Below are 114710 nucleotides of genomic sequence, written 5' to 3'. Positions count from 1 at the left end.
TTATTTACACTTTACCAAGGAATATGCTGCTTTTTTATGGACAAGCTGGAGCATACGAAAGGTATTGTAGGCAAGGCATCGAAAACCACAGCATACTCTTTTGGTATTTCCGTCAATCAGCATTAAGAAGTTATTCAACCAATAGGCCTATAATACAATTTACGACCCATTACATCTTATTTTATATTGAATATTTTATATATATTTAAACTTGTGTTTACTATTGTTTGTGCTTTGGGCATATTGAGATGTGTATTCTGGTACAGTGTTTATGTTATGATCTATTTGTGTTCCATTTTTAACCATCTCTTCCTCTGGAGCGGGTCTCAGGAACCTCTGTACGTTGCTTCCGGTTTGGCATGTGGCTATTTAGAACAAATACATTTATGAACACGCAACATTTACGCATTAATTGTAAATCAATAATAGATACCAAAGCAGGACGCTACCTTAATTTCAGGTGATATTGTGCTTAAATGCTACATTTTCAAACACATGTTCTTTCAATTAGTACAAACCCATTGTCACATAGTTATCCGGGGGATTTTGGGGCCCTCGGATCTAGGGCCATGGTCAGTTGGTCACTTTGGCCGGTAGGTAGCCCAGCCTAGTCAAAGAGGACATGACAAAAAAAACGTTTCAAATTGTGCAATAAGTGGACAGAATGGCAGATACAGAAATATCAGCTTGTTAGTATAGATAACATGTTATCAAATAACTGTTGACTCAGATATCCAGAAGACATGAAGGATAAAAGCAAGGCCAATATCTTTTTTTATCTATGTTTTGGGCCACACAACATTTTTCTGTATATCGTTTTACCTTCACAAGGTGTAATAAAAGAGATGCACCAACAACCTGTTTATTTGACTCTCAATACAATCAGCCTTTCATAGTCTATCTGTAGCTATCGGATCCAAGTCCAAATGGCCACCTAGTGGAAGGTGTTGAACAAATATTGTGCACAAAAAACGATCCATTGGATTCCTTTGTTTACTTTCACAACATAATGACATCGTTACACCCATGCCTCTATTGACTAGCAATCCAACACATACAGTATGTGGTATGCTAAGGGGCAGGAGATTTACGACACATCTCTAAGTGGTTGACCAATCAGACCAGCTAGCCAGTCAGAGCAGACTGGGCTCTGGTTTCAGACAGAGGGTGAAAAGAGGTGCTGCAGCACAGGCAGTATGAGAAAAACAAAAAGCTTTTTGAATATAAAAGCATGGAGACATGTCACAGTAGAGGTACACAAAACTAATATAACATTTTAAATGAGCATGATATGTCCTCTTTAATAGTGATAATTTAATAATTGAACAACAATGAAACTCTATGGCACAGAGGAAAACTCTGGATATGCAAAACATAGTTTGGGTCCTTTTTTGAGATTTCAAATGGTAAAAGGAATGCTTTAACATAGCACTTTTCTGCTCTTTGTCAACACTCAAAGCATATTTACAGCAGTCAGTATTGACCCATTCACACATATTAATATACTGCTCATCACATTATCTCCGCTTGAGCTACACCGTCAGGAGCTATTTGGAGTTTGGTATCTTGCACTAATATAGAATATTGTTAGACTTATCTGGTATAACCTTACCCCTAAATGCATTATCTTTTTGATTTTTGTCCTAAACAGAAAAAGTATTTACAAATTGTTTCTTTGTCGACAGAACTGGGCTAAGTTTACAAATGTATAAAAAGTAAAACTCACACATGTGTTTCACTGAGGGGTTTCAGCCCCAGTTAAGCAGATATGATGCCATGTACAGTTGCAGCATCTTTCTTACAAACATACACACACACACACACACACACACACACACACACACACACACACACACACACACACACACACACACACACACACACACACACACACACACACACACACACACACACACACACACACACAGTGGCAAACGCAGGGAGAGTGTAGCAGAGAAGTGTGCAGCACTCTGCTCTGCTTTTCCTTTTGGGCTCAGTATGCAGAGAAGAGATGCAGCTTTACTTGCCATCCTCCCTTAACGTCTCACCTGCCTCACTATCTCCCTCTCTTCGGTCTTTTTCTGACGGATCCTCGGTGCAGACTGTGTGCCGTCCTGCCTTCAGCAGACCTGCAGGATGTGAGGCAAACAGGTAAGAACCCCCCAGACTCCCCGGCTGGCTGCCTCTCTGCACTGCACTGGCAACAGTTTTTTATTTGTTTGTGCATGCTATGACAAATGCTGTGCCGGAGGATACAGTCATTGATGTTCTGAAGTAATACATTCTCTGTATGAAATCCAAGAGGCTAAAATGAAATCTGAGAGGCTTTGAGAAGTGTGCATGATGTGTTCTGTGGTTATAAATGGTACAGTTGGAGCCTGAATACTTTTAAAACATTTCATTAGAGTTCATAGTAGACTGGCTCTATCCAAATGAATGAGAACAAGTGCATTTGTAATAATGATATGTTGGCGAACCATTATGTATGATTGTTGTTGGACGGGCTCGGCCTGCATGATATTCTCTGAGCCCACACACACACTGTGATTCCTGCCTACAGTAGCTACAGTAGTGTTAACGGCCTCTCTTTGAGACTTCCTAACTTAACTGTACAACAGGGATACCGTTATTTTCAGTGTACCTGTCATGGTGGATCAGCCGTAATACAGCCAAAAAATAACCTTTCCCGTTGACTTGACTGTGAGGCCTTTAGCCCAGGTGACTGGGGCTCATGGGAAGTCTATACTGTATATTGAGTGGTGCATGGACCTAAAACCCAAAAATGACGGGAAGTCAATGTTTTTGTTGAACTTGTTTGTGGTTGGAAGCCTGAAATAAGGTCTGTTGTTAACACAAGCCTAAGAGATTTGTTATGACATTTTGTTCTAAATACCAGTAAACACACCTCTGGTAAATGCTTCTATGTGTCATAAAAATGGGAGTTCCTAACAAGTTGATAAATAAGACTACTAGACGTCCTCACACCGCCACAAGTCTGGCTTTAGCTTAGCGGTGGTGATGCGCAGTCAGGCGACCGTGATGTAGTTCATTTATAGCCTCACGTTAGCGTTTTACTTCTGGTGATTGAATTTATGCTAGGAAAATCACAAGTACCGTTTATATGTGAAAATTATCCTGCTGAGCAAAACCTATATCATACTGTGGGTTGGTCACAAAGCTTATTTCTGCAATATACTGAAATGCAATGGAAAATCCATTGCATTTAGTTGGGGGAGCCCTGAGAAGCTAACTTCAGAATCAGCCTACAAAAATACGTAATCGCTGCACCACTCTATTGTGACACCTAATAATGAAAATAAGGTCTAAATTCAGCAGGCAAAATATATTATTTATTTAAAAACACCCTAAGAGTAAACTGATGGCAAATAGCCTGTCATTTGGATTTCCCTATACCTGAGCCATTGTGTTTGGTTTTATTATACTCCATCAATTCTGAGTTGAAATAGTTTTCATGCAAAGATGAACTCAGTCAAAAGTTCATTTCATTAGCATTAGTGTGCCCTCTGAAACGAGTGCTATAATGTTTAAAGTGACTGCAATGGTAAATGCACACAACACTATTCTGATTGCATACGGAAATAACTCTTTAATGAGATGTTATGCATATTGAGGTATTCTTAATACTATGACAGTTTTGCTAATGTAAGATAAAACAATGGCAATGTGTCATTTTGTTTGAATAATGAATTTTAACCCCTGTGAATATCATATTACCATGATCTTTCAATACACAGCCCTAATGTTTGTAGATATTTATAGTGTATTGCAATACTTTGCTATTTCAATAATCATATGTAGCCATCCCCTACTGGATCTCCAATATGGGTGAGGCTACATAGTGATTTATCCCAGGTTAGCTAGATCCCGTGCTTGAGGAAGGGTTCATTTGTATAATAAATAATAACAGTCTAACATTGGCAGGTGTATCTTTTCTTTCAACGTGCTGGATTCATGATACTGTTATTTATATGTCCATACATTTTATATTTTATATGTTTACTTGGAGAAAGCAATTTCCCTGTAAGGGATTAATAAAAGTATGTCTTCTTCTTCTTCTTCTTTATTTCGTGGATATTCTGAGAAAAACCTAGGGATCATGGAATGGTTGAAGACCCACACCCCATAAGTAACTTTAAGCCATGATAAACGAAAGTTTATTTTCAGTTAAAATTGCACCCCGGTACAGGAAAATAGAACAATTATCTATTGAAACCAAAATCAGTTTTTGGATCATTGTACAAAAGCCCATCTGTTTCATGCTTTAACATGTTTGTCCTGCTGTCTGAAGGTTGGGGGTTGATCCCAAGCCCCTGCACTCAACACGTCGATGTTTCCGATCAAAACAATTAACCAAAAATTGCAATTGCCAATAGTGTTAGTCTCCCTTGTATGGCCTCTGTATGAATGTGTGTGCATGGGTGAATGCTGACTTGTGTATGGAAAGGGCTTTGAGGGGTTTTAAAGAGCTCTATATAAGTGCAGTTTATTGACTTTATTTTGAAGCCACTTGATGAACCGCAGATTGTGAACATTTTCCACAGGCTACACTACTCTAAACATGTTCACAGAATGAAGGTCCCAACGATACATCCACACTGAAATTATGTCTCTGCTGTAAAAAAAGAAGACGGGAGAAAAAGAGATTAGGTTAAGCATGTCACCTTATCAAGCAACAGGGGAATTATGGGTAATAATGTTAATTGTATCTCTAATTAGTCAAGTAGTGGGACTTGAAGTATAGAGGTGTTGAATCTCAATAACACACAATAATTCACTTAAAAGGGCACGATTATAGTTTGTTTATATTCAGGTCCGTATCAATACATGTCTCCATGCTTTAATGTTCAAAAAGCTCTTTATTTTTCTCATTCTGTCTGTGCTGCAGCACCTCTTCTCACCCTCTGACTGAAACCAGAGCCCAGTCTGCTCTGATTGATTCCTAGCCGGCTCTGTTGTGATTGGTGAACCGCTTAAAGATGTGTCAGAGATGTCCTGTTCTTTAGCCTATCACATGCAATGTGTTGGAATGAAAGCCAATAGAAGCCTGAGTGTTACATAGTGATGTCACTAGTCCATTGGAGGCATTTCAGGCTGAGGGGGTTTCACAGTCTGAAAATGTAAAATAAGACACGTCTACTTTTGTTCAGCTGGTGGTGTTCAAAGTTTTAAATAAACTGCAATATTTGTTTTCAGAAATCGTGTGCCGGGTCCTCAGGATGGTAGCTGGTAGTGTATGCGTGTGTGAGGACAGCAGCAGCACACACTCATGGAGTTGGAGGGCTCTGCACAGCCAGCCTTTGTGGACGTGGACCAGGGCCTGACTCTAGCCTGTGTCGCCTTCCTCTGCCTGCTACTGGTGGCTATGATCATCCGCTGTGCCAAGGTCATCATGGACCCCTACAGCGCCATCCCCACTTCCACATGGGTGGAGCAGCACCTGGAGGACTGACACATACAAACATATGTATTCACACGTATGATCCTCCAGAAAAGGAACGCTCATCAAGAGTTCTGTTATGACGCAGTGCTTGTTTAAGAAACCCGATAACTTCACAAAAAATTTGATTCAAGAAACCCAAAAACGAACAGGCAACAGGGGAAATAAGAAAATATTAAGGAAGCCAATAAGAACATATTTTTCCTGGTACAGAACTTATTTTATACAAATGCACATTCAAAAATGGTTCTTCTAAACAAACCAAAAAGAGACATTTTCTGACACATTTTTAAGTCTACATACTTAATGCGGTTATTCATAGCACCACAGAGAATTCTGCTTCAGTAATGGCATAAAATACCCTCTTTGGTACCCTACATATTTTGACTCAAGTACAGAAATAGCTAGAATCCAGGCATGAACATTAAAACTTTCACTTAATTTTGGAGGGCATGATATACGGATTGCTTTATCCACACCTGTAGCACCTAGAAGAAGATAGAGAGTGGGAAGCTGTCACTGATGCAGTAACATTACTATAACTACAGAGTAAAGCACATACACTTTTTGTATCTACCTAGAGATACTCAGGTGGCCCAGAGCCTGACTAACATTCCTGATGACTAACAAACGCAATCATTACTGGCAAGCTTAATCATCACACATAATTTGGCCTAACTAAAACCTGACTAATAGAACCATTTGTTAGAAAACACATTCAAAATTTTGGGTAAACCAAAATCATGCTATAGAGGAAAACACAAAAATCTTCCGGTTCCCTTTTTTTGTTTTTTTGTACGTGTTTGTGGTTAGAAGCTTGAAATAAGGTTTGTGGCTTTAGAGATTTTCAAGTTTTGTTACAGCACATGAGATAGTCAGTAAATACTCCACTCTTTATTTGGCGGTTGCTAACAAGTGACTTAATGAAATGTCATCACGCTGACATTAGCCGCCTTTAGCAGCCTTTAGCTTAGTGGTGGTGATGCCCAGCCATGTGACCTTGATGTAGTTTGTTTATAGATTAGCATTAGCTATGTACTTCTGCTGATTGTATTTCCTCTCATATAATGACAAAGGGGTGTTAATATGTGGAGATTATCCTGATGATGTGTAATTATCATAAATGTGTGTTGGCCACAGAGCTTATTATCTATAATATACTGAAATCCAATGGTAATATCCGATAGCTTTTTGTTGAGAGAGCATTTGTGATGCTAACTTCCTGGTTGTGGTTCTGGTGGTACAAAAAAACATCATGACTGCACCACTCTCTTAAAATTATTTTCTATGTTATATATTGGAGACGTTAGCCGACCGTTAGCATGGAGCCTTCAGTGTATTCTACAATTTACAACAAACAGATGGAAGAACATTTCACTCAAGCCTTCAATTCCAGGTCTTGATGATTCCCATTAGACATGACACCTTTAAAGCAGTACTTCATTGACTTTATATGTCAAAATGAATTTGCTAGTCATAGGGATTAGTCAGCCTTACTCAAAGTCCGATGTTACATCTGAGATAGCCACTGTTCCACTAGCCTGTTTAACCCCATACCATCTCTGAATGCTTATCAGTTAGATTTTTTGGGTTCTGAAAAAGGGAAATCTTCCTGTGGTTTACAATCTATATTCTGTAATCTTTGCTCATCTGCTGGTAATATTGAATCAATGTTCTACGGCTAATTGGAAATTGTATTTGTACGCCTCTGTAACAGCGCCTTAAAGTTCTGTTCTCTATTAGCTCTACAATGTTTACTGTGGCTCTGAAACAGTGTTGGCGAGTCAGGAGTAAGCCTCTATCTCTGGCGATGTCATCAGTGTAATGTTGGTCCTGGAGAAACTTGGGGCTTGTGCTTGTTTAACAGTGTTTACCAAGGAGGATGTTTTTTCAGAATCCTGTTCTAGTGTTTTAAAGTCATTGAGCCACTGCTGCTGTTTAAGTGTTATACCAAATCACTGCAGCGTCCCTTTAAATCATATAAACTATAAATATTTGTATGTTTTATAAAACAATATGTTTATGTTAGATTAAATACAATTGAATTAGATTAGATTAGATTAGACTTTACTGGCACATAGTACAGTGAAAGGCAGTTGGATGTTATGATGCTTAGGATGCATAGTCTGAGTATACTTGAGTGTTGACTCTCAATGTACTGCCATTCAGCCATTTACAACAAGTTTTTATTCATGTTAAGATAGAATTTAACACAAATAAGGCTCTGTAGCTGCCGGCCAGAAGGAGAGAGACGTCAAACTGATGTCAGAAGCAGCACAATTATTCTGTTACACATCCTGAGACCAGACCCTTTTACAATGTGTGTCATGATGTGTCCTTTAGTGTTGTTTTTGTGTGGTTACACGTGAAACACAAAGACTCACCACAAAGCCTGCGGGTCCTGTCTTCCTAAACTGTGGCATTTTGCTGCCGAAGTCTACGGCATCCACGTACAGGATCTTGCCCCCGGAAGAATTTGCTGATTTGTTTTCGAATGGACTTGTTGATCAGACAGAGGTTTGGGAGAAGGCGGAGGCAGAATGTCAAATGGACAAGGACTAATGGATTGCTTCTCCAATTTGTCTAACCCGCCATGTAAATAGTAATCTGCCAGGAGAATCACCTGGATTTCACCAGGAGTGGGAGATGGCACACTGATTGGCCAATTCATGTTATGCCAAAAACATGTCTTGATTGATTAGGGGAGGAAATACAACCCCTTTGCCCCCTGCTCCTTATTTTGCACGCAATTTATGCACCGCTCTGAATGCACTTGCTACATGCACTTTAGCACGTTTGAATACAGCCCTCTGTTCAGAGTTTTATCTGCTTCGGGTAGTCAAGGTATAGAAGAACCTATGTACAGTGTAGCATCTGCAGACGCTGCTAGGCCTGCAAGCAGCTACCAAAAGAGTGGTGCAGGAATGTGACCTAAAATGAAAGTCTAAGCATTCTACCACTTCCTGTTCCCTTGTCTCAAAATCAACCGTTTTATTTTTTGTTTGTGTTTAGAAGTCTGTAATAAGATGTGTGGTTAGCACGAGCTGAAGAGTTTTGTACGTTTTGTTCTACAACATAAACTACGTCAGTATTGTAAATGTCCGAAACCTTTATGTGTCATACAAACAGAGGTTGGGAATAAATAAAACTAGTGAACGTCATCATGCCAAATGTCAGCCACCTCCAGCTTAGCGGTGGCAGCCATGCAAACGACATGTAGTTTGTTTAAGCTTTTTTCTTCTGCCGATTGCTTTCACAAATCACAAAGTGTTGTTGATATGTGGAGATTATCCTGCTGAACAAAACCTGTTAAGTTTTAGTACAGAGCCTTTTTTAATGCAATATATCGAAATCCAATAGAAAAAAAACCCATTTATTTTTGTCGATGGAGCCCTTGGGATGATAACTTCCGGGTTGGCCTAGAAAGATATGTCACTCCTGCACCACTCTATAGGAAACTAGCTAGCACATGAATGATGAATGTGAATTTGCTGTTTGGATCCTCGAGGTACTTCACATTGAAAAAGACTGGACTGCAGTACAGTGAAGAGGATTGTGAAAACTAAAAGTGCCTGTCTTTTGTGTGCTTTATAATTAAAGATGAATGAAACTGAAAGCCAATCTTATGTTATTTTTGACAAGTAATTGGGTCACACCAAAAGCCTGCTGAACTTTTATCAAGTACTCTCCCCTGGGGAACTTTCTGCCAACTCTCATCAACTCCTGTCTCACTTAATAGGCTAAATGGCACGGAGATGAAATATCTAATCTTGCTGAGAGTCAAGGGCATATTCTGCACATTCACCCATCCGCAGGGCTTTGAAGTTCAAGGTACATGCAGTATATTATGATAATGAGGTTGGCTCTACATTGTGAGAATGTAAAACGGTGATTTAATTTGCCCTGGCTGTTAAATTGTGTCCTGTTTCTCTCTTGCCTTTAACCTTGGCTGTATGCTGGCAGCCTCCTGTCTGCTGCAGCTCTGTTTCCATGAAAAGGTCAGCCTGCCTCTCATGTAGAGCATGTTTGTGGGGGCACAGGGCACGCTTTAAAGCATTCAGTATGCATCTGGGTGTGTGAGGGCCTCATGCTAACATCCGTGGCATTTACATCAACATTCTGCATGAGTGAATATTTCACATCAAGTCCTGATCCTGATTTATATACAGTATATACACGGTCTATGGTCCTCATAACCTGTGTGTGTGTGTGTGTGTGTGTGTGTGTGTGTGTGTGTGTGTGTGTGTGTGTGTGTGTGTGTGTGTGTGTGTGTGTGTGTGTGTGTGTGTGTGTGTGTGTCAGAACAAACAAGCACCCTTTAATACCTGTTATAGGAATACAAGATGAATTATTCACATCTATGAAACAAAGCCAGGGTGAGGGAGAGTTTAACTACACCCTGAGCTCCCTGCTCAGCAATCAGCAGGAGTCTTGCCAGATCATTTTGGGGAAAAAAATTGTTTTGAATGCCCCAAATTTGTTCATGCACTACTTCATTTGGGGGATCTTTCCAGTAAAGCGATTCACTTCAATAATAACTCACCATTCTGTAAATCATTTGATTGTTTTTATCCCTTTACAGCCCTGGTGAATATTCTATAAAAATATGGTAAATAGATAACTGTTCCATTTTAAGTAATTAAATAAAACATTTTAAATTATAATTAAATGAAATGCAAGAAAATATGTCAAACCACCAGAACAACTAATCTTAATGACAAGGGTTATTTTAACCTACCTCTGATCATATTTCAGTCATTTTCCTTAATCGCAACCATTTTGATGTCACAATGGTACCATCCCATCACGATATCAACATGTCCCTTAGAACCCTGAAAGCGCACTTGAAAGAGTTCGGTAATTTGTGCACAGGAAAGATATAGCGCTGTCAAACAACCAATCACAGCAGTGTTTCTCTGGCTAGCTCTGTCCAACCACAAATAAGGAGTGTTCTCCCTAAAGGAATACCCTTTCCTTAATCTTTGAAATGTTGTTGTGTTTTAACTTTTTGGAAATGTCATTTTGACTTGAACTTCAGGGCCAGCGTAAAAAAGAGCCTTGCATAGCATCCACACTCATTGAAAAAACTCACAACATGAGTTTCAGTGAATGAAGTTAAAGTAGCTGCTGGATTACAGGACACACCGCAGTGTAGAAGCAGCCTGCTCTGTGCCTCATGTTGATATGAACACTCTGAAGAGCCTGAGCTCGCAGTGCAGCACAGGACAGAGTTCACAGAGTGCATCGGCCTTGGCAGCGAGTCTTTGTTTTCACCCACACAGTCACCCAAAGAAATAATCAGCACTTGTGACACACTCACAAATTGTCTACAGCAGCTTTTTTCAACCTCTTCCCTTCAGGCAGGGCTTACCAATCTATGGGTCACGACCCTTGTGGGGGGTGCCAACGCTTTAGGGTTGCAAGCCCTTATAGATTTTAATTTTCATAAGATTTGGCAGGAAACAATTTGCATATACCGAAGGATCAGGATTTCATTAAAGTCTGTTAAGAAAGCTAAATGAAATAAGCATGATTTCTTTCTATCGACCCCTTTTTCTCTGTTAGAGATCATAAATACAGTTGTCTGGGACTATTTTGTGCAAGCTCATATCAGTATGTAGTGTCTCTACTGGGACATGTCTCCATGCTTTAATGTTCAAAAAGCTCTTCATGTTTCTCATGCTGCTTGTGCTGCAGCACCTCTTTTCACCCTCTGTCAGAAACCAGAGCCCAGTCTGCTCTGATTGGTTAGCTGGTCGGCTCTGTTGTGATTGACCAACGGCTTAGAGATGTCCCGCCCCTTAACCTATCACATACAATGTGTTAGAGGGCTATCCAATAGAAGCGCAAATGTTACTGAAGTAAACAAAGGAGGTCAATGCAGTCGTTTTAGGTGGGGGAGGGGGGAGGGTTGTGAGTGAAAATCACACAGGAACACAGGGATTTTAGCCTTTGCAGATCATTGACATGCACAAAAACCTTTGCAACACAGTACAGGAGAGGGAAACCCCTAAAACGGGCCCCTTTAAACTAGGAATAATCTGGTACCCTATTGACTATTTACTAATGGAGTCATTTAAAAAAAAAAAAGCATTCTGAAAAGAGTTGTAATCAGACCACAGGCCTCCTATATGTAAACAAATGATAAAGACAAAGTCATACATTTAAAAATGAATTACTTTACTATAAATCACATATTAAACATCAATAACACTGATCCTGGTATATCAGTAACACTCTGGCGGGGGGGGCATCGCTCTGATGAGGCACTGCAGAGGAATCCATAAGAAGACACAACTGTACACAACACTGAGACTATCGACCAATCAGAGAGAAGTTTTTCTAATATTTACTGAAGCTGGAAACACATCATCTGATAGGTGTGTGTGTGTGTGTGTGTGTGTGTGTGTGTGTGTGTGTGTGTGTGTGTGTGTGTGTGTGTGTGTGTGTGTGTGTGTGTGTGTGTGTGTGTGTGTTTTTGGTCAGAGTCATCTTTGGCGACAGTGGGGGATACTGCAGGTGTGTGTGTAAGTGTGTGTCTTCCATTAGGAGCTCTGCTAAAGGACCCCCCCCCTACAGTAACAGTCAGTGTGTTTCAGTGCTGGAGGGCGGGGAGGATGGTTCCTGCACAGGGTCCGAATCCCACCCTGTATCCGTCTCCCTGACAGTATCCTAGACAGAGGAAGATATGGGACATTAGTATAATTATAAACATATGATTATGGACATGAGACAGTTTAATCATATCCTGTATGGCTGGTCTGAGACCTGTTTACTGGGTCTTTTTTACAGTCAAACTTTACATCTAATTAATTTTTAATATTTTAAGAAAACAGGCCCTTCAGCAGTTTTACATCACTTTGCAAGCATCTTAGAAGGGGGCGTTGTTTGATTGATGACTGGAGCATGGAGATGGAATACCCAAACAGGAAGTGTGGTTTACATAAAAAGGACAGAACAGGTTTAGTATGAGCTGTAGAAAAAAACTACATTTTGGGAATGAAATATCTTATTTGAAGATTAGAGAGGTAACAAGAAAAGAGAGGACATGGATGGTAAATGACATGCTCAACTAAAAAATGCCCGTCTTGCAGAATGCTCATGTAAATGCTGACTTGTAAAAAATATAATTGCAGAGGACTGCTGTTAATGCAGAAACCCTGAGGGCCAGGCACTGAGGTGGAGGCTGGACATTATCAGCTGAGAGCTGAATATATTTTTAACAGCTGGAGGGGAGATGCCTAATGAAATGACTTATGATGACCTGCATTACTAAAAAGAAAATGGAGAAAAAACAGAACATTTGATCTGTGATGATGTCATAGACTTGGAATTTGAAAAATGATGACATTTATAAGTCAGAGATGATGAATTATGAATTTAATATAGCATTAAGCTAGGGACCAAAAGTCTGGCTAACTCTTCCAACTAATGGAGATACGTAGATGAAAAGCATTCAATGGGCTAGACAGGTTTTACTATTCCTACAATTGATTTATTTTTTACTACAAAATGTTATCCATTAATAGTGTATTTAACTCCAAAACTACCAATGTTTTGTCAATAATGAAATAAAATACGGTATTTGTGTTGTGCTCCTTATGATTATAACGTTTTTAAAATGACACCACTCTGTTAGCTGTGCCGAGGGTTGAGTCTCACCTGTGATGGTGACTTCATCTCCATCCTTCAGGAACGTTCTGGTCTCTTCTCCACCCAGATCTATGTTCTTAGTCCCCCTCCAGGACAGCTCCAGCATGGAGCCAAAGCTCTCTGGATCCTGATGAACACAGGACACACAGTGTGAGCTTTGCATGCTAACTGCACAGGTACAGCACAGGGCTGAGAGGCATCTGTTAGTAATAATGCATCCTCCAACACAAGTCAGGTTAGAACAAACAGCTGGTTTATTCTTTGTGCCACCTGGTCAGAACTATAGGTTGATATATTGTATACGGTAAGTTGTGCCTCCATAACCCAACACATTTATCTGATTGCATCTCACACATCTATTTAAGTAATTATCTTAATAGTTATCAATAGATCAAACAGTATATAATTGGATTTCACAGTACAATATTACATCTTTAACATTACCATCTGCACTACTTTTAAACTGGTCTAGCAACATAACCTGCACTATTTTATTGTAATTCATCCTACTCTGTTTCATTTTGCATAATTTTTTCATTTTATTTTTATTTTTTGTCTTACGTCCTATACTGTATATAATATGTTGCATTGTTGGAGGAGCTCGGGAACTAAGATTTTCATTGCCATAACTACACTGTAGATGCTGTGCACATGACAATAAAAACCCTTGAACCTTGGGGTAAGAGAGGTTCAAACAGACAGAAACGACAATAAATAAAATCAATTAGGTAAACCTCAGAACAGAGGTGGGACCAAGTCACTGTTTGGCAAGTCCCAAGTAAGTCCCAAGTCTCAGCAGTCAAGTCCAAGTCAAGTCCCAAGTAAAGACAGAGAAGGGCAAGTCGAGTCCAAGTCCAAGTAACACCAAAGCCAAGTCGAGTCCAAGTCCAAGTCCCAAGCTTCTTCGAGTCCTGAACAAGTCATCATGTACTCTTCACTTAATAATGCCATTATCAGACTAACGATCACACAATTTCAACATATCAACCTAATCTTCAGTATTTTTTTATACATACAGATTAAACTATGCATATATTTTATATATCTGTATATACGCATGTGCCCAAAGACCTTCAAAGTATTGTGTGTGAATGGTGGGTTAGAAATGTATGAGCACGGAAGGCACCACTGTCATCCTAAAGTTGGTAAAGCGCCTTGACTAGTGAGGCATGGACTGTGTGGATGCATGTAACTGGCATTGATGCTTCAGTGGATGCCAGTTACAGTAGGTCAACATTTTGCTTAAATCACAAAGAAACCTAATATTTCAATAAAACAATGTTTAATCTGCATAACAATTAAGCAGCATGACTACACACAATGAAAGGTGCTGGGGGTAGGCGCTTGAGAGACAGACAGACAGAGAGAGAGACAGAGTACACCTCCCTAATCTTAGTTATTTGTGTACATACCTGCAAACTCAGAAGGGCTGAAAAAGGTGACAAACTAAACCGTTGTAGGGGGGTCTGGGGGGTCTGGGGGTCTGGGGGCATCCCCCCCCACCCCCCCAGCCTTTGTACACGTTGCCTAGCAACGTCGCACATGCGCATTATATCCTGCTCCGCTCCGAGTTATAGTAGTAGGCTATTCATGGGAAACGCATGAACAGCACGTTAAGATCTCGGCCAAGTCGTAATTAAAAGCAGTTCTTCATTATTTAAGTTAAGCGGCGGTAACGCCAGTGTTAAACAAGGTGTTAAACACGCAAATGCCGGTTGGTGTGCGTACGGTACTGAGTGTTTATCGGTCCACAGCCGTAATGAACGTGTCGCATTGGTCCATATGTAATGCGCACGTTCTGTTGTTCCCATTGGCATAGAGCTATTGAACATTAATTTTAACAAAGGATACGGATAACATATCGCCCACGGCAGTTTTGTCATTGTATGTATAGCCTATATTTGTATTACGCTATCATCATTCAACATGTAGAATGAACGTGTTATCTATAGAGTCGATTTACATAGATAATTCACAACCATGAACCTAATCTGGATCTTAAACCTGCCAATTGCAACTGAGAGAGACGCAGACCAGACGGACAGCTCTCGACTAGGCTTCCCTTCCGTGGCACAATTGCATCTTTTCCGTAGATGAAATCCGGGGAAATCGTGAATATTAATGAGGGGAAACCCGGGGATTATCCAATCACGCTGGTTAGGTCCCTGATCCAATCCAAAAAGGCCAAAATCCACCACATGATTGCATTGCTCGCACTTGCCTGCCGGCTCTCTCACTTTGCGGTCTTTGGGGCTTCGCAGGTTCGCATTGCAGGGAAGGATGTCCATGATCAGGAAATTTAGCTTTTGACTCGAGGCATGTCAAGTCATTACAAGTAAAAGAGGCAAAGTCCGAGTCAAGTCTCGAGTTAATAGTATTCAATTCCAAGTCGAGTCGCAAGTCATGCCGAATTTGATCAAGTCAAGTCTGAAGTCATTAAAATCATGACTCGAGTCTGACTCGAGTCCAAGTCATGTGACTCGAGTCCACATGTCTGCCTCAGAATATACATTTAAGGGTAAACTACAGATCCCTAAAATCCACAGTTTTTAAATTGAACAGGTCGGAGCTTGAATCGACTTTTTAAAATCAGTCTTAATCAGTATTCAATTCAACATTATACCCGTGTAATTTAAATCCTGCCTAGACCACAAGGCCTCAGTATGTTCAATAGATTATGTTTTCACAAACACAGGTACACAACTAAAAGATAATCCATCCAAACATAGTGTTTATAAAGTGCACTCACAGGTCCACTGATGGTCCCCGAGGCCAGCAGGTCCCCTGGTCTCACGTTGCAACCGTTCACTGTGTGATGGGTGAGCTGCTGCTTCATGGTCCAGTACATGTACTAGAGAAGAGAGAAAATATGAGCACTGAGGCAGAGCGTGAGACGGGACTATTTTGCTGAAACTGCAAAAGGTATTTGAATGCTGTTGGTTGCGTAGAGGTGTTGTAAGTCATGAACCAGGACTTTTTGCAGTGAAAATTTGACAAAGTCCTGACAATATTTGTGTGGGACAGATTGTTGTAATGGATCATCTTACCTTGAAGTTTGTCTTGCAGATGGTTGCTGCGTCTGCCATGTCCTGTCCTAAGAGAGCAAACAGCAACAAGTTACGTATTATAGAAGGAGACATCCACTTCATAACATATAACAGAAGTCTTGACACCCCATTCTGGGTTATGTTTTCACCTCTCCATTAATGCGTGTTTGTGCATTTCCAGCCTAACAAGTACAAGTCCTTTGCATGTGTGTGTTTCAGGTGTTCTGTATATACTGTAGCAATGGAGGGAAAACGTAATGTCCCCTTGTGGGATAAATAAAGTATGTCTTAGACTTAGAGCAAAAGTGAAATTACGACTTTAAACACCATGACCATGGTATAGTTTTGTTTAGCCATGGTACCTTGGGAGATTTACATCTTGAGGTACTTTTCTGCTCCCTCTTATATATTGTCCTTTTTCTCCAGCTAAAAAATGTCATTTCCTTACAATGAAACAACATGCCTACCTGCCAGTGACAGGTCGCTCCGAGGGTGTTTTTGTCTTTGAACTTGAACCATTTCAGAGGGTTTTTATTTACAGTAATTGATTGTAACATCACGGTTGCCTAAAAAGCTGTTGTTTAGTGTCGGGCTGTTCTTTGCTCCAGCCTCTCCTGTCACTTCTGGTCCAAAGAAACTAGTCGAGACGACCAAAAGGCAAAGCTCCAGACATAAGAGGAATGAAAGGCCCCCCTGGTGGCCGCTCTGTGTACTGTACCTTTAAGTGACACAGACAGGTTGATGTTGAAGGTGAAGGGGTCCCGGTGCTGCAGGTAGGGGAGGGGCTCTGGGTCCTGCAGAGAGAGGAGCAACAGAGAGAAAATGACCCAAACAATTAGGGGAGGCATCGTTATGGGATGATCAGGTTTTTATGGCATGACTGTCTGTGAAGATGCCTGAGGATGACTGAGGAAACACACATAGTCCCTTGATGCCATGTCACCTTTCTACACCCAAGGTTTGGCTGAAACAAGGCCCCAGCTTTAATAAAAGAAAGCCACAATATCTGACGTTGGTCCAGAGAAAGGGGCATGCAACGAGCAATCCAAAGGTCTCTAATGTGGAGGACTATGGAGGACACGGTTACTACGTCCATAAGAGTTGTAGGACCGTGGGGCTGACCTGGACCGCGTTGGGCTCTGCAAAGGGTAACAGCGCCTCCATGGGGATGACCCAGGGGGAAATGGTTGTTCCGAAGTTCTTCCCCAGGAAAGGACCAAGAGGAACATACTCCCACGCCTGGATGTCCCTGGCTGAGAAAAAACACGAATATAAATCCAGGATAGAACACAGATTTTCAGCTCAGATTTTATTTCTGTTTTTTAAACTGTAGTATGTGCTCCTGTGTTTCAGTGTTGGTGTATAGGCTGCTGCTGAATATACTTCATGAAAGGCAGCTTTTACTATCAATATGTTCATTTTTGATCCTAAATATCTTGGTTTCTTTCATAATAAAACACATCTTATTGTTATTTATTTTCTGTTGTATTTTTTATACATTGTATTAGATACTGAGGTTATCCAAAAGTAACAAAAAATAATCAGGTTACATTACTTTAATATCATTTTTTATATATGTAACTAGTAATTGTAACCCTGCTAACTATGCATATTGGATACAAAATAAGTAAGGATTTCTTTGATTTATTATTATTTTGTTGCAATGCCAGATTCAATTTAGAACTGATGGCTACAGTATGCAGAGAGTGAAGGGGGGGGGGGATATTTGAGTCAGAGAGCACCAGCCCCCTGCATGTCTCTCCAGAGCTGAATCAATAATACATACCCCCACTAATATTTTGATGAGGACTGTCATCATATCTGGAATCATTTCCATCAGTCTAAACCTGCAGTGGCTTCCACATGTATAATGAAGATGTACATTAAGGAACAAGTGTGTGTCTAAGTGAAACGTTACTGCTGATTAGAGGGTCGGTTTGGATGCGTACCGGCAGCTTTATCACTGAGGTAGAACAATCTTACACACATGCTCACAAATATCAGCTTTGCAGGACAATATTATATGTTCTAGGTATGTTCAAGGACTGTAAAGCATACAATGGGGCAAAAAAGTATTTAGTCAGCCACCAATTGTGCAAGTTCTCCCATTTAAAAAGATGACAGAGGCCTGTAATTTTTATCATAGGTATACCTCAACTATGAGAGACAGAATGAGAAAAAAAATCCAGAAAATCACATTGTAGGATTTTTAATGAATTTATTTTCTAATGATTGTGGAAAATAAGTATTTGGTCAATAACAAAAGTTCATCTCAATACTTTGTTATATACCCTTTGTTGGCAATGACAGAGGTCAAACGTTTTCTGTAAGTCTTCACAAGGTTTCCACACACTGTTGCTGGTATTTTGGCCCATTCCTCCATGCAGATCTCCTCTAAAGCAGTGATGTTTTGGGGCTGTTGCTGGGCAACACGGACTTTCAACTCCCTCCAAAGATTTTCTATGGGGTTGAGATCTGGAGACTTGCTAGGCCACTCCAGGACCTTGAAATGCTTCTTACGGAGCCACTCCTTCGTTGCCCTGGCGGTGTGTTTGGGATCATTGTCATGCTGAAAGACCCAGCCACGCTTCATCTTCAGTGCCCTTGCTGATGGAAGGAGGTTTTCACTCAAAATCTCACGATACATGGCCCCATTCATTCTTTCCTTTACACGGATCAGTCGTCCTGGTCCCTTTGCAGAAAAACAGCCCCAAAGCATGATGTTTCCACCCCCATGCTTCACAGTAGGTATGGTGTTCTTTGGATGCAACTCTGCATTCTTTCTCCTCCAAACACGACGAGTTGAGTTTTTATCAAAAAGTTCTATTTTGGTTTCATCTGACCATATGACATTCTCCCAATCCTCTTCTGGATCATCCAAATGCCCTCTAGCAAACTTCAGACGGGCCTGGACATGTACTGGCTTAAGCAGGGGGACATGTCTGGAACTGCAGGATTTAAGTCCCTGGCGGCATAGTGTGTTACTGATGGTAGACTCTGTTACTTTGGTCCCAGCTCTCTGCAGGTCATTCACTAGGTCCCCCCGTGTGGTTCTGGGATTTCTGCTCACCGTTCTTGTGATCATTTTGACCCCACGGGGTGAGATCTTGCGTGGAGCCCCAGATCGAGGGAGATTAGCAGTGGTCTTGTATGTCTTCCATTTTCTAATAATTGCTCCCACAGTTGATTTCTTCACACCAAGCTGCTTACCTATTGCAGATTCAGTTTTCCCAGCCTGGTGCAGGTCTACAATTTTGTCTCTGGTCTCCTTTGACAGCTCTTTGGTCTTGGCCATAGTGGAGTTTGGAGTATGACTGTTTGAGGTTGTGGACAGGTGTCTTTTATACTGATAACGAGTTCAAAAAGGTGCCATTAATACAGGTAACGAGTGGAGGACAGAGGAGCCTCTTAAAGAAGAAGTTACAGGTCTGTGAGAGCCAGAAATCTTGCTTGTTTGTAGGTGACCAAATACTTATTTTACCGAGGAATTTACCAATTAATTCATTAAAAATCCTACAATGTGATTTTCTGGATTTTTTCCCCCATTCTGTCTCTCATAGTTGAAGTATACCTATGATAAAAATTACAGGCATCTCTCATCTTTTTAAATGGGAGAACTTGCACAATTGGTGGCTGACTAAATACTTTTTTGCCCCACTGTATATTGCCTTGATGTGAGAGGGAACCATATCTACAATACACACGGATGATGTTTGATCAGAGGCTCTCACCGCTCCAGTCGTTCATGAGCACCATGCCGAAGATGTGTTCATGGGCTTTCTCGATGGGGATTGGCTCCCCCAGCTGATTCCCTCCTCCAACAAAGAAGGCCTATCAGAGTCAAGAAGAAAAATAAAATCACAAAAGCCTACAGAGAAGGGAAATCTTGGCTTTTCCCCGGAGATTCAGATGTTGAAGTGATACCATTTAAACACACAGTTGATTTTGAAAGAATAAAGGATGTACTCACCATCTCCAGCTCAATGTCCAGCTGCTTGGACGGGCCGAACACTGGAGGCTTTGCTGAAAGGAAAAGGAAACATGCTGTGAGGTGTGCAGCTCTGTTTATATGCTGTTCAAAGCAAACCATTCCATCTATGGGCTGAGGCTGCATTCAGTGAAAAAGCAATAAAAAGTATGTTCTGTTTGAGACACATTTCTATAGTTTAAATCCAAAATAATGCAATCACAAGGTTTCATGAAGAAGGTGTCTAATAATGGAATTACTAAATGTTTTTTGTAAGATAAGATAAGAATTACTTTATTAATCCCAAACTGGGTAATGTTTGTGTTACAGCAGCATAATACAACACACGGCATACAAAGATAATTAGAGTTAAACAATGCTAAAGTATAGACATCTCAGAGAAGAAATAGAAATAAAAACAAACTGGAATTAGGGAAAATAAATATTTACAGTTGACTGTGAAGATAAATAATCTATAAATTGTCAGACAAGTAAACACCATTGAAATTAATATATATATATACATATATATTAATATATATACATATATATTAATATATATGTATATATATATTAATATATATGTATATATATATTAATATATATAATTAATATATAACACTGGCAGGAGCGACAAGTGGAGTCACAGGCAGCGAATACACTGGGAAAGGATGAAGAGTAGAGGACAGAGAGAATAATGAAGAGAAAGATGGTGTCTGAAGTGTGAATTTTTACATTTACTATTTAATTACTATTATATTTAAATAAGGACTCATTTTCAGACATTTCAGGATCATTTTAGCCTCTTCTGCATGTCCAGGTTATCAGGTGGATCATTGCTGCAAGCTGCCCACTGAAAAAATGCATTTTATCCAACTACTGCCCCACCAAATGTCTTCATAAGCAAATCTCTTTTTTCTTCACAAATAAAATGTATTATTATTAGAAGAGGTATATCAAAAAAATTAGCTGGCTGATCTAACACCTCTGTATTTATAAAACCCTGCGTTTGAACATGGTTGGTAGTTGAATTGCATTGTTGATATATGCACCAGCTTTTAAAGGATAAAAAAAGTGTGAAAAAATAAGCACCACCCTTCGAGGGTTTGAAAAGATGTAATAACCAGTGTTAATGTTATATTTGTAACGTCTCCATCTCTGGTTGTGTTGATTTGTTCTGTGGAGTCTGTGCTTGTGTGGATCTTACTCTGGTCAGGCCTCATCTGGCCTGAGGGCCGGCGGATGGGGGTCCTGGAAACAACCACTGATGAGGCCCTGCCGTGGTATCCCACCGGGAGCCTCAACCTGCAGACACAGGGGTCAATGTTAGCATGACGGTGAGTCGGGGACAAAGCACAGATAGAGCAGTGAATGGGCCGCTGTGCATAGATCAGATTACATGTTTTTATTATTTTTGAATAATAATGTCTGAATTTCTTTATTAGTATTTCTTGAATTTTTTTACATGCTGTGCCACTTTTGCTGTAACACTGTACATGTCCCCACTGTGGGACGTATAAAGGAAAGCCGACCCTGATAAGATATACTTTTATTGATCCTAGTTTGGAGAATTATTGTCACAGCAGCATGTAGTCAACACATGAATGAAACATTTAATGAAATGGAAATAATATAAACAGTAAATATCTAAAATGTATACTTAATATATACTTAGACAATATTAATATATAGATTGAAGTCAGTGTAACTTTTGATAGGCCAGCCTATAACTAACTACATTTATACAGTGTATACCATTTACATTATAAGTTAGAAAAGTCAGTACAGTTTTAATATTACATTTGAATGTACACGGTACAGCGTGAGAACAATAAATACATATGAGTGAATTAGGGTTTTTGAAAGGGGAAAATAAATATTGAACATGAATGTGATTTCACTGAGCAGCCATGTGTTTATGATAGAACTATTCATGTTACAATGAGAGCATGTATGAGGATCAGTTCTCTTAAACTATGTTTAAAACCAGCATGTTCAGATGTTCCATGTTATCCCTGGGAAGTGCAGAAGTGCTGAATGGTTTAAACTGATGTTCTGGGGGGCTTTTTAATTAAAGGAACCTTGAATCGTCCCTCCACATCAAACCATCTGCAGAGACTGATGAACAGATTGCTGCAAACTGTCACTGTCTGCCCCTAGCGGAACGTATCAGGCCCTTTTGTTTATTCCACCCTCAGCTGATAGCATCTCCTGCTGGTTTGATGGAGTGTGTACCAGTTTGGCATCAGAGCATTCTCCTTCCCCCGGAACATGATGCCCACGTTGGTGGCGTGATCTTTGGAGGAGTAGAAGTCGGTGTAATCGCCTGTAAGAACAGAGGGGACAGTTCATTAGAGGAACAGCCTGGAAGAGTCACATGTGCTGGATGTTCTTCAGCACCAACCCGGCTGAATGAACCAGGCCAGCAGTAGAGATGTAATAGGTTGTTCAACAGCACCCTCTAGTGGCGACGGCCCCTAAATACATCAAACTATGGGAATGCTATTGCCAGTATTTATTTCTACTTAGCAGCAAAGCAAATGACCTTTATTGTGCCTTTCTATATGACCCAAATAATCACAAATATTGACGTTAGTTATCAAATATACATTTACAGTTGGTTAAAAACAAAGACAGGGCAGTAATTACTTACACAATTAGTGTACATTTTTCCTCTGGGACTATTTTTGCACATTTTAAGCACATGAGAACAAATAAGGCTGTTTTTGAGTACATATAAATTTGGATATTCTCTCTGTTGTCATTTTTCTAAGCAAAATTGAACAAACTGGTGAAATCTTAAACACTAGGTGCCATACACAGCAGCATTCAGCTAGACACAGCTCACGTTTTTGTAAAGCACAGTTCATCAGACAGGTCCGATTTGTATATAGGATACATAATCAGGGTCGACTGCCATGGCTAACACAGTCACACAGTCACAAACCCACTTTTCTGAGTGGATGCCCTCTGTGGTCTGGTGAAGGAGTGGATAGCAGGCGTTCTAGCCTCAGGAGAGACTCACCTATGTCTGCAGGAAGGTGCATGGTCGCTGCAGTCTGATGGACGAATGCTCTGCAGAGACAAAGGCAGAATCGTATTTGTATATATAAATACATGATGGCATAAACTGTCTCAAAAAAGTCCAAATAACCAGCCAGCACACAAAAGACTAGAAGCTTTTTGGAGTTTTTTTTTAATAAGATTAGGGTTCAATGATTTTCCAGAATATATTTGGAAGGACATTTCCTTAGATGTTATATATCTCTCTTCTAATGGTTTGTTTAACATGTATGGAAGAAGATTAGGTCGAAAAGGGAAATCTGGTTTTGACTTCTGAGATGAAAGATCCAGAGTTGTGTCATTTTTAGAAAAAAACTTTTCAGAATTTCGATGTTACATTTTGAAGGTTTGAGACCCCTGTGACAGGTAAAAGAAGAACAAAAATGTAGGGATGTTCAACTAACAATTACATTAGTCACTTAGCTGAGGCTTTTATCCAAAGCAACTTACAAACGTTTGAATACCAGACAGGGTAAATCTATAACATCTAACAGGATTACATAATCAGGATATAAAAAAGGTAACAGTATTCCTTTACAGTTACATACACAGAAAGACGTGATCAGATTAACTGTTACATTTCTAAAATACATTTTGATAATCAGGTAAGGTTAATGTTTAAATTTTTTTCTATTAACTAGCATTTGTAACATATACATTTTTAAAGTAACCCCCCAAGCAGTGTGAAAAGTAACTAAGTACATTTACTCAAGTAAAGTACAATTTTGAGATAATTGTACTTTACTTGAGTATTTCCATTTGATGCTACTTTGTACTTTTACTCCACTACATGTATTTAATCCCTTTAGTTACTTTACAGATCTGGATTAATGATGGTAAATATGATCAGCCCTTAAATCAGACTTTAGTTCACCTGCAGTAAATCCAGCAGCTACCCTGCAGTATACAAAGCCATTCAAACTAGCTGCACCTTTACCAGCTCTGAGAACACTTTAATGATCAATAATTATAAAACATATCAGAGATATTATTCTGAAATGGACCAATCAAACAATGACTACTTTTACTGTCGCTACTTTAAGTACATTTAGATGAGAGTACTTTCTACTTTCACTGGAGGAACATTTAGAATACTTTTACTGTGACAGAGTATTCCTACACTCTGGTACTTCTACTTTACTCAAGTACAAGATCTGAGTACTTCTTCCACCTCACTACCCTGACCGCAGCTTGCTGCACAGACTGACCTGCTGCGGAGGCTGATATCATCTCTCAGAGCGCTCTCATTGGCTGACAGCATTCCCTGCACCGTCCTCCTGGCCTCCCTCCAGTACTCATAGCCAAGAGCCATGAAGGCATTCAGGGTGGGCTGCCGGCAGACACAGAAAACTCTTTAAATATCAAATATTAATGATTGAATAGATTCAGAGCCTGCTTATAAATGTTCATATAAGCAGGTCACATTGGACCTCTTTCTAAATGAGAAACTGTTGGACTAAAGGTTTATTGCCACACAAATAGAATAGATAATTTGTTACTACATTATTTGCAAGAAAAAATGAATGATTTCTACTGTCAATGAATTATGTGTTTAATTTAAGTGTATAGAATCTGGTGTCCGTGTGTGCTGCCATTACAAATGTGAAATGGTTCCAAACACCATCCTGAAAAAAAGGTGTTTAATAATACATCAAATTCCCCTGATCTCAACTATCAGCAAAATAATTCAATTATTCTACTTAATTAACCCAAAAATAATGAGATGCATTGACCACAGTTGCCAAAATAATAAAGTAAAATAGCAGGATGAAGTTGATTGAAAAGGTGAAACATAGATTTTGTTGATGCATTAAAAACTGTCAAATCAGGACAAAGTTGCACAGCTGATGGGAAGACATCACAAAGATTATACAGCAGTGATAATAGCATATAAGAAATAAATAATGATCATTAAATATTATTAATACTTGTATTTTCTGAGACTTTTAGTGACAGTATATCAGGATGTCACACACTAACTCCTTTACTCAACTCAAACACTTTCTGTGAGTGGCAGGAACATTATGATGCTCATACAACCTCAGAAACAGGACTGAGCGGACCTGCAATTTAAATGCACTTTTTGTGTACATTTTTAGTACGACATGTATATATATATACAGTATATATATTTTTAGCTATTTTATTTCTATTGTAATGTAATGCCTTGTCTTTATGCTGCTGTAACGCAAACAATTCCCAAATTGGGATCAATAAAGTAATTCTATCTATAGTATTTTACTGCATTTACAGAAAATCTGCTCAAAGGGTTTTGTTTTTCTCTGATAGATTCTCTTAGAGGTCAAACGTACCTGGTCAAAGACGTCCTGATGTTTGGACAGCAGTGGCCCTCGGAACAGAGACATGATCACACTGAGGTCCAGTATCTGGTCTCCAATGGCAACACCGACACGGCGTTTGGGCTGGGGAAATAAAAAAACAACTCGACATCAGGTAAAGTTTTTCTAACGAAACTCATTTATGTCGTAAGTGTCATTTTTGCATGAACAATGGAACACAGATTCGAGTTAATGCACACTAACTAGACAATACATGGAATCAGTGTTCAACTGAAAACTTTGTATCTGACTTCAATTCATCAAGCAAGAAGAGAGGATACTCAGTGCCTTAATTGTGGCTCTACACTTCCAGTAGTCAAAATGTTTTATGCTTTTATACGTTTCATATATTTTCATCTTTTAAATTGATCACTTTTCCTGAGCTTTTAGCTAATACTCTACTTTTGAAAGAGTTTTTCTTTTGCATTTCAAGTTTAAATTCTCCATTGAATCATTTTCATTTTGTGGCACTCCGTTAATAATGTTTGATTGGTTGTTGAGTTTGTACTGGGTTTGGTATTTGAGGATTTCTTGATGCAAGAAGCAGAGGTGCCTCAACCCCCTCACAGATAGCCGTTTTGTCATTAGATGGCATGCTTTTTCTCTTAGACCCACATGTATGAAATGCTTTTGTTTTGAAAAACCATGACCAGAAGTACTTGTTTCTGACATGACAGGAATCTGTGTAAAGAAGTATAAAGTGCACTTACGTTGTTAGCCGTGGAGAACACTCCATAGGGCAGGTTGTGGAAGGAGAAGTCGGACGATGGATCAACTTTAATGAAAGACATGTTCTCTGTGCTCTGTTCCACTCACTGTTCCTGAGTTTCTGAGAGAGCTGCAGCAGTAAGAGCTGCCAGATGTGGGACTTTGTACAGTCCCGCCTCTCTCTGCACCGACCAATCACACGCTGCCTATAGCATCCACCCCAACCCAGACCCCTGCTAGTTAATGCAAACCAGCCTGTGGAATGACTCAGCGAAATGTAGACAATACAGATCAGCCTCCTCTGTTTTTAGGGAAAGTGCAGGTTCTTAATGTCCTAGCAGTTGTTCATAAAATGTTTTTAAAAAACATTGCAACTCAAATGGAGGATTGAACTGAGCAGAAGTTAAAGATAAAATCTAATTGTAAAAACAGAAGGTTTGGGTATTATATGATAGGTATAAAATGAAAGAAACATAAGGATTAAGGTTCATTTTTAAATGAAAACAGGAAAGAGGTTAAGTTTGAGTTGTATTGAACTAATTCCAAACAACATGTAGTTAAATCAAGGGTATAAACTGACTGGTGTAAAGGAGAAACAAAGCTTTTTCTTTGGGGTAAAATTTTACCGTGACAACTTTGATTGAAATTTTAAACAATTCTTTTGTTTACATATAGTTTTTGTTGATGTTACTGCAGGACAGGTACCATGATGGTGGTTAGAAGTTGCTCTGTTCACATGGGCTTTTTACTTCAGGATTAGCCGTTACAACGGCACAAACGGTAGAGCACATGACGCTTACTGAATAATAATTTGTATTCTGACTGAAGATAGTGGTTTGGTTTCTGACATGGGCCCTACAAAACTGCTACAGGTTATCACAATGTCAATCATTCGGTTTTAGTGTGCAATTATTTACTTTTCTGCATCCAGATATTTCAAAAGAGAACGGCAAAACATCTAAGAATGGATTCCCCCCAGTCACTAGTGTATTGACACAGAAATATTATTAATGTCCTATAAGTTGTTCAATACTTTTTTGGAGGCAGCCCTTGCTATGCTAACTTCCTGGTCGGTCTACAAAAATACGTTATCACTGAACCACACCACTATAGCATGCTAATTTGTTCAACAGGTGAAACGGACGGTCAGCATTCGGTCACAACGGTGTAACATTAGTCCTATTTGATTAATTTACACCAATAATTGAATATTTTGCCAATACTAGCAAATATGTGTGATGATTTAGGAGGTTTTGGAAAGCGTCAATGGGAAAATAGATAGAAAAAGTACAAGTATGGGTCATCTGCCACAAAAACTGTCCTGTAGTCAATGGCAGGCGGATGGTTTCTGTTCATCGAGTGAAAGTAGCAATTTTCAGAAAGTGCACCTGGAGACCAATCATAGCAACCATGGAAACCTCAGAATCACCCTGGGCTTTCACATTTCATTAAACTATATGACATACAACTATTATTATTGTTGTTCCCAGCACAACATAAAAAAATAAAGCCCCTAAAACTCGACTTTGACAAAAGGTGTTGTGTTTAAAAAAATCATATTTCTATTGAGTGCAAAATAGAGTCTTAAATCATTTTCAATAATATATCGAAATGCGTGAATGGCACGTACACTGACTTTAGTCCTCCAGTGTCCATATGGACAGCATCTGGCTCTGCAGTTTACGAAGACAAAGATTGATTTTTTTAATAGTAAAAAGACACAACATAAATGTTTTCTGCCGTATGTTTACTGGTCCTCATCCTGTACTGTCAAATGTTCCATGTTACATCTTTTTTCCTAAAGAAGGCACATTACACTTCACTGCAGTCCATGTTAGAAACGCTTCAAAATGTGATTTCAGGTATTTTTCCTACAAAGAACAAGAAGTCTTGATTTTAGGATGTTGTAAGAGGGACACAGGTCACTTATTACTTCACTATAAAAAGTAATATTGCATAAAAGAAATACTCTGTTATCTGTAAAGTCCTGCAAAGTGTTGTAAAAGTACAAATGGCATGAAAATATACCTGATGCACCAAATGTAAAAGTACTCATTATGCAGAATTTTTATTTCAGAATAATGAAATGTTAGTGTTTTATGAGATGATGCTGTAGCTCGAAAAGGTGGAGCTCATTTTAAATGGTTATATGGTTAAGCTTCTAAAATGTTACTGTTGGGAAACTTAATCCATAATAATGTTTAATAATATAATTCTATCTAATTTTGTAAAATCATCGAATAAATGGGCAATATTTGTCTCCAATTGTAGTGGAGTAGAAATATAAAGTAGAATAACATTTAAATACTCAAGTAAAGTACCTTAGAATTGTACTCAGGTAGAGTACATGAGTTACACAGATTATATATTATATATTATTCTGAACATTTTACATGTTGATTACTTAGAATTGTAATACGGGATATGTAACAGAGTTTTTCTACAATGTGGTATTACTACTTTGACTAGTAGATCTGCATACTTTTTCCACCACTGCTCAAATCAAATACTTTTCCATACTGTGTAGGAAGCCTAAGCTACTGTCTGTAAAGTAGGAGTAACATTTCCACCATGAAAATATATTCTGAAGTGTGTCTTACAAAGACAACTCTAGCTACTGTGCAGAGTGTGAGGTGTTTTCTTTAGGGGAAAGAAGATGTTATGAAACCATGTCGGTTATCGGGGGGGGGGGGGGGGGGATTTATATTTCTTAAACATTCTGTCCAGTCAGCTCTTCCTGTGCTTCCTGTTGCTACAGTTGGGCTGCTGCTGATGCTTTTCTCAGTCTGAATCTTGTCAAAGATCTTTTTTCCAGTTTAGGTCCAGTCACCGTGGTAACCTGTGTGCCGTCAGTCCGGTAATGACGGCAGTATCTGCTGGTATATCTCCGTCATGTTGAGTTCCTGGAAGGTCACGCTCAGCTCCGGTATTGACTCGTAGTTCTTCACCACAAAACCCTGGAGCCTGACGGAGACGTGGAGAGGAACACAGTGTTAGCATGTGAGGAAAACTCTAATCAGGCTTGGGGAGTACCGGAGTACATGCACCAGGAACACTTCATTAGATTAAATATTTAGATTTGTTTAAAGGGAATTACTAGCAGGGTTACAATATCTGTTACATTTCCTTTGAAGTAAAGAATCATGTATATTACAGAGCAGGCTTACACATTACAAGTCTCAAAGCCAAGAGTGAAACCAGTTTTGAATGCTTCTTTATTCTCTTAACAGTAAATGGAAACATTTTTGTTAAACATTATAAAATAAAATAGCATGGCCTAGGCTATAATTTGATCTGGAATCCTTTTAATTCTACTTTGTGAGATATATTGTTCTGTAGGCCCTTACTTTTTTTATGTAATTAAATCCATACAGCTACTAAATGAATTAGCTTTAAGGTTTTTCACTTTCTGGTGGATATTTATTCTAGTAGAGGAATACATTTTTAAAGTAACCCTCCCAACCCTGTGAATAATCAAACTCTGAAGCTTTGCAGTGATTTGTCTGTAATCCATACCCGTGTCCACTAGGGGAGACAAAGGGCTTTCGATGAGGACCTTCATCATCCTCTCTTTGCACTTCCTGCCTGAGGAATCCACGTCCACCTTCACCGTCTTCAGGAGGCGACAAAACTCCTAAAGAGACATCATCACAGTCACAATCCAAAAAAAAACAAAAACCCTACAACATTAATTCACCGCAAGTAACTGTAGCAGAAGAAACCAAAAATACCAGTTATTTAAATATGGGTTATAGCCTTTATGAAAGGACTCCCTGTGACACTCTGTTATTATAATGTGAGACATTACTGACAGTTTGGGCTGCTCTCACTAATGCTGGACAGACAATGTAAACAACAGCTTGATTTAAACCCAAACAGTGTTGGTGTTATAAGGACTACACATTTTTTTATTATTATCTGTTTATTGCTTCTTGCCCATAGACTGAAGTTGGAATAGACATAAATCATGTTTTCTCTTTTGGACACAACATTATTTTTAGATTCATACATCTTTTATCTTTTTTAAGAAGTTATCTGACTATTTCTGTATTGGTATATATTTGCATTTCTTCAGATATAAAATACAGAGCAGACGCTGAAAGATATAGTATTCTACAAACTAAGTTTACCTGCACTGCCTTGTTTTTAATCCATTTACATTTAGCAGCATTCTAGATGCCAAATTATTATTATTCTCGTGTCTAGAGCGAAAGAGGAAGTCATGTGACGGTATTATGGAGTGACAGGGAGGAGGCTGGGAGGATGGGAGGATCAACAGAGCCTCTGACTGACACCAGAGAGGCTGCTTATATCAGATTGGCTTTCTATAGGGGGAGACGCTACAGGGGTATAGGGTCAATATTTAAAATAATAAATATCACCATGACACTTCTCCAGCTGATTCCTTACATTAAGGAAATTATATTCATATATCCAGTTTTCAGAAATTGTACGTTTAAATTTGCTTGATCTTTTTCAGAGCAGAAATCCAAACTTTGGATGAAGCCCAGTTCAAGATTCAGGTAATATTTTGTTGACATATTAAGAGTCAACGTTTTTTACTTGATTTTATATATTTCTATCACTCTTTGAATCATAACATTTCTGTTGAAAACAAATTATTGGCATTTTACCTTCAGAATACAGATAGGAATGAACCTGGAAAGTTTGGTGTTTATACTAAAGAGTTAAAAGATAGTTTCATAAAGTTTGCAAGACAAGAAACACTATGGGTGAAAAAAACTTTAGCAGATATAACCATGGAATCCCCCCCTTTGATGGAGTACTTTACGTCAGGACATGTTTTTAAATTAAAAGTTTATCTAAAATAGTACATTTAATTTCATTGAGGAGTTTCTGTTCAACCTGAGCCTGAAGCAAGGGAAGGTACCACTACTGTGGAAGATGTCCTGTGTGGTACCCGTGCCAAAGAACCCCCACCCCAAGGACTTCAACAGCTATTGTAGCTGTTGTGGGACGAATAAAGGTATTCTGATTCTGATTAATATGCAGATGAGGCATTAGCTAATGCTTATTTATTACGAATTCTGGAGAAATGTATAGAGTAAAATAGACAAAGTACTTTCTTTCACTACTCAAAACAACACAAAACAGCCTAAAGTTGGCCAGAATATGAAAAAAACATGGTTATTTCTGTAAGCAGATTTAATACATTTTCAATCCATAAGACAGGGCCTTACAGTTTGTCCAGTATACAGGAAATACAGTATACTGTCTGTAAGCCTTTGTGTAATGCCATGTGAGTTGTACCTTGATGCTGGGCCTGGCTCCCTGCAGGATAACCAGTATGCTGCGTCCCAGTAAGACCCTCCCAGTGAGCTGCAGCTGCAGGCTCCAGCGCTGCAGTAGACCGATGTACCGGCTCTGAGAGCGGATGTGATCCAAAGACAGCACCGCCGTCCACTCCTCCTCTTTTTCTACCTCTTTCTTCTCCTCCTTACACTTCTCTGGCACCTCCCAGCACAACTGTTGTTAACACAGATCAAATGCTGATAAGAAGAGCATTATTTTAATGTAAACATGTTGCTAATTTGTTTATTTACCTGCAGCCACTCCACAAGCTGGTGCACCATCGGCTCTGGAGGTAAATCCGCAGCCTGATCCAGCAGCTTCTGTCTGATGTCCTGACACTGAGTCCTGGAGAGACTGGTGGAGCAGACGGAGATGGCGGGGGGACAGGAAGGGTAAGAGGGGTGCAGGTGGAACAACAGACTCACGTCCAGCCTTCTTTCTGCTCCCACCGTACTGTTGATCTGCACCATGAGTCCATCCTGAGCTGGGAGGCACACAGAGACATATTCAAGCACTGCCACAGCCTAACAGATGCTATATATTGGTTTTAGTTCACGGACCCTGAGGCTACAGTATCATATAGCTTTGAATTGTATCATTGAAGTTTCCAACCCCATGTCTCAGGGGGACCAATGATGTATGATTAGCATAAGGGAGAAAACAATAAACGTTTAAAAGTAACATAACAAATCTTATACTTGAGGTTGGCAGATTTCACACACATATTTGAGAGGTTCTAAGTCCTTCCAAAACAAATGAATACAGAGCTAAATCCCAGATCTAATGCACGTTAGAGGGTCTTGAGCATGTTTCTCTTCAGTGATCGTGATGTTATAGTAAATGTTTCCTTCTTTCTTGTCTTGAATATTTGCTCTTGTAGATATTACAAATGGAGCTGCTGTGATGAGAGAAACATGTCAGACTCAATCTGGCAATAAAGTTTTATCATATGGTAAAATGTCTGTACTTTATTTTGTTAAATATTGGTTTTTACATATAAGATACATTAACTCTAATAACAAACACAAAAGTGAGTGTAAAATATTATATTTGGAGTAAATCCAGCAGCTACCCTGCAGTATACAAAGCCATTCAAACTAGCTGCACCTTTACCAGCTCTGAGAACACTTCAATGATCAATAATTATAAAACATATCAGAGATATTATTCTGAAATGGACCAATCAAACAATCACTACTTTTACTGTCGCTACTTTAAGTACATTTAGATGAGAATACTTTCTACTTTCACTGGAGGAACATTTTGAATGCAGGACTTTTACTGTGACAGAGTATTCCTACACTCTGGTACTTCTACTTTACTCAAGTACAAGATCTGAGTACTTCTACTGTTACTCAAGTACAAGACCTGAGTACTTCTACTTTTACTCAAGTACAAGATCTGAGTACTTCTACTTTTACTCAAGTACAAGATCTGAGTACTTCTACTTTACTCAAGTACAAGATCTGAGTACTTCTACTATTACTGAAGTACAAGATCTGAGTACTTCTACTGTTACTCAAGAACAAGATCTGAGTACTTCTACTTTTACTCAAGAACAATATCTAAGTACTTGTCCCACCTCTGCTTGATGCTGAAGGCTTCAGGTTCATATGTAGATAATATCCACTTATATATTATGTTAGCTGTAACTTAGCCCTTCAATAGTGTTTTATTTGTCAGATAGTTTACATATTCCTTGTTCACGGCCGGCTTTTATTTTTACAATCTTTTTGTTCAGTTACCTGCTATTTTGAGAAGTTTATATTATGTAATTGTTTCTTTTCTACTCTATATCTAATAACGTGCGTTACCTGTTTTACATATTGCTTAAACGAAAACTTTTGCCAATTTGGGATCAATAAAGTATATCTTATGTTGTGTGTTGACAGGGTCAGTGTTATTAGATGAGATATGAAGGCGTTTCAGTGAGAGCTGCTCGCTCACCAGCCCGCGGTGTGAGTATGAACTCTCCCTCCCTGCAGTAGATGGAGGACAGCACCGACACCTCCTCTAACGCAGTTTCAGACATGACCTACATATACACACCATGCTGCTGGCGTCTACACTTCAGAGACACGTTAATACAACACGGTATTTACTGACACACTTCACAAGCTTCATATGTTGACAAGCGTGTCCGCTTCTCTTTACCGTCCGGGTAGCTCCGCCTAACCATGTTCTTTAGTTCCGCTTCCTATTCACTTTAGCCAGAGGTGGGAGAAGTACTCAGATCTTGTACTTGAGTAAAAGTAGAAGTACTCAGATCTTGTACTTGAGTAAAAGTATAAGTACTCAGATCGTGTACTTGAGTAAATGTAGAAGTACCAGAATGTAGGAATACTCTGTTACAGTAAAAGTCCTGCACTCAAAATGTTTCTCAAGTAGAAGAACACAGGACCATAAAATATAAATACTCAAGTAAAGTATGAGTATCTCAAAATTGTACTTAAGTACAGTACTTGAGTAAAATTACTTAGTTACTTTACACCACTGACTCTAACCTGCTCTCACTCTCAACTACATGTATACCTAAAAAAAATGACCTTTTTGCAAGCAAACATTAATTTGGGAGGGGACAACACATATTGCTGTTACAGAGGGACATATTCATTTTTTCCCCTTGCTTTCAATTGTTTTCGGCAGCCAGAAAATGTAGGCTACTGAAGACAATGACAAATACTAGACTCAACGCTGTTTTCACTATTATACATCACAACAATACTACATGTAAGTACTTTGGGTAGAAATACAAAAAACAAGCAACCATATCAAGGTAAAAAAAAAAAAAATGTCTATTGGATTTTTCAGCAAAAAAAAGAATTTTTAATATTTATAAATTGAATCCCAAATACATAAATATAAAATGTATTAAAATGAAATAATATAAAATGGGTTAAGATGTTACAAATGTGCATTACTTAGTTTGCCAATGACATTTGTGTTCCACTAGCCCTGTTTGCAATGATATTATAATGGCAATATTACATTGCATTTGGCTGACGCTTTTATCCAATTTACGATTTGCGATTTACAATAAGTGCAAAAATCATAGACAATCAAACTCAGAACAACAAGGAAAGTGCAGATATATTCACTTCAAGCAAGTCCTACCATAGTAAGGGCTTGTATATTTGTTACAAGGCCTATGCTAACTCTATAAATTGCTTATTTAAAAAAATCTAAATACCTCTTTATTGTCCCTGTTTCTGAAGTGAACATGTGTAATTATCTCCATATTATGTCTCTCAGTCCAGAGGGGCAGCAGTGACCTCCAACATTGATACCATGCCAGGCCACAGGTGATAAGTTAGGAAGTCTATTTTACAACTTCTTTATTTCATAAAATGCATTTCCAATCTCTGGTTACAGTTAGTTTCCAACCATTTTTCTCTTCCTCAAATAACGCTGTTTGAAAGCATATTTGTTTACATTGTTGGACAAGCAATGCATAGAAATGAGATTTATGAAAACAGGATCGCTTTTACATCTTAAAAATAGGATTAAGGTTAGGAACTAAGGAGGACTACATTTTGAGTTTGACTTATGAAAATCTTCCCCATACTAAGACCAACTCAGAGCTGCAGCAGATCTGTTCTGTCAGGCGTCCTATGACGTCTCATTTTCTCCTTGCAGCGCCTAATTCCAGATGTTAGATCTCAATCTTCATCCCTTGAGATCCAGCCTCTCCTTTTCTCTCTGCCACTCCCCCTCTTTCTGTGGTTGTTCCATTCCCCTCAATATGAACGATGTGTCTCAGTCTTACCTTTTGTCTCTTTGTGTTCTCTTTCCAGCTGTTTATGATAGCCCATCTGCTGCCTGATATCCTTCCAGACCAATGCTTCATATTATATCAGTCATCTTCCTGATTGTTTGTATTATACATTTACTATCTTGATTTATTCTGTGCACAAGACATCTATTGCATGTCTGTTTGTCCAGGGAGATACATCCCTCCTTAGTTGTGCTTCCTGAGGTTTCCTCCCATTCCCCCACATCATTAAAGGGTTTTTTGGGGGGATATTTTCCTTATATGAAATGAGGGTCAAAGCCAAGAGATTTTGGATCATTTTAACAATGGAAATGTTTGGTCTCAGATGTTAAAATGCATGTCAGGTAGAGAGGAGGCATGCTTGAGGAGCTTTAAAGTGAGAATGTGTTAGTCTTTTCTGCACTGGCGACAAAGAAAGGGTGATACTAAATGATATGCCTTCATATAAACAGGGTATAAGCCATGGAAAAGTAATGGGCTGGGTGTGAAAAATCCATTGTCTGCAACCATTGTACCATTTGAATTAATGATATATTAACCGGTGTTATAGTGTTTAGGCTTATTTTGACTAAACATCTATTTAGAATCTGTGCATAATTAGGTCATCACTTCTACTGTATTTATTTCAAACACAACAAACCAGTTTGTTTTTATTTCAGTCTAATGCAAAGCAGAAAGGGAAAGTGTTACATGAGAGGCCACTAAAATGACCATCATCTATAGAATGTGTCCTCACAAAGGCGTATAAGGAAGCTAAAAAGCTCTGTGGAAGCATCTAGTCAAATACAAACCCTGCAAACATACATCTAAACTTTAGTGACTTTTACTACACTACATATAAATATAAGTTACTGTCCAGCTGCAGTATACAATAATTGAAATTAGCTGTACCTTTACCAGCTGTGATAAACACACTATCAATTATCACAATCCCGTCATCTAATATATAATCTATTGGAAAAGAGATGGGAGGAGTTTATTTACTTCTGGTAGCCTACTTTTTAATACCAATACTTTGTTCCTTTACTTAAGTAAGATTCTGAATGCAGAACTTTACTTGTTAACAACTATTTTTGTATTGGTACTTTTAATTAAGTAAACAATCTGAGTTCTTCTTCTACCACTGCATTAATGCAGCAGTTGTATTGCAAAATGTAGTCTTAAAAAGTGTTTGTTGGGTACTGAGTTTGAACCAGGATGCCCCGGATGATAAGAGGTTGGAGAAGTACTCATATCTTTTACTTGAGTAAAAGTAGAAATACTAGAGTGTAGGAATACTCTGTTACAGTAAAAGTCCTGCCTTCAAAATGTTACTCAAGTAAAAGTATTCCCCTCAAAATGTACTTAAAGTAGCGACAGTAAAAGTAGTCATTGTTTGATGGGTCCATTTCAGAATAATATCTCTGATATGTTTTATAATGATTGATCATTAAAGTGTTCTCAGAGCTGGTAAAGGTGCAGCTAGTTTTAATGGCTTTGTATACTGCAGGGTAGCTGCTGGATTTACTGCAGGTGAACTAAAGTCTGATTTAAGGGCTGATTATATTTACCATCATTCATCCAGATCTGTAAAGTAACTAAAGGGATTTAATACATGTAGTGGAGTCATGCACATGATTCACCTCTAAATTGTACTGCAGTATAAGTGCAAAAATAGCAAAAATATGAAACACTCGAGAACATTTATATTATCTCACAATTGTAGTTAAGTACAGTACTTTAGTAAATGTACTTAGTTATTTTACACCACTCAGAAATGCAACATAAAGTCTATCCTCAAAAGAGTGTGTGTGGGGTGCTGAGTTTAAAGCAGGATGCCCCAGATGATGCACGCGCTGCGCATCGCGTTGCTCCTCCTCGACAGAGCTTTCGATTGAAGAGCGTAAAGGGACTTCAACCGGAAACCAAACTTTTTCTTCGAACTTTTTTTTTCTCCTCTCAAGCAAAAGAGGAAAAAGACACGAGAGTCATACACACACTGTTCCTTATTTCCTTAATTTACGTGTGCTGTTGGACATGTGTCAGCTGCCGACCTACAGGGGAGAAGTAAAGCGTTTGTGGCGAGGATAAGGGCGACGTCGAGTGATTTTAGGCTGCTCCCCTCACATAACGGATTGTGGTCCTTTATCATGGAAGATGTGAGTACTCACTTCACTTCCACCGAGTATGCTGGTAGCCGTTTTACCGTCTTTGCAACGTAGCTGATGAGATCGTCATGAGATATTTTAATGAGATTTTCAGTAGGTATTCACTATGTGAGGGTATACAATTGAAGAAAAATAACGTAACTCTGTGCGGGTGCGACCGTTTTATTAAAGCAGTCGGGGCCCATAGAAAAGTTGTGTACTCGAACCGCTATTTTCTGGATATGTAATAGTTATTCTCATAAACTGTTATTTTTAGTTTTTATATCGATACCAGTTTGCCTGCTGCCGTAAACTTAAGTCAACATTATTTGGCACAAGGCACCTGCCCACCTGTCAATCTGTTTCCTCTATACTTGTTGGGCAGAGCCCATAAGAAGCACTACCGTGGAGAGCACCGAACTCCATTTAAGAGTATTCCATTTTATACTTTCGCTATGTGTGGGTGTAAACATATTACATTCAAAGCATAAATTCCGACCTTTACTGAGTCAGATTGCTCCGGTGGTAAATTCGGCATCTTTACAATCTCACTTTAGCACTTATGTGAATTGCATTTAAAGTTAACGGTTCATTTCGGTAGGGGAGGTTTTAGGGAATAACAAATGGTCAACAAATGAAATATACCTGGTGGAATTTATCCCAGCCGAATTTGCTTTGATAGCCGTAGGTGTCAGAAACAATGTTAACAAACGCTTAATAACGTTCCTTGTTTTCAAAATAACAAAGTGAAATTTAATTTGCCATATTTATGAACGAGGTTTGGCCTGCCATGTTTAACTTTCCTCCAAAGGCAGACTTTTGTTACTTTTATTTGTGGTAGCTATCTAATTTGATGAGCTTTGACATTTAATCCTTAAAACATACAAACGTCATACAACATATGTGAACTAATCAACTGCATACTGTAGGGTACCTCAATACAAAGTTGGCCTTTTGAGGAAGCAAAGCTTGTTAGAAAAAGGAAGTCAAGTAGGCTAGATATTACCTACAGTTTGCAAGGAACTTGCAAAAAGCATGCAGTACACCGCCTTTTCCAGTCTAACATGCTCTAAACGGCCTTGCCTTCTCCATCTAGAATCTGATAATTAAATGCAGCTTTTCTTAAACTTAACTTCTTTTCCCGGACTCTCTCTCCAGTTAAGACTATAAAGGCTATAAACCATGAAACAGCTACAACCCACATTTAGACTATATGAAAAAATACTTTCCCCCTTATTCTCACATGCATCTTCCACTATAAACTGTGTGTTTACAGTGAGACTATTACAACTGTGACTTCATCAAAGTTAAATGAAGTAGAGCTTTAGCTACAAATAGAGCATGTTTAAACAGTTTCTACCAGGTATAGACATTAAGAAATGTCCCGGTCATATTTCCTGATTCGTAACTGATTTGCCAGAATGTCTTCTTAAACAGGAACAACAAAAGCATGACGTCACTGTCATGGGGTGGGGTGTGAGGACTTATAGAGGTTGCATCTTTTATTGCTTTATTATTATATGGCAATATTGGTGATATTTTATTAGGACAGGGTGAATCATTAACCTTAAACCCAAGCAAGCTTTATGGATATTTTGAGAGGTGAGAGTGTGATGTGAGAGTGTGATTGGTGAATCCAAAGTGCAGATGGGAAAGGCCAATATTAAAGTGTATGAAAGTGATCCAATGCAATATTTAATACGAGTATGTCCCCGTTAAACACTGCTTATTCGAGTCCGTCAGGCTAAATTACTTTTATTTTGCTGAAATGATGAAGTGAAAATGCTCTTATTGCTTGGTGTTTGGACAGAGTTGTATATGTAAACAAACAAACAAAGTCCCCCAGTTGGAAGACAGGAGGAAACGTCCTGCAGTAGCTAAACTTTTTTTTAGCCAACTAAGCAAAATTATAATGCTACATTTAGAACATTTGCACTTCTTTATTTTGCAGTCAGACAGCCTTTTCTGATGGGGACTAAAGCAGTTATACCATCTCTGCTCTCCCTAAAGCCAATACACTCCATTTCAAATGTGGGATTGAACGCGAGAACACAGGAGATGCAAATTAACCAATTTCTCAGAGAAATAGACTGTATAGCTGTCCGGAAGCAAAGTAAAGTGGTCAAATATTTGAAATAGAAATTTTGCTGCTGCAGTACAAAGCTTACTTTCTCTTCAGTGAGTCCTTTCTGTTTCTCCAAACTGGGGGTATGCCGAACACCACCTACTGTAGATAATACACTTATGGATAAGTATCTAACACTCTTCAAAACATTCAAACTATTCTTCAAAATGCTCACAGTAAATTACTGTGGGTTTGCTGAAAAAAGCTTTCTTCAGTAGAGGAGTAAGACGCCAGTACTGCAACAAAAACACTTTGTGATACTAGAAAAAATGAGTTGAGGAGCTGTAGTGTATAGTTTTTTATATACTGTGGTCTGGATTTTGTCCCCCATACCTAACGCTGAACTGAAACTAGTGCTCGGTGTTTACGAATCGCACTCACAACACCCACCACTTGGCTGGCCGCCCATTGACAGCTGTGTGGCTCTCATCTGTTCCTTTATATTTTGTTCCTCTTCACATTCTGCCTTATCTTATTCATCTTTCACCCCCAAAAACTGCTGCTGTCCTTGCTTGTCTCAGCGCTGTGACTCATTTTTTTATCGCCTTCCCACTGACCAGGAGTGCAGAGTGTGACGTATCTGCCTGACCCATTCAGAAAAGAGGAAACAGACTGCCACATTATGTGTCAGGCACAAAACAATTAACCCTCTCTCATCATCGTCCTGCCATCCAGGCCTCTGCTACACAATGGATGTGTGTGTGCATGATCTTACTGGGGCGCCGCGGACAATTTCTGGGAAAGTGCCTTTTTGAAAAAGAGAATAGTGAATGCATGTGTGTGTTCTTGAAATGTTGTTACAGAAAGACCTCGAAAGATGGAAAAATGAGGAAAATGCTCTTTTGGAAGGCGTTCTGCTCATTTGGAAAAGGGGTTAATGAAGGATTATAAAGAAAGAGTGAAGTTGTGATGTTTATAAATGGATTAAAGAAGCAAACAACTTTGTGGGTTTTTCTTCATGGATAGTAGCTTAACTCTTAACTTAATATTAGGCCCTGTCCATGTGATCCTACACATAAGGAGTTATGAAGTGGAAAGACTTATTTCAAGTCGTGTGTAGTTATCTTGATCAAATCTTTGCAAAAAAGTTAGCATCACTTGCTGCCCGACGACCAATACCATGGCGTGAAAGCAAATAGACCTTCTAGAAACTTATTTTAGGGTTCTGAAAGTAACAGTCTTGTCACTTTAGTTTAGTATTTCCCCAGCTGGGATAGGATTTCAGTAAGAAGCATTTAACTGTTGAGCTTGACATTTTGTGCACCTAAAGCTGCATTCACATGATACAGGGCCACATGGCTCTGCGCTAGCGTTGCCGTTTTCGTGTTTCTATGGAAAGAGTGGTGCCACCCGACAACCTTGTTAGTACACAACCAATCAGATGACAGCTGCGCAAACCTCACAGTGAGCAAAGAGCAAGTTGCATTATCATGTGAATGCATCTTAAGAGTGTTTAACTTAAAGATTGTGCAGTTGAGAAACACAACCAGATCATCGGAATGAGTAAAGATACCAAAGTACTCACTTTGCACATCAGTACTGTTAAACTTGAGGTTTTGGAGTAATCGCATTTATAAATTCAGTCACTTTAGAGTCCATCGTTCAGTTTCCTTTCATATTCCCGTTGTTGCCAAAGTAGTAATAGCCTTGGTGCATCTGCAACGCCTGTGTGATTGGTAGAAGTTATCATGTGTTAGCAATGTGGTGCTGGACAGCATCACTTCTCTGGCTCTGTGTCTGAAAAAGTTCTCTATGATAATTGAATGCATGTATTCCCAATGTTAAAATGACTAAACAGCTGCGATACATTAGTTCAGGTCAGCTAACCTGAACCTCAGCTGAAGCTAAACGCTTACCAGGAGAACATTTGGCATCTTGATTTCCTTCTTTCTTCTGTGCTGTAAGCTGTCCCCATTTTTCGAATGTATCCCCCAATATTTACCCATGTTCAACACGTCTCTGGCTTTCAAGAAAGGTGCTGAGGCTTTTCAGGTTGGGTAGAGTCCAACATTATCTCTGTTCATGCAGGTTGTTTGCTTGTTCCATGGCTGCCCTCCACTGTGTTTGCTGGTCATTTGTTGCATATCTGCTAACGCACGGGGGGAAAAATAGGGTAGAGGCGGATCAGATGGGTCAAAACAAAAATAGAAGTTCTGCGCGGGAATGGAAACTTCAGAAGAAAGTGTACGTTGTTGTCCTTGAGCCAGTATTTAAATTGACTTTTGTTTCAGGATCTCTTTTGTGTTGAATTCATTTTGCAGTCTCTACAAAAAAGAGATTAATCAACAGTGAAAAGAAACTTTAGGTGCTGTTATTAATTATTATAATTACATTTATACGTTTAAAAGCATTTGTCCCATTAGTGCTCAGCAGCAACGCGTGTTTTAAGACTTAACTGTGATGGGAGGAACATGATGAAGAGAGAGGGTGTGGGTGAGTATAAATGTTCACACATGGCCATGACAGCATAATAAAAATAGATTTCCTTCCTGCATGAAACACCACTGATACACCCTTGCATAACCATCACATGAGCAAACCTATTGAAAAGGGATAGTCTCTTTCACTTTTGGTCAAGATGGATCCGATTATTATAGTCTCATCAGTTTTGTTGGCCAGTAAATTCTGATTCTGACTTACTCTGAGAATGTCGTCCAGTTTGTAATACTGCAAATTAGGTATGCATCAATACCAGTTTTTAAATACTAATACCTGTGATTTAAGCAGTGGCGAACCGTGTCTGTCACAAATGGACCGTCTGTAGACTAACAGACAGAAAACCACTCAAATGCGTAGTGCATGCAAGACAAACAAATCAACGTAACCCTGAAATGTAACAGATCAACAACACAGATACGGTTCTCATTTATTCATTTTATTTAAATTGTATTACATTTTATTTGTATCATTACTTCAATCCAGGGTATTCTCTGAATACCTTGAAGGCCCTGACAGTTCACCACTGGATTTAAGTATATTCTGGGTACAAGAACCTTGATACCAGTGTTTATTTAATAAGGCTGCTGCCTCAATGTGTCGAAGTGACCAGATTTATTTTTTGCAAAAGCAATATAAGTATTGCCTTAATATTGCTTTTCAAAAATAAAATGTACATATATAAATACATAGATATAAATGAACCGGGTTTCTTTATCAGAACACCCAATTTTAAATGACAACTGGTGGGACCAATAGTCAATCAGTATCCTTGCACATCGACTGCAAATGCGAAGGCTTTCTCCAGTGGAGGCTCAATAACCCTATTTCAACCTGCGGTTCCGATAGATTAACAGACATTTATTCAAATGAAAATGGAAGTAGAAGTAGAAAGATTATACAGTCTTCATCACAAGTCAACAAAGCGTTGTTTAAGTTTGACTGTATGCTACATGACAGTAAAATAACACAACTTATATTTGAGTCAGTGGCTTTATCCTATTGTTGGCTTCTGGGCCCACCTGTGGTCTATGGTGTGATATTTAGATCAAAAGCCGTATTGTCTTAGGTTAGGCAGGATCGTTTTTAGCGTGCCATAATGCATATACAGCTCCAGAAAAAATTAAAAGACCACTCCAAATGTTTCTTAAATCTTTATCTCTACGTATGTATGGCAGCCATTCCAGAGTCTGTTGAATTCCAGCACAGAGAAATGTTGTCAGTAGTTTATGGAATACAATAATACAATAATTTAACTCAAAGACAGCCCTACACATAATAAAACAAGGGAAACTGATAATGCTGAAGTGGTTGTATTGTGTAAAGTGACTGACTCTCAGAAATCCCAATACAACATTGAGTAAGCCTGCATGTGTTTCTGATAGTAGGGTGTGGACAGTTCCATCAACCCTGCAGTCACATGTGGTACACTCCAATCATTTATTGGCTGTAACAACATCGGTTGCAACGGTACAAAACAGGAAATATATCCAGGGGAGTCTAAAAATATCTGATTTGAGTCATAAAATCCCAAGTTAAAACTTTTCTAGTGATGTCAGGGATTTGCCAGTAACATTTAAGGCACATTATACCAGCAGAACAACACATTTGTCCAGCCCCACTGTCTTCCCTCAGCTGTGAGGGGTTAGCGGGGGTAAAGTGTGAGCTCCAGTGAGGCTTGTGGTGACTTCAAACTGGGCAGGTCAGTGTAAAAAATCAATGAATGCCAGATGCTCCCTGACCTAAAACTTGATCAGAAACACATGTCTGCTAAGGTGTGCCTCTTCCAAGAAGCCCTGCAGTCTGTTTTCTCTTCCTCTTTTAAGACCCAGCATGATTTACCTTAACTGTATCTTTTAAAACTGCTTTACCACTTGTTCTGTGTTTTATTTTGCTCTGGTAGATGACATTCAAATGTTCACCACAACAACCCAAAAAAAGGACAGCTAATAGATTGTGAAACTGTGTGTGGACAGTTTTAGGGTAAAAGTGTTGGTGAGGTCCAAGCTTCAATGCAGAGCACACTTCCTGTGTTAGACAAAATATGATCTGATATCTCATCGCAGAGCTATGGCAGTCAGCTGAGTTCAGGGTAATGGAAACCTCTCACTGTTGCATGAGTTGATCAACGCACAATGCACTGTGATCCACCAAGCCCCTTGAATTTCTGTCCATGTTCATCCATGTCAGATGCATGCCAAGGCCACTGTGTGCCTGAGGGCTGTTTCCTGGACTGAGCAGTGAGACAGTCTTTATGCAGTTGCACCATCACTCTGTATTAAGGAGGTCTTACAAAGTAGCTTTTCATTTATTGCCCTTCTCACTCTCCGTCTGGCACCTCTCTCTTCCCTGCTTGGCGTTCCCTTTTCTGCAGCTGCACTGCTGTTCACCAAGTCGACACACTTGCAGTTTAGTGAGAGTGGAAAAACATGTAGATGACCTCCAACCTTATTCCAAAAAAGAAAAATAGTATGCTGTGGAAGTTCCTCCAACAGAAAGAAAGGCTGTGAAAATTTGACACCTGCATTTCAGTCAGTGTTTTAGTCCGAATTCGAAATGAGTTTGTGGGGGTAACAAGTCTATATATATATGCACCAACTTGTCTGTGTTTCTCGGAGGTTGGCAGTCTCAGTGTTGTATGGTCAGAATAACAGCAGTTTCAATAGATTACAATGGTGACCAAGTTTTACTGGACATCAAGGGACATTTAAAAAAAGGTGCACTGAAAAACTGAAACGTTGGCTTTAATTAAATGTATTTTGTCAACAGATTTCACACAAATGTATTAGGTTGATTGAAAGCAATAATATTATGTTTAAATAGTTTCAACTAGATATTATTGCTTTCAACTAACCTAATACAGTTTTATGAAATCTGTTGACAAAATACATTTAATTCAACATTTCGGTGTTTTCAGTGTTCTTTCTGTACTCTAATAGCTTACATCGGTTGCTAATGTGCAACCTATGTCTGTCGGTGTTAAATTTCACAAACCTGAATGCTGAACTGATACTGATAAACATTGAAAGAAGTTGGTTTTGTGACAGAACATAACAAGACTTGTATTATTTATGACTTTTATTGGCCGGAGTAATTATCACCAGAGCAGAGGAGAAAGACATTTGACTGAAGTTGGCATAGGGTTTGGCGAGACAAACATAAATATTTCAAGTCACAAGCTAACCTCAGGTTACGGATTTAAACACAAAATATATTTTTTTTCTCAACTAATCAAGAAATTTGTTTCTTGATTTGTTACTTGTTTAGAATATCCACCATCTTACAATGTACGTATCATTTTCAAAGCTGCAGTTTTAATGTAACGCTTTATATTGTATTTAATATTCCTCACATTTCATACTTATTGTACATATTATATCCTGCTTTATATTTTGTTACTGTCTATATTTTCTGTAAATCTTTTGGTCCAAATTGTATATTTTTTACTGTCTTTTAAATGCTATTTTATTTCATTTTAATTACGTGGCCTTGTTTTTATGCTGCTGCAACAAAAACAAATCCCAAATTGGGGTGGGGTCGGTCGGTGGGTCTGTCCTGTCTGTCTGTCTGTCTGTCTGTCTGTCTGTCTGTCTGTCTGTCTGTCTGTCTGTCTGTCTGTCTGTCTGTCTGTCTGTCTGTCTGTCTGTCGTCGTCTTGGTGGAAGGACTTGTTGTCGATCAGATCTATAAGGTCTTCCCCTGGATGGGCTATTCTTAATTTTTCTCTGAAAATTCTAAATTGATCTGTGGAAAAGGAAGAGGTAATAAGTGGTCTGATCCTAGCGACCACTCCCATGGTGTATTGTTAACTTTTTGACGTGTGTTCACTGACCACATTTTCCCACGTTGGTGGCTCATTACAAACAGCTTATTGCCCTAGGTTCAAATAGAATCTTGGTTTTAGCCATGTTTTGGCAGCAAGTAAAATCAGTGTTAAGGTCAGTTATGCTCGATGAGAAGTTTGAGAAGTGTGTTTCGTTTTTATTGTCTTTTTCTAGTAAAGTTGACATTTCTTTAAAAGTGTTTTAAGCATCTTCCTTCTTTCTCAAATCACCTTGGAATTGTTTTTTAAGTTGCATATACTGGCAAACAGTAGCAGTATGATTTTCGTAATGAATGTTGATGTTTCAGTTCTTTATATTTTATTTAGGGTTTCATTATCCATCACACCAGTGAGTGGGTTTCATGTTAGCTGCCGTCTTCATCTTGTGCCTTTATACTTCCCTTTCTGGCTGAGCTGAAGTGACAGGTTATCACCTGACCACCCATCCGTGCACAAATGCTGATGTGAAAACATGTACTGTGAAAGGCTAATGTTACAAAGATGATACCTAAAGTGAAACGTGTTTTTAGAAAACAGGGGAGAAATGAAACGCCTGATAGCAAGAGAGAGCTGCACTTGAACTTGTCCTTCCCGCTCGCAGCACAGGCTCCATAACTACACTTTTCTTAGACTTATAAAGAAAAACACAACCTTGTCTCACTCTGTGGAACTACAAGTGGTTAAAAGCAGTAGAACATCTACTTAGAATGTAATAAATGGTTGGTCACTGCCTTGACCATCAGAGCTGATATAATTAGACACAAGTGTGAAAACAGGAAGAACACTGTACAAATTAAAAGCTGATGTCTTACTAATAAGTCACACACACATCCACTCATCAAACCAGACACTGCTGTCATCATAAAGTGCGTTACAACAGTGATGGAAAAAACACAATGTTTTCAATGTAAGACCCAAACACTGGATCAGCACAATGGGAAACCATGTTCTATCATACAGTATGCTAAGATAAGTTAGTTCATATTCCTGCATTGATTTTGGGGGGCTCAATACATGGGGCCAAAAGAAAATGATTGCCCTCAGGCTCTCTAACTATCAAAGACTAACATTTAGTAAAATAAATATTATTTAAGAAAGCTAAGACCATGATAAATGAATTTCAGTTCCACTTTTTTATCTGTATATATCACTACAGAAAAAGGAGCATCTATTATCAGAAACTCTTTAAACCACAAATCAAACAGACTTGACATTTTAGTTGCGTCACAATGTGTGAATACAACGTTGTATTTTTGAACTCATTTCATTTCATTTTTTTTTTCAAACACCATGTTGTATTTTAGCAGTAAAGTAGTAACAGTGGACTACTACTATAGCTAACCATAAACATTAGACTACAGTCCTTCTCTCTACAGATGTGATGTTCGTACTGCATATTGGGCTAAATGTGTTTTCCTTCCTCCGTCGTTGCAGGGTGCAAAAGAGGAGCCAACCCAGAGTAAAGAGACAAAGCTCCTGGGTAAGGCGGGCTGGTTGAAGAAGGCCCCCGGCAGACTGTTGGCTAGCTACAAGGAGCGCTACATCCATGTGGTGAAGACGGAGATCGTGGTGTATGAACATGAGGTACACCACTGTTTCACTTTCACTGATTTGCACCATTTTACAGTACAGAGTTAATATAACTGTCATATTTGGTAACACTTTCTAGTCTATATTTCATTATGGACATACTTAACATGCAATCAAATCAGTTATTCATAGTTTAGTGTACCATAGTGAATGGAAATTCCATGGTTGTTATATATTAAGACATTTTCTTTTTTTAAACTTTTCTTTTGTTTCAAACAATAATACAAAACAATATATATTTCAGTCACATCCACATTTTCACTCACATTAGACAACCAGTAACAGAGTTACACAAAATAAAATAAAGATGGCATACCTTAGAAAATAAGGAACATGAATAATAATGATGGAAAGAGAATTAAAGTGCCATACAAAGTTGTTGACAATTCTCACTGTATTAGTAGGTGCATTACAGGTGCCCGTCGTTTCATAATGCATTTGTTATAATTCATTACAACCTGGTTATACTATAAGTGTTCATTGTTTGCTTTAAGTCTTATGAAAAAAAGGTATTATTGAATTTCAGTGAGGGACCATCAATTCTGTAATGTGAGACATTAAGTAATGAGGCAATGTCAAATGCTTTGTAATGTATTATGACTGTTGAAATGAGCCTTTGTGCTTACAAGTATAATCAAACAGTGCTATAGGTAGATTATACTGCATTATAATTATGTTTCTATTGTATAACACACAAGGGCATCCTATAATACATTACATCACACTCTGTTCTGCATTCATAATACCACAAAAGGCTCTCAAAGATAATACACTCAGAGACTTGTTCAGAACAAAAATCACATATCCTATCTTATCAGAAATCTATCTCGGTTACCAGGACAACACAGTAGTCGTTAGCAGGTTGTTTGGCTTTGCTGTGTGATATTTGTTGATATAATAAAAGTATAATGTTCTGATGAAATGAGAGATTTGCAGATGATTGACTGGTACATTTGTTTTGCAGGACCTGAAGAACTGCTTAGAGAGGCTTGACCTGGAGAACTATGATAAATGTCACGAGTTAAAGAGTCCCTTCAAGAAGAAGCACAGACTGATACTGATCCGATCCTCCAAGCCCGGGAATAAGGTGAGCTGAGAGGAGCCTTGTGTGGAAAATAGAACTGTGTGTATACAGTATTCCATGGTGTGAGTGCTTGATGACATGGTGTCAGGTTTGCAAGGAACTAAACGAACATAAAGGAATAAAGGAAGTAAGAGTGATAAATACACAAATGTTGAATGACAATATCTAGTGCCAAAACACACACAGCGTTTTAAAACAACCCAAAATGATTTGACTAAAGGACAATTTCCTGTAAAATCTGGTTGGCTTGAAACCCACTCTACTCCAAAATACATTTGAACCCTGACAGTTGTGGTAACAGGATATGTACAAAAACTGAGGTGTAAAAACAGAAGTTGGAAATGATGAAGTTTAGTCACAAGCTTGTTGTGATGAGATTTACTGTCCGTTAGTTCAACACACAGAAAATCACTCCTGGCAGGAAGTAAAAGTACTTCTAAAAAAACTAATAAGTATGTTATATTAACAGTGGATAGAATTGGAGGTGTGATGTGAAAGAAGTGGCTCATATTAACAAACAGGACAATTATCATCTGACTTTGCAATTCCCCTCAGCTCCACACATTGTTATACTGTTTTGTCCCATAGGTCTTTGTTTTAGCAACAACAAAAAAGCAAGATACACCCACCATTCATTTCCTACCCAACACACACACGTCAACTAGCTGGTGAACACACAGTAGTGGAGCATTTAGCAGCTAAAGATATTTTCTAACAGAGTTAAAAGAGTAGGAGTAATGGCCTTACTCCCAAGCAGTAAGGCAACAGGGGCAGGAGTTGTTTGAAGAAAGAAATCCAAAGAAAACGTTTTAAACCAAGAATCTCTAATAACTAGTTCTATAAAAGAGGTCAACAGAAAATACCTCAAATAAACACGACATCATCTTAACAGTTGAGATGTTACGTACTGCGTCGAGTAATTCAGGAAGTTTTTTGTGTTTTGTCGTTTGAGACCAGTGACGTCATCGATGACAAAGAAGCCTCACTGCCCGTCAATACCACGTGACTGCTTCAGATAGTGCTTCAGATCGGTTGAACCACGGACACTTTACAGCTTTATAACACTCATATTCCCCCTCCTGTACCCGGCCCCAGTGCACCGAAGGGATTAGGAGGACTCAAACCCTCACTTAAACCTCTCTGAGGATTGTTTGTTTGTTTGTTTGTTTGTTTGTTTGTTTGTTTCAGTTATTGATGTACTGTGTCGGGCCGGGGGTGTGTGTGCAGTTATGGAGCTGAAGCGAAGCGAACTAGATAGACACAACACATAACTTAGTTTGGTTTCCTAGCCTGCTTATCTTTCCTGGTTTTGAATAAAGGTTTTGCACCAAATGACACATCCCCATTGAAGCCCTCTACAGACGGGATACGACGAGTGAGAAACAGAAATGCAGGAACGTGTTGATTGGCAAAGAATCAACAAAGTATATTAACTGGAATTTACAGAGTTTTCAGAGTATTTGTGGCTCAGCTGGAAAGCAGCTGACTATCAACTGCAGGATCTCAGGATCAACGAATATTTATTGTGTTTATAAAAGCGTAAGTTTAATGTCGTAATGTAGATGTATACTTTGATGTTGTTTACCTTTTCTGAGGCTATAACATGGATACGTTTACGAATATTATTTAGGAGTAAAAATCCCTCTTTGCAATTTACCAGCCTCCTTAGGCTTTTCAATCCCAACCATTCAACAGGAATATAAACTATATTGATACAAATTGATTACATGAAAATGTGATTCCATGTTCATTTGTAAGGGTTACTGTTAAAGCTCCCTTCATTGGGAACTCTGTATAAAGAGATCACACTGTGGAGAAGTCATATCTGCCTGTTTTACAAACTTTGACCAACAGGAGGGTTTGTGTGCAAATGAAGCCTCATGAAACGAACCCTTTTGCAACCAATTGGCCTGAAGCTTCAAACTTAATCTCACCATCACTACTTAACAGGTGTTAACTCAACAAACTGAGCTGCTATTACAGAGCAAAGAACATATATAGTGGCTCGGCCGAACCAAGTAAAAACCAATGGCTGATTAAGATTAGCAGAATATACAAAGGACACTGACCAAACCTAAACCCCCCCTTTGACCTGGAAGCAGGTGGTTTGTCCCAATCCATCTCAATTGGCTGCTTGCAGTATTTTTGAGTCCTCAGCGCTCAGCCACGCCTTTTGCTGAACCAGGAAGTAATCTCCCCCAACGACCACGGTAACTCCAAGACAAAGAAAGTGATTTAATACAAACAAATAGTTGTGTTAACTGTGTTAACATGATTGAAATTAAAATAAGTAGTGTCAGATTACAAGCCAATAAGAGTTTACCATTTAAATCAAATGTGTGGTGATACTAATTGGCTTTTTAACTGCAGCTGAATGTACTGAAGGTGAGGGTGCAGTGGAGTTGTTTTACCCTGTGTGGCTGTGGTCATCACAGTCACACACTAGAAAGAGTGCAGATCTCTGCCAGTTGTCTCCTTCCCCTATTGCAACAAAATAATAAGCTTCACACTTAATTGTTCCCTCCTAACTCCATTTCAGACAATATGTCAGCAAATATAACACAAACTTAAATCAAGATTTATTGGAGCAGACCATAAAACCTTTTAACACTTGAGCAGGAGTTGATCTCTTGTAGGGAGGAGTCGTCAATCCCTGACGGTGTAATACAGTCAATTAAAAAGTGTTTTTCATAGGTCTTTAGTTTACTCGAGATAACCAGTCTTTGCAGTGTCTTTTCAGCACACTTTCAATGAAGCGGTGGGTTGTGAGATGTTGCCACTTCCTCTTTGAGATCAGCTTTCAGTTTTGTGTCCTGGCTCTAACAGAGACACCTCTCAGTCTAAGATGTGAGCCCAACCTCTAACCTATACACACTGCTGCCCACACACAGTCATGTGGAACTGTTTCCATCTGCTGAGATGATGGAATACTCCACTCTCAAGATCCATAAATTCCGAATAAGATTTAGGGTACATATTAAACATGAATAGTTTTGATATGAAGTCAATATTTCCATAATAAAGTAATAGACTGAACATTGGACTAACATTTGCTAGGTGGTCATTAATGGTTTATGACCTCGAGTTACTGCTATTAAATCTGTGTGTTGTCTTGGCAGCCTTATGAAAGCCCAGAATAAACCAACAATTTTCATTTTACTTACATTTTCTGAACTAGGGGAAGTAAAACAGAAGGGAAATGTTGTTACAAAAGATTGTTTTTTGCGAGATGAATTCCCTTTATCTACCGTTCTAAACAATTCTCCGTTTGTGAAACTTGAAGTTCCTGAATTGGTTGTTAGAGTGGAGTGTATTGTGGTGGCTCAGGGTGAATGAAGTGAGCGGTCTGACCTGGATGTGAGCAGCTTCTTGGCGGCCTCCTTGTTTCTCCGGGGTAACGTCAGCTCTGCAGGGCTGAATCAAGCCAAACAGACTTTCTTAAAGCAGCTCAGCAGCACTGTGTCACAACCAATCACCTGAGGCTGCTTTTCAATTGCTTCAACTCCCCTTAGTCCCATTTCTGTCTTTAGGGGGAGATGGTAGGTCAACAGTGTATGCCACATAGTAGAAATATACATCATTTTGGAACCTGAAAATGAATATCAGAAGCTGCTCAGTACTGTCAAGGGCTTTCTGGGACAGACATCTGTAATTATCATTATGTTATGGTTACCCCTTTTGGTGAAATGTCCAAAGTTTAGTCTAAGAGGGGCTGAAAAATGATTAAAGTATATAGTGCTACTGATAATAATACATTTTATTTTAGGTGCCTTTCATGACATATGAAACCCACTGTTACAAGTGTTGGTGTACACATTGATCAGGATTTGATAAACAGATTAATTCTATTGTAAAATCCAGCTTTTTTCAGCTGCAAATTTGATCAAAGGGCAAGCCTTCCATTTCTTTTAATGACTTTGAGAGGGTGATACACTGTTTTATCAAAACTAAACTTGACTACTGTAATGCCGTTTACAATGGAGTTAGCCAGGCTTCCATCTCCCGCTTACAGCTGGTTCAAAATGCTGCTGCTCTCCTACTCACGAAAACACGCAAGCTTGAGCACATTACACTTGTTCTGGCATCTTTACTTTTGCTTCCAATAAAGTTTAGAATTGATTTTAAACTTTATTGTTTGCCTACAAAGCCCTTAATGGTCTGGCCCCACCTTACCTGGCAAAACTCCTCCCGGTCACTGAGGTCTGCTTAAAAGTTTACTTGTTTACTTTACGGCATACGTTTTAAACTGCTTAATAAGCACCGTAACTTTCATGAAACGCATTTCTCGTCACGATCGGCTGTTTCCGTGAACGGCCGAATGTTGTGTCATGTTAAATGTTGCAGCCGCAAGGCATTGTGGGACAGCATTTTCCCCTTTCCTTTCGTAAAGGAAGGTCCAGTGTTTCCTAAACTAAAGCAGATTATAAAGGAAGTTTCAGAGCTCCTTTCCTATCATCTAGAGAATTCGAACAGCTCTTATCATGGCGGCCACTGAGGTACTTCCGGGTCATTTCACTCCGTTAGGAACCTTCTTAAGATAAACCGACTATTCGACCGTACCCAGGGCCTTTGCTGTACAGCACTTTGGTCAACTCTGTTGTTTTTTTAGATATGTTATATAAATAAAGTTAGATTGGATGACGCCCAATGACACCGTACAATTTGCTAAATATCCTAAGAAAATACAGTATGTCTCATTAGTTGCTGGAGCAATTTTTGGGTTGATTAGCATTTGCTACACAGGTTATAATAACTACAGTAGGAGAGCTTGTGGTTGTACAGTTTCCTAACGCTGTCATTGTCATACGTTATACACATTATTTTTACACTGAGGTTAGTTTAATTTAGTTTGATTCAAAAAATGATCTCACTACAATAAAGTTTCCAATTGTACCCAAGTTAAGCCATTCCCAGACAGTTTACTTTAAAATAAAATACACTGTTTTTAGAATATGGGAGTGGTCTGCAAAGGGGAATCCTGTGGGGTCCTCCATTCCAGGTGAGAGGTCAAGGTAGCTTTTGAGAAAAATGGCCATGGCAGTTTTTCCCTTGCCAGCGGAAAACAGACAGAAACATTTGGCATCCTTGGAGAGTTTAATCGGTAAAGATACTTTAAACTAAACCTGTATAAGAGGGAGGCTGTGGTGCAGTGGGATAGTGTGCCGATCTTAGGAACGGGGGGGGCTGGGGGGGCAGCTTCTAGTCCCACTGCAGTCAGCATGTCATTGTGTCCCTGGGCAAGAAACTTCAGCCCAAATCGCTCCTGTGGAGATTGCCCACAGAATTGAGTGTATACTTTCCGTATTGACAGCTGACATGTCTGTGCTCTGTGTGCCTGGCAGGTCCACGATGTGAAGTTCCAGGCTCAGAATGCAGAGGAGAAGGAGGCCTGGATTAAAGCTTTGCTCGATGGCATCAATCGAGCAAAGAACAAAATCTTTGATGAGGTAAACCCTTCTTACGGCGAGACACTTCAGGCAAAACATTTTATTTATTTATTATATTATATATTTTTTATACACTGGCTGAGTCTGGGCTATTTTGATCCATTACACTTTCTTTCAAACATCTAGTGCAAAGAAAAACTACAAAACACACATTAGGCTGTTTATTGTGCTGCACTGAGTCTGTTTGTGTTAGTCGATTTAACCAACATTTTACAAATACCTCCCTAGCATATTCAAAGCTCCAAAACATTCAGTGGAAAGTGACTGAGCTTCATGTTTTCACAGGTGACGGTTGATGAAAGCATTAATTTAGAGCATGTTACCCGAACAAGGCCCAAAGGGAACCGTAATCGGCGGCCACCGACCAGGATACACATGAAAGAGGTTTGTGTGTGTGAATGTGAGAATCCATTCATGTGTGTGTGAAATAAGCTCTGATGCTACTGTAAGTAAGTCCAGATTGGACTCTCAACCATGTATTGACTTTGTTGTGCTTAAGTGGGTTTCATATAGTATTCACTGCTTCTCTCTGCGTGCTTAAAGTATATTAAAAATATGATATTTAGCATAAATTAAAATATACATAATAATATTTCCAGTGAAGTTTGCTTTTGTCCTGATATGCTTTGCTTTTAATTTGATGTTGTTACAAACTCCCCACTGTTTACCTGTTGTCTTTCTGAATTCTGGATAAAGTATGTTTCTGTATTATTATTCCCATTGTAACAATCGGCTTGTATTTTAAGCATATTTACCCAAGAAAAAAGGAGCTACTGTGGTTATACAACCTGGCAAGGAATGGGGCTGAAGTATTAAGTGTCCACTCACTAACAATGTTCCCCCCCAAACTAAACCCGAGACAACGTAGGTCTGGCTTCTTAAAAAACAGTTGAATTGCCCCAGACATACACACACGTCCAACAAAAGTGCAAACAGAGAGTGATTCTCAATTAAATGTCCAACTTAAAATGAAGTCTTTATGATAAGCCGAATTTTCCCAACGGAAGCAAAAAAAAATTTTACCAAAGTCACCAAAGCAAAATTAAGGCAAAAAGAAGAAAAATATCCACACAAAAAAAGCTCACCAGCCGCTGTCCAAAGGAAAAATAGGGGATGGGGTTGAGTAGTTGCTGATTCCTCAGGTTCCGGGGCTCTCTAGGCTCCTCCGTCTAGCCCTATATCTAGTGATGTTACGTACTGCGCCGAGGCTTTGGAGCGTGTGTCGAGTAATCCAGGATGTTTTTTGTGAAGCGCGTATCGAGGCTTGTGTCGTTTGAGGCCAGTGACATCATCGATGACAAAGAAGCCTCACTGCCCGTCAATACCACGTTGACTGCTTCAGATAGTGCTTCAGATCGGTTGAACCACTGACACTTTACAGCTTTATAACACTCATATTCCCCCTCCTGTACCCGGCCCCAGTGCACCGATGGGATTAGGAGGACTCAAACCCTCACTTAAACCTCTCTGAGGATTGTTTGTTTCACATATTGATGTACCGCAGGGGTGTCCAAACTACGGCCCGGGGGCAAAATGCGGCCCGTTATCCATTTTGAATTGGCCCTCAGCAAATTCAAGAAGTATCATAGAATATGGCCCCAACCTGAAACTTTTCTTAAATATATACTGTATGTAAACATATATTGCACAGTAGTTTTCATGTTTAATAAACCCATTATTATAAGCAATCGGAAGCTTCTGTTTTAAGGGATGAGCCAACACTTTGTAATTAAATAAATGACACCCTATGGAGAGCTGTGAAGAATCAAGCATCATTTACCTAAATTTGGTTTATTTACTAACTTATAAGTTAACTTATGAGGCAATATATCTCACCTGGAATGAGTGGCCCAGCCCTTGGTATTTTTTCTGTATGTGGCCCTCAGTGAAAAAAGTTTGGACAACCCTGATGTACTGTGTCGGGCTGGTGGTGTGTGTGCAGTTATGGAGCTGAAGCGAACTAGATAGACACAACACATAACTTAGTTTGGTTTCCTAGCCTGCTTATCTTTCCTGGTTTTGAATAAAGGTTTTGCACCAAATGACACATCCCCATTGAAGCCCTCTACAGACGGGATACGACGAGTGAGAAATAGAAATGCAGGAACGTGTTGATTGGCAAAGAATCAACAAAGTATATTAACTGGAATTTACAGAGTTTTCAGAGTATTTGTGGCTCAGCTGGAAAGCAGCTGACTATCAACTGCAGGATCTCAGGATCAATGAATATTTATTGTGTTTATAAAAGCGTAAGTTTAATGTCGTAATGTAGATGTATACTTTGATGTTGTTTACCTTTTCTGAGGCTATAACATGGATACGTTTACGAATATTATTTAGGAGTAAAAATCCCTCTTTGCAATTTACCAGCCTCCTTAGGCTTTTCAATCCCAACCATTCAACAGGAATATAAACTATATTGAAACAAGTTGATTACATGAAAATGTGATTCCATGTTAATTTTAAGGGTTATTGTTAAAGCTCGCTTTATTGGGAACCTGTATAAAGAGATCACACTGTGGAGAAGTCATATCTGCCTGTTTTACAAACTTTGACCAACAGGAGGGTTTGTGTGCAAATGAAGCCTCATGAAACGAACCCTTTTGCAACCAATTGGCCTGAAGCTTCAAAGTTTCATAATGCTTCATCTCGCCATCACTACCTGTATTTCGTCACAGCCTTCTTAACAGGATAACTCTCCCCCCAATTAAATAAATACCCCTCCAGACAAAGGCTAGGCTCCCTTTGCCCTCCTTCCTCCTGGACCAAAAACCTTTTTCTTCTCCCACCCTACATTTCCCTCTCCCTTTGTTTGTTCCCGCCCCCTTCACCACACCTGAGTCCAATGCACCCCTGATTAAGGCCTTCAGGGAGTGAGAGGGGAAAGCTGAAGGGGAGAGAAGGAATGCTGCCCAGAATGGACAGCAGTATAGATCTATAGTGATCTACCTGTCACACCATTGCTTTTTAACAGAAATATTGTCAATAGGAGTAATTTACTCATTTGTAATCCCTTGTCTTTCTCATAGACTTTGAATGTAATATATTATATAATATATTTAATGAGTTACATTGACAGCAGCTTTACACAGAATAAAAGAAGACATAGGGCAAAGTAGAAGTGGTTGGAATTCATTTATAAATAAAACATTTATTTCTATTAAGAAGAAAAAAACTGGCGAGTATAACATGACTCCTGCATCCTCTTCCGCATACCTTGTCCTTTATTAGACACCAGCACTTATGTTTGATATGACATGACATAACATCCTTCTTTTAGAATTTATTGTCAATAGATTTTTGATTTAAATAAACGTCTTGTTTTTTGCTATTTAGGTAGCTGATGTTTCTTCTGATGGTATCATGCGTTTGGATCTGGATCTTGAGAATGCCTTAATGCCTAATGGCACCCGTCTGTCCAGCGTTGATGGCCCTAAATCGCCGAGAGAGACCGCCAAAGCCTCAACTCCTCTGTCCAATGCCGGCGAAGCTGCAGAGAAAGGGGAGAATCCTGAGGAGGAGGCTCAGACTGATCCAGAGGTCAGTCCCCAGAAAAAGGTCATCAAACCTCCCATGCCCCCTACCAAAGAGGCTAAACTGAACCGAATGCCTGAGGAGGAGCCTGATAAGGAGGAAGGCTCAGAAAAAAAGGTCTGTATAATGCTAAATACCCTCATTGCACAGTACTGTTTGTTTAATACAGGTTGAAGGTCCCCCATGGGGAAAATGATCTTTGGTCTTTAAGTACAATTTAAAACACATCTCAAAATGCTAAATCCACTGAGTAATGCTCAAAGCCACCATCAAACATGTTTTCAGGACTACTGATTTTGATCACACAACTATACGGAAAGACGGCTCCTTTTGAATCTGATGAGAATTATTCGACCTGTTGCAAATTGGTTTTCTAGGCAAGGCAAGTTTATTTATAAAGAACCCTTCAAAACAAGGCAATTCAAAGTGCTTTACAAAAATGAAAGACATTAAGAGCATTAAGAAATAGTGCCGCAAAAAACATTTATACAGGTATAAAATACATGAATAAAAGTTGCATGCAGTGTGAGATATGAATCTCTACTATAATTCCAACATTTCCACTCATTCCACAGAGGTATTGTCAGAGCGGACTTCTGTCCTCTCCAGATAAAACAAGCTTTTCTGTTTCACTGCTAGTCTTTTTGCTCAAACCTGATCCTATTGTACTTTTTTTAGTTTCCCTGAAGCTGTTCCTCTTTCACATTAGTTAAGTTTACCTTGTCTTACTAGGACTTTTTAGGACCCCTCCGTGAACCAAGGTCTTGGAACCAAAATGTATTACCTGCACCTTTAAGTTTCCCTGAAACTATAACATAAAACATAAATAACACAGGTGTAAAATACATGAATAAAAGTTACAGTGCAATGTTAGATAAGAATAGTTCAATAAAAAGCGGCGGCAAAAATAAATTCTAGCTTCCTGGTAATGCAACCCTCTGCAGATGCTCAGAAGTGTTTCCTCTAATAGCAATTTCTTACACTAGGCCAAAAAGTGTAAGATTTGTCTCTATTGACGGAAGGTTTTACGGATATAAAAACTCTGTGAATCAGAAATGTATATTAGGAAATGTCAATAGAAAGACAAAAGTTCACTGTACTGATTGTATGCTGCAAGTAGCCACCGGGCGACATTAGATGGAAGACTCTTCTGTACTACATGAACAAAACGCCTAGAATGCAGATACAGAAACACCAGAAAGAGGGGGCCTTAAAGAGACAGGCACCGCACACAAATTGAGTGTTTCAGACAGAGGGCGAATTTAAAACACACACAATAAAAGTATATTATTTGTTCCCTCTAGGTCCCGAAGCCACCCATGCTTCCGTCTAAAGAAGCCAAGCCCACTGCTTCACCCGAAGACTCAGAGGAGGTGAAAGCTGACTCAGAAAAGAGTCCTGATGCCAGGAAACCACCAACCCCTCCCAACAAACCCGGCTCCTGCAGCTCCATTGGCAACCTAGCAGAGGCCTCACAGTCCCCTCCTACCCCTCCATTAAAGGAGAAGAAACCTGCTCTGGAGCTAGACCAAGAGGCAGAGAGCACAATGGATGAGGAGAAAGAAGAAGGTGATAACAAGGAGGCGAAAGGAACTGCTGTGGAAACAGTCCGGCCAACTTCTAAAGAAGCTCGGCCTAAACTTGGGAGTCCCAGCATAGAGTGGCAGGTCTTTGAAGAAGAATCAGGGGAGACAATAAGTAATGGCATTGGAGCATCTGACAATGAGCCACATATACCCAAAGAGCAACTCAGAAAGATCTCCAGCCCTCCTCCAACACCCAAGAAGAAGCCTGCTCTGCCGAATACACAACAGGCAGACAACAAAACAACTGTAGCCCAGGCTCAAGAGGGACAGGACCCTGCTGCATCACTGCAAACAGACTCCTCTGCCAGTTCCCCTGGAGCAGTAGAGACTCAACCCAAGATCGATGTCCCTGCAGTCGTGGTCTCTTTGAATGACGGCCTCAGCCTGAGTCCACTGCTCTGTCAGCGGCCCGGGGAGAAGAAGAAGAAGGCGGAGGAGAAGTCTGTGGACAGCGGTCAGCACTCGGACGATGACAGCGAAGGCTCGGGCAGCGAAGACACGCTGGCAGCTTCCACCGCCGCGTTGAGAGGAAGTAAACCTGGGCTAGATGTGTTGGACGCCAGCGAGGACGAGATTCAGATTCCCGTCAGTTTAAATCCAACGAAAGCGCCACCCAAGCTTCAGGTCAAACCTAAGTTCTTTCCCTATCGGCGCTCAGATCCCCCTGTTCCTTCTCTTACCCCCTCGACCAAGGCCAGGTCTTCCTCCATTGGAGATCTGCTGTCTGTTTCCTCAGTCTGTGTTCAGGCACACACAGCTGTGGCCGAAGGCAACGCGGCTCCTGGTGATGATTTCACGAAACTTGAGACTGAAGTGGCGCTCGAGATGGAAAAGACGCAGGAGCTCCTGAGCAGAGTGTCCCAGGAGCAGATGGGAGCAGACGGGGAGGGAATGCCAGGGGATCTGCTGGCCAAGGCCATGGAGAAGCTGAAGAAGGCCGACCACGTCCTGAGAGAGGTCCATAAACTGAAAGTTGCAAAGGACACGAGGAACAGGAACAGCTGGTAAATGTCCACCAGAGCAGGTCGACTGGGAGTCGGCCATTCGCTAAACCTCTCTTCTGATCAGTGATGGTCCAATCGTAGCTTTGCAATCTTCAATAGGCACAGCAAGTCAGTTAAGCTTTGGACTGAAATACAAACGGTACAATTGCAGGGTAGCTGAAGTAAAAATAAATATTTTATATAAAAAAGTATTTTTCTTTGCCTTTCTGAAAACATGTGTAAGGAATAGATACCATTGTGTATTTGCCCACTGTCAGTCAGCTGCAATTATTGGTCTTTTTGTGTCTCAATTTGGATACTTCTGTAAGTACATTTCGACTGCGTGCACTGTACATACTTGCGCAGTGCATTGAGACTTTTTAAAAGACTCTCAAGAGACTCGCTGCGTGATGACCTACCATTCTTCCTCAATGCTTAACCATGTTGTGAGGTTTTTGCAAGCAAGTATTACAGTCTAGACACGTCCACCTTTTTGGTCCTTATGAGTACTCTTTGACCATACTCAAATGAGGAATTGTAGACAAATTTTGACACAACAGATGTGTAACTAGCTTACGTTGCTACTACATACTCTCTAGCGACCCAAGCTAACAAGATAATGTTTCGTTAGTCAAACACCGCCTAAAAAACCTTGTTCTTTGTAATGTAAAAAAACATCCATGCTGTGATTTGGATCAACTTGTGGAGCTAGTCTTAGAGTGTTCAGCTAACTGATCAAATCTGTGACAGTTGTCATTTCAGCGGGCAAAATCAACATTTGTTGGCAATTAAATGCAAAGCTACTTGTGTCTTACTCCCAGTGAGGGCTTAGCGAACGGTCAATCGATTGACTTTCATTTTGCAGCGGCACATGCAACTCTTCGCTCATAAGTGCAATTATTTCTAGTTTAACTTTCTCTGCAGGTAATGCTTAACATTCTACTGTGTATTGTTGTTGTTGTATATGAAATATCAAATAACATTTTCAAGAACAATTACTTGAAAGTTTATCAGAGAATTAATAATATAATAACAAACCAGTACTGTCATCGAAAAGAACATGCAAAAAAAAAGTACTAAAAAGTGTTAATAATAATCAATTATACAATAGTTTATTCTTTGTGGAATCAAGAGGCTTTCCATCATCTTTTCAGATATTTTTGCTGGCAGTTGTTATGATGGAATATATATTGTACATACTTTCTACTTACTAAAGCATGCTGTCTATTGTGGATGAGGAAAGATGTATTCCTGAGAAGGAAAGATGCTCAGGAGTTTTCTGAAAGTCATCTTTTCAATCATGTAATAGAAGGATTCCAGTTTGTTTTATACTGATATTGTACATAGCACAGAACAAAGAGCTTGTAGCAGCACTTGGCTCTTACTAACCCTTTTACAGTTTAATTTTACATTCAGATGTTTTCTAACATTAGATATTATTTTGTACTCTTTGATAAAAGTTGCTTTGGCCCAAATAAAAAAGGGAAACTACCTGTTTTTGTTGTGTGCCTCTTAATTCAGTTGTAGCTCTAGAAAGCATCAGAAATACTTATTTCTAAGTCTGCTCAATTAAAAATGATTTTGAAATAGTACTGTATTAGTTAACCATGTTTGAGTATCAATACATTAATTATTTGATGGTGTTAGCTTCTCAGATGTGAGAGCATGCTGCTTTTTATCATGATAAATAGTATGTCCTATTTAAATAGAATATACTAAAACATAATGTAAATTAAATGTATGTACAAGGATAAAATACTGTTGATTGTAGTAATAGATAATTAAATATGTGAAATGCACTTCTATATTACTCCGACATGGCTCAGAATTTAAACCTTTCTGAAGGTCATAACCGGAAGTCATTTGTGTCGTTCTATTCCTTTCTATCTATTTCTATTCCTTTCTTATTTTGAAGGTCTCTGCCGGAAGTGGTATTTTTCACAGTTTAACCGAGTGTTGCTTTACAGAAGTAAGTGCTGTAGCCTTCGGGTCCAGCCTCCTCTCATCTGCTGATAGAGATACTACAGCTCTACGATGAGAGAGGTGAAAGCCCGGAGTCAGAGGCGGTGTCTTTAAAACAGCTCAAAGATGGAGGACGACCTGGTGTCGGAGGATGATATCTGTGAGTATGAAACATGAACCAGCTGCGGGTTTCTCTCCGGTGGGAACGAGCTGTCATCTGTCGGCAGCAGGATGTCGGTGTGGAGAGGCAGAGGGCTTACTACACTATGGAAGCTGTGTTCCAGCAGTGCTTTACACCATGCATTAATTAGTTAAACATGACGGTGGACGCTAAATGTTACTTTGTAGACGACAGTACTGTATGAGACGTTTTAACCACATGTTCTCTTACCTCCGAAACATACCGTCCTGTAGTCTAACTTAATATCTCATATCTTTTACCTGTAATTCTAGCGTCTTAGCCTACAGCATGCATATTGGGAATTGTTAAATCAACGTTACCATTGAAATGACTTCTGCCACACAGCCTTATTTCGATTCATTAGTCGCTTTAGCAGTGGTGAAAGTAACTAAGTACATTTACTCAAGTACATTTTTGAGGTAATTGCAATTTACTTCAGTATATCGATTTTATGCTACCTCATATTTTTACTCCACTATGTTTATTTGACAAGATTAGTTCCTTTGTACGTTCATACTGTTAATTTCAAAATTAAATCAACTAATGAATAATGGAATTCTAGTATGGGTTAATATATCTGGCAGTATAAACAGTTATTAAATTGTATTACCAGCTGTAAAACAAAAATGTTCACATTAATGCATTAATAATTAGAATCCTGTGACAAAATACGTATTATTATGAAAACTGCCTTTCAGAGTAATGAATACTCTTACTTGTGGTACTCTATTATGATGCTTATATTTAGAATGCCAGACTTTTACCTGTAACAGAGTATTTCTACATTGGGGTATTGTTCATTTTTCTTAAGCAAAAGCTTTAAGTACTTGACTGGGATTTATTTAGTTGATTTAAAAAAATTTTGAGCTACTGAATGCATCATTTCAAGACTCTAATGACCACATCTCTGGTAATGACACTATCTGTGTTGCTTTTGAAAGATTTTGTGGAAAATGTCAGTTTTTCTGATTGAACTAAATCAGTTAATCGATCACCGGGATGTAAGTCAACTTTTTTTTTCAGTCGAAGACAACCGTAGTCTTTATATCTTAGAATAATTATTTACCTCATGTCCATGTGCCTGTCATAGACTAATATTGTTTTAAGTATGTGTGTGTATGAACACTGCGTGGGAAGTCATCCACTGGATTTATAGTGTACAATTGTTGTTATCAAGCGTGTTTATATACACAGTCTATGGTTCAGCACGCAGGGTCCACACCTTTCTGTGATACTGTCTGTAAACATCTTCCAGAACCAGTGCTCCTTGACAGTGTATTGTATAGGGTTGAAGCCTGAGTCGTAGACATTAGAAATCCCCTTGTGTTATTACTCTTCGCTGGCCTGCAGAAACCTTGATATCCCTCCTTCTTTATCTCCTATTTCTGACAGTGCTGTGTTCAGAGAAGGACTTCCATGATGCTGCCAGGAGGAACGACACAGGGAAGATGCAGGAACTCATCAAGAAGGGTGTGAATGTCGATGCCAAAAATAAAGTAAGTCTGCTGAAAGACGGCCGTATTTTAGGTGTTGTCAGGTCTTATAAATGCTCTTTGGAAAAGGGGAATGGTACTGCAGAATGTAAAATATTGTACATCTTTGGAGAAGGGGCTTTGTATTTATATTCTGCACCCTGAGTATGTTGCATAAAGACATGGAGCTGCATGTTTTGATCTGATTAAGTGTTTTTGATCCAAAATGAAAGACTTTAATGTTTAAATGGACCCAGTATAAATGTGACTCTTTTAAATGTCTATTTTGATTTATGAATCCCTGGTTAAATATAGTTTTTAAAAAATCAGTAAAATTACAACAGCATTAGCATAAAAATAAAGTCATCACAGCACAATAACATATTAGGAATTGTATTATTGATACATTAATGTTAGATTTCAATGTGTAAGCTGTTAAAGGACGAGCTTACTATTTATATTTGTACTTGTTATACTGCTAGGTACCTTTGAAATGTTACTTTTACGTCTATCTTTACCTATAACAATAAAGAATACAATATGATCCTAACAAAAGCTGTAAAAGTACAATATTTACTGTATATCTTAAATTTAGCACAGTAAATGTGTGAAATAGCAGGAAATGGACGTATTAAAGTACTTCAAAAATAAAAAGATCAGTAATTGAATGTAGCTAGTTACCAAAGCTGCTACTTCTAAATTATTTTTAACAGTTTTTGAATGTGTTTGTTGGATGCACTATCAGGGGTACTCAGCCATGTTTCTCCATAGATATCTGTATCTCTCTTTCTGGACAGATAGACCGGAAGGCTCTGCACTGGGCCGCCGGAGCGGGGAGCGAACAAGCTCTACGGCTGCTCCTGGAACATGACACTGAAGTGAATGAGAGGGACTCTGTATGTGCAACCATCTGTAATCACATCCTAATGACAATTCACACTGAAGACATTCATTCATTCCCTAGCATAACAAATAACAATTTGAGATTTATAGTTTATCGCAGATTATTGATTGCCCTTCCAGTGAGAATATGAAAGCTTTTATTTCTTTTACATGAGAAACATCCAGCCAAAGCCAATCTAAAAAGCATTATATCGAAGTTTGTATGTAGAAATTCTCTGACGTATAGCATGAGGTAAACCTTTTGAACTTTGTAAAGATTCTCTGTAATGCTGTTACTGCTTCGTTCTAATAGAAAACCTTCAATGACAATTTTTCCAAATGAAAGGACACAAGTATTGATATTTATTGATTATTTTTGCATATGACGATCAATTATCTATCACGTCTATAATCTTTTCACACAAAGTGAATATGTTATTGTCAACATTAGATTTAACAAATGGAAAATAATGAGTCATCTATGAACAGCCAGCTCATTGCAGTAGCAGAAAAACGTGAAACAGCAGCTCGTATGTTTTCTGAGGAAAACAACCCAATAACACAGAGCAAACAACAACAAAACGATTGTCACACTTCATTTAAATCAAATACTTTTTGATATTGTAACGCATGTCCTGATGATTGCAAAAATATAACATAAAATAACAAATCAACCGCACATTAGGATAGAGACAGACTGTGGTCAAAAGGGAGTATACTCATTGTGTACACCTGTCCTATCACAGCTCTGCTCACAGTTCTGAATGTCTCCACAGTTCGGCATGAACGCTCTGCTCCTGGCCTCCTGGTTCGGTCACCTGAAAGTCCTGCAGATCCTGGTGTCTTGTGGAGCAAAGCTCAACAGTGAGAACAAAGTGAGAGCTGCTTCATTCCATCACAGCCACACACCCAAACTATAAGATGTGATATCTACGTGTGTGTGTGTGTGTGTATGTGTGTGTGTGTGTGTGTGTGTGTGTGTGTGTGTGTGTGTGTGTGTGTGTGTGTGTGTGTGTGTGTGTGTGTGTGTGTGTGTGTGTGTGTGTGTGTGTGTGTGTGTGTGTGTGTGTGTGTGTGTGTGTGTGTGTGTGTGTTAGGATGGTCTGAGCATGCTGCACTGTGCTGCCCAGCGAGGACACATCAAAGTATTGGAGTTCATCATGGAGGACCTGGAGGACATCTGTCTGGACAGAGTTGACAAGGTGACTCCTTACCTTACTATAGTGTTATAGGTTCTTTTGCATGCAAATGGTCTGCGGAGGCTCAAATCCCTGTGTTCCCTCCAGAGGGAGTTTCTCTCCCACACTTTCCCCCCCCTGAAACACCTCCATTGGACTCCTTTGTTTACTTCTGCAACATAGTGACATCTCTATGTAACACTTCTGGTTCTTTTAGCTAGTGCTCCAACACATTGTATGTGATCACAACAGAGCCGGCCAGCTAATCAATCAGTAAGCTCTCAGATTTTTGGAAAAAGAAATAATAAGTAAGATAAGATAAGATGCACCTTTCTTTATCCCCTTGGGGAAATTTACATTTCAGAATACGAAGAAACAGAGATAGTTCCCATGGAATATAAACAGGAATAAAAAGAATAAAAGTCAAATTTAAAAAATGTGAGCAGATTACATTTCTCCAAATCCCACTTTCTTTCCCTTTTCAATGACTAACAGTTAGTCAAAATTGTCAGAATATCAGCAATATGCCAATATATGAAGGTGAATGGAACCCAACCCTTATCTTTAAACACTGTGTGTATGCAGTATATGTATCCATAATATCTCTCTCTTATCAGTCAGGGAAGACTGCGCTTCACCTGGCAGCTGAACATGGACAGTTTGAGGTGGTGGAGTTCCTGATTGGGATGGGCTGCACACATGGTCTGAAGGACAAGGTACACACACACACACACACACACATGTACACAAACGCACACAAACGCGCATCAAATCAGTAATCATACCAAGCTTGTCACTATAACAATTTTTTTATGATTGTATTGTCCCAGAAGTAATTTTGATCATATTATTATATATTTTATTGTCATTTTAAGACAATTGTATGCAACTGTTATAATGATAAAATAAAAGCATAGTAATGCGATTTCACCCATTCAAAGAGCAACAAACTCTCAAATCTTGAAGTATCCAAAATAGTAAATAAAAACAATTATGAAAGAAACACATCCAAACAGTAAATGAAAAGGACTGTCATGTATGTTAGGGAAATCTCTGTTAATGTAAGTACAATGGGCAATATGGAGGTGCGCAAAAATGATCTTGGTCATGTCCATAGTTGGTAGGATAACGTAATTTCATTTTTGTCTAATTGTACTTAAGCAAACAGGCTAACACTGTTCAGTTGGTTAAAAGATCCAATATTTATTTGTCGCTTTTCCAAAACCGCGCCTCAGTTGATCTAAAGTGATTTGGAGTGCATCCATCATGCATGATTTAAAGGCTTCTTTAAACAAACAGCATAAAGCAGGATGTGTTCTGACGTCATATCCTGTGTGTACTGCCAGCTTCATGATCCATGAAGCTCCAACCGCCGGCTTTAAGTAAATCCAATGCCAGTACTCAGTGTAGAGCTGAGGGGAGGGAAACGCCATGCTGACTAGTGACATGTATTATCACATTAACAGACCAGCATTGTTTAGGATTTGTTGCACTTTTACAGTATTGTTTGTAGTCTGTATCCAATATTAAATAAATAAATAGTTTGACAATGTCATTTTTATTGTGACATCATCACACCATAAGGGGAACAAAATAATAAATTGAAATAAAATGTGAAACTCTGAAGAGTTCATAGTCTGCATTTTGGGTTTCTCTTTCCTGTAGTGTTTTCTATTGGTGTGTATGCATGTAAATAGTCTGCAAAGGCTAAAATCCCTGTGTTCCCTCCAAAGGGAGTTCCTCTCCTACACTCCCACCCTGCCTGAAACGCCTTCAGTGGATTCCTTTGTTGACTTCCGTAACATAGTGACATCACTAGCTTCTATTGTCTAATGCTCCACCACATTGTACGTGATAGGCTAAGGGGGTGACATCTCTAAGGGGTTGACCAATCACAACAGAGCTAACCAATCAGAGCAGACTGGGCTCTGGTTTCAGACAGAGGGTGAACAGAAGTGCTGCAGCACAGACAGTATGAGAAACATGAAGAGCTTTCTGAACATTAAAGCATGGAGACATGTCCCAGTAGAGGCACAGAATACAAATCTGAACCTGAAAAAGAGCATACCATTTCCTCTTTGAATTTGCAGGCAAGTGTAAGAAAATATTGTGGATTATGGAAACTAAAAAGGATAGATGTGTGTTGGACTGGCAGATATTCAGATCTTTGCAAAAATATAGAACCTCTTGATTTAATCAAGCATTAGTCCTGTTCAAAAATAAAAAAATGTGATTTAGTTTATGCTGAAATGATGACGTTATTGTTGAAAAATCCATCTTTTGTGGAAGGAGTAAGAATGCAAACATGAAAGAAAAAGAGAAAACGACTGAGTTGGTGTGTATAGAAACTGTTCACTTCCCTTCTTTGGTTTCTACTATAACACCAGTAATCAGCCCTCCTGATGTGTGATAGTGTATACACTGTGTGAAGAGGAAGTGGAGCCAGAATGGCTTTCTGCTGTAATGTGTTGTTATGTCTGGCCTACAGGAAGAGAACACCGCCATGCACCTCGCAGCGCAGAGCGGGCACACAGACATCCTGCAGAAGATGGTGGAGACGGGGGTGGATGTGGATGAGAGGAACAAAGTGAGTGACCGGCCTGCAGACCTCAGATCAGTGTGTGTGTGATTTGGAGCCGGTCTGCATTTGTTCTACCTTACTTTTTCATTTGACAGAGTTTGTAAAATGCTTTTTTGTTGTTGTTAGTAAACAGCAGAGGTGGAAGAAGTACTCAGATATTTTACTTTATAATTTATTAGTTTATTCAACCCATGGATTTATTATAATAAAGTAAAACACATACTCTTTAAGCAGTTTTTTTATGGCTCATGGTGGAAAGGAACAGGGAGAACAAAGTCTTATTTTGATTTCATGAAAGTCCTGCCTGTAGTTTCTCCTGCTGACAGTCTGCTTCCACTGAAAAAACTGAAACGTTGAATTAAAAATGATCAAATAAAAAAAATCAACTTAATGTTATTGCTTTCAACTAACCTGATACAGTTACGTGAAATCTGTTGACATAATACATTTAATTAAAGTCAACATTTCAGCTTTTTCAGAGTTAAGTCCACACTGTCAGCTGTGATGTCACTGGATCCTGCTTCATGTTTTATTTTTCTCTGATTCATAACTCTGGAAACTGACCATGTGTTCGGCACACTGCTTGAACATAGAAGGCTCTTTTAAGTTGTCACTTATCTCTGGCAGCCTTCGATAAGCGGTGCCATCATTTGTTGACATTCAATAAAAGTATTCCACAACTGGCTGACTGCATAGCAGCTGCAGTGTGGAGCGTTATGCAGTGACTCGTTGCCTCTTTGTTTTTTTAGGACGGTCTCACAGCGCTGCACCTGGCTGCTGATGGAGCTCACTGTGAGTGTGTGAGGCTGCTGCTGGAGTCCGGCTGCGATGCTAATGCTCTGACTAATGTACGCTCTGTCCACTCAATGTCATACATCTGCCATAAGCACATCATATTAGGACTCTTTGTACAATCTGTCTAAAAGAGTCTGAACTCTTTTCTGTTTCTGTCTGCAGAAGGATATGAATGCTCTCCACTACGCAGCTCAGCACGGCTCTGACAGAGAGGCCAGTCTGCTGCTGGAGGCAGGAACCCACAGAGACGCTGTAGACCATGTGAGGAGGGCCTGTAACGTATATCTTAGTTTGTATGATGGAGTAGATGTAGGTTTTCTTTAAAGAGCATCCTGAAACCTCCTCATGCAGTATCTCTGGCAGGGGACAAATGAATGTTCCTAGTCTGTTTTATCTGACTTCTGTTCTTATTCTTACAATTATGTTATGTCTCTTGTCATATCCTTGTCAATTTTTTTATTAATTGAATTATTTACAAGTTCTTAATTTGTCCTTTCAATTCACTTTTTAAAAATGTTTTTGTATGACATTAATCCTATATCTTCTATGGCATCATTTTTAGAATCAGAAACAGGTTTATTGCCAAGTATGTTTCCTGGTGTGTATAGTACAGATATAAAACACATTTTGCAACACAAATTGTAAGAAAAGGACCAGGAAATAGAACAACTAAAAGATGTTTTTTTAAACTATTACAGTAGAATTAGATTTTCACAAATTGTAAATAAACAAAAAAATGTACAGTATATACAAATACTCTGAAAGATCAAATAGAAAGTGTGTGTGCAGTATTGGGATGTAACGTGAGAGCTGTGCAGATTGTAAAAGAGGTAGCTGTGTACACACATTTGCAAAATATACACAGTTACATGAAGGATTTATCAAATTAACAAGATTATTTCACATGATGTGCATTAATGTCATGTGTGAGTGGACAATAATATCATTTAAAAAATCAGTCCTGTAAATGGCAATACACTGATATACAAAAGACGGAAGAGTGTAGGCGTCCATGTTTCTGAGCCTTAATATTAATGTGTCATGACTAAATCCCATTGTCTGACCCTTAGGTACTTTGTAAAGCTTTACAAATGCTTGGATCGAAGGTACTATACACAAAAGGAGTGACATATATGATCTATACAGTGATATTACGTACACACAAGTACTCACATGTCTGGGAAATGTGACTTACTTCTCGGCTCAGTGTGGGGGCAGAGTGTGCAGCAACCACTAGTTAGCATCACCAGCAGGATTATTACCCCCCAGTGGCCATATTACCATCACACTGTGGCAGAAAGCATTACATTATGCTACCCTCCCCCTTCAGATTCCTATGGGGGACACTAGATGGATGAACATAAAGCTTTACATATTAACTGCACCACTTTCACCGGGATCGCCTCATTTGCCACAACAAAATCCAACCTTATTATAATAAATGAGGCAATGCTTTAATCGCAAAAAAAGTCTACTCTTTTAGATATTTAAAATAAATGTAGTCTCAGTTTTGGGGCTGATATGCTCCTCTGAGGACTGAGACTGAATTGTTATTTGGCTAAAATTCGATTCTAGACATTATTAGCCCGGGTATTGTTGACATGAAGAATTCGGGTGGATAATTTCAAAAACAATGGTTATTTTCTCCTTTTTTTTTATTCCCACATGTCTAAATAATACGTATAATAATCTAAGAAACTAAATAGGAAAAAATGTATTTTTGAAGAGTGCTTAACATAAAATCACCTATTCTGACCAACACCAAAAGCGTTGTAGTTGTTGTTGTTGTTGTTGTTGTTGTTGTTGTTGTTATGTCCTCTGTATAGACATGTTTATTATCAGCATCATACTGTGCATTCATATCCAATGAAGGTCATTTCTTTGTGTTAAACAGCAACACAACACCGCGCTGCACCTAGCTGTGTTCAACAACCACGCAGAGGTTCTGCGGCTGCTCATAGACGCTGACTGTGACCTGGACATCGCTGACAGTGTGAGTACACACGACTGAACCCGGCCTGCACATTTTAAAGGGGTAGTTTGGGTATTTAGAAGTGGGGTATTATGAGGTGCTTAACTGTTACAGGAGCAAGGTGGACCCAAATGCAGGAGACAGGAAGTTAAAACTGAAAATACCTTTACGGTTTAGTGGTCCAGGCAGGTCAAGACAAACAGAACTTCCCGTGGATGGGGAACAGGTGACTAATAGGTCCAGCTGGGACAATCGAAGAGGCGGTCAAACATAGGAAATGAAAACAGACATATTACACAGAGAACATGTCCCAATAAAACAGGAAACGGATCAAATAAAATAAATAGGATCTTAACACTGATCCATAGTCTGTGTATTACAGTAGCTACACTAGATGGCAATTGGCGTGCCCCCAGTTTAGAAGAACACACAGTAGTTATTTCATGGAAGCTGAGCAATGTGCTGCTGTAGAGGGGAGAGCAGCAAAATGAATTTTAAACAGCTAATGAAAAATCAATATCATATAAGTGTTCACTCCCAGCTGTCAGGGTGTGCCAGCTACACTTTACTGTAGGTGATACACTGACTGTGGATCACTACTTCATTCAACCCCACTGTAAAGGTCTCCTATTATGCTATATGTGAACAATACTGTATATTGTAGGTCCATATCTCTACAAAACTTATCTGTGAAGTGTTTTGCTCAAAATACCAAACAGATCACCCATTGTAGCATGCCTCATCCCCCTCTATTTCAGCCCTGTTCCTGAAGTGCTGATTCTGTGACTGTAGCTTTAAATGAACTAGCTGCTGCTGGCCACGCCCCTTTGGAGCCATCCTCTCTACTGGAGGAGAAACTCAGCTAAACGCTGCCGTGATTAAACGCCATATTATGTTCCAAACCACATTCAGCATTGTCTCTGAAACACTTCTCAGTGTTTACCACTAGAACAGAGACATTATATGTATTATATATACAACAACTCTAAGTCCCTCCTGCAGACATCCTGCTGAACACACAGACACACAGAGGTGCTGCGGAGGGGATTCAGCTCGACTGTATATGGGGGACGATAGGTTGGAACGTGTCTCGTGGGCGGGACGTTACCAGGAGTTCAATGTAAAGCCAGCCCACATTTCAGTTATGACGTCATATCGACAGCAAATCTTGATCAGCTGGTTTGTACCCCCGTTTTTAGAGATGTGGGTAAGGAGGAAAAGAGAGAGGGTTGTATTTTCTGACACTTTGTGAGTCTCCTTACACACTGGGGAGACATATTTATGGATAAAAGACATCAGAAAATGCATTTTACATAATAGGGGACTTTTAAAACATCCATACTATCCCTTTAAATAACAAACCAGCAGCTGGCTCTGCAGAACACCGGTGTGCTTATGTTCTTTGTATTTTATCTAAGAAGACACATTTCCTATTGACATGGAGTTGGCTGTCAGAACGACATGCAGGCCACAGTGCATGACTCTCAGATTATGGGCTGTGTTCCCCAGAGGCAGCAGACTGCGCTTCACATCGCAGCAGAGCACGGCTGCCAGGACTTGGCTGAGATGATGCTCATCTCTGGAGTTAACCTCAATCTGACTGACAAGGTACCTCACAGCACAATACACACACCCCCCCCCCCCCCCCGGGAGAAAATAACACTTGTCTTATGCCATTGTTTTCTGCTTTGTCCTTCTTCTAGATGTTTCCCTTTTTATTATAATTGATAAGGAATGTTCTCTGTATTTTCGTTATGGATAGTAGTGGATGAAGTATAGGGATTTGTTACTCAAGTAAATTTAAATGTACTACAATGGCAAAAATATAAAGTAACACCCTACATTTCAAATTTGACTTAAGTAAAAGCAAGTACAATGATCAAAATGTGCTGCACTCTTTTTTTACTATGAAAATAATAATAGAACTGACCATCGTTCTGCCTGTCACTCCTCTTTTTCATTATTACTGTGACCAACCTATAAATACTGTCTATAATGTTTACAGCACGGGAAGACGTGTCTGGAGGTGGCCGCCAGAGGAAACCACGTCATCCTGGTCGACATGATCATCAAAGCTGACCGCTTTTATAAATGGGAGAAAGTGAGTCTGTCCTCACACCATCTGGAGTAACTTTAACAAATAGAATGACGAAAATACTAAGATCTATATACTTTCTTTTCTAGAAACTAATATTATTTGGTTTGTTTAATACTCTGACATGTGACACTGCTTTAGGGCGTTGCCTTTGATGCGTGATTGACAGGTCGTAAGGCAACGGTGACATGCCGGTCCTGCATGTGTGGAAGAAAATGTATTACGTATACCTGTGACTTTTCATTTGTATTTTTCTCCATAAAAAATGCAAGGCACTAGTTGAAAAGTCACAAATGTGCAGAATGCTGGAGGACATTAACTAGCTCCTCCACCAGACCCTCATTCAGTGGAGCTCAAAGCCAGATTAGTTTTTCTAAACTTTTTATGACTATTCAAACTGGCAGATATATGAGATGTGTTGCCTTTAAAGAGGCATCATCCGGTTCTGAAATGTGAAGCCGGTGTGTAATGGCCATAAACCACCGTTCTCTCTCCACTGGTGGCAACAAGCTGAATCGTTTAATAGAAGAGAAAATGAGCCTACTTCTCACTTGATCTATTACCCCAGTAAAGATTGAATCAGTGTTTTTATTTTCTCAATCTCAAGTAGAAGTCTTCTTCTGTTCTGCCTGGTGTTTATGTACTTAATTTAAGAGTAAAATAGAGAATAAAGCAGCTACGTTGTGATTGACAGGCTGCCACTGTGTTGCCAAGACATGGAAGTTCATTTAAACATTTTGGTTGCTTAAATATGTTTTATTTTGCGTTTTTTAATTCTCAAATACATCCATTTACCCACACCCTACTATTTTTACATATACACACTGCACTGATGCTGTCGCTTGTGTGACATTCCAATCTATTTTGCTGCTCTAGGATACATCTGTGAGCTCCTCTCCCTCACCAAAGCAACCACAATAGTTGATACTTTTAACTTAGCCTTACTTTAATTTGCATCCAACATCACTAACCCTTCCATCTTAGTAAAAGACAAGTATACCTATCTGTACAATCCTCAGGATCAGATGGGCAGGGAGCTGGACTCCTGGGTGGGGCGGCCTCTGAGCTTTAAGCAGGACCACCAGCAGGAGACTCAGCACCTCCGCTCGGTCCTGTGGAGCCTGGCCACCAAGCACCTGTGCCGGGGGGAGTGGAAGATCCTGGCCCAGCACTGGGACTTCAGCGAGGCTCACATACGGGCCATAGAGCAACAGTGGACAGGTGAACCAGGCTGAAAGAGGTTAAAAGTCAAACTAGATACAAGAAATGCCCAACTCTGTGTAAGCATTTACATTATAGTCAATTTTAAAAATTATAATTCTTTCCCAATTTAAGTCTTGAACTATTATTATTATTTATTTTTTAAAGATTATTCTTTGGGCCAGTTTAGCCTTTATTAGAGAGGGGGACATAGAGGGTATGATGAGCTTAAAGGCCACAGGCAGGACTCAAACATGAATCTTGGGTTTATTTTTTTTATTTTTTTTATCTTGTATGTGTATTTGTAGCTTCATAAATCATAAAGAAAATAAAACATAAAAATGTAACTCAAAATTGTCCAGGCATGAATATCCTTTTCTGCATTTATTTCCCGATATCATACAGCACTATACAGTTATTAATCTTGCCCTGCAGCCTCCCCTCGTTCTTGCCCTGGCAAAAAAAACATTTTACCGCATCAAAAGCCAATCCCACCTCCAGCTGTCTCCAATATATACAGAAATTATATTAAATAAAATAATTAAACTGAATAATAATACATTCACTGTAAAAGAAAAAGTGATAAAATAGATGTTTAACTATTAAATAATATAAATCAAAGTCCAACAGTATTGATATGTGTTCTGATTCTGTGTTGAACTTGAAGGTATGAAAAGCTATAAAGAGCACGGCCACAGGATGCTGCTAATCTGGCTTCACAGCGTGGTGATGGCGGGGGAGAACCCGGTCAAAGGTCTCTACGAGGGGCTGGTGGAGATCTCACGGACAGACCTGGCAGGTGAGACCCTCAAACATCACTGTGGGGTCTATGATCGTGAAACTACAGAGCCTGTTTAGCCTGTGAGATGTGTGATGTGAAACTCTATGACACATTCTTAATGACAGGACCCTTACTTGCATATTGCAGTGTAAATACATGTAAAATGATGTATTAATAAAAATAAACAGAAACAAATACATTTGTATACAAATAATTTAATTAGTGATTACATACATTTCACAACAAATATAAATAATTACAATGAAAGTTATAAAAAGTTTAATAATGAAGTTTAATAAGCCAACTAAAAAACAAATTTCAATTGATATTGCAGTTTAGTGCATTTAATGGCAGATGTGTATTTACATATTTCATTTTATTTTTGGCAGGTTGCTTCCTTCATACACATGTTCCAAAATGTTAATACTTTTTCAGATTTTGTTTTTATTTGTTCACTTGACTGTATGAATCAAAGATCAAAAATGCTTTGTAAAAAATCAATTACGTTTTTTGAGCTTGTCCACTTGCTTTGTGTGAGTCTGGGAGGCGGGGGCTGTGGAGCAGGGATGTGAAAGTGTATGATTTTATGTTTTTTTATCATCCAGAGTCCATCCGGCAGAAGGCAAACGCAGAGACCAGCTCCCCCAAACTGTGCTCTGCTATGTGAGCCACACGGTGAGGGACTGTGGAGGCACCTGGAGCTCTGTGTCACTGTAAATGGCCCGAACAGAGCCCATGAGTAGGTTGGTATTATCCATGACCAGTTTACATTATTCACACATTGAATATACTGTGATGTTCAGGATGTGGTTCTCAGAGGACTTATTTCTGGCTTTCAATAATGATGGTTTTAAACCTGTGAATTATCTGTTGATAACGTAAAGTCATATTTTTCATGGGCTTAAATAGGTACAAGAGTTCCTGTGAGCTGGAATGAGTTAAAACATGAAAATGGAGAATTGGAAATGATAAGCAAATTCTTGTAAAGAAACATGACTCAAATCAACCACGTCGTGTGTTCATTGCGATCTTGCGGGTTAACATATCCAGCTCAATGTGCTCTACAAAAAAAGAATCAGCCTGACTACATTTTACGCCAAGACATTATTGACGAAAACGCATTGGTGGAGTAAACTTAAGTTTCCTTTGATACAAATGCAAGAAGTGGGCTATACTATAACTCAATTAATCTGATGAAAAATAGCTTCCCAAACATTAGAGGCCACATGTCTTTGAGTATGCAATTATATAAAGGTTGTTCACACACTCAAAACTGAATTTGCAGAAAACACCGTATCTGTTTCGCTGTACTCTGTACATTAACGGCTGTGACGTCTTTAAAGGCAGCTGAAGACTCACCCATGTAGACTTAACTGTGTTTAATTGCTCCTCTGTTACTATGGCTTCTGTCAGTTTTATTCATCTTGTATTGTTACAAACGTTATAATGTTTACCTTGGGGCGGTGCTATAATAATTAATTGAATGACACCAGCCACACACTGCGGTAGCTCCCACAGACAGTAAACACTCTGGAGACAGCGATGATACACACACCAGCATCTTTATTATCACTCACTTTCTGTCTTTGTGGCCTTAAAAAAATAGTTTTGAAAGGACTGCTTTATCAGAAGTAGCAACGTGAGCAGTCAACCTCAGTGTAGTTCTCAGTTTACCCAGTTATCTAAAGCACAAGCTGCACTCACCATGTTGGGTCACAAGATGAACTTGATGATTTCAAAAGATGATTTTCAGGACAGCAAAGCAGAAAAATACTTGTATACCACACAGATTTATATATTTATTTTCTTTTTTCTTCTCTGGAACAACTGGATTGTTTTACTTCTTACAGAATCTGAAAAATATTCAGAAAAAACTGGTGGTTCTGGTCTTAAATATATTCAAATGTTGGTTTAATTTGAAGGGTCACCAGTCTAGATAACTTAGTTAAAGAGTTAAACTGGGCTGCACTTTACTGGTGGGTTAAATTGGAGGGAAAAAATCCAGTTTGTAAAAAACCGAGCTTGAGGAAGTGTGTGCCTGTGTGTGTAAATATTCTTTGCTCCTGCATGGTTAATGTTTATGAATCCATGGGTTGGATTGCCTATTCACAGTGTCACATTGTTGACACTATGGCATTTGCATATAAACTGGATCCAGATAAGTAAGGTTAAAGGTGGACAAAATATGCCCTTTTTTTTGCATGAATATAATACAAATCTCTCTCTGAAGTAATATCATTTACTTAAGTCAATAATACGTTTTTGTAAGGATTTGTATGATACATGTGTTTTTTTATTCTACAGTTTTTAGTGTACAAATTAACTGCTAAATTTCAAGATGAATGCACATTTAAAATGGTTATCACTGGTTTAACTAAAAAAACAGAGTGAGTGTTTTAAAGAGTGTTGCTGTCAAGCATCCCAATTATTCATGTAGGTGGGTTATACATATAAACTCTGTTTGCATGATTCACTTTATAAAACGCCTGACCGGTCCTTGAACGCCTCGTGAGATCAGCACTGTATAATGATCAATGCAATACCTAGATTTTTCTGCAGCAATGCACATATCTTTTGTATAAATAATGTGTAAACTTTCAATGTTACTATTTACATGATGTGTTCATAAGATTAATAAAAACCACTGTGAAAACAAATCTAATATTGCAATGTTTACCTGTTTCCAAACTCACACCCAGTATAATAATGAATAATAATACATATTTACATTCAGATCAATCTTACACATTTGCAATAGTAAAATGATCAGGGCCTATTACTTTTTAAAGCGCATATGTTCTGTGTTTTTGTGGCATTGCATCCTGGTTCTTGTAGTCCGTTTTCTATCTTCCTCTGTGTTGTCGCTGCAGAGCTGCACTGCTCCGTTCACTATGATGTCTGCGGGCAGCACAGTCTTACAACCACCTGAATCTGGAATGGGAGGTTTGTAATTTAACTCAAACACTGAAACAATATGCAAACTAGCTATGGTTTGCCCCATTCTGCTTAGCGGCGCTAGCTAACTAAATTAGCATGCAAACTAGCTTAGCGAGCTAGCTTGCATGCTAACCAGCTTGAGTTCTGTAGCTAATGTCCTCACGTTTGTCACTTTCACATAACTGAACACAAAATGTCACGGAATGTATAAGGAGTTGTTTTTCTATTTCAGTAAACAAGAGGATGTCGTGTCCACTACACGGCTGCAAGCGGGTGTACACAGACCCGGCCTGCTCTTGAAAGCCACATCAAGGACCATGAGATCTCAGCGCAGTCTCTGCCGGGTGAGGAGGCTCAGGGTGGGCGTTAAGGACACTGTTCAGTGAGTGGCTCATTGGGTCGGCACTCAGTGGGTTATCAACCATTGTTTTGTTGTTTTAATGTAAGGTAATAGCATAGTAACTTTATGCAGATGAATGACTCGCAAAGCAGTGGTGTCAAATACATTTACTCAAGTACTGTACTATTTGGGGTTAACTCCACTCCAATACAATTCAGAGGCAAACTTTGTACTTCTACCCCACTACATGTATTTAATCCCTTTAGTTACTTTACAGATCTGGATTAATGATGGTAAATATGATCAGCCAACAATCCAGCAGCTACCCTGTAGTATACAAAGCCATTCAAACTAGCTGCAGCTTTACCAGCTCTGAGAACACTTTAATGATCAATCATTATAAAACATATCAGAGATATTATTCTGAAATGGACCAATCAAACAATGACTACTTTTACTGTCGCTACTTTAAGTACATTTAGATGAGAGTACTTTCTACTTTTACTGGAGGAACATTTAGAATGCAGGACTTTTACTGTGAGAGAGTATTCCTACACTGTGGTACTTCTACTTTACTCAAGTACAAGATCTGAGTACTTTCTACTTTCACTGGAGGAACATTTAGAATGCAGGACTTTTACTGTGACAGAGTATTCCTACACTCTAGTACTTCTACTTTACTCAAGTACAAGATCTGAGTACTTCTACTTTACTCAAATACAAGATCTGAGTACTTCTACTTTACTCAAGTACAAGATCTGAGTACTTCTTGGACCTCTGTCCCAATGTTTGTCCAAGGGAGAAGGGGTTGGAAGGGTTTGTATTTTAAATCTTAGTAGTTGTAACTTGACCATTTGACAGAACGAGCTATCGTATCTATTAGCACATTCATCACACTCCATGTTGATTAATACTTTTTACCCACCTGACAGAATCCCTGTCCCAAAGTCTCTTCCCATTAAAGACTTCATTCAAGTGGTAATTCGCCTTGGGGGGCACCTGTAGTTGTATTGGTTAAAAACAGTCCATTCTGGCTGTACTGTTTAGCTTTAGAGTGTTTTTGGTTGGAGATGAGAATGGAAAGTCTGCATCTCTGCTTAGTGAGAGAGCCTACATCTCATCATCTCTGCCCCCCCCCGCAGGAAAAGTGATGCTGTGCTCCACAGTGGGATGCAGTGGTTCCTTCCCCAACATGCAGAAGCTGATGGAACACATGAGGCATCACCACAAGCCCAACATCTTCTTTGTGTGAGTCGGTATTCATTTGACTCTCAGCTGACTGTGCATTAGTAGACATGTTTCTGTGTATTGAGGTCATTAAGGACTCTATTGCAAATCGAAATGATAATAGATATTATAGAAATTCAGCTGCTCACACGTTTTGAGTGATGGGATGTTCCTCTCTCTGTGAAGGTGTGAGAGTTGTCGCACAAAGCTGCGTTCCTACCGCGGCCTCCTGGCCCACCTGCACACCTGCTCCAAAGTGATGCGAGGAAAAGCCAAGCCCACTGACACTGCTGTCACCCACCCAAACATGGCCCCCATGGATGTGGACCATAAGCCCCCCTGGCTGGAAGCAGTGTCTGCCCCCTCTCAGATCCTAATCCCAGACGCCTCCTTCCCGGCTGCGGTGAAGCTGGAGCCTGATGAGCCTCCGCTCCTCGGCCCCCCCTTCAAGTCTAACCTGGAGAGCGCCCCTCCCCATCCTGCTCCTCTGCAGCTCACAGAGGCAGCTCCACAGCCTCCCATCAACTCTGATCCGACTCCGTCTTTACACTCTTGGGTCCCACCATTAACTCCCACCCAGGGGCCGCACCCGACACAGACCTGGTCCCCTGAGGCCATCCCCCCCGCTCCAGGATCAGCTCCTCCTGGGCCCTCGGCTGTGTGGAGGAAGAATCAAGGTGAGCATAACCTGCCAGCTGTGGCTGCCCTTAAAGTGCACGAGGTAAATTCACTAAAGGTGTTAAATGGTCATGAAATTACTTCATCCAAAAATAATATACCTGCCCCAGATCTGTATTTATTTATTATAAAAAATATATATATTACAAATAACCTACAATGCAGGATGAGACCCAAATGTAAAAACACTTATTAGGAAAACTGAATGATGTCAAAAATAGTAAAGAACCGGAGTTTCTGAAATAGAGGTACAATAGGTTTTGTTACCTTGCAGACTGAACACACTCCTCACACACATAGCACCCCATCCCCCCAGTCCTCAAAGAACTTAACTGGCTTCTCATCTCCCCACCGCATCAACTACAAAATACTGGTCTCCTCACCCTTACCAACCCCCACGGTCCCTCAGATCCACCTCAGCCGGTCTCCTATACAGTACACCCTCAAGTTCAATCTCCACCGCTTTGGGGACAGACATTTTTTGTGGCAGCTCGCAGACTCTGGAGTTCCCTCCCCAAAGATTTCTGTGATTCCGAGACCCTCAGGTCAAGTCCCACCTCAGAACTCATCTCTCCTCCTCTGTCTACCCATAGCCAATACATGCTCATTGATCGTCTTTGTTTGTACTCCCCCCACCCAAACCCTCCATTATATTACAAAGCGACTTTGAGTCCCAGAAAAGCGGCATACAAATAATTTATTATTATTATCAAATGTTGTCCAACCTGTAGCCAAGAATAAGAAAAATAGATGTATTTATTGTTCAAAGAGAGGTTGTGTAAGCAGTCTTTTAAGGATATATGGCGTTATCCTCCGGTCTTGGGTAGACATTTGAAATGGAACAGCATGCACATCTGCAGAAAGTACGTATGAGACTAAAAGCAGCAGACTCAGACTCAATTCCAAACCACACCCTACCCTCTCCGTGATGGAGTGAACTCCGTATGTAGACTCATTCGCAGCTGAATGAGGCCCCCTCCTCTCAGGCGGAAGGTGTGAATACAGCGGCAAGCTTTGGGACAAACTCCCCTCTCTCTGGTAGAAACAGTAAAATTTCGTAACAACGGTTTCAAATACTAAAATAAACTAAAATAAAATCCCCAAAATCTTGACTGGCGTTTCTTTATTAAAATATGATGTTTATAAGCTGCTTGGTTTTCAAACGTGTCTGTAAATATACATCATTTTATAATTAAATTCACTCTGTTTTCTAGACAGGGCTACTGACCTACAAAAAATCTTGATTTCTGCAGTTCACCAGTGTAAATGTTTGCAGGAACTGTTTGTACACAGCGTGTTTCCTGACGGACACACACAGCGGTGAGTCTGGTCAGGTAGAGCAGCAGGTGAAGTCAGCTGCGATGCAGACTCGCTATTAGGGATTGATAACCCACTCCCCCTCCACACTCGTTGGTTTGGAACGGCACTTAATGTGGCAGGCCCTCCACGGGAACATGCAAATGGACGGGTAGTGTGTAGGGGTGCAGTTTGGAATGAGCCTCACTCAAGCTGACATCAACTCCCTCTGTAAAGGCAGATGTCAGTGCAGAAGAAATACGATTTTTTAGATATGAATTTGTGCTTCCTTTTGTCAGGGTCCTGCAGCAGACGTGTCCTGTGGGAGCACACCAAAGGGCGCTACACGTGTGTGCAGTGTGGCCACGTGGTAACCAGCCGCAAGGAGATGACTCAGCACATCTCCACTAAACACAGCGGGAACAAAGCAGCAGAAGACACAGGGAGCGCGGCCCCCAACACGTAGGGAGGAGGCTGTCTCCTGCTCCCCTCAAGAACTCAAGTGGAGAAATGTTTCTAGGGATTTACGTGTATTACTCCTTTTATTCTTCAGCAGTTATTCATGAAGTGAGTATTCATTTTATCCGTTGCTACAAAGCACTTTTACACTTCACCTGAAGACAGTTCATTACTAATGCCACTCTTGTCGAGGATAGTTGACATATTTAGTTTGTTACTTCATTGGGATCGAGGAGCTATTGGAAGTTAACACCTGTATTTGGGTCTGAATCATCCCAGGATAAATATTGAAGTCCGTAATATTTAACAGGCTAACTCCAATAATGTCATTACTTTCTTGTCACTAACACTGAATTGCACACGTGTCAGTGGTTTCAATCTGAAGATGCTTCACGTGTGATACTGGGATCAGACCAAAGCCTACAACATGGTTGTCCGCCTCTCAATACTTACTGTGGCTACATCATTTTAAAGAGTAGCTTGACTCTGTAATTTCTAATCAAATGTTACTCACACAGGAGAACATGGTCCATTTGTCAGGTACTATTTGTAGCAGTGGATTAATCCACATTTGGTCCACCTTTACTGTTTTGGGTCAATATTGTAGTTCAACAGCACTGAGAAAAATATAGATAGATAAGTACTTTATTGATCCCAATTTGGGATTTTTTTGCATTGCAGCAGCTCAATAAAATATCTATGCTATAATGGACACAACGCTTGATGGGATGCATTTGATATTGTCTGTTCAGGAAGCTCTTAGATCAATGGTCCCACTCCTTGAAAATCTAATTTAAAGATCCAGCGTACGGCATATTTTGATGCGAGGAAGAAGTCTATTTATTGTTACAACAGATCAATTTTATACAGAGCCCGGGACAGAGAGAAAAAAATAAATAAAACGTAATTTTATAATGGGAGCTTGCATTTTGATCACTTGCTTGAAGCCTTTTAACTATATCCTATGTGTTACAGAGGCCTGTAAAAACTGCCTTCAAAATAAAAGCGCTTACTATACTCAACAAATATACCTTACACATACCTCAAAACGTACCTAGAATATTCATATATACTGGTGATTAAATTAAGAAATATGTACTAAATAATGAAATCAACAATAATTGACATACATAGTGAATACTTTCTCAAATTTAACACTTATACACAGTACCGAAGGAGTGGCAGACCGGGGTGGTGGTTCTCTTTTTAAAAAGGGGGATCAGAGGGTGTGTGCCAATTACAGAGGCATCACATTACTCAACCTCCCTGGGAAAGTTTACTCTAAGGTGCTGGAAAGGAGGGTCCGGCCGATTTGTGGATTTGGAGAAGGTGTATGACCGGGTTCCCAGGGAGATACTGTGGGAGGTGCTGCGGGAGTATGGGGTGAGGGGGTCTCTACTCAGGGCCATCCAATCTCTGTACTCCCAAAGCGAAAGCTGTGTCCGGGTCCTCGGCAGCACGTCGGACCGATTTCCGGTGAGGGTTTGCCTCCGCCAGGGCTGCGCTTTGTCACCAATCCTGTTTGTGATATTCATGGACAGGATTTCGAGGCGTAGTCGTGGGGGAGGGGGTCTGCAGTTCGGTGGGCTAAGGATTGCACCACTGCTTTTGCAGATGATGTGGTCCTAATGGCTTCATCGGTCTGTGACCTTCAACACTCACTGGATCGGTTCGCGGCCGAGTGTGAAGCGGCTGGGATGAGGATCAGCACCTCCAAATCTGAGGCCATGGTTCTCAGCAGGAAACCGATGGACAGTCCACTCCAGGTAGGGAATGAAGCCTTACCCCAAGTGAAGGAGTTCAAGTATCTCGGGGTCTTGTTCTCGAGTGAGGGAACAATGGAGCGTGAGATGGGACGGAGAATCGGAGCAGCGGGAGCGGTACTGCAGTCGCTTTACCGCACCGTTGTGACGAAAAGAGAGCTGAGCCAGAAGGCAAAGCTCTCTGTCTACCGGGCCATCTTCGTTCCTACCCTCACCTATGGTCATGAAGGATGGGTCATGACCGAAAGAACGAGATCCGGGATACAAGCGGCCGAAATGGGATTTCTCTGCAGGGTGGCTGGCATCTCCCTTAGGGATAAGGTGAGAAGTTCAGTCATCCGGGAGGGACTCGGAGTAGAACCGCTGCTCCTTCGCATTGAAAGGAGCCAGTTGAGGTGGTTCGGGCGCCTCCCTAGGGAGGTGTTCCAGGCACGTCCAGCTGGGAAGAGACCGAGGGGTAGACCTAGGACCAGGTGGAGGGATTATATCTCTTCGCTGGCCTGGGAGCGTCTTGGAATCCCCCAGTCAGAGCTGGTTGATGTGGCCAGGGAAAGGAAAGTTTGGGGCTCTCTGCTGGAGCTGTTACCTCCGCGACCCTGACGGAAAAGCGGGAGAAGATGGATGGATGGAAATGTTACACTTATACATTTATGAAGACATATCTGATCATAAAATTGAACTTTCCACTTCCACTGGGTGACTCTTTTCAATTGGTGTTAATAAATGGCCATCACAGAAAGTCACTCCAAAAATAACATGACATTATGATGTGTGATTTCCAAATCAAAAGATCATTGCCGAATGAAAGACTCATTTCCCTCCAGGGTAGTAGCAGGCCACTCAGAAGATCAGCACATTCTGATGTATGATTTCCAAAATAAAACACCTTTGAAATCGTCCCTGTTTTTAGATAATAAATTAAAAACGGTTCATAATCAAATACTCATTTCACTCCAGGGTGTTGCTTTTTACCCCTTAAATTCACCAACTTCAAAAAGGAGCTGTGATAAATGTGTGTACTGGATAATTGTGTTTCCCAGGGAATAGTCCATAAAACACCTCAATAAAAAAAAAAAGACAGGGTCAAAAAAAGCAGTTTTTATTTGGGTCAGTCAATGAGTTGATACAAGCACTCAGGCTCCCTCTATGCATCCAAAACATGCTCCTGAACATCCATCTCCTCAGAGTCCCCCCTCCTGTATGCCAGCATTACGCCTGCCAAGCAGCTCTCCGACCATGAACACATCGAGACAGACCACAGGACGAGGGTCCCACTCCTCACCAACATGTCAGTCATTAGACGTTACCACATGCAGACTGTAGTGCTGTTCTCAACAAACAAGTCTCATCACACAGATGAAGGGGGGGGGGGGGGTCCATTTACGTTAATCTAAAGTTTTTAAAAAAACATGGGAAAGGGGGGGCGCTTACACATTGGTCTGTCAACACTTTTCAGACACATGAGCCATGCCATGTGGGTTTTCAAAACGAGATGATTGCTCCATTATGTTACAGCCCTGCAGTTTCAACCAGTTAGTTTATGTTAATAAACAAAGCCTGCTGAAAATTAACTGGAAATTAAAGTGTTTTTATTTCACATGATGGCAGGTTGTCAGGAAAAAAAACCTTCATGGTAAACAAGTGCATACAAAAAAAAAAAGTTAAGTGCCGAATGTCCCACCCCCGGATCAGGCAATGATGATTTTTTTTTTTATTATCACAACTATGTTCAGCTCAGTTTCTTGAGGCTTTTTAAAAAAATCTCTTCTGTTCCACTGCGTACATCTTTCCTGCCGGAAGCTTCCGGAAAAATAAACTGTTGCCTCTGCTCATGTTGCCCTGGAAACAAGAGAAGATAAGAAGTGTTTAGTAGTGGCTGGGGTGTATAATAATGAAAACAGCTGATCTTTAAAGGAACCATTAACAAGAAGATCATAGGTGATGTCATCCTGCATCAGCTGCAGGAACTCATTAGAACCAAGATCACAAAAACAGATGATGAAGAAATGACTTCATTATGAGCATTATTAATCAGCTGGACCTGATGATATGGTCTCAATATACAAAAACTTAACTCTTTTACGAAATTAAAAGCAACAATACCACAGTGTAGCATCTAAAGTCCTGCAACTCTAATTGAGGTTTTATAAACATCTAAATATTCTTAAAATACCAAAGCAGCTTTTTTAAAATGACTGTTTATAATGCTGGATGGTTTAACGTATAACATATGGATCATTACTGATGATTTATATATTTTTTACAAACTGTATTATTCTGAAACTGTCAAAAAGTAACATTTAAAAGAAATGCAGTAAAAAACTAAATATTTCGTGAAGAAGTAGAGTAGCAGAAATAGAAATACTCAAATACAAGTACCTCAAAATGGTTGTGCTGTAAATAGTTACAGTCAAACATTTGTTATGAATTTTTTTTAAAACTGGTAGAAAATGGGAAATGTTTCATGGGAATATAATTACTGAAACATAAAATACAAAAGCCTAAAATAAGTCTGTAAACATGTTTTCACTCAAATCCCAGCATGCAACCATAACTGTAAATATGACTGCTGATTGTTTTTTATTCTGGCTTGAAATATATTAATTCAAGCACTTTCAATCACTATCTATTTAAAAAAACAACTTTGAAAGCCTTGAATATTCCCCCCCTCAGATTTCCTTTCTCTATGAGAGTACAAGCAGCTCAAAAAAATAATAAATACATGCACTTAATAACTGCTGTGATCAATAATAACCGGGTAGAAACAGGACAAAAACGCAGTCTCTTGTAGTGTAATGTTTCAGGGATATACAATTACTACAAAATAAAGTAAGTGTGATGCGTGTACCTCTCTGCTTAGATGCCTCCAGCAGTCCACCCAGGTGGGGTATACTGAGGCGTAGGGGGGCAGACCTCCAGCCAGCCTGTGGAAACACAGTTAATTTAGAGTCTGTTGGATCAACAGCAGAGGATTCACAGCAGAGAAGACCCGGATCACTCACCCGCAGTTATTAACCGCCATGAGGTTTGACACCAGGACAAAAGGGTATGTGAGCATACTGGCGAAGAACTGGAAGAAGAGCAGAGCAACATGAGGAAACCACAAACGAAACGCTGACAGGCGGCCATGTTGATTTTACTCACCCCTGTCACTGCCTGGGAGCAGTTCTTGATTTCTCCTGTGTGACTCATCTGTAGAGAGGAGCAGAACAACAGTTAGTTCTAGAGGAGAGACCTAAACCCTCAGCATGGAGAGGAAGCGCTGAGGGTTAGACATCGAATCACAGATATCTAGATAAAGAGGCATTTATTTATATTTTGTCAATTTATGACAGCTTCTTGAAAACAACACTGTGCATGATACGTTGTTAAAGGCGACTCCAGTAAATGGACCGTTACTGGGATAGTTATTTCAGTAAGTTTGTAATTTGGAAAGGTTTAGACATTTTAACAAAGGTTACATAATGTAGATAAAAGCGCTTATTTACCCAGCATGTTTAATCCAATTTAATAATCTGTTGTTACAAGTGTATGTCCAATAGCATTTTCTTCCATAGCAAAATCAACTAATTTAAGTGAGGGCATTACTTTATCATACATGAAACTATGATTTTATTTATTGCTGAAATAAAACAATTACTTTCAAGTTAGTGGTTATTAAAGGTCCTGCCAGTAGTTTAAAATAGCTTTTGTCATGGAAAAAATGTGCCTCTATTTTTAATTCCTAGCAGTTATCAACACATCCAATGGAAGGTCTTTAAAAATGTGCCTCCCTTCTCTAAACTGTTATCTCGCTTCATCTTAACGAGATAAAAAAGTGCTGACACAAGACACATTGTTCCAGCTCGGAAAAAAACTAATTAATCTGCAGCCGGGTCTAAAATTGATGAAGTATTTCTTCCTCCACTGCAGGGTAAATCCTGCCTGATACAGATCACAGAAGCCTGGACTGAGTCCTGAGTGTGAGGGAAGCGGCGTACCGAGTCATCGATGGCGTACGTGTTGATGGAGTGAGCCAGCAGGTTGCAGATCCACAGAGACAGGACGTCACAGAGTAGGCGGGGTATCAAACCGCTGCAGGAACAAAGCAGGGTTACTCATTAACACACCAGCACAATAATCAGCATGCTGGACATGACATTATACTGCTGGGAAAGAGGAAATGAACACTACAAGTCTTCCTTTTTCAGGCTGTGTCAGTGTGGGACTGGACTAAATAAACGTCCTGTTGTCATGTCTTAATGATGATTCTGCGTATTCACTTCACTCTCTATTTATTTATTTTTTGATCAATCAACACATCTGCACACCTCTTCACTAAAGCCTGGACTCCTTGCTAGAAGTGTTCCTGCTTTCTCAGAGAGTGTATGACCAAAGCAGTACAAAAACCAAGAGGAAGACATCGGAGTGAAACTTACGCAAAGAATCCCAGCACGCCTTCCTCTCTGTAGATTGTGACGATTGAGTCAAACACCCCACTGAGGACAGAAGATATCCATTTATGTGTTTACGTTTTTAATTTATGTCATGGTTTCATTGAGCTGTGTGTGTGAACATGAAAACCTTACCTGTATTTTGTTTCCCTCCCAATAAACTGGACCATACATCGCAAAGTAATCACTGAAAAACAAGTGGCGGGAAACAGACGTGACATAATAATGTAAAAATAATAAAGTCTCCCCACACACAAATACACCATGGATGCTGCTTCTATAGCCATAAAGAAATGCACGTACCATGAAAGGGATGTGTGACTATGGTGGCGCAGGACCGAGCCACCATCTCTTTGGTTGTCTGAGGAACATAATGAAAAATGAATACTTTGATAACAGAACGCACCTAAAACAACATCAGAATATTATTAAGGGAGCTTTATGTTGATAATATTTAATTGTCTTGCTGTTTTTGTTAAAAGTATGTTAATCATTATTTATATTATGTATTTCAGTTAAGTTGTGCTTATGCTTTTATTTTGAAGGCAGATTTGGGGGATGAGGTATTTATTGGAGGTGGAGGTGGGATTGGCACAGAAAGGGTAAAAATTGTACTGTGGTATTTTGGATCATTGGAACAAACTCCACAAAAAGATCTTCTTGCCTGGGTATACGATCTTTACCCTGCCTAAGACTCGCTATCTGGTGCCTCAATGGCATCTTTATTTTGAGTTCATTTTCAGTTTTATTTCTTTATGATGGAGCCGCTTTGTTATCATGAAACGTATCTTTGAGAATGCCTTATAGACACATGTTAAATTTGATCCTCTCCAGAACATGTGAACAGAACTAGGGCACGGCTCAGGATGTTTCAGCCCTGAGAGCGCAGCCTGTCTGTTTGAGGTTGGGAGCTAAACTCTCTGATGGAGCTTTTTTGATCCTGAAATGTTTATCTCACTTGCATATCCAATGCAGACTGAGTTTTTCTCAAACACAAGGGAAATTAAGTGATTTGGAGTAGATATAGCACTGTTTAAAGCTTATATTTGGGTAGTTTTTTTCTGAAAGGTACATTTGTAACAAGCACCATCAAACATTCATTTATTTATTGTTGCCATTCAAACCTGATAGTTTGTTCTGTGGTTAAAAGGGTTAATGCAGCACTTCTGAACAAAAGTTTGACATATTAAATTACACGCAGGCTTGTTGGAATTTCATATCACAAACTAACACAATAAAGAATGAGTGTTGCGATACGGCTGCTATAAGTGTTCCACACCACCAGACGTCACTGTGTTTGGCACATTGAGAAACCCTACATTTCGACCTTTAGTCAACTACACAGAGAAGGGAGCGTAAAGGGAGGACTTTGCCTGGCTTCAATACAGTCCGATAGGCAGTCATTAATTGAAGAGTGTTATAGATTAAACTCCTGAGTACGGCATTCTGTCAGTCCCACATTTTAACTGTGGTGTGTGGGAGTGTTACCTCATTAACAACGTACTGCAGGGAGCCCTCGGCAGCTTTCTGCTGACCTCCCAGAACCTGGAGAACAGAAGCAAACATCAGAACCATCCACCTCACATCACAATATGTTGTAATGGAACAAACAGATCAAAAACTCTTACCTGAAGCCCTTGTTCCTGACATTTCTGTAAGAAACTAGAGGTTAATATGATACAACTGAAGGATTCCCTAGGATCTGAACAAATACTTTACACAGCAAAGAAAGTAGTTTATCCTACTTTAATAACATTAAATGAAGTCTATTTATCAGGCACCAGAAGGTCAGATATCAGTCTGTATCAGCTGCATATGAATCCTGATTTAAAAGCATGCAAGACAATCCTGAGGAGCTGTTATCACACATCGACTAAATCATGCAGAAAAAATGTAATGAATAAATGTGGAAAAGCCTCCCCCTGGATCTTAGAACAGCAAACAAATACAAAAATAAATAAATGAAAGACCCATCTATTTAATTTGGTTTAAACTCAGATGAATTGGGCTTTATTGGTATCATTGTTGCACGTTGGGCTTCTTCTTTGGGTGTAAGGTGCTATACAAATAAAGTTTTATATTATTATTATTATCATCATTATGGTGTCCTTATTAAAAGTTGTGCAGACCTACCTGCAATACTCTGCTGTGCACTATGGTCCCGATGGATCCGGAACAGAGCCTGGGACCGAGCCCGTTGAACAGTCCTGCTTTTCCATCAATCTTGATGATGTGTTTTGCTGAAAGACAGAAATAAAAAAGTTAGAATAATGCCTCCTCAAAACAGTAGGGCATTTTGGAACCACAAAAACATGGTTACAGATTTGAGAAATAATCCACATAATATAACTCATCTATGACCCCTAATTTATCCGTGATCATTTGTCTCTGTAAGGTCTATCAGGCAGCGGTCAAATACAAATACGCTCTAATTTCTTTTAGTGGACTGGTTCTTTGGCGTATTTTTAGAGACTCAAAGAAAAACAAATATAAAGATAAAGCTGCAGCCGTCAGATCCTGAGGCATTCGGACCAAAACCACCCGACCCAGGGAATGTTCCATCGACAGGCCAGAAGACGGTTCAATTCCTGAGCTCTACAACGTGTCACTACTTACTGATGTTTCTGGTTATTTGTGCACGTGTTCATTCTACATATCCACCAATCTATACAGTAAACAGTATTTATTCTACTGTACTCTTTTATCTTAGTCCTTTTTTCGTGTACACATTTTTCAAATTACTTGAACCATTTTGACTTTGGCACTATTTTATGTCTTTAACTGTTATTGTATATTGCATTGAGTTCCAAGCCTTCAACTCAAGATATCGAGTGTATGACAAATAAAACCTTTGAACCTAGAGATAGTTTCAGCAGATGATTAACCCTCTCAACAAGCCACAAGCAACATTGAGTTTACATCATTATTGATATTAAAACATATTTTACTTGTGTGCCTGCTTGAATAAATGAGCCAACAAAGGCCAAGAAGTACACTTCTAGCAAGTGTTTTATGGAGGATAAATGCACTTTTAGGTTTGTTGGACCTCAGGGGAACACGCTGCATTTTCGTGGGAAATATTAGTGGAAAAGCACTTTGTTTGCTTGAATGAAAACTCACAGTGCACCTTAATGGAAATTGCGACTCAGGGGAATAGTGTGCTTTCATAATTAGCCTTTTAAGAACAAAAGCTATTTTACTTAAGGGGCCTCAGAAAAACTGCTGTCACACTCTCACAAAACAGAAAGGAATGGCATTCAAATGTAATAAAGTAGGATAATTATAAGTTTATGTACTAGTAAACTAAACATCTGGCAGCTACTTTATTACCTTCTATTTGTTCCACTTATTTTTTCTTAAGGCTGCTACTTACATTATGTCCTTTGATTTGTATTGATGAGTGCTTGCAGCTTTACTTAATACAGTTTCCCTTTTGTCTTTACCGGCACTGTCTCTTTACTGCATTTTAATCCAACCCTTCAGTGTGGGACAAACAAAGGAATCCTAATTCTGACGCGTCATCACAATGCAACGTTATAATGAGTTTGACATGACAGAATATTTGCTGCCGTCACAAAGTATGAAAGGATTCTGGTTTAATGTAGGGGCCTATAGAATGGTGCAGGAACAAGTCCTAAAACCCAGAAATGAGTTAGCATTTTACCTCTTCCGCTTCCCTCATCTCAGAGTCAGTGGAATTTCTCCGTAGGATTTTAGAAAATAGCTCAAAATAAGGTCTACGGGTGACACAGATGTCTACTGCTGTCCACATCCTGAACAAGCACCCCGCCATGTCAGAGGTGTGCCAGCTACTTCGAATTTATCTGACCATCCCGCTCAGCAGTGCCACCACTGAAAGAAGCTATTCCTGCCTCTGCCGCGTAGAAACGTATCTCCGGTTGTCCATGACCGAGAAGCGCCTCAACCACTTGCTGTTCCTTAACATTCACAAGGACTTAACGGATGCCCTTAACCTTGAATCGGTGTTTAGGCAATTCTGTTTAGCTAATGAACGACAGATTTCGTTCTCTGGGAAAGAAAAATAGGAAAATTGTAGTTTAAAAAAAACTTCAGCATTTCTCTTCTGTTGTAGGCTATATTCTAACTGTCTGTTTAAAATGAACTCACTTAAGAGTTTTTTGTTGAAATGGCAGTGGAGCCGTAGACCAACCTGCTCGCTGTGCAACTGTTAAACTGAAAATAATTAAACTGCTCACTTGTTAACTGTTATCCGTTGTCTGGCCTCGTGATTTAATTGCCGATCCAATTGAAATTATTCTAGCAGTATGACGTCATTTCAGAACCTGGTGGGCTGCATCATGTGGGCCTACAGATTGAAATTGAATCCTTAATTTATTATTCATGAAGGTGAGGTCAAGAGTTCATGAGCGGAGCCCATACGCCAAACCTTCCTCTATCTATGAGCAACATTGATTTATTGCTGTTTGAGGACGTGGTGGAGCACAAGATTGTTTCAATGTTATAGGGCTCTTGTAAAATGCAATGAAATTATAATCGGTCAGTGATTCGCAGGCCAAAACATGCGGGTGCGTCTTGGCACTGCGTTGAGAATGGGAATGACCTTATTGGCTGCGCAGGACAGAAAACGGAGATTATTATTATCACTATTATTGTACTACCTAGTCCTTGAATGGAAATTCAGGTTATGATGGTGTGTCTTGGTCAATATCAGGCGCAGTTTATTTTACCAGATTATTAATTCAGAATTTGTAGACTAAATCAGTCTGTGCATAAAGACGCTATATGCAGTCCAATCAGCTTGAATGAAACCACCCGAAATCACTACAGAGCACCTAACAACCAACCCACACATAACGAGTTTTTGTTTGACTTTTTTTATTATCTTATATCGTAATATCTCAAATGAAAACGTGCGTGAATGCTAATTGGCCTCTGGAATTTTCAAAATTGACTCGGGGAACCCAGCCTGAAACCGTGCTCTTTTTTTTTTTTTTGCTGCACCCCCACTTTCAAACTCGTTCCGGCACCACTGGACGTTGGAATTATCTCAGAAGTCGTGGACACTTAAAAAGGTAAAGCACGACCCCCCCCCCCCCCCATTTCAATAACACTTCCAGACACAGCGTAGTACAAATACACTTTAAAAAAGGTAAGAGCTTCAGCAGCACTTGTTTAACTTGTTTAATGAGACATTAATGCTACGCCCTTTCCTGCCTTCTGCAGAGCATTGTTATAAATGATACAGTTTTGTAAGCGAGGCTTAATGTGAAAGGCACACTCACCATAAGCAAACAGTCCAGGCAGTTGGTAGACTTGTCTGCCAAACAGGTTCCTGCCCAGGGTTGGAGCGAGTGGCTCATGTCCTACCTAACAACACACAGTGATAAGAGAGTGATAACCATATGCACTTTAACTGTGTGCACTTTAAGTCTTAGCATCGGAGACTCCTTCAGACTTCTTGGTTTCGTTTTGATACATTATAGTTAACTAGTTGCTATTTTGCCTCAATGTTAAGAGCACTTTGTCAGTTGAATTTGTTTATTCTATAAACTATTCAAACCTTTTTCTGCACAGTTTTGTCTTTTAAACAACTATTCACTGTAAATGATCCATGAGTTGCCTCCCTGATCAATGCCAGTGATCTAAAGTAACTAAGTAGATTGACTCAAGCATTGTACTTTTGGGGTACTTGTACTTTACTTGAGTATTTTCATTTTCAGCTACTTTGTACTTCTGTTTCTTTACATTTCAGAGGGAAATATTGTACTTTTACTGCACTACATTTACTTGACATGTGTAGTTACCTTTTACATAATGTATTTATATCATATATATATTTACTGCTAATTCACCCAGTACTTCCCAAAATGTGCTCCATATTGACATTAAATATAAAAAAACTCTTAGAAACGTTATTATAGAAGATTATTCTGTGTTTATAATTATAAAAATACATATAAGAGTCATACTGCACTATGAGTACTTTTACTTTCGATACAGTCAGCTGATAATACTTCTGTTCTTTTACTTAAGTAACATTTATAACTCAGGACTTTTACTTGTAATGGAGTAGTTTAGACTGTGGCATTAGTACTTTTTCTTAAGTAGAAGATCTGAGTACTTGTTCCATCACTGGTCAAAGATGACTTTAGCAACAGCTAGTGCTAGCTTACTAGCTCTTTCATCGGGCTAAATGACGGCGGGCTGTAGATAACAGTACTGTTTCAAATGAGTTATTAAAATCACATGACGATAGTGAGCTAATAGCACCCTGTGGTGTACAAATGACTGTATGGACAACTAAATGGTCTTTCTGTGGAAAAACAGGGAAACTAAGCCACTGTTTGTGAATGTTTTAGGAATGGAAACTTGCAAGGCACTACAACGGGAATTGTATGTATATGCCGCACCACAGAGGTTCGAGGTTAGCTAGCAAAGCAGAGCTGCTCTGCTGACAGCTAGTTAGCTGATGTCTATAGCAATGTACCCAACATTGTTAGAAATAACAGCATGTGTGCGTGAGAATATGTCAAAGGGAAATGAAGTGTTAAAGTAAATTATGCATACAGAAAAACTACAGAGGCAGGACTACATATTAATACAGTATGAACTATAAATATTGGTCAAAACAACTCACTTCCGCCTACACACAGTATTTAGAAACAGAAGGTCATAGGGACAACAGACGGAGCATAATGTAGTTGATGTCGTCAGAGGAATATTTGCTGCTGTATTATTAGCTGAATCAAATAGTGCATGATGGTGATTCATAAACGAGCATCCATATTAATTTACTGACAGGCGAGGCAACATTAAACGGCGCTTTGTAAATGGAGTTTGACAGGTCCCTCTTCAGGCTACTAGCTAACGTTGTTTACAAATGCAAGCCAAAAGTGCCCAAAGCAGCTCCTAAAACAGAAACACCCTCCCAGCATCTGCACCGACACCCCTCCACTTACCTGGATCAGGACTTTAATGTACATCAAAGGATGGGAGAGGACGGTGAGCCCTGATCCCAGCAATACTTGGCCACACGTGTCCGCCATTTTTGGAGAGACAGTGGAGATAGGAAGCCCTTCTCTTTCGTCTTATTGCGTCAGAGGAGGCGATGCCGCCTTATTTATCACGGTACCGCCACCTAGTGTTCTTCCTATTATTATTATTATTATGATTATGATTATGATTATTATTATTATTATTATTATTATTATTATTATTATTATTATTATTGGACTCTTTTGTGACTTAAAGAGTACACTACAGATGCATTGAGTTAAAAGTACCTAATGCCGTTTAATAAGTTCTGTAAATTTAAATTAATTAATTAATGGAGTAAAATTACATTGTTTCCCTTTTGAATGTAGTGGAATAGAAGTATATAGTAAAGTGGGATTACTCAAGTAAAGTAAAAGTACCTCAAAAGTGTAGCTTAGTACAGCATGGAGTACATGAACTTAGTTACTTTCCCCCTCTGCTTGACAGGTTAGTTGTTTTTCTATGAAAGTATAAGTTTGTTTCTTACACTCCATGAGGGAACTGACAATGCTGCATAAACCAAAAATAATATCCGAAACAAAACTGAACAATGCATGATGCAGATTTATGAACATGGCCGTAAAAACAAGGACACACAATGTGATGCTTTTCTGCTTTCTTTGAATGTGTTACTTTCACTGAAGATACAAAGATGTAATTGGATCTTTCATTTAATGGTCAGCAGTTTTACACTCCAAGAAGAAACCATCCCATTCATTACAGTGTATTGTTTTAAAGAAAGCAGTCGAAATGAGAAACGTCTCCCGAAGTTACCAAAGAATAAGTTGACCAAATATTATCCCACATTATTATATACCATGTTTACTAACTAAATAATATCCATGCAATATGTGTTGTATCCCGATCCCCTGTGCGTGGTTGCGAGCTGTGTTGTTTGCAGACTACATGTTTCATACAGTTTATTTGCCTTCTTGGAACTGTTTGCAAAAAACTCTTACAATCATGTTATCATTTATTAAGTTAGGTTTAATTGATTATTATGATGATTATACACATTTTTAAAACAGATACTACAGAATAGTAATACAATTCATCCTTTAAGGCTCTGATCAATTCTGTGAGTTTATTTAGCTTCCATAATATGTTTTCTTAAACACTTTTTAAAGACAAACATCCAAAATGCACATTTCTGTAGTTATTTGAAAATCTTTAATCTTTAGAATCATCCTAAATGTAGAAAAAGTTAGCATGTGATACTGTAACTACACATTGCATGTCAGAAAATGTGTAATGAAAACAAATCATATTTATTATATACATATGAATAGGCTTAGCCTTTGAGACAACATCTAAAACGGTTTGATGAAAAATGAAAGGAAAAAGTGTTATGTTAAAGTCAAAGTAACTTTATTGTATGATGAATGATTGAATCTGTAGCTTCTGTTGTTGAGAGAGCTTCAGGAGATAGTCTTCCTCTGATCCTCAGTCAGCACATGCGATCAGCTTCCTCTGTAAGAGTGAGAGGAGGGTTAGGTCAAACTGATGTGTAGTACAGACAGGAGTGAAAATGTGGTCATGCGGACACTCACAGCACTGGTAGAGAGTGTTGAGCCTGGACTTATCATTACGGCTCATTTCCTTAGCGTTGCCGAAGGACACGTTGGCGTTAGGGATGGGGATCATCGTGGGCTGGCCGTTCTTGGAGAAGGCAGTCCTGGAAGACGGCACAGAGCAGTTACACTGAGACACACACACCAACACAAAGAAACACACAGCAGCAGGGAGGAAGTGAAGCCATGATGTTCTCACCTGAAGTACTGCATGACAGAGTTGTAGTCATAGGGAGTGCCCTGGTTCAGGGTGGCAATCTTGTTGAAGTTGTGCTCCATACCTAGAAAAGATACAAGAAATAACATTTGTAATTTATTTTGAATTCACTTCTAAACAGGATAGAATCCAGCTGCTGAAGAATTATCCTAGTGACCTGTTAATGTCTCTTGAGATTTATTTAGGCTCTAAGGGACTCTATATAACTTGATATACAACAGATGAAATCAGCAAATCCCAATATTTGAGAGGCTTGAAACTGCAATTTTTTCTCTCCTCTTTTAATCATTGTGAATTATAACCAGCTCCATTACCAGACTGGACGTTCTGCAGCAGGACTCTGATGTGGTTGTCTCTGTCGGAGCGGGTCTGCTCGTGGTTGAAGCCCAGAGCGTGGAGCAGCTCGTGCTGGACGGTGTGGTGGTAAAGACATCCTCCACGGTTCAGGGACACCACCTGCTTTCCACCGCGACGGCCGACGTAGGACCAACAGCTGGAGGGAGTCAGAGTTCAGTTAAAGGGCACTGACCTTTGAGAAATGTTTTGGATCTCCAACTTTTCAACAACATAATTTTCTCACCCATTCTGGGACTCGATCTGCAGCCAGTCGCGGTCGTTGCTATAGGTGGGCCTGAAGCGGATGCAGGAGAAGGATGAGAAGGACTCCAGTCCACGGGTGATGATGGCCTTCTCGCGGGAGGCTGGCATGAGCATAGCACACAACGTTTATCTTATTTAACAGCTTTCTTTCTGGAAATTACATCACAGTTATGTTTACAACAGCAGAAATTCTTTTAGAATGAACAACTCCTGCAGAGTGTTGCATTATTTACTGCCTACAAACCCATAAATGGTCAAATAAGACAGAAAACATGGGATTCAACAAAACCATTCAGATTTGCCTGTCTTCTATGTTACGTGAAGGCTCAGTACTGAATATATCCTCCCAATTTATCCAGATTTCTCTCACAAGCCAATCAGATCAGGTTTGTTTTTGGAGGAGGCGCCCTTCAAGAGACAGCATTTCAGATGGAGAGTGAACAAAGGTATTTACAGTCACACATTATGAGGAAAAATATGTGTTTTTGTGTTTTATTTGCTATGTCGGATTGCTTGTTTAACCTATTGTTGCTTTAGAGGAAGAAATAAATTACATAAATAACTGAAAATTGAAATGGCCTTCCCACCTGGAGTATATAATGAGCATCTGATGAGTGACTAGTTGGTTTCTAATTCTTAAGTTTTGAATCATTACTGTGTTTGACCTTTTCTACTCTCTTTTTATTTGTTGTCATTCATGTCCTGACTCCAGGGGACCTGGCTTAGTTTACCTATTACAGTACTGTATATACTAGATGAACAGTTCTCCGCTCAGTCTCATTCTCAAGCATTTTGGAAGCTGCTACAGGAAGCCGCATTCAAAGGGAAAGCCTACAGTATACAGACAGTCATGTTAGCCTGGCTGTGTGACACTTACAGAAGTGGTTGGTGATGTAATAGGGAATGTAGACCTTTCCATCACTGTTCTTCAACCACTTGCAGCCACGGCTGGTGCAGGGGTCGGCGTTTCTCTCGGCCTCGTTGTCGATGGCGATGTCCAATTCAGTCAGGATGGGCTCATTGTCGGAGCGAACTGAAACACATCACACAGCATCTCAAACTCCTGCTAAGAGACACTGATAGAAGATGAGGAGCATGGAGGTGCAGCAGCTCACACTCACCCAGATTTGTGTTGGCTCTCTCCAGAATTTCAGACACAGAAAGCTCCTCTGATTCCTTCTCTGCAGAGTGACATCAACAACACCATTTTATTTTGTGTAAAAACACAGGAGCATAAACTGGGCATGTCAGCACTTGAGGTCTAATTATTATAATATATAGATACATACCTGCCTGCAGGTTCAGCGTGAGATTAGAGGAGAGAATGAAACACATTAGAAACATATAGGACCATGACTTGAAATTACAGCTCAAGGTTACCAGAACAATTTTTCAGCAAAACAACCAAATACTGTGTCCTAAGAAAAGACACTGTGTTCAAGAGTGCTTCTTAAAATCAAATATGCTGTGCAGATACAGTGCAATAATACTAAAGAAATGATACAAAGTAATGCAAAGATAATAAATGATGGTCTTAAAGACTCATCTGAGGTTTAAATAACTGCTAAATGAATTTCACAGCTGATGGGAAGATGAGCATGTTCGTATGAGTCAGAAATCCTTTCATCAAACATGCATTTTAACGTGAAAATGTAGCAGATATCACACTCCCATTGCTCCTACCTCACTGTCGGCCCAGCAGCAGGCAGCCAGAAGCAGCAGAGCGAGAGCGGAGAACCTGAAGACAGACATCCTGCAGGACACACACAGCTTCACTTAGAGCATAGACACACACACACAGGAGAATCTGAACTCCCTGAAACAAAGTGCACACTGAACTCACCTTGGATCCTGGGTGTGGATTTGTGTAGTGGAGGATTCTCTCCAGCTTTTTATATACGTTCAGCTTGGTCTGTCAGCCCAAATATGGTGAGTACAGCAAGTCACAGAATCAGCAAAACTCACAGGCTTATCTGACATGTATGTTCCATACATTTTGGTGGGAAATGAACACTTGTAGAAAATGTAGTCGTCAGCATTTAAGGATATGTCTGAATAGAGAATATCCACAAAGAAAGAATAACCTGCAATCACAAAATGACACTAACTATGCATGTATCCTTTTCATACAGATTGCATTCGTAGTGCTGTTAAAAAAATATATATTTAAGACAATAAATGTTAATTATTATAAAATATAAATATTATTTTGATTATTATCTAGACAGTCTATCATCTTCACAACTCATAATGTTAGCTTAATCTATTCACCATATAAAATACCTTATAATGTTTCACTGCATATGTATAGTTTAATTGCACTAAGATTTAAATGTTATACCATGATCAAAATCAGTACAGTTTACATTGCATTGGTTTTTATATATTTTGGTTTTGATTTTATTATATTGTGTTACTTCGCCACTCTGCATGCCTCTAAATTGTCCCCTGGGGACATGTTTTTTTGTTTGTTTTTTTAATTTGAGATATTGGAGCCCCAGGCATAGACATGCAAAACACCCCTCCACATTTTCTACATAAGCGCCATACACAAAATGCAGACATGTGGACTCGAGTCACATGACTTGGACTCGAGTCAGACTCGAGTCATGATTTTAATGACTTCAGACTTGACTTGATCAAATTCGGCATGACTTACGACTCGACTTGGACTTGAATACTATTAACTCGAGACTTGACTCGGACTTTGCCTCTTTTACTTGTAATGACTTGACATGCCTCGAGTCAAAAGCTAAATTTCCTGATCATGGACATCCTTCCCTGCAATGCGAACCTGCGAAGCCCCAAAGACCGCAAAGTGAGAGAGCCGGCAGGCAAGTGCGAGCAATGCAATCATGTGGTGGATTTTGGCCTTTTTGGATTGGATCAGGGACCTAACCAGCGTGATTGGATAATCCCCGGGTTTCCCCTCATTAATATTCACGATTTCCCCGGATTTCATCTACGGAAAAGATGCAATTGTGCCACGGAAGGGAAGCCTAGTCGAGAGCTGTCCGTCTGGTCTGCGTCTCTCTCAGTTGCAATTGGCAGGTTTAAGATCCAGATTAGGTTCATGGTTGTGAATTATCTATGTAAATCGACTCTATAGATAACACGTTCATTCTACATGTTGAATGATGATAGCGTAATACAAATATAGGCTATACATACAATGACAAAACTGCCGTGGGCTATATGTTATCCGTATCCTTTGTTAAAATTAATGTTCAATAGCTCTATGCCAATGGGAACAACAGAACGTGCGCATTACATATGGACCAATGCGACACGTTCATTACGGCCGTGGACCGATAAACACTCAGTACCGTACGCACACCAACCGGCATTTGCGTGTTTAACACCGTGTTTAACACCGTGTTTAACACTGGCGTTACCGCCGCTTAACTTAAATAATGAACAACTGCTTTTAATTACGACTTGGCCGAGATCTTAACGTGCTGTTCATGCGTTTCCCATGAATAGCCTACTACTATAACTCGGAGCGGAGCAGGATATAATGCGCATGTGCGACGTTGCTAGGCAACGTGTACAAAGGCTGGGGGGGTGGGGGGGGATGCCCCCAGACCCCCCAGATGCCCCCAGACCCCCCAGACCCCCCTACAACGGTTTAGTTTGTCACCTTTTTCAGCCCTTCTGAGTTTGCAGGTATGTACACAAATAACTAAGATTAGGGAGGTGTACTCTGTCTCTCTCTCTGTCTGTCTGTCTCTCAAGCGCCTACCCCCAGCACCTTTCATTGTGTGTAGTCATGCTGCTTAATTGTTATGCAGATTAAACATTGTTTTATTGAAATATTAGGTTTCTTTGTGATTTAAGCAAAATGTTGACCTACTGTAACTGGCATCCACTGAAGCATCAATGCCAGTTACATGCATCCACACAGTCCATGCCTCACTAGTCAAGGCGCTTTACCAACTTTAGGATGACAGTAGTGCCTTCCGTGCTCATACATTTCTAACCCACCATTCACACACAATACTTTGAAGGTCTTTGGGCGCATGCGTATATACAGATATATAAAATATATGCATAGTTTAATCTGTATGTATAAAAAAATACTGAAGATTAGGTTGATATGTTGAAATTGTGTGATCGTTAGTCTGATAATGGCATTATTAAGTGAAGAGTACATGATGACTTGTTCAGGACTCGAAGAAGCTTGGGACTTGGACTTGGACTCGACTTGGCTTTGGTGTTACTTGGACTTGGACTCGACTTGCCCTTCTCTGTCTTTACTTGGGACTTGACTTGGACTTGACTGCTGAGACTTGGGACTTACTTGGGACTTGCCAAACAGTGACTTGGTCCCACCTCTGACAAAATGTCATGTCACATAATATTTTGCTTTGTTTTGTTGTATTTTGGGTTGTCAATTCAGCTCTCTCTGTGGTTTGGGATCACTTCGAAGTTTTTTTTTTATTGTTAATGTTTGCACGGTTTATATGGTCTATCATCTATATGTTTTTCATCAACTTTATTTGAAAGACTCCGGGCAAAATGAGTTTTCTGTATGTATTATATTTATCTATCCAGATTGCCAATTGTCTGAGCCCCCTATCTCAAACTTCCTATAGCTTATCGGGGTTTCCCATTTCACATGTCTCCGTTATGTCTTATGATTGTTCTTGTATTTTTATTTATTAATAATTAAATTAGATACATTTAAGGGATATTTATTTTGTATTGTGAGGGAAAGGTCGGTTCAGTAAATGAATGAAATTATGAATGTGTGTTATGATGATTCTATAATCCCTTCCGGAATTGCAATAACAGTGACAGATCCTCTGGGCATGTTGGTAAACTATGTTATCTACAGACTACAGATCCTATATTATTTCCCTTCTTGGAACCGTTTGCAAAAACCCTTGCCTACATGTCAGTATTTATTTATTTAGATTGGTTCAATTGATTATTATGACTGTAGGCTTTGTAAAAACAGATACTGCAGAAGAGCATTATTCATCCTTTAAAGTTTGGGATGTATAGCTTCCAAAGGCAAGTTTACTGTATATATATAGCACCTTTCAACACAGGTCAGTTCAAAGTGCTTTACAAAGATGAATGAGGACATTAAGAAATAGTGCAGTGGAAACACATTGTAAAATGTCATTTAAAAACAGTCATTAAAAAGCAAAGAAAAAAAACATAAAACAAGCTAATATAGAATGACAGGTATAAAATACATGAATAAAGTTACAGTGCAGTGTAAGATGTGCATAGTTCAAGTAAAAGCAGCGGCAAAAAGAAAAGTCTTCAGCCTGGATTTCAAAGTAGTAAGAGTTGCAGCAGACCTGCCGATTTCTGGTAGTTTGTCACATATATTTGGAGCATAAATACTCTGTGTTTAGTTCTAACTCGGGACAAGATCAGACCACGGGTCCAGAAGACCTGAGAGTTGCAGTTTTGTCTTTGTTTAGTCTCCTGATTAAATGAATATGTACATTTGTGTATCATCTGCATAGCTATGGTAACTTATTTTGTTGCTTTTCATTATCTGAGCCAGTGGTAGCATGTAGATGTTGAAAAGAAGAGACCCCAAGATGGAGCCTTGAGGAACCCCACATGTCATATTTGTCCACTCAGATGAGTAGTTAGCTATAGAAACAGTGTTTCCTGTCCTTTAAGTAAGATTCAAACCAATTTAGAACTGTTGCCAAAAATCCCAACCAGTTTTCTAGTCGTCTAGTAATATGTTGTGGTCAACAGTGTCAAATGCAGCGCTGAGATCTAATAATACTAACACTGATATTCTGTCTGTGTCTAAGTGGATGTCAATGAAGACCTTAACAAGAGCAGTCTCAGTGCTGTGGTGTGTTCGAAAGCCTGACTGGAACACATCAAAACAGCTATTTGAGTGCAAAAAATTACTCAGTTGTTGAAAGAACACTTTTTCAAAGATTTTTCCTAGAAAAGGGAGGTTTGATATGGGCCTATAACTGTTCATTACTTTAGCATAGATTGATTTGTTTTAAAGAGTGGTATGTGATTGCAACTTTCAAGGCCTGTAAAAACACAACTGAGTGAAGAGCCTTGTTGACTGTGTGAAATAGCCTGATGGTATAATGTCCTCCAGGTCTTTATCGTTGATCAGAAGGCATTCAATCAGGAGAGACTTGTTTTGATGATACAACATATATTTATTGCCAAGAATACACAGATGAATGTCATGTCGTTTGGCGATTAGACCCAGTGTACGGGAGAATCATTTGGGAGGGGAATATTGAGCCAATAAAACACCCCTGCCCTGGGGTCTAGACACTGGTGGTGGAGGCATGAATGGATTGATGGAGGTCGGCCTGAAGAGGAGTGCTTAAAGCTTGATGTGAATCCTGGATTTGGAGGAACGGGAGGTGGAAGGGGATGGAGGAGGGCTGCATCGAGTCACCTGCAATGACAACGGTCAGGAGGGGATAGAGCAGATTTAAAGGTTCGACGATGCGCTTTGATTGGCTTGTGGGAAGAGAGACAAAAGTGATAGGTTTAGCTGGGGAGTGAACGCCCCCGATCACTGATTGGAGAGGTGAGCGTAGTAAGATGGAAATATGTGAATGACAGGATATAAAGATGCTCTTCCTGATTGAATTACAACACATTTGCTGTACTTGATACAGAGGCACTGACTGTTGTCAGTGAAGAAGAAGAGGCAAGTTGAGTACAGGCCCAGGTGGATAGAAGTTCAGAGGCTACTGACACTGGGGGCTTTGTATCCTGTCAACAGTAGCAAACAACACGTACAATGTTTTTCTTATTATATGATGTCACAGAAGAAAGACTGTCATGCGTTTTTTTAATTCCAAATTATAAAAGCCAAGTCTCTCTGTACAGATGTTAAAATTAACCTGGATATTAGTTTTTCCCCACCTGCATTCAGCTCACATATTCATTAACATATAACATGTCTACTTCCAGACTATTTGAGGGCAAACATCCAAAATAAACATGTATGTGGTTTTTTTATTTACTTCGTCTAATTCAATCTGTAATATTATCCTACATTTACAAAAAGTTATCTGAAGATGATGCTTCATTTGCATATTTAGACATTTCATGTCAGAAAATGTGTAATGAAAACAAATCATATTTATTATATACGTATGAATAGGCTTAGCCTTTGAGACAAAATCTAAAACGGTTTGATGAAAAATGAAAGGAAAAAGTGTTATGTTAAAATCAAAGTAACTTTATTGTATGATGAATGATTGAATCTGTAGCTTCTGTTGTTGAGAGAGCTTCAGGAGACAGTCTTCCTCTGATCCTCAGTCAGCACATGCGATCAGCTTCCTCTGTAAGAGTGAGAGGAGGGTTAGGTCAAACTGATGTGTAGTACAGACAGGAGTGAAAATGTGGTCATGTGGACACTCACAGCACTGGTAGAGAGTGTTGAGCCTGGACTTATCATTACGGCTCATTTCCTTAGCGTTGCCGAAGGACACGTTGGCGTTAGGGATGGGGATCATCGTGGGCTGGCCGTTCTTGGAGAAGGCAGTCCTGGAAGACGGCACAGAGCAGTTACACTGAGACACACACACCAACACAAAGAAACACACAGCAGCAGGGAGGAAGTGAAGCCATGATGTTCTCACCTGAAGTACTGCATGACAGAGTTGTAGTCATAGGGAGTGCCCTGGTTCAGGGTGGCAATCTTGTTGAAGTTGTGCTCCATACCTAGAAAAGATACAAGAAATAACATTTGTAATTTATTTTGAATTCACTTCTAAACAGGATAGAATCCAGCTGCTGAAGAATTATCCTAGTGACCTGTTAATGTCTCTTGAGATTTATTTAGGCTCTAAGGGACTCTATATAACTTGATATACAACAGATGAAATCAGCAAATCCCAATATTTGAGAGGCTTGAAACTGCAATTTTTTCTCTCCTCTTTTAATCATTGTGAATTATAACCAGCTCCATTACCAGACTGGACGTTCTGCAGCAGGACTCTGATGTGGTTGTCTCTGTCGGAGCGGGTCTGCTCGTGGTTGAAGCCCAGAGCGTGGAGCAGCTCGTGCTGGACGGTGTGGTGGTAAAGACATCCTCCACGGTTCAGGGACACCACCTGCTTTCCACCGCGACGGCCGACGTAGGACCAACAGCTGGAGGGAGTCAGAGTTCAGTTAAAGGGCACTGACCTTTGAGAAATGTTTTGGATCTCCAACTTTTCAACAACATAATTTTCTCACCCATTCTGGGACTCGATCTGCAGCCAGTCGCGGTCGTTGCTATAGGTGGGCCTGAAGCGGATGCAGGAGAAGGATGAGAAGGACTCCAGTCCACGGGTGATGATGGCCTTCTCGCGGGAGGCTGGCATGAGCATAGCACACAACGTTTATCTTATTTAACAGCTTTCTTTCTGGAAATTACATCACAGTTATGTTTACAACAGCAGAAATTCTTTTAGAATGAACAACTCCTGCAGAGTGTTGCATTATTTACTGCCTACAAACCCATAAATGGTCAAATAAGACAGAAAACATGGGATTCAACAAAACCATTCAGATTTGCCTGTCTTCTATGTTACGTGAAGGCTCAGTACTGAATATATCTGAAAAACTATAACTTATCATTTTCATTCAGAGTGGGAGGAGGATTATTTTTTGGTGTATTTGAATGCCAAGTCCATCTGTCTTATCTGCAATGCAAATGTGGCTTTACCAAAGAAAGGGAATTTGGAGCAGGCATTTCAAGACGGTCCAAGAGCTACGATACAAACTTCCCAGCTAAATCACCACTGCGCGCCCGAAAAGTCAAGGAATTGAAAAGTCAGCTAGCAGCACCACAGTCCATTTTTACCAGGCCCAATACCACGAGTAAGGCTGCAACCATAGCTTCTTATCGTGTCTGTCGTGTTCTTGCAAAAGGAAAGACATCTTTCAAGGATGGTGAGATTGTGAAAGAAGCGTTCATGGAAGCCGCTGATGCGCTTTTTGCCGATTTTAAAAATGGAAAGGAGATTGTGTCTGCTATTCAGGATGTGCAGCTATCAAGAAATTCTGTTACACGGCGATGCGAGGGAATGGTGGAGGATGTTGAACAGCAATTGAGGAATGATGTTGAAACATGTGAGTGTTTTTCTCTGCAAGTCGATGAATCCACTGATGCTGTGGATGTGGCTCAGCTATGTGTGTTCATTAGAATGGTTTTCAACAACATGAGTGTAAAAGAAGAGCTGCTGACCAGTTTGCCTTTGAAAGGGCACACAAGAGGCACAGATATTTTTCAGGTTTTTATGGAATTCGTTAGTAAGAGCAAGTTGCCCCTCTTCAAACTCTTCTCCATTACAACCGATGGGGCTCCAGCAATGATTGGACGTACTGCTGGGTTCATTGGATTGTGCAAACAGTCTGAATCTTTCCCGGATTTCCTGAATTACCATTGTATAATTCACCTGCAAGGGTTGTGCGGGAAGATTTTAAACATGAAAGACGTGATGGATGTGGCTAACAAGATTGGCTATTTTGTTCGGGCCAGGAGTCTGCAGAGGCGATTATTCCATGCGCAACTCGAGGAGACCGGTGCAGAACACACAGATCTGCTGCTGCACACAGACGTAAGGTGGCTCAGCAGAGGTACATTTCTGGAACGGTTTTCTGAATTGTTGCCCGAAATTAATTTCTGAAACGTTCAAACCATGCTGAGTATGCACAGCTAGAAGACAGTCAGTGGCTCTTGATTTAGCCTTTCTTACTAATCTGACTGACGAGCTCAATAAGTTGAATCTAGAGCTGCAGGGTAGGAACAAACACATCATCAACATGATCAGCTCCGTGAACACCTTTAAAAGCAAGTACAGCTGCTATCAAGCAGGTTGCAACAGTGTGATCTGCGGAACTTTCCACACATGGACACAGAACTTAAGCGTCAGGGCAAAGACTGTGTGGAGCTTGAGAGTGCACGTTATGATGATCAAGTGCAAAGCATCTTGTCAGAATTTGACAGGCGCTTTACTGACTTTGCATCCATTGAGCCTGTTGTCAGTTTTCTCAGTTTTCTATTTGGGGAAAATATAGATGTGGACTGTATAACGTCCAAAGTGGCATCACTCTTCAACCTGGATAGCGGTGCTATTGAGAATGAGATCCTCACACTAAATAATGACATTGAGCTCAAATCAAGAGCTACACCTGACACAAACGTCCAATTCTGGAATCTAATGCAGAAAGAGAAGTACCCCAACCTCAAACTGCAAAGAATTTGACTGCACTTTTTGGATCAACATATTTGTGTGAGTCTGCCTTTTCACATATGAAAATCATTAAGTCAAAATACAGATCCACCAGGACTGATGACCACCTTGCGGCCTGCTTACGGCTGGCACTCAGCTCCTACTGTCCGGACTATGAGAGCTTCCTCGTCTCAGTGCCAGAAGTCCCACTAAGGTAGAGAACCACTTTTCCAACTTAAATTAGGCATTGTATTAATTGGGTTGTATGTTGTTGTGTTGTTACGGGCCAGTCCTAGGCCTACTTTGCTTATTCTTTGCTCGACGTACATTTACTTCAATAAATGTATTATTATTGTTAAAACTTGATCTTTGTGTCTGAAAATTGTGTTATTATATAGGTGCACAATTAATTGTGGCTACGCTATGGCTTTCGATATGGCTTGGTAGATCTCAACACACTATCAACTTTAAAAGTAGATCATGGTTCAAAAAAGGTTGGGCACCCCTGCTTTAGAGGAAGAAATAAATTACATAAATAACTGAAAATTGAAATGGCCTTCCCACCTGGAGTATATAATGAGCATCTGATGAGTGACTAGTTGGTTTCTAATTCTTAAGTTTTGAATCATTACTGTGTTTGACCTTTTCTACTCTCTTTTTATTTGTTGTCATTCATGTCATGACTCCAGGGGACCTGGCTTAGTTTACCTATTACAGTACTGTATATACTAGATGAACAGTTCTCCGCTCAGTCTCATTCTCAAGCATTTTGGAAGCTGCTACAGGAAGCCGCATTCAAAGGGAAAGCCTACAGTATACAGACAGTCATGTTAGCCTGGCTGTGTGACACGTACAGAAGTGGTTGGTGATGTAATAGGGAATGTAGACCTTTCCATCACTGTTCTTCAACCACTTGCAGCCACGGCTGGTGCAGGGGTCGGCGTTTCTCTCGGCCTCGTTGTCGATGGCGATGTCCAATTCAGTCAGGATGGGCTCATTGTCGGAGCGAACTGAAACACATCACACAGCATCTCAAACTCCTGCTAAGAGACACTGATAGAAGATGAGGAGCATGGAGGTGCAGCAGCTCACACTCACCCAGATTTGTGTTGGCTCTCTCCAGAATTTCAGACACAGAAAGCTCCTCTGATTCCTTCTCTGCAGAGTGACATCAACAACACCATTTTATTTTGTGTAAAAACACAGGAGCATAAACTGGGCATGTCAGCACTTGAGGTCTAATTATTATAATATATAGATACATACCTGCCTGCAGGTTCAGCGTGGGATTAGAGGAGAGAATGAAACACATTAGAAACATATAGGACCATGACTTGAAATTACAGCTCAAGGTTACCAGAACAATTTTTCAGCAAAACAACCAAATACTGTGTCCTAAGAAAAGACACTGTGTTCAAGAGTGTTTCTTAAAATCAAATATGCTGTGCAGATACAGCGCAATAATACTAAAGAAATGATACAAAGTAATGCAAAGATAATAAATGATGGTCTTAAAGACTCATCTGAGGTTTAAATAACTGCTAAATGAATTTCACAGCTGATGGGAAGATGAGCATGTTCGTATGAGTCAGAAATCCTTTCATCAAACATGCATTTTAACGTGAAAATGTAGCAGATATCACACTCCCATTGCTCCTACCTCACTGTCGGCCCAGCAGCAGGCAGCCAGAAGCAGCAGAGCGAGAGCGGAGAACCTGAAGACAGACATCCTGCAGGACACACACAGCTTCACTTAGAGCATAGACACACACACACAGGAGAATCTGAACTCCCTGAAACAAAGTGCACACTGAACTCACCTTGGATCCTGGGTGTGGATTTGTGTAGTGGAGGATTCTCTCCAGCTTTTTATATACGTTCAGCTTGGTCTGTCAGCCCAAATATGGTGAGTACAGCAAGTCACAGAATCAGCAAAACTCACAGGCTTATCTGACATGTATGTTCCATACATTTTGGTGGGAAATGAACATTTGTCAACAATTGAGTTGTCAGTATTTAAGGATATGTCTGAAATGAGAATGTGCATAGAGAGAACAACCTGAAATCACAAAATGTAATTTTCCACTGCAGGGATGTCAGTTAATAACTTCACAATCAAATGATTTCAAGTTTCATGTGCAACCATACTGCATTAGCAGTTCTGCTCTGAAAAAAATGAATTTGAGTGAGGAGTTGAAGATGGAAATCGAAGAAACTGTCAGGTTTGGTTAGGGTTGATTTGGTGTCAATGAGAGAACCAGGATTTGATTTCCTGTAAGCAATCCGAGAGAGAGGTGGGAGGGAGGATGGAGGTCGGTTTGGAGGACAAATAGAGCTGGGTGTCATCCGCGTAGCAATGAAAGTGAATGTTTAATTAACTGAAGATACGGCCAAGAGGAAAAAGAAAGATGACGAGAAAAAGAGGCCCCACGACAGAGACATGGGGCATACCGGTAGTGACTGGAAGTGGATTTGATTTGAAAGGTTTGAGTTGGATGAACTGAGTGTGGCCAGAGAGAGATCATTTACACCAGTGCTGTTTCTGTGCTGTGAAGAGGGTGGGAACCACTTGAAATTGTTCGTAGAAGTTATCATCAGACAAGTGGGCAGGATTTGGGATGCAACTTTTCAGTTGTCTCGTCTCTCTGTATAGTTGTTTTAAGTTCTTCGTAGTGGTTTTGAGTCTCTTTGTTTTCTTTTAGTGTCTCTGTGTATTTATTTTGAGGTCTTTGTAGTTCTTGTTAGTCCTTTTGTACTTGTTTCAAGTCTGTGTACTTTTTGAAAATTGTCTTTGTAGTTGTTTTTTTTTTCTTCATTGACATTTAGAGTTGAAAGAGTCGAGCATGTGTCCGTTAGGCCCTTCAGTTCTCCATCCATGCCTGTCATTTCTTTCCAATTCAGATAAGTGCCAGGAAGTAACTGGAAACCCAGTGAACCCATGAGGTTGCATGAGTTTTCATTTAGAGAGCATAAATATAAATTACAAATAGTTGCTCTTTTTTTGACACAAGTTTTGCATTAATTCATTAATTCATTAGTATTATCTTTGATGTGATAATTAAACAAACAAAAAAACCAAGATTGAAATTGTACATTTACTGGTATATCTGTGAGAAATGTTGGACAGAGCAACAACACATTTTCGTTACCAGCTCTTACATCAATACCAATAGACATGTCGCAAGACAAAGCCACAAGACCGTTATTTAGAATAGTGTTGTTGCAGCAGTCTGGATTACATCAATTCAAAAACATTATGTAGTTGAAAAATGAGAACTATAACACTTGCTGGCAATGCCATGTATTTATTGTTTTAATTGTAATATATATATACTATGCAAAGGAAGGTAGCTGTTGTACATATATCATTTTCCAATGTCACTACATTTTTAGTTTTGCAAAAATGTTTTAGCAAAATTGTAAAAGTTTGACTAATTCATTTAATTAATATTGATATATTTGATATCTTGATTTACATCTGTTATTTATTAGATAACAGCAGAGAGGGATCAAGTGAAGTCTGTACAAAAGTATAAATATCAAAATATATTTAAAGTACCAAAAGTTAAAAATACTCAAATTTCGGAATAATATACTGCATAATACATATCTGGATTACATATCCGCTCCTTGATGTTGGATGGTTTCCGCTAAACAGCAGTCTTCAAGTCAAACCAGAGATTTTCAATTGGATTGTGGTCTGGGCTTTGATTAGGCCATTCCAACACATTTAAATTCTTCAGGTGAAACTCGAGTGTTGCTTTAGCAGTATGCTTCGGGTCATTGTCCTGCTGGAAGGTGAACCTCCGTCCCAGTCTCAAGTCACAGGCAGACTGAAACAGGTTTTGCTCTAGAATATCCCTGTATTTAGCACCATCCATCTTTCCCTCGACTCGGACCAGTTTCCCAGTCCCTGCTGCTGAGAAACATCCCACAGCATGATGCTGCCACCACCATGTTTCACTGTGGATGGGGTTCTTGGGGTGATGGGATGTGTTGGGTTTCCCTTGGGGGCCGAAAATTTCAATTTTAGTCTCATCTGAGCAGAGCACCTTCCGCCATACATTTATGGAGTCGGCCTCATGCCTTTTGGCAAACTCAAAACGTGCCTTCTTATTTTTAACACTAAGTAATGGTTTTCTGGCCACTGTTCCATAAAGCCCAGCTCTATGGTGTGTACGGCTTATTGTGGTCCTATGCACAGACACTCCAGTCTCTGCTGTGGAACTCTGCAGCTCCTTTAGGGTTACCTTTGGTCTCTCTGTTGCCTCTCTGATTAGTGCCCTCCTTGCCCGGTCTGTGAGTTTTGGTGGGGGACCCTGTCTTGGCAGGTTTGTTGTGGTCCCATGTTCTTTCCAGTTGAAGATTATGGATTTGATGGTGCTCCAGGGGATCATCAAAGATGTGGATATGTTCTTATAACCCAACCCTGACTTGTATTTCTCAATAACTTTGTCCCTGACTTGTTTGGAGAGCTCCTTGCACTTCATGGTGTGATGTCTCTTGCTTAGTGGTGTTGCAGCCTATGGGGCCTTTCAGACAAGGGGTGTATACTGACAGGTCATGTTACACTTAGATTGCACACGGGTGGACTTCATTTCACTAATTAAGTGGCTTCTGAAGGTAATTGGTTGCGCCAGAACTTTTTAGGGGCTTCACAGCAAAGGGGGTGAATACACATGCACATGTTCAGTTTTTATTTTTATATATATATTTTTATCATTTCACTTCACCAACTTAGGCTGTTTTGTGCAGATCTATCACATACAATTCAGATTAAAAAACATTTCAATTACAGGTTGTAATGTAACAAAACAGATAAAAGCCAAGGGGTTGAATACTTTTGCAAGGCACTGTAAGTTGCACTTAGGGCAGTCTCAATGTTCATCTTTATTAATTCAAGCATTTTTCCTCTAGTCATTGTTCCTGTTTTTGAATGCCTGTAAGCAATATATTGCAACTGTGCCACAATCTGGAGAAATCATACACACAAAAGTATTTTGTAACTTCTAGTGTCAACCACAAAACCTTCAACTTGTGTAAACACCAGTTCCTTTCCCAACATGTCAACTCATTAAAAAAAACATGTCTACAGCATATGTCTGACCAGTCTCATAAGTGTCAGTGATTTGGTATCTATTAATAAAACCATTATTTATAACTCAAAAATCTTAATTCAGGCTGCCCCACGCTGGAATTCAAGCTTTATAAAAAAAAGAACTTTCTTTCCTGTTTAAATGTTCTTATAGGATCCGTGAACAGGCAGTTTTCCCCTTTAAAGTGCCATAGGGTTTACAAACCATTCTTATACTTATCTGCTGCCACATGTATATTATTTTGTGGCTTGGGGAGTAACAGATTACATGTAACTGGACAATGTAATCAGGATACAAAAAAAAATCCTTGCAGATAAAGGGAAAAAATCAGATGACTGTGGATGGTGAATTAGCAGGACTACACTGTTAGTAAGAAGAGCATATTGTGATGTTGCAAAAGGATCAGATGTTATTTCTTCTTTGTAAGCTGTAGCCTACTGTTCTATCAAATTGACCCGTTTTATATTTTCACAAAGAAAAAAAAAAAATACAAGGACAACCGGATCTCCATGGCCCAGTTTTTCAAAAGAACTTCAGTGGGATTTCGGATCACGGATTGGATCAAATTTTGGAAATGGGTTTTTCAAAGGCAAAAGAGGGATTCTAGATAAGAGCAGATCATGTAATCCGATTTTACCTTTGATCTGGATCAAACCTGCCCTTTGGGTTTTTCAAAACTTTGAACTCGGTTTGGGATCTATTTGATCCAAAAAAACAGGATTATCCTGATCCCATCAGAAGGGTGGATTCAGTTGTGATTTTTCGAACCAAACAAAATCAGAGAGGCTTTTTTTTTAAGTGAATGATCACAAAATCAATGTTTACTGATGATATGTACATTTCTTCATATTTTGTATGAATACAAATCAAGACAGTGACCATGGATATAAAGAAAATCTATGAAGCATGTCACATCTAATGAGATATGGTAAACAAATAAAAAAATCTGAAAGCTCTCAGCTGTCAAATAAATGCCACTGCTGCTCACAGCTCTATGATTCCACACTATAGTAATGGCAATGACAACAGAAAATATACGCAGTCATTCAGTAGACTAATTAAAAGTAATTTCTCACAATTGCATCTCTAATAGCATGTCCAGTGTGTCTTTCATTTGGTAAGAACCTTGGCGGCTGTTCTGGTTCTACATCAGGCTCAGGTCCATCATAAAGAGGGACATTACGCCTGGTGGCAATGTTATGTAAAACAATGCAGGCAAGGATTATGTTGCATGCCACCTTGGGTTGTACTCGCAAGTAGTTTAGACATGCAAACCGTCTCTTCAGGACTCCATTTAGGCGTTCAATGGCACATCTTGTTCTGTAATGTGAGGAGTTGATGCCTGCTCAGGTGTGTTTGCAACTGAAAAAGGGGTCATTAGCCATGGTAGGAGTGGATATACGCTATCTCCCAATAATATGCCATTTGGTCGGTGGGATTGAAACTCTCTGTATAGTGCACTCTCTCTTAGAATGCGTGCATCATGAACCTGGCCATTTCACAACACAGTTTGTGATTATGAGGTCATCGTTGCCCACAAGTTGGATGTTGATGCTGTGCCTCCCCTTTCGGTTGACATACTCCCACTCCCTTTCACAAGGTGCTTGGATATGGACATGAGTGCAATCAATAGCACCAATAGTGCTAGGCATGTTCCCCATTTGAAAAAACTTGTGCTTAGTCTGAGCTGTCTGGTCATCCTTGGGAAAGGAAACAGATGCATTGATCAGACTGCCCAGT

General features: G+C 39.6%; 8 protein-coding genes across 9 annotated transcripts; 3 read left to right on the top strand and 5 right to left on the bottom strand.

The window, feature by feature from the left end:
- Nucleotides 1-11617: 11617 nt before the first annotated feature.
- On the bottom strand, nucleotides 11618-26471 carry fah (fumarylacetoacetate hydrolase (fumarylacetoacetase)). The gene is made up of 14 exons (XM_063880623.1): nucleotides 26238-26471; nucleotides 25501-25611; nucleotides 24397-24518; nucleotides 23151-23200; nucleotides 22361-22451; nucleotides 21333-21430; nucleotides 20129-20181; nucleotides 19890-19989; nucleotides 17281-17411; nucleotides 16877-16952; nucleotides 16159-16205; nucleotides 15861-15962; nucleotides 13121-13238; nucleotides 11618-12130 (listed from the first exon to the last, which is right to left on the bottom strand). Exons 1-14 carry the CDS (start codon nucleotides 26316-26318, stop codon nucleotides 12054-12056), a joined length of 1257 nt encoding a protein of 418 aa, XP_063736693.1. The 5' UTR covers nucleotides 26319-26471; the 3' UTR covers nucleotides 11618-12053.
- A 426-nt stretch (nucleotides 26472-26897) lies between these two features.
- On the bottom strand, nucleotides 26898-33702 carry rwdd3 (RWD domain containing 3). Its single transcript, XM_063881679.1, is given in 6 exon segments — nucleotides 26898-29199; nucleotides 29752-29764; nucleotides 29767-29869; nucleotides 31507-31722; nucleotides 31800-32032; nucleotides 33496-33702. Coding segments are annotated over 6 exon segments (765 nt in total). The 5' UTR covers nucleotides 33581-33702; the 3' UTR covers nucleotides 26898-29084.
- A 3507-nt stretch (nucleotides 33703-37209) lies between these two features.
- Nucleotides 37210-61544, top strand: plekho2 (pleckstrin homology domain containing, family O member 2). The gene is made up of 7 exons (XM_063881678.1): nucleotides 37210-37458; nucleotides 47264-47413; nucleotides 48384-48506; nucleotides 53846-53950; nucleotides 54236-54334; nucleotides 57287-57601; nucleotides 58789-61544. The coding sequence occupies exons 1-7, from the start codon at nucleotides 37450-37452 to the stop codon at nucleotides 60076-60078; spliced, it is 2091 nt and encodes a 696-aa protein (XP_063737748.1). The 5' UTR covers nucleotides 37210-37449; the 3' UTR covers nucleotides 60079-61544.
- Nucleotides 61545-62006: 462 nt separating this feature from the next.
- ankdd1a (ankyrin repeat and death domain containing 1A) lies at nucleotides 62007-77809 on the top strand. 2 transcript variants are annotated; one of them, XR_010165594.1, is made up of 15 exons: nucleotides 62007-62175; nucleotides 63589-63692; nucleotides 64466-64564; nucleotides 65327-65425; nucleotides 65648-65752; nucleotides 66346-66444; nucleotides 68217-68315; nucleotides 69059-69157; nucleotides 69267-69365; nucleotides 70999-71097; nucleotides 72586-72684; nucleotides 73082-73177; nucleotides 74191-74411; nucleotides 75039-75170; nucleotides 75758-75819. XR_010165594.1 is itself a non-coding variant. In XM_063881069.1 (15 exons), the coding sequence occupies exons 1-15, from the start codon at nucleotides 62142-62144 to the stop codon at nucleotides 75817-75819; spliced, it is 1527 nt and encodes a 508-aa protein (XP_063737139.1). In that variant the 5' UTR covers nucleotides 62007-62141; the 3' UTR covers nucleotides 75820-77809. The 2 variants fall into 2 exon arrangements, 1 of the variants encoding a protein (XP_063737139.1); XM_063881069.1 differs by having other exon boundaries at nucleotides 74191-74392; nucleotides 75758-77809.
- Nucleotides 77810-77899: 90 nt separating this feature from the next.
- On the top strand, nucleotides 77900-85241 carry znf414 (zinc finger protein 414). Its single transcript, XM_063881070.1, is given in 6 exon segments — nucleotides 77900-78095; nucleotides 78322-78380; nucleotides 78382-78433; nucleotides 79572-79677; nucleotides 79843-80333; nucleotides 81930-85241. Coding segments are annotated over 6 exon segments (1056 nt in total). The 5' UTR covers nucleotides 77900-77914; the 3' UTR covers nucleotides 82097-85241.
- Nucleotides 84936-95373, bottom strand: mtch2 (mitochondrial carrier homolog 2). The gene is made up of 13 exons (XM_063881071.1): nucleotides 95227-95373; nucleotides 93550-93634; nucleotides 90419-90525; nucleotides 89914-89937; nucleotides 89774-89830; nucleotides 88589-88646; nucleotides 88421-88472; nucleotides 88271-88330; nucleotides 87833-87926; nucleotides 86997-87044; nucleotides 86855-86922; nucleotides 86701-86776; nucleotides 84936-85691 (listed from the first exon to the last, which is right to left on the bottom strand). Exons 1-13 carry the CDS (start codon nucleotides 95311-95313, stop codon nucleotides 85605-85607), a joined length of 903 nt encoding a protein of 300 aa, XP_063737141.1. The 5' UTR covers nucleotides 95314-95373; the 3' UTR covers nucleotides 84936-85604.
- A 1382-nt stretch (nucleotides 95374-96755) lies between these two features.
- LOC134863097 (hatching enzyme 1.2-like) lies at nucleotides 96756-99442 on the bottom strand. Its single transcript, XM_063881367.1, has 9 exons — nucleotides 99374-99442; nucleotides 98980-98983; nucleotides 98812-98880; nucleotides 98568-98723; nucleotides 97671-97791; nucleotides 97405-97583; nucleotides 97073-97154; nucleotides 96853-96977; nucleotides 96756-96772 (listed from the first exon to the last, which is right to left on the bottom strand). Coding segments are annotated over exons 1-9 (807 nt in total). The 3' UTR covers nucleotides 96756-96770.
- A 5478-nt stretch (nucleotides 99443-104920) lies between these two features.
- LOC134863096 (hatching enzyme 1.2-like) lies at nucleotides 104921-109603 on the bottom strand. Its single transcript, XM_063881366.1, has 9 exons — nucleotides 109535-109603; nucleotides 109141-109144; nucleotides 108973-109041; nucleotides 108729-108884; nucleotides 105893-106013; nucleotides 105627-105805; nucleotides 105295-105376; nucleotides 105075-105199; nucleotides 104921-104994 (listed from the first exon to the last, which is right to left on the bottom strand). Coding segments are annotated over exons 1-9 (807 nt in total). The 3' UTR covers nucleotides 104921-104992.
- Nucleotides 109604-114710: the final 5107 nt, after the last annotated feature.

This window comes from Eleginops maclovinus, chromosome 4 (assembly GCF_036324505.1).
Source record: "Eleginops maclovinus isolate JMC-PN-2008 ecotype Puerto Natales chromosome 4, JC_Emac_rtc_rv5, whole genome shotgun sequence".
Taxonomy (NCBI): Eukaryota; Metazoa; Chordata; class Actinopteri; order Perciformes; family Eleginopidae; genus Eleginops; species Eleginops maclovinus.
This window is presented reverse-complemented; position numbering and strand designations above follow the sequence as displayed.

Excerpts from the sequence above, each read along its gene's own strand:
- plekho2 (XM_063881678.1), top strand. Across the intron at positions 48,507-53,845 it reads CCTCCAAGCCCGGGAATAAG|GTCCACGATGTGAAGTTCCA; the intron begins GTGAGCTGAGAG and ends TGTGCCTGGCAG. Across the intron at positions 54,335-57,286 it reads CCAGGATACACATGAAAGAG|GTAGCTGATGTTTCTTCTGA; the intron begins GTTTGTGTGTGT and ends TTTGCTATTTAG.
- LOC134863096 (XM_063881366.1), bottom strand. The coding sequence starts at position 109,603 with ATGTCTGTCTTCAGGTTCTCCGCTCTCGCTCTGCTGCTTCTGGCTGCC. Across the intron at positions 106,014-108,728 it reads TTACATCACCAACCACTTCT|CCTCCCGCGAGAAGGCCATC; the intron begins GTACGTGTCACA and ends TGCTCATGCCAG. Across the intron at positions 105,200-105,294 it reads TCTGTCATGCAGTACTTCAG|GACTGCCTTCTCCAAGAACG; the intron begins GTGAGAACATCA and ends GCCGTCTTCCAG.
- LOC134863097 (XM_063881367.1), bottom strand. The coding sequence starts at position 99,442 with ATGTCTGTCTTCAGGTTCTCCGCTCTCGCTCTGCTGCTTCTGGCTGCC. Across the intron at positions 97,584-97,670 it reads CAGATCGAGTCCCAGAATGG|CTGTTGGTCCTACGTCGGCC; the intron begins GTGAGAAAATTA and ends GACTCCCTCCAG. Across the intron at positions 96,978-97,072 it reads TCTGTCATGCAGTACTTCAG|GACTGCCTTCTCCAAGAACG; the intron begins GTGAGAACATCA and ends GCCGTCTTCCAG.
- mtch2 (XM_063881071.1), bottom strand. The coding sequence starts at position 95,313 with ATGGCGGACACGTGTGGCCAAGTATTGCTGGGATCAGGGCTCACCGTC. Across the intron at positions 93,635-95,226 it reads ACATTAAAGTCCTGATCCAG|GTAGGACATGAGCCACTCGC; the intron begins GTAAGTGGAGGG and ends GTGTGTTGTTAG. Across the intron at positions 89,831-89,913 it reads GTCAGGAACAAGGGCTTCAG|GTTCTGGGAGGTCAGCAGAA; the intron begins GTAAGAGTTTTT and ends TCTGTTCTCCAG.
- ankdd1a (XM_063881069.1), top strand. The coding sequence starts at position 62,142 with ATGGAGGACGACCTGGTGTCGGAGGATGATATCT. Across the intron at positions 63,693-64,465 it reads ATGTCGATGCCAAAAATAAA|ATAGACCGGAAGGCTCTGCA; the intron begins GTAAGTCTGCTG and ends CTTTCTGGACAG. Across the intron at positions 69,366-70,998 it reads ACAGAGACGCTGTAGACCAT|CAACACAACACCGCGCTGCA; the intron begins GTGAGGAGGGCC and ends TGTGTTAAACAG.
- fah (XM_063880623.1), bottom strand. The coding sequence starts at position 26,318 with ATGTCTTTCATTAAAGTTGATCCATCGTCCGACTTCTCCTTCCACAAC. Across the intron at positions 23,201-24,396 it reads GATATCAGCCTCCGCAGCAG|AGCATTCGTCCATCAGACTG; the intron begins GTCAGTCTGTGC and ends TTGTCTCTGCAG. Across the intron at positions 20,182-21,332 it reads CCAGATGAGGCCTGACCAGA|CAAAGCCTCCAGTGTTCGGC; the intron begins GTAAGATCCACA and ends TTTTCCTTTCAG.